This window comes from Botryllus schlosseri, chromosome 2, assembly GCF_051294905.1.
Source record: "Botryllus schlosseri isolate E-star chromosome 2, Bs_hap1, whole genome shotgun sequence".
NCBI classification, from domain to species: domain Eukaryota; kingdom Metazoa; phylum Chordata; class Ascidiacea; order Stolidobranchia; family Styelidae; genus Botryllus; species Botryllus schlosseri.
The window spans coordinates 17,212,037-17,356,215 of record NC_137237.1 but is presented as its reverse complement, the minus strand read 5'-3'; the positions used below and the strand labels follow the sequence as shown (position 1 = coordinate 17,356,215).

The window sequence follows — 144,179 nt, the reverse complement described above, 5'->3', positions numbered from 1 at the left end:
ATAGGATTGTCAACACTGTCCCCTTTATACAGCACGCGCGCTCAATTGCGCAGTGCCTACACTGTTTCGGCGCACATAAAATTCAAGCTGCCAACAAAAAAGCCGAAGCGATGACCCTTTTTAGTCGCTACGCACTGTTGTCCGAGGGACCGCGCAGTGAGTTGGTGAGTGCGCCCAGAGGATGCATTGGCTGTCAACACAATTGGTTTGGATTTCAGGGACAAGAGACATTTCAGCGACTGGAGAAATGATATCGAAGGTTTAACCGATGTGCTGTGATTTTAGGGTTCAAATGTAAATCGCCTCCGCCGGTGCACGAAATGTCACAGGTCTTGTCGTGTTTTGGGGTGGAAGTTACGGTCAGCGCCGAGATGTGGGAGTGTGATAGTCCAGGCCCAGCAGGTTTCACGCCACTCGACTAAAGCACCCTAACGACCTAAAGGCGCAATTATTCCATAATTGCAAAAAAGTCTAATTTCATTTTTCAAACTTCTGTTCTATTTTTTATTATAAGCCGACCATTATGTTGTCGGAGGTAACGACATCCCCAAATTAACAATAAGTATGCTCTTGCATGGGAATCGCGCGAAGCGCGAAGAAAATTTTCGAGTTGCAGAAATAATAATCGACTTTATGTTAATTTGCAAAATAATATGCGTAACTAAATCGTAAATTATATTTGTCAATTTTGAAGACCAAACTGTCACAACATATGCCACAGTGATCGTAGTGGCTAAGCCCATCTACATGGTCAAGTCGTCTTGAAGCCAAGTCGTCTTGGAGTGACGTCATGAGACGGCTTGCCAAAGTGATCGAGTTTACATGGTCATTGGTCATGTTTATCGCAGCTCGAATGGTACACAGCTCTTTGGGATTCAGCTCGGGAATATGATACGGCAGTTGAAATATCCAGAAATACTTCAACACAATTCTAGAATGACCAAATACACCGTGTATATATTCTTTCTGATAGTGAGTTGTGCAAGCTATATTGTTGGATGTATTCGCTTCATAAGTTGTGACGCTGAACAAATAAGACCACGTGCATATTATAAAAGCAGTATCATGCACTGATAGAGCTTTCATATTCACCCAGTTGAAATACGTGCCGGTTTCGTGAAATATGAACATGGAATGTTGGTATGTTGCTGTAGTCTGGATTCGTTTTCAAGTACCGGTACTGTTCAAGTATAGATAACTAACCTACCGTAGGTTAGTTATCTATAGTTCAAGTCGTCTCCAAGCGACTCTGCGGAACGGATTGAGCTCAAGACGGATTGAAGCCGTCTGCCTTTTTCTCTTTTTCAAAAACGAGAGAGTCGGAGTGACGAGTCAGCTTCGAAGCTGACCCAAAGGGCCATGTAAATGGGCTTAATGTTATTCTTTGATATGATTTTATTGCTACGTGTTATATATTATATATGTGTGTATCACATTGAAAAGCGTCCTGACATTCCCTGTTTTGTCATCTCAGATATGTGGCCAGCGTGACTGGTATTCTGCGTTGGAAGGATAGGTGTGATGTGAATCAGATTCCGGCAATACATAAGATGTGACTCCGGAAAGTATAAAAGTTACCTTCACGGAGCTTTCTATACCTCATTTTATGTTGATCCGTTGCTACGTCTGCGCTTGGCGTACGATTATTAACGGTGAGTACCTTCAGTGTCGATGATGCAGAGCTAATAATCGGAATTTGCGTCATTGTTAAATGTTCATTTTTTATGCTTACGTCTATCTATCTTTCTCTCTTTCTTTCTCTCACTCTCTCACTCTCTAACGCACAACCCGTGTCCAACAGCTTGAAAAACATATATTCACCCTTGACTACTGGAAATTATACGGGCCAGGCCCAATGACTACCGTTACGGATTTTCCCATCACGCCGTATAAACCTATTCATATGCCCAATTTGCATTCACATTCCCATTAAATTGTTCAAATACCTCAAGCCAGAGGTAGCAAGCCTGTAGAATGTTTAGTTAGGCTTGTGAAGCCGTATGCATATCATGACAAATCCCCATTGAATTTCGATCTTGTGTGGACGAGAATAAATTTTGCATTGCAGGTGGCAATCGTATCCGATTCCGGGAAATAACCTTTTCAACTAACATATGGAAGAGCCATATATTAATCAAGTTAGTATTATGCGATGACGTAAAATCTTCAACCGCTTCGTTTCAGATGAAATTTGTTGTTTCGCTTACGATTTTGGTAGTGCTGGTACTCTTGATTCCGGACGGGGACGCTTGGAGTAGAAGGAGAAGGAGAAGCAGCAGAAGGAGACGGCGCTGGGGGAAGAGAATAGTGAGAACAGTGGGAAATGGTGTTAAAAAGGCGTACAAGTTTTACAACACACACTCGTGAGTAAAATTGCTGTGCGTTAGCAATCTATTTTTATTCCGTTTAATCACTACGCAGTAACATCCAAATCTCTCAAATGCACCATGCCATTCAACGTCAAAAATATACCGTAACTCAAAGGGGATGTGGGCTTTAGTAAGACCTATGTTGAATCTAGGATCCTAGGCGAAAAGTTGAAGGTTTCTTTCTACTATATCCTCTTTGACACTCAAGTTGAATATGGGCCGTACAAAAAAATCGATAGCGAACGTGGCTCGTGTTATAAGTCGACAGGAAAGAATCCTACAACGAATGTAACGGCCTGGTGTAAAATTGTTACAAACGTCGATCGACGCCTTTAAGCCGTGAATAGACGATCCGTAAACGTGTCCGTTTCTTTCTCTCCTATCTTCTCAAACGGATGCGTGCGAGAGAGAAGAAGGGGCGAGGATAAAATGAGGAGTAGAACGAGCAAAAGTGCGACAAGTCGAATGAATTCGCTTTCATGCGTGTTGCGTAGTTCCATCCGTCAAGAGCTATGTCGTTGACGGGAAAACCAATGCGACGTTTGGTTAGCGCCTATCTAGGTTACAGTGGTCGAACTCCTAGCTATATTTGCTATATGTGGCAATACAATAGGTGAGTTGGCAGAAAATGTGAAAATTCATGGTGAAAAGTTCATTTGTTTGATGCCATGGGTTTAGTATACCTGTATGCACCATGTAGCACTTTCCGTTGGCCACTTTCACGTCTTCTGTTCTCGCGCCGCTTCATGAAACAACGCATGTTACTATTCTGATACAATCTAATATCATTGCCAGGAAAATATCACAGTGACGTAAGTTTTCATATTATCCAAGGTCCAAAGCACATTCATCGACAGATCGCTGTCACGGCTGGGCATTGGGCACGTATTATTTACTATCAATTGCGATGACGCAATTTCACTAATATCACTGAAATAGGAAATGCGAGACAATTCCGCATGCGTTACGGACGGATCGCGTATTCCCGGCTTTACATCGAACAATAGAAATAAAAAAAATAACGGTATAGAGTTTTTATACTTTGCTCCACATATCACAGGCCGGCCATCAACACTGGAATTAAATTAGCAACCAAATTTGCACTAGCAGGTAAAGACGTTGAATCGCACATCAACGAAATAGCGAATCTGAAATCTGAAGTAAGTTGTATAGCCTACTGGCGAGAGTCAGTCAGCGCATATAAGTACAGCAGCGAAAAATAAATCTATTTCGGATTTGCGTACAGGATCACGACGCCTACAATGAGTACATGCAGCTCCTGCAGGACGATTTTAAAACGAGATTTCCTGAAGAAGATGTCAGCGAGATAATCGCATCTTTGGACGAATTGGCTGATATGCAACCAGGTATTATAAGAGCATGGGTGAACGTATTGCGCTGTATGTTTTTTTTTTTCATGAGGCGATAACAACTCTATAAACTTTCCCGCTCACGGGATATTTCTAGATGAGCGTGCAGCCATCGTGCGAAGATCCCATGCAGAGCACAGCGACAGTGATCTTATTGAGGATATGTCCGACGAAATCTTCGAATAAGACACGAGCTGAATCGACTCGGGAGTTGGTGTTGTGATGGCAGTTCAACTTTCTGAATTGAATCGTTTCACATAGCCTTCCATGAAAAATATAGACATGTATTCAGCAGCAAAATTATTTGGAAATGACTTTTCAATCTGCTCGCCGCGAAAAGACTAAACACGCTTTGGATAGGTTGCTTCCCACCGCCCTGTCATGGCGATTCGTGATTGCCGTATTAAGTATATTGTGAATTAGCACTGCATTTTTTTAAGATGAATTTTCCGCTTCCAAATCTCTTTCGCCGGTCATCATTCAACAAATTCAGTTCGAAAATCATTTAGGACCAAGGCAGGAAATAACTCAGGAAACAACTCAGGAAACTATTATTAATTTAGCTCGAAACTACAATCTGATAAGAAAGTGGTTTCCTACCTTTCACCTTCATTCATTTCGGCGTTGCTGATTATTTTCTAAACTAACGTGAACCCGAGTTCGAAATAACTATGGTCCAATTTTCATGGAACGTTAGTGACTACTATTTATCAAACACTAAGTTAACCAGAGTGAAGATATGCCAGATGTCATGGATAAGATGTTAGCTCTTTTGACTGCACTCAACATCTCTGAAATTGATGTTCCGAGCATTTTGAAATAATACTATATAGGCGACGACTTTTATTTTTTACGAGGTGGCGAATTCTTGTGACATCATAATGGTTCCAAATCGATGACTTCATCGTCACGCGAAAACGCACTTTACTGCATGCCGCTGGTGTACGTGCGGAGTTAAACCATTCGCGTGACATTTTAATACGGCCCTACACTCATCATTAATATCAAACCATGCAGTCGAGTTATTAAATGGAATCTTAAAACGGTACGATCATTTGAAGTGTAACTGCGGCCTTCGCTACCAGTCCGTCCGACGGAATCTGCAGTTGCATCAATGTTATTCACGCGCAATGCCCCGTGTGAGTAATGAAATACACACTACGCACTGGCCTTGCAAGTAAAGGCTGCTGCACACTGGCTCTCGCGACACGACAAAACGAGAGAATCGCGCCTGTCTGTGGCAAAACCATGCACACCGCGTCGCCAGACTACGCAACAAAGCGTCGGCGAGCGGGCTGCGCAACTCGCCGACAAAGTCTACAGGGTTGGTTCGATTGGTTTGAAATATGGATAGTCATGTTTGAAATGAGGTCAGTCTCCTGTTTGAAATGAGGATAGTCATGTTAAAAATGAGGATAGTCTTGTTTGAAATAAGGATAGTCGCTATATTCACTAAAGGTCACTTTCTGTACCAGGCACGATTTTCCAGTGGTAACACAGTCCGAACACATCCCAGACATGATGTCCGAACACGCCCCAGACACCATGTCCGATTGGCAGCACAGGGCGAACACACCCCAGACAGGATGTCCGAACTCGCCGCAGACACGATGTCCGAGTGTCAACTCAGTCCGAACACAACCCAGACACCATGTTTGAATGGTCGAACACACCCCAGACACGATGTCCGATTGGCAGCACAGGCCGATCACACCCCAGACATGATGTCCAAACACGCACCAGACACGAGGTACGAGTGTAAATACTGGCCTAACACGCCCAAGACACCATGTCTGAATGGCAACACAGACCGAGCACGCCCCAGACACAATGTCCGAGTGTCAACTCAGTCCGAACACAACCCAGACACCATGTATGAATGGCCGAACGCGCCCCAGACACGATGTCCCATTGGCAGCACAGGCCGATAACACCCCAGACATGATGTCGAACACGCCCCAGACACGAGGTCCGGATATCAACACAGGCCGAACACGCCCAAGACACCATGTCTGAATGGCAACACAGATCGAGCACGCCACAGACACAATGTCCGTGTGTCAACTCAGTCCGAACACAACCAAGACACCATAATTGAATGGCCGAACACGCCCCAGACACGAGGTCCGGATATCACCACAAGCCGAACACGCCCAAAACACCATGTCTGCATGGCAACACAGACCGAGCACGCCACAGACACAATGTCCGTGTGTCAACTCAGTCCGAACACAACCGAGACACCATAGTTGAATGGCCGAACACGCCCCAGACACGATGTCCCATTGGCAGCACAGGCCGAACACACCCCAGACATGATGTCCGAACACGCCCCAGACACGATGTTCGATTGGCAGCACATGTTTGAATGGCCGAACACGCCCCAGAGACGATGTGCCATTGGCAGCACAGGCCGAACACACCCCAGACATGATGTCCGAACACGCCCCAGACACGAGGTCCGGATATCAACACAGGCCGATCACGCCCAAGACACCATGTCTGAATGGCAACATAGACCGAGCACGCCCCAGACACAATGTCCGAGTGTCAACTCAGTCCGAACACAACCCAGACACTAAGTTTGAATGGACGAACACGCCCCAGACACGATGTCCCATTGGCAGCACAGGCCGAACACACCCCAGACATGATGTCCGAACACGCCCCAGACACGATGTTCGATTGGCAGCACAGGGCGAACACACCCCAGACATGATGTCCAAACACGCCCCAGACAGGAGGTCCGGATATCAACACAGGCCGAACACGCCCAAGACACCATGTCTGAATGGCAACACACATCGAGCACGCCACAGACAGAATGTCCGTGTGTCAACTCAGTCCGAACACAACCAAGACACCATGATTGAATGGCCGAACACGCCGCAGACACGAGGTCCGGATATCACCACAAGCCGAACACGCCCAAAACACCATGTCTGAATGGCAACACAGACCGAGCACGCCCCAGACACAATGTCCGAGTGTCAACTCAGTCCGAACACAACCCAGACACCATGTTTGAATGGCCGAACACGCCCCAGACACGATGTGCCATTGGCAGCACAAGCCGAACACACCCCAGACATGATGTCCGAACACGTCCCAGACACGATGTCCGATTGGCAGCACAGGGCGAACACACCCCAGACATGATGTCCGAACACGCCCCAGACACGATGTCCGAGTGTCAACACAGGCCGACACGCCCCAGACATATTATCTGAATGGCAGCACAGGCCGAACACAACCCAGACATGATGTCGGAACACGCCCTAGACACGATGTCCGATTGGCAAATCAGTCCCAACACCCCCCCAGACACGATGTTAATAAGGTTAGTCATGTTTGAAATAAGGTCAGTCTCGTGTTTGAAATAGGGATAGTCATGTTTGAAATGAGGTCAGTCTCATGTTTGAAATGAGGATAGTCATGTTAGAAATAAGGATAGTCTTGTTTGAAATAAGGATAGTCGCTATATTCACCATAACGTCACTTGCTGTACCAGGCACGATTTCCCAGTGGTAACACAGTCCCAACACATCCCAGACATGATGTCCGAACACGCCCCAGACACGATGTCCGAGTGTCAACACAGGCCGACACGCCCCAGACATGATGTCCGATTGGCAGCACAGGCCGAACACACCCCAGACACGATGTCCGAGTATCAACACAGGCCGACACGCCCCAGACATAATGTCTGAATGGCAACTCAGGCCGAACACACCCCAGACATGATGTCCGAACACGCCGCAGACACTATGTCCGAGTGTCAACACATTTCCAAGTCTTTTTGAAAACGATTTGAATGCCACGAGAAAAATGCGTCGCCGACGCGGCGAACATCAGAGTTTCGTAGAAAATCGGGAGCCTAGTCAAAGTGATGACCTTTATTTAGCCAACATAATACTACCGGTCGAAAAGTTTTCAAAATCACCAGTTTTCCCGGAGCTTTCGGAATTCATAAAAAGTGTGCTCTTTTTAGGATCTTAAGGTAAGGTGACCCTATTTTAAAGGGTACACCGTATATAGGAGTTTTGGGTAGTGGGGAATGAAGACTCGGAATAACTCTGAAGTGGGGAATGAAGACAAAAAGGTTGGGAACCACTGCACTATAACGTCAGTTGCATACCAACACATCGAAGGCACGATTTCCTAGTGGTAACCCAGCCCTGATACATCGCAGACATGATGTCATAATGGCGACGTAGTCCGAGTACGCCCACGACCTCACCGATTGGTCACAGGGTTGTATAATGACTCGAGTAATTTTCTGAAGATATACGGAAATGACTCGACTTGACTCGAGTCAATAAGTGCATTGACTCGACTTGGACTCGAGTCATTGTGCATGACTAGCACCAGACTCAGACGGTCCAGACCGACATTTCATTGTAATTTTGAAGAACAGTTAACCACCATATTGGGATTTCGTCTATTGGTACTGGTACTTGAAAATGCGACCAGAAACTGTTAAGAGTGAGATACAATCAATTCATCTGACTCTTACATTATGTACAATGATTTCCAGGTCGGACATTTTAAACCGACTCCAAATATTAATGCGCTCAGTTAAATCCTCAATCCATTATGATTCATTGCGGTGGTGCAGTATACCTCCATCAGCAGTTGCTAATAATTTGCAATTATGGCTATTTTTATCTCACAATAATACGACCTGCCGAAGTACAGCAAATTTATACATCAATTACACTTCATATCGAGTCTGCTCGTCGCAGGATTGTAACCGAGTCACAAAGCTCGAAGTCACAAGTCAATCTCACCTTTATAGTTTGACTCGAGTCAAGTTGAGTCATTTTCAATCCATCACCGAGTCAAGTCCGAGTCCAAGCCATGGAGCAGAGGTTAGAGTCCGACTCATGGTATTATGAACAGGCTTACCATACGTCCAGTTTTAGGCGGGACAGTCCCGCTTTCTAACGTATTGTCCCGGCGTCCCGACCAGTCAGCCAAACGTCCCGCTTTTTAAGGCCGACACGGGTATTTCGGAGTGAAAACGGTGATTTTAGCTCTGAGCGAAAAGATGACCTTTTTTTTTTAGTCAACCACCTAGCAATGCGGAGAGAAAAACGGTATTTTGAGAAGACCTTTTTTTATTTTATTTTTTAGTCAACCGATTTTTGAGAATTCTTCTCCGGTTTTGCAAGCCTCGGATTTCTGAAAAAGTGTCCCCCTTTTAGATTTCCAAAAAATGGTAAGCCTAACTAAGAATCGAGTCCGAGTCCAAGTCATTGTGTTGACTGCTCAGTTTCCAGTTAAAGTCTTGTTAAACTCACTTTTACGACTATGTTTGGTGATATCGAATGGTTCGCATTTATAATATACTAATTTGATTGAATCTGACATCGCAGCTTCAGTTGTTTTGGTACAAGACATACAATGTACATTGTACTGTACAGCATGCATATTAAAAATCTTTCTCCACTTCACTGTAGTACCCCATTCACCAATTAATTGTTCGAAGCTGGTCCAGAATTATTATTATTCCACACAATAGTGGAACTTAAGTCCCAATTACACAGTGGATGCAGGGATCTGATCATCGTGTTTCGCGACGCGAATGGAGCAGCGGGCGATCAGAATATTATTCAGGACTTTTAGCCTATGATCGACCCGGGCGGTAACTGCCGCACCGAAACCCCCAATTGGGGAGCTCGAAGGGGTCTAAAATTATTTTGTTGGCCGTTGGTTGGTGGATATTTATTCAATTTGAAAAATTTTGTCGCGCTAGGCGCTATTTCATGTCCCGATAGGTCTAGATTTGAATATCATCAGTAGGAGAAATATGCATAACGGTGCTGTCGATTACCACGCCTTGAACGGGACTATATATGACTCTAGGATAAAAGGAGGGCCACAGAACATTTTCAAACTGGAAAATGTGCCATGGGCATAGAACGGTTGGAAACCCCTGGCCTAGGCCAAGGTGGCTGTCTGATCCCAAAGACTACTCCAAGTCGTTTCGACGCCTTTATATGTATTCATTGTATCGCAGTTTTGTGGTGTTTTTAAATGATGAAAATATTAATAAAAACTGATTGATTGATTGATTGAAAGTCAACACCTTATTTCAAACATTACTAACCTTATTAACATCCTGTGTAGGGGGTGTTGGGACTGTGTTGCCAATCGGACGTCGTGTCTGGGGCGTGTTCGGACATCATGTCTGGGATGTGTTCGGACTGTGTTACCTCTGGGAAATCGAGCCTGGTACAGCAAGTGACCTTATAGTGAATATAGCGACTATCCTTATTTCAAACAAGACTATCCTCATTTCTAACATGACTATCCTCATTTCAAACACGAGACTGACCTCATTTCAAACATGACTCTCCTTATTTCAAACATGACTCTCCTTATTTCAAACATGAGACTAACCTTATTTCAAACATGACTATCCTTATTTCAAACATGACTAACCCTATTACCATCGTGTCTGGGCGGACATCATGTCTGAGGTGTGTTCGGCATGTGCTGCCATTAGGACACGGTGTCTGAGATGCGTTTGGCCTGTGTTGTCATTCAGACATGGTGTCTGCGGCGTGTTAGGCCTGTGTTGACACTCGGATATCGTGTCTTGGGCGTGTTTGAACATCATGTCTGAGGTGTGTTCGCCCTGTGCTGCCAATCGGACATCGTGTCTGGGGCGTGTTTGGACATCATGTCTGGGGTGTTTCCGGCCTGTGCTGCCAATCGGACATCGTGTCTGGGGCGTGGTCGGCCATTCAAACATGGTGTCTGTGTTGTGTTCGGACTAAGTTGACACTCGGATATCGTGTCTGGGGCGTGTTCGGTCTTTCTTGCCATTCAGACATGGTGTCTTGTGCGTGTTAGGCCTGTGTTAACACTTGGACATCGTGTCTGGGGCGTGTTTGGACATCATGTCTGGGGAATGTTAGGACTGTGTTTACACTAGGACATCGTGTCTGGAGCGTGTTCGGACATCATGTCTGAGGTGTGTTCGGCATGTGCTGCCATTAGGACACGGTGTCATAGATGCGTTTGGCCTGTGTTGTCATTCAGACATGGTGTCTGGGGCGTGTTCGGACATCGTGTCTGGGATGTGTTCGGACTGTGTTACCACTGGAAAATCGTGCCTGGTACAGAAAGTGACCTTGTCGTGAATATAGCGACTATCCTTATTTCAAACAAGACTATCCTCATTTCTAACATGACTATCCTCATTTCAAACAGGAGACTGACCTCATTTCAAACATGACTATCCTTATTTCTAACCAATCGAACCAACCCTCCTCGACAAAGTTGAAAAATTCCAACTTTGTCGCGAGTTGCGGGCTCAGTCGCAGTAGAAAATAAGCACGCACTCTTATTTCGACGGTGCTGTTGCAATCTTATCTAATCGTTCAATTTCCTAATTTAACATTCTCGTGTACCATGTGCATAATTTATCTTGGGATTGACTCAGGGCGCTGTATGATATCCAACAAGCCCAGAAAAAGAATGATCCAACTTCCAGTTCATAACTTAAAGATGGATGAACGAAACGAAGATATATTTTATAATTAAATTACTATATGTTTACAATACAAGATGAATAACAGAGAACATGACCGCTAGACCGCCAATGCCACTGAAATGCTTGGCATTACGAAAGTACCGGTAGGTCAAGAAGAGTAGGCCCCGTTAGGCCTATATATTATAAAGATATCTGATTGATGGACTATGTCAGGGCGTTTCAACGATTAGACACCTTCTTGTATATATTCTTTGTATCTTCGGTACTGTATTTTGTACATCTGCGTCTTGAGTTGAAATAATAAACTGAGTTTTCGAATTTGAGAATATCTTGGTGGCATTATGGTGTATTCCTTATCAAAATTCGGAGCATCAGCAAAATGAGGTCAGTACACATAGAAAACACATATGTGTAGGAAGTATCCTGATATGTTCTTCAATAGTAATACCCAAGAACCTATACTGTTACGAAATCATTAAGCTGGTACAGAACAGATAGGCCTACGGTACGACTCAGTGTCCCAGTGTGCAGCGGAACGCAACAACCGCGATCGTGAGCGCGACACGATCGGGAAATTACCTGTTTTAGTCGTGTCGCAAAGCCAGTGTGCAGCAGCCTTAACACACGACAACTCTCGAATACTTCCAGCAGACAATAATGATGATTACAAACGCGAAATCGCGCAGCCAATCAGTAATTGTCTCTTGCGGTTTCTTGCTTCGCGTTGGCCACAACTCGCGTCGCGGCAATTGTTTGATGATTAAAACATTGGTGCATTTCCCGATTTAAGTTCGCGAAGCATTTCGGGAGTACATCGGTCAATTCGTAAATTGAATCTGCATGTCGATGGCCGCCAATGCACACTAATTGAATTACGTGTTGACGGCCGCACAAATTTCCTTCTGCGGACGCGGGTTGGCCACCCCTGGGCTGGAATTAATTCCACTTCCGGCCGCATGCCCCGATCTTACCAATAGAAATCCACTGTCTATTTAATATTCGATAATGTTGTTCTGGATACGAGTACATCCAGCAATAAAGTTTATCGGAATGTAGAAGTTTCCCTGTTCAAACTAATCGAATAAAATCAGGATTTGTACCACCCGTAATCTTGTAGTGTATCACGTTAATAATGAAAGGAACCCTGAAAAATGACTTCGTGCGACAATTTCGGAGTACGAATGTATCAAATAGATAACAAGAAATATGGATGATGGCAACTGAGAAAGCGTGTATTCTAATCAGTATCGCCACGAATCGGTTATGGGTGTGACACCGTAATGAGTAGCTTTCGTGGCGACAATTGTTTTCTCATTATATCGGTGTTCAAGCTGTATTGCAGCATTTCCCGATTAATGTCACTGGCAAAGCCTTGTTAAGAAACGAATCTGCGCAGAAATGAATTCCAATTTGCAGGCACACACCATCACACCCTCCACTTTCGCGCTGCGATTACTCATCACGAAGCCAGCTGGCTCATGAATGGTTTTGTAAATGAATATGGGCGCACATAATTTAGATTTCAGAAAAGCAGAACGTATATTTGGGCGCCTGGTCGGTAGAGGAGATCTAGGATGGTGCTTCTCAGCACACGCTAGGCGCGTAGCCAGTCGAAAAATCAGGGGGGTTTGGATTTTTTTCAAATTTACCAATATAGCATCAATTCAATTCAGGTCGAGTATATGTGTAAATGGTGATCATATAATCTTTTCGTATCGACGGTTTTAGGCGTATGATACGCTTTCAAAAGAGTCCGGGAGTGCTGTCAATTAGCGGGTCCCTGATCTCTGGTGAACAATTAAATACGCGCGCGTATTACGCATTCTCGGCGACAGTTTTCGCAAATCAAAATGTCCGAACTTGATGGCACCGATTTCAAACCTTGGTCGTATTTCAGAACTCGAGACATGATACACGTTACGTTCAAGTATTAGCGGGAATCAATTTCGCACGCTGAAGTCTGTTTGCAGCGATTTGATGTTATTCAGTTTCGCGATGTCGCTTTTCAATCAATATGACATAAAACAATCACTAATTAGCGTAAACTCGACTGCATTGTCGCCAAACCAGCGAGAGATAGGAGCCAAAGCATGCTAGGCCCGAGACGCGATAGTCAGGCCATAGGCCAGCAATGATCTCTTTCACTCCTGGCCTATTGCAGATGCTGTTGTGTGAGCCAGCGATGATATCGTGCACACCAGGCCGAAGCCGCCAATGCAGATGCGATTGCGCAGTTACGCGATGATGTAGTGTGAACTGGGCCTACTGCAGATGCGATTGTTGAATCCTGCGGAATCAGGCTTGATCGAGACGCGATAAATCAGGCTAGCGACGATTGCCACCCGCACGCGAATGAATGACCTACCTAATTTCGCGACCTCAGCGGAAGATAATCACAGATTCTTCGCGCTAATTGACAACACGTTTCTCGCAAACCCGCCGCGCGGAACACTGATTACACAATTATTGAATTGCAAGTTTTGCAATTGCAAGACGTTGAATGATCATTTCAAAATGACGGGGTTTCGCGTTTGAAATAGGGAAGTTCGACCCCCGAAAAACCGTGGCTACGCGCCTGGCACACGCGCGTATCGAAAGCGAAGACGTCTCTAACGAGGTCGCATCGATTCGCCTGATTATTAATTACTGGTCACAAATCACTTGGGCGTTTGAGCATTTTGTACGAGGAGGCTGCGCCACCTCGTAACCTGGTAAGTCGGCGCCTTTGATACTATTTACTAGGGATGGTCTGAACGTGAGGTTCACATTCGTGTTTTGTGTGTGAACCTCAGAAACTTGAAGGTTCACGTTCGCAAACGAACCTTGTCAGGTGCTGCACTGTGAACCTTCTTCATATATTACAATTTTCACACCATTTTACCACATTTGGTTGAAATTTATTGCATTTTAACTGCGGGCCACGGTGGCGAGATGGCGCAGTGGTATAATCCGCGGCTTCGACACCAATGGGTGCGGGTTCGAGTCCGACCGAGGTCGACTTCCGAATTCCGATACCTAAGTGTTGGGGGTTTACCTAGGCTCCTCCTCGCCACCTCATCCGCGTCAGCGGTGTCTTACAAAAGCCTACAGGTGGGCCGTGCTATAAGTCGGCAGTTACGGAAAATAAGAAGAAAATCGGCCTGGTGTAAATGACCATAGCAGTCGACAAACACCATGAATACCCCAAAACAAACAAACTGCGGGCCACTAAATGCATGGCGCTGGCAGCATAAAAAAAACAGTGAGCGAGCATGCACTTTGTGACAATCTCAAAAATTTGATTTGCTTTGTTACAAAAGTTTGCTCGTTATATATAGCTTTCCGTTCGTGAATAATAATGACTCTTTGCTGTGAGCTTGACTCACAATTACAGAACATCAAGAGCGAAATACACTACATATAGGTAGGTAGTCAGCGAATGAACCTTTCTGATGTAAAAAATCTAGCAGGCGTATACGGGGTCTATCAGAGGCTCACACCATCCCTATAGTATTTAGCATATAGCAAATTTCGACACTTCGTAACGATCAAACGTCGTGTTCGCGGCATGTATAAAGGGAGTGTGATGCTTTTTTCATGCGTTTACGTCTTGATAAAGGCCTGTGATTTGAGTTTCGATAGTGACATTGCAAATTAATCAAAAATGAATATGGCGCTGATTAGCTGGAACTACATTGAAAGAGCCCCTTGAAAACAATGGTGATATAATTTGCCAATAGACCACTCTTAAGACTGAATTCGTGGAGCATGAAGATGAAATAAACTGATACGAAGGAAAGACAGAGGCAATTATATTTCCCAGGTTATAGTCGATATCTGAAAGTAAATTTTGTCGCTCCAATGTAGATTTCACGCAATCAGAGCTAATAAGCTTGCGGACGCTGCCTTTCAAAGGCTCGTGTAACGAATAAACTTATTAATTATTGTAAATGAGCGTATAATAAGGCGTGAACGTTGAGATATTAATTTTATTCACACCATCTGCTATCGGATCAACGAAGTAATTAGCATTGAATTGGAATACCATTCAACACAAACTATTTCGCAGTAACCGACCCCCGACTTCTCGGATGTACGGTTGCATTTAACACAAACCGTGTTTTAAAACACTTTGTTAAAAAATATGTTTACGCAGTGTTTTAAACGAATGCCTTTCAAAAAACTTTTTTTTAACGTTGATTAATTATGCCCTAATTGTGTACATACCTACGAAAAACACGTAGTATGGTCCCAAGGACGATTTTCACGCAATATAGTCGACGTATACGATGTAGAGTAACTGGAACCCTCGAAACCATCGTCGGTTCAACAGTTATGGCATGAAGTTGTAGATATATATCATTGGTATGGAATGGGAGTTCTGATCTTGAAGACGGCCCACCGTAAAGATGCTGCAAAACGATGTAGTCCTGTTTAAAGATCTTTTTGGTTTGTTTAAGACAGCGGTCGGAAGACCTTTTCGTCGAAGGAGCTATATTTACCCTATATTTTCAATGGTCAATGCCAATCCAAAGTGGCGTCGCAATCCAATATTAGTGACGTCATGGATAAAACAAAACAAAAACTATACAAGTCATGTTTTAAACATGTTTGTTTTTAATTGATTTTTGTCTTAACCAGCTGGCACCAGCTTCACTTTTCAAATCTGAAAAACACGACCTTGATGGGATACGAAACCAATAGGTAATATAATAAGCAATATAATAAGTAGGGATGGTGTGAACTTGAGGTTCATGTTCGCGTTCTGTGTGTGAACCTCGGAAATTTAGAGGTTCGCGTCCACAACAGAACCTTGGTAGGTTCTGCACTGTGAACCTTTTTCATATATTACAATTTTCACTTCGTTATGATATTTTTGGCTCGAATTTATTGCATTTCAACTGCGGGCCACTCTATGCATGACGCTGGCAGCATAAAAAAATCAACACAAAACGAGCAACCTTGTCAATCTCAAAGATTTTACTTGCTTTGTTACAAAAGTTTGCACGAAATATCCAGCTTCCCGTACATGAATATTTAGTGACTCTCTGCTGTGAGCTTGACCCGCAATCACGCGACATCACGAGCGATATGCAGTACCTGTAGTCAGCGAATGATGCTTATTCAACCGATCAATGAGATTGATATCGCTTTTTGATGTAATAAATCTAGAAGTCAATCTTGACTTGATACGTTTACTGTATCATTAAAACAAAATTCGTGCGATTGAAACGTTGGATACAGTTGTATCACTTGTGGGGTAGCCTAATATCCGTACCAAATATGGAAACATGTTTTACGCTCTGCCAATATCAACGTAGCAATAGTCAGACGCCGAGTACATTGTCCGGTCTGGCGAAGACCGTGAAGGAGTAAGCTTATATTCACTGGTAACTACTCGTCGAAATTGTCGGAAAAGTGAATGATGATATTGATTTTATGGGAGTATCATATTATGTGACTGCCTCAGTTGATACATATAGCGAGGTTTCAAACGCCCATATGTATGTAAGCATTGTGTCATTATGTGGCCCGGGTCGTCGCTCGGTATCGTGTACAATGTACATTAATATAGGCTATCACTTAATTTAAATGTAGGGTTGGAATTAGCAATATGACGTCACGTGACGTCATGAGGTTCACGTTCGTGTTCACACAGAACCTTTCAAAAAGGTTCGCGTTCACACGAACCTGAACCTTTCAGAGGTTCACACCATCCCTAATAATAAGTAATATATAGTTGGATTCACGCGTCAGCTGGGTCAGACTGCGGTTAATGGTGAAACGCCCAACAATGTTTTGAAAGTGTCGATCGAATTAGTTGAGCAAAAGCGGTCAGTCATGACTTGTTTGAAAGAAGTGATATCTATTGCTATGAAAAGCACGTACTTATTCGCACTAGGTATATGTTGTGGACTTCATATAAAACTAATAAAAAGCATGTCTTTTTATACAAGGTTTTCTCGTCTTTTTGATTATATACACGCTCGGTTGCATTGCTCTCGCCACGCTTCGTGGCCGAGTTGGTTATGCGCTAGAATTCTGGACCAACTGGTTATTGCTTATGGATTTTGCATCCTATTCGAGTCGTGTTTTTCAGATTTCAAAAGTGGAGCTAATTTTTTCGGAAGAAGCAGCCGGTGTCAGCCGGTTGAATGCCACCCTACTCGGATGTCATTAATGACTCTATCTAAATTAGGGTTACCATACGTCCTCTTTTAAGAGGATTTGTCCTCTTTTTTCAATAAATTGAAAGTGTCCTCGGAGGACGCTTAAATGTCCGCGTTTTTGAGAATTTTTCCTCTTTTTCTGGGAAAAGTATTAAAATGCCATTAAAAACTCGACCTCGACAAAGCGTACGACAGAGTTTCGTAAACAAACGGGCAAAGCGGAGGTCGAGTCGAAGTAGTGACGTGTCATTTATACAGTCTCGGCTGGATTACTTCAGCGCAGTCGCTGTAGCTAAATTAGGTAAAGAAATGAGATGAAAAGCATTCAATCGTCCCGATAACAGGGTTTTGTGAGACCGATTAATACGATGTCGCGGGATTCTATTACACTGGTTAACACAAAATTTCCGGATTTCACTTTGGATACTAAATTAAAGTATTTGGGGTAGATGATTTCAAACCTACAATATTTTTTTCCAACACGCCAGGATTTGAGACATGTAACACATCTAAAAAAAAATTAATAGAGATTCTACATTCTACTACACAATAGTCTTATAATTTATACCATATCTTGACGTTTGTGAGAAGTTTGATATATATTCACAAATATGTTTTATTCATTTAAGTTCATCAGATACATAGCCCAAACTGGAATTAGATGCAGAATCAGTTATGAAACATTACCAACACATTTTCTCTTCACTGATTTTCTGTGGTAGGCAAAAAAGGCTTTTGGAATACCTCTTTCTAGGCTCCAGCAATAAATAAGTCTACTATCATGTGACAGTCCAACCGCTCTTGGTAGTGCACTTTCAATGTTTTATTGTCCTGGTTAAAACGCTCCTCCTGCTACTCACTGACACTGCCAAGATTTAGGGAATCTATCTACTTGGCTATGCAGAAAGTGAATCTCAATGTTCATATTCCAACTCAGAGCTTAAAAGCTAGTGAGTAATTGCTTCAACAGACTTTCATAACAAAACCTTACCAAGCTGCAGCTTCCTTTGAAGACATAGATAGATGGATGATATAAAACTTTTGTTTAGTGGTTGTTGAATTGCAGGTAAATAGGATATTCCAGCTTTTTATTTTTCTTCGCCAACCCAGTTACCTTCCGGCACAAGTAGCCTATTTGTAGCATTCTCCATGCAAGTAAAAAGCTAACATATTACATCATAAGCCCAAAGTGTCATGTAGAAAGATGGAAGAAAGATCTTTTTTGGTGCCACCAGTGGTTCATGAATGCTATATTTATTGCCAGGAGCCGGGGGTTCATACATTTCTCGAGGGCCACACATTTCTACAGTACGATGTTGCTATTGAGCTTTTGAATTCTAATAGGGATGCTTAGTGTATTTATTGATTGATTGTTGACCAGCTAAAAAGTCCACCAGTTTCAAGTAGACACAGATTGGCCAATCATATTGCTCATATTTTTATTCGTTCAAAACAAACTAGATGCTTTCATATTTTATTTTCAGAGTAACTGAGTGTTCCAAGGAAATGGGCCAAGTTGATTGCCGTTACGAAGTAACCCTCACTTTTATATGCATTCAAAGCGGGGGTCTCAAATACGCGCCCGGCGAGATCATTTTGAGCGCCCCGCGTCGGCATTTTGGATTTTGAAGTATTCGAAAAATTACCTGCCACATATCTATTTAAGATTTTAGAACTTAAAATCCGCTCTAAAACTACTCCAAACCTTAAACTACTCATCAAACTTCACTATCATATCACTTTCAAAAGTTACTATGCGGTGGAAGGTTATAGCTATTACGGCACATTACCTGTTTATGATGGTAAATCAAGAACCGTTGATGATTCCTGACTGAAAATTGTGATTTCGACTTGGGTGTAACCATTTGTAGAATTACTCGAAGTCTGAATGAATGGGCAATAAAAGAGAAATGACTCGAGTTGAGTATGGTCAAACATTACCACCAGATAAGGACATGTGGGCCCAGAATACTGTGACTTGGTACAACCACGGACGCTGCAAACTATCAAACTGTTGTGGGCATGTCGTATTATTTTTTGGCATTTCGAGAATCAAATGCCAAAACTGCCAAAAATAAAAACTTGAAAATGCCAAAAAATAGGATTTTTGAAAAAATATATTTTTATGAAAGTTTTAGATAAAAATGTCAACAAGTATTGCAATGAGTCTGCAAGAAGTCAAAAAACAAGTGTGCAACGCTAAATTCCTTAATTGAGGTCAGTGAACCCTTCGGAAGGCCGTGATCTGCCGTCCAAGGGATCTGTATAATGCGAATGAAAATCTTAGGGTCGAGGCCAAAAAGTCGAGTACTAGAATATGGATACAATTCCATTTACTTTCAACTTGTTAATGAAAATGTCAGCATATGGTGCAATCACTGGTAGTCTGTGTCCCGTTGGACAAAAGGGATATAGTTTCGTCTATGAACAATTGAACATACACACTTACACAGTGCAAAATGCTACAGTCGCCAAGAAGTAACCCCCATCAATGCGTGCCATACGCAGGCCTGCAAACATTCATTCTTCTACTTTTTTGTTTGTTTGCCCGTTTGATTTTTTTTCATAATATATTTAATATTTAAGTCACTCGTAAATTCTAACCATTGGTTAGCGACTGAAGGGCTGTGATTCACGTGTCAGCAACGATTTTGAATTGTTATCAAAAGTGGTATAGTAATCTGTGTGAATACAGGTAATTATGCACGCCTATCGAATCGACTATTCGGATTAGATATTGCAGAAGCAGTCGATCAGTTTTGTATTGAGTGAATTGACTCTGCGGCACCGTTGTCAATTCGGTTTTTACTATCGTTATTTGATGACACAAAGTGGATACTCCACGTTTTGATTTCCTTTTGATATGAACGATTAAGCTATACAGCGATTTACATCGGTAATTTGAGTATACATCGCAAATATGAAATCCTGTCGATGCCAAAACTGCCCCAAATACGTTCTGACAAATGCCAAAAATAAGCTATTGTTTGTATTTTTGGCTCATGCTTATGCCAAAAATAACACTTCTTGTGCAAAAGGCCTCCAGTCCTTTCCTAGTTTTTCATTGCCGGGTCGATAACTTTTCATATTGAATTGATTTTTAAAGTCATTCACGCTTTCTACCACTGGTTTGGTATCGATCTAGTGAAGGCTGATATCCACCGTGTCAGAAACCCGTTTGAATTGTTATCGTAAGTATTGTGACCATTGTGAATGCCGGTAATTTTGTACGCATAGTGAATCGACTATTGAGAATAGATATTGCAGAAACACTCGGTTTTGTATCGGGTAAATTTGGTCTCCAACATCGTTTTCAATTCGAATGTAAATTTTGCTGTTTGGTGGCAGAGCGGGTGAATACTGCATGTTTTGTGACTTCCGTTTCATAAGAAAGACCAAACTGAAGCGAGTTACATAGTTAATTCGAGTCTATAAATATGAATTCATGGCGATGCCAAAATTACCAAAAATAAAATCTGAAAAATGCCAAAATAAGCATATGCCAAAAATAACACGGCCTATGGTTATGGGGAATAGTGATATATCAAACGGTCGTAGTTTCCGTTGCGAACCGTATTTACCTATCTAAGCAGTTCGGTTTGGCAACCATTGGCATGCTGTTGCCCCTTAATGTATTTGGTTACATCCTGCGTCAACTTGGGTATCATTGTTCATGTTATTATTGCCAATTAGCGAGTAGAGTAGTGGTACGCTCCACAGCTGTAACTCTAATGGATTCTTCGGCGATTGGAAATTTCTATTACTATGGCATAATAATCATTATATTCAAGTTTTTATTGATCTTTTCCAATATTCGAAGGTAAATTTAACGATGATTCAATTTGACTTTGGTAATGACATGATAAATAACCTAGTTATCAGGAGTAGGCCTGTGGCTATGCCCGAAATCCGGATTGGGCTGTACTGATCCAATGCTCTGATATCAGATAAATCTGTGTTAAATTCTAAAACAGTGCTTTTATTTCAACCCGTGTGACGGTTCGCACTTTTCCGAATGAAATAAATTGCAGTGCGGATGATGAAGGCGGTGCGAATGGTGCGAATGAAAATCCGGATCAAGTGCGAATGAAAATCGTGAGTAATCGTTAATTTTTCAGACGTGGAATCATTCAAATAAACCTAATAGAAAATTTAAGGTCAGTGTAACTATTGTAGTTGCGAGGTAATTGTAAAAACTTGTTTAACTTACGACGCACCACTAATCGTAGCTCTCACAAAGTTTGGTGAATTGAAATTTATTGAAAATTATTAAAATTATAGGGTTGCAGGTGGGGATATTAGGGTTGGAGAGGGGTTAGAGTTAAGGCTGGGTAAAGACAGGACCGTAGATGCCGCACCCAAACCCCAAATGGGGGGGGGGGGTGGAGAGCTAGAAGGGCCCCCAAAATTATTTCGTGAATTAGCATAAATTGTAGAATATGTTTCGGAAATTTATGCAACTTTTTCCAAAATGTTTTTTTGTCCATAGGCGCCTAAATGGCTGGCGCCGAATGTTCCTGTCGTGGCGGTCCGAGCCCCACATGACAAATGCCATCCTCCAGGGAACATTATTTTCCAGTCAAGAAATACTAATTTGAAATTGTGTACGTCTTTAAGTTTAGTAGCCTACGTCTGGACGGTTTCAAAATCTTTTGACATAGCAGATAGGAGGTCACGAAATAGCATCATGTAACGAAGTTAACCAATGGGTACGCCCGAAGATGTTTAATTATTATTTAGGGGTCCTAAGTACTTTTCCAACACACCTCACTCAGCTCTATACCGGTAAATCTGATTGCGTGAGTAGAGAGGATAAAAATTGATAGCAATATATATGCAATTCCCGATCATACTGACCAATTCAATCATAACTTATAGAATATTTTCGCGCTCTGCGTGTTCATACGATACAACATACAACCCGACTCACTAAATGTAGATGATAAGTAGCGGCAAAAACCATTCAGCCTGAGAGGGGTCTGGGGGCGAAGCTCCTAAAAGTTCAGTTTATCACCCTATGTGTGGGGGCACAAGACCAACGTTTTTGGGGGGCCTGCCGAAGTGCTGTTACGGCCCTGGGTAAATGCAGAGGTGGTCAGTAACGAAGTACTTCTACTTTTTTGAAGTTCTCAAGTAGTTTTCCTCTACGTCTGGTACTTACCCAAGTAGGTCTTTTTTTGCTACTTCTACTTCGTAGTATTTTGTGAACTACTTACTTACTTTTCGTTATTTTCAGTTTGTCAAGTAGAAGTAGTTTAATCCCCCAATAAGAAAGATAGCTTAAGGAATTTCGGGGCTGTTTTCACGAAGAACCAACATTTAATTTTCAAAAAAAACATGTAATATCCAGAATTTTCATTGCGCTTCGCGCACAGTAGATAGATATGGAGTGACAAATATGTTTTAACGAAAGTATCGCTGAATATAATTTAGATACCGGGTTGCGTGATTCCGTTCACACAGCATTGTCGCCTATATTAGGGTTACAATATTTCTGTGAACCAAATTCTGGACACTCTTTAGCGCCCACTAGTGGATGTCAAAATTACTTATGGCGTCACACTAGCAAAGCTATGCTTATAGAAAAAAAGGTGGTCACGATCCGGTTCAGGAGTATGTTGCTGTGTGTTGTGTAACCTGGACCGAAACAACATTTTTTCAGCCCCTTCATGCCCAAATAAACAACGATTTTGAGCCCAACATGTGGCAATCGATGCAAATTCCGGGAGGGGGGCTTGCTATATGCATCTGGTCGTTAAATTTTTTTGAATAATGTACGTCAATAATATTAGTTGTTCAACATATTACCATATAGTTACTACTCTACGCCCACATGATCAGAATTAGCGGTAGAGCTAGTGGAGGATGATGAGCTCGAAATTGCACATCGTTAAGTCATGTTCATGTCCCACCCATAAGATTGTTTACCATCCTTATGCCGGTGCGCACCACAGAGCTTTATAAACACCCCAACCAACAACCTTTTATGGTCGCGACTCCATTTCCAATTTGAAAATGTTCCGTGGCCCAGATCAAAATTTGACGAGCTGATTACTAAAAGAAGTCAGCACCTTTGCCCAGACTTACTCATGAGCTATTTTGGAAGCTAATTACGTTCAACATATTCGCGAACCCCAGCATAAAGGCAAACGACCCCCACGTTTGAAACCACTATCTTTGAATAAAGCATTTAAACGGCCTTAACGATCTCTAGGAATATACCGTTCTCCTATAATGAGGATTTCAATTAGGCTTATTCCAGTGAATGAAGGTTGTTGTTATTTATATTTTATTGCAGTTTTGCGTGGGTGGTAGTCCCCATAATAAAATCAACAAATGTGATTGTAAATCGCGCGCAGAAAAATATGATGCATCAGCATAAATATTCTCCAAAATAATGTTTTTATCTTGATTTACGAAAAAATTATGAGCCTACGACAGGTCTTCAAAATTCCGGACATTTGGCATATTTTAGAAATTCCTCCCGGACGCTAGTTTGGACAGTGAAATTCCGGACATGTCCGAGAAATTCCGGACGTATGGCAACCCCAGATAGCCCGACCGGAAAAGTCAACGAGTTCAGACACATACGCCATTATTATCTCATAGATTGTGCCTGTCATATTGAATCCAACGCATCATTTTGAATTTGAAGAAGTAAGACGAAAGCAGCCTCGGAATTTCGGTCTCGGAACAACATAGGAGATTTTGGCCTTGAAACTGGAGACTGTGACATAACACAAATTGCTTATTGTTTAGAAGTCTGCTGCTAAATCGTCGTTGCAAAATATAATACCGAATAAATACGTTAATGAAAGCCGTAACCTTAGTACACTGTTACATGACATCGTCGAGAAGTAGTCGCATGACCTTTTTCGGTATGGTACACCGTCAACATTAATACGAACAGCCTGTTCGGAACAGACGAACACCGAATTTTGCGTAAGATTTACTGAGGAATAGGCTGATCAAGTGATCAACTATAGAAATTAAACATGGAACGGCAACGACCGATTTTGCAGCTTTGTTCCGCTTCGCCGAGGCTGGAGTGGAGAATTGTTTTGCTTTGTTTGTTTGTTTTGGGATATTCATGGTGTTTGTCGACTACTATGGTCATTTACACCAGGCCGATATTCTTCTTATTTTCCGTAACTGCCGACGTATAGCACGGCCCACCTCGCTAGGCTTTTGTAAGACACCGCTGATGCGAATGAGGTGGCGAGGAGGAGCCTAGATAAACCTCCAACACTTAGTATAGACCAGAGGTCTCAAACACGCGGCCCGCGGGCCGCATGCGGCCCGCCAGAGCATTTTGTGCGGCCCGCGACGACATTTTAGATTTTTAATAATTTGACAATATATAAGTGTCACATATATCTTTTCAGGTTATAAAAACAAAATTCCCTCATAAATTGCTCCGAAAGTCTGAAACTATTCATCAAACTTCACTATCACATCAATTGCAAACGCCACCCTGCAGGGGAAGATTCACTATTTCACCACATTTCCAATTCATGATGATAAAACCTGACCCTTAGACGATTCGTGACTGAAATTTGTGAGTTGGACTTGGACGTGACCTTTCTTAGAATTACTCAGACTCGGGCTAAGTCAATGGCAAAATGAAAATGACTATATAGTGGACTCGGAGTGATTCAGAATGCCGTGAATTTGTTAGAACCATGGACGCAACAAACTAATCGCGTATCAGGGAAATAGTAATAGATCAGAAAGTCGCAGCTTGGTATTTCGCTAACTAAGCAAATAGCTATGGCAACCATTGGCGATCTAGTAGTTACATCTTTGGTCGCTAAACCATGTTATTAAGGCCACTTAAAGGTACCGAGTACCGTAGTGGTACGCTCCAACGATGTAACAACAATGGGCCGTTAGGCGTTCTGACATTTCCACCACTAGGACACATTTATTAATATATTTATATTATATTTTTATTTTTTTCTGCTCCTATATTTGAAGATATTTGGCCATGAGATTAATAGCCTACTTATCAGAAGTACATCCGAATCCTGGATTGGAATTACAATGCTCAACCTAAAAATATTTTGATATCAAATCAGTCTCTATTATCAATCTGTTAATGCAAAATTTTCATATTAGCTGCAAAATTATAACCCGATAGCTTTTCTGATGGCATTATACATTTGTCCACCCATATGGTGTCTATATCTTATAATTATTATAAACCAAGTACAAAAACAATTATATTTAAGTAGTTATAAATGTGATGATTCTTTTCGTGCCAGGCCTAAATTGATACAAGAGTAAATCACATTTTGACGATGTGTGTTAAAGTGTTTACTGTCAGTCTGCTGGATCGTCTCACTTTCAATAGGACAATTCATTCACGCCAAATAAGGCCTACTTGGAAAGAAATAGAATACCCCTAAGTGCTGCGGCCCGCGGCGTCGTTAAAACGGGAAAACTGGCCCGCGAGCACATTTGAGTTTGAGACCTCTGGTATAGACATTGTTCGAACAATCGGAAAGTCGCAACGGGTCATTGTTATGACCAATGTGTTGCGGTTCTGAACAATGCCGATATTTCAAACTTGGAGGACGGATTCTAGGTGGACCAGTGCCTGATCAATATTTTAATTTATATTTTCGGAATCGGTGTAACAGTAGCTTTCGATCAAGACCAGATTCAGTAATTTCTGCGCTCGGGAAGATAGCTTTTGGATTGCCAGAAATCCTACAGTCGCTTACGCAATACCATTCTCCACTGCAGCCTCAGCGAAGCGGAACGAAGCTGCAAAATCGGTCGTTGCCGTTCCATGTTTAATTTCTATAGATCAACTGTTAGCCGTCATCGAAAACGAAATAGCTATCGCGCTTGACAGGGGGTAGTAGGCAAATGGCTTGAACGTCACAATTTCACAGTGAAGTTGACATTGTAGAATATAAAATAAATGTAAATATTTGAATGCAAACCGAGAATGTTAGTAAACTGATTCATGATATCATCATCACATCACCTATCTCAGTATGGAACACAGTTAACGTTAGCACAGACACACAGGCTTTTGCACGAAATCCGCAATGCGTTAGGTACAGAGGTGGTCAAAGTAGTCAAGAAAGCTACTCAAGTAGAAGTAGAAGTAGCGACGACAAAATCTACTGAAGTACAAGTAGAAGTACTTCTTTCACTTAAAACTTCTTAAAGTAGAAGTGGAATTTACTGACTTCAAATTTACTGAAGTAAGTAAGTAGTTTTGCAAACAGTCTTGATTCGTTCGCATGGACTGTCAAAAGCTGCAAATTGAGCTATGCGGAAGGTGCAGAGATTCGTATTGATGCATCCCGGGAGGTATCAATTTTCGACAGAATAAGCATTCTTTCGCATCATTGGATGCAAATTATAGTATTGATATGGAAATGCGATACTAACCTTTTGTTTACTAGAAGACCCCGTTTTAGAGAATATCATGACATGGCGCCCTCCCTCATATTACAAGGCCCCAAGTTTAGGCGAGAGCAATACGGAGAAGTTGTATCGGTTAGGTTTTCAACACTTTGCGCGATTAGTATGCGTTAGTAACAAATATTGTGGATCGTAAAATTTATATTTAGTGTAGCTTTATTTTCGGAAAATAGAGACATTACTACACTTGCTTTTATGCATCAACATGTATGTTCTGCAGACAAAAGAATTGAAAGTAATTAGAACTCAAAGTATGATACTCAGTATTTAAAGTGAAATACAAATACCACTTCTACAAAGCGTAAAATATATTTCATGTCTTTTGTCCATAAAGCTTCAAAGGTGCTCTGCTAAAACTTGTGTAACGTTTAAAAAAGTCCGGATTTTCCAGATTAGCAGGACACGTCATGGACTGCTAGATTACGATATGATAGGTAATTGCTAGATTCCGAATCGGTAGTTTCAAACATTATGCTGGGCCATATTTACTGTGATGAAATATTTGATATGGGCGACAATGCGGTGTGAGCGGAACCAGGTAATCCGGTACCTAAATTATATTCACTGATACTTTCGTTAGACATATTTGTCTCTCCATAACTACTGTGCGCGAACCACAACAAAATTTCTGGGCTTTACTTGACTTTTATCAATATGAAATGTTGGTACTCAGTGAAAACAGCCCCAAAATTCCTCAGGCTACCTTTCGTATTAGGCAGGGGCGGGCAACTTCTCCGGTCGGCGGGCCGGATATGGGAAAATGAAGCACTTGGCGGGCCTAATTACAGAATATATACAATATACCTTAATCGCGAATTTATCCACCTATTCAAGGAATCAACTGTATTTAATGTAAACTTTAAGTTTAAAGCATAGAGACCAAAAACAGAATTTAATGAATTTATATACAACAGCTATTGAAGTAAATCAGACATCTGTGGTCGTTCAATATTGTACACTAGTTTTTGAACTCTGGTTGCATGTCGTATGCGGAAACCCTTAGTAAAGACTGCATGCGAACATCCGTTATATTGGAACGCAGCCTTCCTCGCTAATGTTCGTTCGTGGCAGTGCTGGGATCAAGTCACTACCTTCGAGTCACAAGTCATTTCGAGTCATTGCACATTTTGACTCGAGTCAAGTCAAGTCACTCGATTTTTGGAGTTGACTCGAGTCAAGTCAAGTCACGAGTCAAGTCACTCTATTTTTGGAAGTGACTCGAGTCAAGTCAGCCCGAGTCAAGTCAAGTCAAGTCACGAGTCAAGTCAAGTTGGAATTTCAATGTACTAGACATGATTCAAAGTCATTACATTTTGCTAACTGTTTTAAATGCAGATGAAGTGCCCATTTATTCTGAATCGAGGAACGAATAAAGAGTTGATTATGCGCGCAAAAGGCGCTGTATCGCTCACACATACGTAGAACTGCTCAACTACGCCAGTATAGCGGTATAGCCTCAGTCTTCAAATATCAGTCAAAATACAGTGTAACATACGAAACCTCAGAAAGTTTAAAAATGATATAGTTCAATGCCTACCCATACCTACATGGCCATGATATACAATTATAAACGTATGAGATATATTCGTTTGATATAAATTATATACAGGAGGGTTGGTTGAGGTGAGCAAGTTTACGAGAACGTAAGCTGTTGTATAAGCTCCGATCACTGCGTTTGCGATCAATTTATTTGTGATATAACAATGGAGGTTCGGTAAAACGTACAATCATTGATTCATAGGTTGGCAATCCGAACTTACACGAAATACGAAATACAGCGATTTAGTCGACATCGATTACTTGATGACTTGAAATTAACTCGTAAATTTTGCTTCGAGTCACGAGTCAATCTGCATTTCTGAAGTATCGAGTCAAGTCAAGTCAAGTCATTTTTCCAAGGTGTCTCGAGTCATCCCACTGGTTCATGGTCGAAAATGTATGTAGACCCGAACAGAGCAAGTAGTTTAATGTCCATCTTTCTCAGGTTGGCAAACATGGATTCATTATGTGACGCATGAAATTTGTCAATACTTTAAGTATAAAATTTCACTTTCAGAGTAAAAGCTCTCGGCGGGCCGGTCAAAATCCCTTCGCGGGCTATATCCGGCCCGCGGGCCGTATGTTGCCCGCCCCTGGTATTAGGGAATTTAACTACTCCTACTTGACAAACTGAAAATAGCGAAAAGTAAGTAAGTAGATCACAAAATATTACGAAGTAGAAGTAGAAGGAGAGAAAATCAGATCTACTTGAGTAAGTACCAGAAGTAGAGGAAAACTACTTGAGTACTTCCAAAAAGTAGAAGTACTTCGTTACTGACCACCTCTGGTTAGGTAGGCTAAGTGTCAGATCGGCGCGCATCTCCACCATACTCAACCTCGATAACGAAATTACTGCCCCAATCATCGAGTGTCAATCCTGAGAATTGGCACAGCGTTCGATACTAAAATCAAGACATACCGTGAAAAAGCTCATGACAGATCTAGGTAAGGAGCATCGTTAAAATCAATAGAGACCAATATCGGCTTTGCGTAAAATCTGTTAAGCGATAAATGACGAGTCAGCTCTCACTCGACTTAGGAAACGGAATTACCACTATCAAGATCAGTGACAAACTTAAAACTTGGTACAGCGTTCGTATACTTACCGTGACAAATATCATATGACCGATCTCGGTATGGAACATCGTCAAAATCAAAAGACACCAGTACTGGCTTTTGAGTAAAATCTGAAACTTGGGGCAGTATTAAACACCACCATCACGACATAACGCACCAAGTTTCAAGAATTATCATGGTGTGAAACACCGTCAAAATCAACCTATACCAGCAAAGATCGTCTTAACACATATGACGGTAATCGGGTTCAGATATATGTACGATTGTTACGTCAGACCCTAGGGGCAACAAGGCAATGTTGCCCCACTTGCTCGATAATTTTGTGAGTAAGAGAGAGTAAATCACCGTTTCTTTATTGTGCGTGGCTTTGAGAGAATAGACAGTGAAAGCTTGTTTTGAGCGCTACTGATGCATGCCCCGGCTAGGCATTCGCAAAGCGAAAACACAGAAGAGAATTCGATTTTCGCAGAGACTTCGCTATGTATGGGCATTTACAAGCGAAAGCACAAGAAGAATGCGGTTTTCGCTGTGATTTCGGTATATATTGATTGCTGTGCGTCTATAAATGATAATTGTTATTGAACAGAATTTTAGATGAGTCAATGCCCCAGTTGCCAGGGCTGTGAAGTCGGAGTCGGATGAGTCAGAGTCGGAGTCTGGGAAATTTTCGCTTGATGGAGTCGGATTCGGAGTCGTTGGGAAAATACTGACTGGAGTCGGAGTCTGAGTTTGTGAGAATGACCCTGACTTCGACTCCGACTCCAACTTCTCTATCATGAAAACATTTGCTTTCAAAGGATTTTCAATAGAATTTTTATGTACCACCAATCACTGTTATTAATAACCATACAGATCAGGTGCGGCCAGCTCGTGACAGGCAGACCAAATTTGACACACGAGATGGTTAGGTGCGGCCTGCGAGGCAATTCTCGAAATTATTTATGACATCAGGTACAATTGCACGGCCAACCAAAATTTGATTAGCATGGCTGCGAAATTTGGTGATGACTAAAACAACAGTTCTGACGCATTGACGTATCGAGGGGCCAGCCAAATTAATCCCAGATCTTCGTATATGACCATAAAGTAGAATATTTCATAGCAGATTTATTTTACTTGTAATTTTTCTCAGTACTTCATATGATTCATTGTCACTAGATTTCCTGCATTCAGTATTTGAGCCCCATTCTGAAAATTATAAATACATATTATTCACATAATTGAGTCTAACTATATTCGCAATTAGGAGATAACGTGTCGTCCAACATGCGGCTTCGCTTGTGCACTCGCAGCGAGATCGTCGACAAAACATTTGCACAAAATGATAGAGGCATGTTCACTGATGCCGTCGATTTTGCTATGTCTAAATGTCGAATAATCCTGTCCTTGCCAAATGAGCCCAGTGGAATACAGATGCGACCCTCAATGTATGTTAGCAACATATTTATTGATATAATTCAGTCATTATCTTGCAAAAAGAATTCGCGCTTCGCGCGACCAGCGCCTGATTGCGCACTGCACAGTTGCATGACATATTGTTATCAATTTTAGAGCGTATTAATATAAGTCTTGTTTGCAACGGTTCGCTCCTATCGGACGGCTAAAAAAAGATTATTAACATTCCAGTTGCCCGCGCAATGGTTCGTGAATCTCATGTGTCCCTTTGACCGAAAAAGTTGCCCATCCCTGATATAGATAAAATTAGACATTACTTGCAAATTACAACTCAGTTGCACAGGGGAAGAAAATCGTAAATTGCGTTTTCGCGATGCAGTCAAAATTGATGCAATTTTTGGAATTATACCATGATACTGTGACAGAGCAAATGCATCGGCTGGTTTTGTAAAATTGTAAAAATGATGTAAATTTGACCAAACGATGCTTCCCACTTGACAAAATTAAAAATATTTGTAGTGGAGCTTAGTTGTTTGGGTCGAACAAATGATTAAGAAAGACTGCAAGTCCCAATCCTTGAATACTTGATTAAGTACGTGTAGACTACACATCGGCTATCGTTTTTGGCTACTTAACTAAATTCCATTTATGACCAATGTAAATTAGTAGTAAGAGTGTGTGTGCTTGTAATCAGTACAGTGTGCAATGACAAAATTAGCAGGTCAGTCTCTTTATTAGTTGCTGACTCATACACAAGAGCTACACTTGGATTTTTTATCTACATTTTTATTATACAGGATTGGATATCTGCCATATTTGAATGATTTATACATTTCAGGATATTAGAGAGTTCATGTTATAAAAACTTGAAAAAGGAAGGATATTTAGCAAATCTTTCTTTCATGTTAATTGCATAGTGGATAATTCGAGCTGTGCCACAATGAAACAATTTAGCATGCCACCGTTAATCATATGTTTGCACATGTTTAATGGTTGTATGATAGTCATTCAACCGACAATGTGGCATATAATTTTCGAAGTAAATTGGTAATAATGCTGGAGTCAGAGTCGGGAGTCGCAGTCGGTACGTTTACAGACCCAGGAGTCGGAGTCGGTACGTTTAAAGACTCTGGAGTCGGAGTCGGGGTCGGTATATTTAAAATGTGCGGAGTCGGAGTCGGAGCCGGAGTCGGTGGTAAAATTTACCAACTCCACAACCCTGAGGCCTATAGGACGAGCCGCCACTGCTATTCTCATCAAGTAGGCTATACAGTGCGGTAAACAATATTCAAAAGATAGGCTGGCACTATACTCTACTACAATTGATGGAAAGCATCTCTTCTCCCAGCGATTCACAACACTCAACAAAACATCGCCCAGCCATGCAGCCAAATACGACTGAAGCACACGATGAACGACAGCCGTCAGCGCCGATAGCGCATAAAGTTGAAAAATATTTAACTCGATACGCGCATGAACCAGACTTGTACAAACTAAACACTTAGTTAGTTGACGGTCAACTAACTAACAGTTTTTTGAGTAGTTCTAGTTCTAGTTGTAGTTGCGGATTTTGAAAATTGCGTAGTTCTAGTTCTAGTTGTAGTTGCAGATTTTGAAAATTCAGTAGTTCTAGCTTCTAGTTCTAGTTTTAGTTGCGCATTTCAAAACAATATTAGTTGCCGAACAACTAGAAAACACTCGTGTGTCCTGCCCTGCGCGATGAGAACTCTCCTCGCGTGACAAGTGAGGTTACTTGGGGTTACTAATGTGATCATGACAAAGGATCAAATGCTCATTGTTGGATCATAGTTAATTCATTGATTATACAGAGTTCACTGATAACTCGTCAAATTTACAACAATCGACAGTGCGCAGCGCACGCGATCTCCCGCTGAGGTTGTTTACTAATTGGAATGTGATCTCCTGCTGTGCGCTGGCGAGTTTTATCTCGGAACTAAGCTGTCGCGTCTGTGAAACTTACGAGATTTGATTCGTGATGATGATGTCGACCACGTCTGCCCAGGCACAAAGAGAAGACGATCTGGATTCGCCCAAGGTATCTTTACAAATGAAATTGCAGAAATTGCCTGGGTCGTTTCCTCCTGGCTCTCCAACGCACAAGAAACCGAGACTCTCACTCTTCAACTTTCTACCTCCAAGTCAGTGTCGTCCGCTTGAAGTTAAATCCGGGCCGTCTGAGGTGAAAAAGTATGCCGGGAACAGCGACTACCCCTTGGTCAGAATGTGCTAAACTGTTGGCGGAATATGACCGACTTGCCAGAATTACGGAAAGATTTTCTTGGGATGACTGCAACATCTGCGCCCAGTGAAAGGGCTTTCTCGCATGCTGGGATTTTGTATTCCCCAAAGAGGGCAAAATTAAACGAAAAAACATTCTCGCGACTCATGTTGATTCGCTGCAATCAGCAACCGCTGCAGAAAATGGTTTAGTTTATCCTGTACTGATTACAGAATAATTCTGTCTGTCTGATTTTTTAGTAATTTCGTTGTACCGACGTTCATGTGGAAGGCTGGAACGCCGAATTCGAATACAATAAAAATGAATGAGTTGATTGAGAATTAAATTTAGTAGTTGTGTATTAGTTAGTTAGTTGCCGATATTTAAATTTCGTTAGTTCTAGTTATGGTTCTAGTTGCGAGATTTGAAAATTGAGTAGTTCTAGTTCTAGTTCTAGTTGCGGAATTTGAAAATTGGGTAGTTCTAGTTATAGTTGTAGTTGCGAGTCTTAAAAATTGAGTAGTTCTAGTTCTAGTTCTAGTTGCGGAATTTGAAAATTGGGTAGTTCTAGTTATAGTTGTAGTTGCGAGTCTTAAAAATTGAGTAGTTCTAGTTCTAGTTCTAGTTGCGGAATTTGAAAATTGGGTAGTTCTAGTTATAGTTGTAGTTGCGAGTCTTAAAAATTGAGTAGTTCTAGTTCTAGTTCTAGTTGCGGAATTTGAAAATTGGGTAGTTCTAGTTATAGTTGTAGTTGCGAGTCTTAAAAATTGAGTAGTTCTAGTTCTAGTTCTAGTTGCGGAATTTGAAAATTGGGTAGTTCTAGTTATAGTTGTAGTTGCGAGTCTTAAAAATTGAGTAGTTCTAGTTCTAGTTCTAGTTGCGGAATTTGAAAATTGGGTAGTTCTAGTTATAGTTGTAGTTGCGAGTCTTAAAAATTGAGTAGCTCTAGTTCTAGTTCTAGTTGCGGAATTTGAAAATTGGGTAGTTCTAGTTATAGTTGTAGTTGCGAGTCTTAAAAATTGAGTAGTTCTAGTTCTAGTTCTAGTTGCGCTTTTTGAAAATTCAGTAGTTTGTACAAGTCTGGCATGAACGCTTTCGACCAGGCTCGCAAAAAACGAGAGAACGCTTCTTCGTACGGGACCTGTCTGTGTCGCATACGTTTTTGGCTACACCAGGGGTACTCAACCGGCGTGCCGCGGCACACTCGTGTGCCATTTACGTCTCGCAAGTGTGTCGCGAGCGATTACTTCGAATTTTTGAAATTATGCGCAAAATAATTCTTAACGATCAATAATCTTAAATCGAGCTTGTGAAGTTTCTAAGTACATTTGTCCATTCAGAATTGATGTTTTGCCCGCAATCAATAACCCCGCGAATTAGCTTTAGCCGGCATAGCACGTGCCTTAACGGCTGAATTCAGTTTTGCGCAGGGAAGAGCAAACATGGCGGCGCCTGCAAGGCCATGCAGTTTTCTAATCCCCATTTTCTCTCCAATCATCAGCGAGAAATCAGTAGCATTATCCACTGTGCGTCCATGAAATTGAAAGGAGAGAGAGAGAGAGAGAGAAAGGGGAAGAGAGAGAGAGAGGGGGAGAGGGAGGGAGAGAGAGATATTTATTTCTTCGTCAACCGGGATTAGTCAATGAGTAGGAAAAAAAATACACAAAACAAAAACACAAAACAATAATATTAACGTGTAACTGACTCTGTAACGGTATAGACAGGTGCCGGCGCTAGAAATCAAGCGCAGATTTTGCACTGACTTTGTTTGTGATGAAATTCAATAAATTGTTTTCATTTCGCGAGAACTGTCCAAGCTAATGCAGAAACACAGTGATACTACTGAAGTGGGTGCTGCTAAGCAAAAAAGTTCAGAACAACTGTGCGGGTGTGCCGCGAACAATATTTCATTTCCAAAGGGTGCCGCGAGGTCGAAAAGGTTGAGAACCACTGGGCTACACGCTCAAACCGCTACGCTTTCGGCTATAATTGTCCTGTCTGGCTAGGACTTCAGAGTACAGCCTGTACACTGTACAGCACACACACGTGTAGCAGCCGTTTTAGTTGATTGCACGGCGCGGCGGAACTCGTGATTTCGAACAATATTATGCACGCCGGCAGAAAATAATCGCGCAGCCGACACATAATTCAAAGTCGCGCAACCGGTTGAGCATAGCTCACAGATCAGTGATTCCCAGACTGTGGTACGCGGGCGTGTCTCAAGTAGTACACGCGAGCAAGGAGTAACTTTAACGAACATATGCATGTTATATTGAACATAAAATATACAGATCAAAATTTCTATTTTGGTAGTCGCTTTGAATGCACAGAGGGCCTACCTAAACTAGATTGTACAAGTGACGAAAGAAAGCTTCATATCCCTAGTTACTGGGGAATTGCAATGTAGTAAGCAAAAATGGAGAGATATTTACTCTCCCAAAATGTCGTAAAGCTTATTTTAAAACAATTGCAAGAACTTTTTGAACAACTGTATCAAACTGCATCATGTTCTTTGTGGTCGCATAAAAGGTACATATTAGAACTTTGGCATAGTATATTCTGTTGTGGCGTCATAATGAGTGAAACTCTAATACTCGACTCGACTCGAAGCGTAATACGTGATTCAGATTCCAATCCCTCATGTACTCGATTTTGCCCAGCCCTAACAAGCACAGCAAGTTACGACGACGATGAACGCACAGGGGCTGGATGGATAATATTGGCTGACCACTATCTAAAATTCTATCCTAACATCGTAATTCGTTCTCTAGGTAACTTTTTGACCTCATCGAGATCGCGCAACAGTGTATACATGCTAGCTAACTATATTTGATTATTGAATATTCTTATGGTATTCGTTTGCACGACGTCATAATAGATCCCTGCGCCGTCACCTGATTTTATGAAAATCGCCAAACCCCTAGTTTTCTTCTAGCTTTTAGGGATAGTGTGAACCTCTGAAAGGTTCAGGTTTGTGTGAACACGAACCGTTTTGAAAGGTTCTGTGTGAACGCGAACGTGAACCTCATGACGTCACGTGACGTCATATTGCTAATTACAACACTACATTTCGATGAAGTGATAGCCTATATTAATGTACACGGTACCTAGATACGGCTCGGTCGATATGATGCCACAATGCCTAAGTTCATATTGACGCTTTAAACGTCGCCAAATGTATCAATTGGGGCAATCAAACGATATAATAATCCCATAAAATCTCTTTATCTTCCGTTGCTTTGCCACCCATTTCGATGAGGACATGCTTGGGAATATAAGCTTACGCCTTAGGCCTGACCGGAAAATGTATTCGGCGTTTGAGGATTGCTACGTTGATATTGAGCAGAGTGTAAAACGGGTTTCTACACTTGCTACCGATATTAATCCATTAACAATTTATAGCAGTAGCCAACACTCGAATCGCACGGATTTGGTTTTTATGATACAATAAACATGTGAAATCAATATTGACCTTGTACGCCTGCTAGATTTTTTACATCCGACAACACTATAAATTTCAGTGATTGGTTGAAAATAAGCATCATTCGCTGACTACCCACATGTAGTGTTTTATGCTCTTGATCAGAGGTCTCAAACACGCGGCCCGCGGGCCGCATGCGGCGCTCGATAACATTTTGTGCGGCCCGCGAAGGCATTTTTCAATTTCAAGTATTCGACAATATATTCTAGTGCAATATATCTTTTTTTAAATTTAGGAACTTAAAGTTGACTCTAAAACTACTACAAAAACCTGAAATCTAAACAAGCTTCACTGTTTCATCACTTCCTAAAATCTACCATGCAGCGGAAGATCGCTACTACGTCACATTTCAGGTTCATGATGACAAAACATGAACCGTTGATGATTCGTGACTGAAAATTGTGATTTTGTTTGGTGCGACCTTTCGTCAAATTACTCGATTTTGGATTGACTGGGAGATAAACTAAAAATGACTCTAGTTGAGTAGGGTCGAACGTTAAAATCAGGGAAGGACTTGCCTCTCGGAATAGTGACTTGGCAATCCTACGGACGCAAAAATCTAGGAAGCTGTCGTGGGGAATAGTAATAGATCAAAAGCCCGTAACTTGCGTTGCGTAGGGTATATAGAATATAGAAATCTAATCGGGTCTGTATGGAAACCATTGGCATTCTGTGGCCCCGTGACGTAGGCCTATACTTGGTTACATCCTGGATGTTGTTAGTTCTCACTGTCCATGTTATTATCGGTGGCGAGTAAGGTAGTGGTACGCTCCACAGTCCACAGCTGTAACACCAATGGATTCTTCGGCGATTAGTCATTTCTATTCCAGGGGTCCGTATCCCCTTCGTGGTACAAAGCACCACATCAGGGGGTACCAGATGCATTGTGGAAATTGGCCTATATGCTCTGGAATATTTTCTGGGCTAATTTATTCAACTGGAAAATATTCTTCGCGCTACGCGTGATTTTATGTGAATGGGATTTCTGATTTTTATAGGTCCCATCAGAAATTGTGTTGAAAATCGACAGGGGTCACTGGAAATCCAATTAAAAGTACAAGCGGCACGATCGCTAAAACGGTTAAGAAACAATGCTAACTATGGAACAATAATGATTATATTTAAGTTGTTATTGATCTGTTTCAATATTAATCGAAGAAAACCTAACGCTGGTAACGCTGACTTTGGCAATGACAGTAACAATAGCCTATACTTATCACGAGTATATCAGAAAACCCGATTAGGCTACACCGCTCACATGCTCTGATATCAAATCAATCTTTAGTGAATTCTAAAATATTCCACTTAAAATTGTGGCATTTCAAAGGTCCAATAGCTGCAATATTACAATCCGACAGCTTTTACGATATCATCATGCGCCTCTCGCATGATGTCTAAACTCATTCCCCAACAAATTATGCCCGGCACAAAAACTATTTTATTCAAATATTTGAAAATGTGATTTGTTCGTGCCAAGCGTGAATAGTATAATAGTAAATTGCATTTTCTCGATGGTTGTGGAATGCCTGTCTGCAAGGTGCCGTTAAATAACGCCTAGTTGCATATTATAAATTGAATACCCCTATTTATTGATGTTGCGGCCCGCGGGTCATCACAAATTAGGAAATTGGCCCGAGAGCACATTTGAGTTTGAGACCTCTGCTCTTGATATTGTATGATTGCGCGCCAAGCACTCGGCAGAGAGTCACTAAATATTCGAGCAAACTTTTGTAACAAAGTAAGGAAAATTTTGAGATTGTCAAGGTACATCCTCGTTTAGTGTTGATTTATGAATGCTTCCAGCGCCATGCATATATAGTGGCCCGCACTTAAAATGCAATAAATTTCAACCAAATATCTTATAATGAAGTGAAAATTGTAATATATGAAAAAGGTTCACAGTGAAGAACCTACCAAGGTTCGTTTGTGAACGTGAGCCTCTAAATTTCTGAGGTCTACACACAAAGAACGCGAACGTGAACCTCACGTTCACACCATCCCTACTGGCTATGTGATTACAGAAATTCCATTACACACAAGCAAATTATCAAATATCTAAAAAAATGTTTTAATTCCCTCACTACACACTTTCACTTTTACACTTGTAAACAATCTTTCACGCAGTATTGGATTAATTTTGGGTTGCCAGAATACAATTGTTAAGCAGCAACAATTAAATACACGAGATTTAGGCTAAACTTCACACCTGGAGCAAAACCCTCGACTTGTGATTGCGCATTACGCTACCAGACAGGAACATAAAGAACTCTCATGATTTAAACATGGAATGATATAGTCGTGAAATGCAAATGGTACAATAGTGTTACGGATGTACAATTGTACATCACGGCACTGTACAGTGTATGACCTGTTTTGCTTTCAATTGATATACTGGCTCAGCCACCGAAATCCATCCTCGTAACCTTGCTTGTTAAGAACGGAGCACATGAATAGCTCGACTGGCATTGCGCCGCCAAGGCTATCTCTGGAAACATTACCTTTGCCAGTTGTATGTAATTGGAAAAATGCTAAGAGGGCACGTTCACTTGCTGCGTCAGGTATGTCAGTTTTATTCCCAAGAACAAGAATAGGTACATGTGCAACCTGCCCATATGCCAGCAAACTGTCAAGATCCTTTTTCGCTTCATCCATGCATCCCTTGTCAGCGGCGTCAACAAGATACACAATTCCATCAATATCCGGAAAATAATCCTCCCATCTTCTTCTCCATAGAAAATGGCCACCAATTTCGAACGTGGTAAATGATTTATCTCCAATTGTCAGTTTCCGCACAGTTGGATGCAATGTAGGTTTGTGGGTCATAATTTCCTTATTCTCCAACATTTGGAGTAGCGAGGTTTTTCCCGCGTCGCTAAGCCCAAGGAACACTAATTTGCCTGATTTGTGGACCAGCCACAAATACTCAAGGCATCTATGAAGGAATTCCAGTAAATACATCATGGAACTAGTGTAGCGCCCATGGTATATAATGCTAACAATTCTTCGATCTTCTCGCCCGAGACAGCAGTTCAGAGTTTTTACCTCTTTATAATAAACATCAGATAAATAACCAATTATAATATACAATAATCTATGGAATATACAAATACACTTATAAAACAGGAGTGGCCAATTTACGGACAACCTAGCTTTTGATAGCAATGACTAAGCTGTAGGCGATGTTCATTTAAAAGTCTGTGTCTCAATTTTGGTGCATCATGTTACCGTCACACACAAATGCGTCGTCGGAAACGTTGCGCGACATTATTACTTTCACCTCCACCTATCTTCGTGAAAGTGGATATTCTACTCTCGTTCATATGAGACCAGTTCTCCACGATACGACCTATCATTTCTCCACGACACGACCTACCATTTCGAGTTTAGTTTCTCACATGCTGCTGCAGACATCCGATTATGCGGATTCGCTTTGAAACAATAAAAGTCTTCACATATTCCACACGATAGTACGATGGTAATCTCACAAAAAGCGCAATCACTGCAGTTTACAATAAGCTACAGGTAATAACTACACAAGACAGATGACGGTTGCGTGATAATTGAACTGACCTTGAGGGGGCCCGTCGGAGAATTAATGGACGAAATGGCGTCCGCGAAGACAAAAAGGATGAGAACCACTGCACTATATATCAATTCACCGTTTTGTCGACTAACATGCGTGCTATACACAGCTAAAGGAAATCGGCTAAATCAGCTAAAGTAAATACAAATCGCAAAAAGTATAGTCTTACGATTCTATCAAGACGTTCATTATGTAGTATCACCTGACCAGTAACCAATATCTGACAGCGATTTGTAGAGATGAAGGATTCGGATTCGTCGATTGGTTTGAATTAAGCGGAATATTAATTGCTCGTTTCATAGTAATGCCCAAATGCATTAAAAAGAGCGTAGGTCTACTGTTGAGTAACGAATGAATTGCAATTGTCACTGATCTCATAAAACGCTCATGAGTAATACCTTCAGGTTAGTATTATACTGTACTACACGTTACAATAAATAGGCTACTATACACTATATTATTTTGTAACACACGCATGTGGTTAAATAGTGCAGTAACTAAGTTTTCCAATACAGTACTGAGCCTTGCGGCAAGAACTGAACGGCATTTATAGCTATATATATCTATATTTGTTAAATTATTCCACTAAACCAGAGGTCTCAAACTCAAATGTGCTCGCGGGCCAATTTCCTAGTTTTTGATGACACCGCGGGCCGCAGCATCAATAATAGGGATATTCAATGTATAATTTCCAAGTAGGACTTATTTGACGGGACCTTGCATATAGGCATTCCACAAACATCGTGGAAATGTAATTTACTATTAAACTATTCTCGCTCGGCACGGAAAAAATCACATTTTCAAATATTTGAATAAAATTGTTTTTGTTCTGGGCATAATTTTTTTAATTAATGAGTCATGCGAGAGGATGCGTCATGATCATGACATCGTCAAACTGTCGGGTTATAATATTGCAGCTAGTGGACCTTTACCGTGCCACAATCTTATGTAGAATATTTTAAAATCTACCGAACGATGATCTGATATCAGAGCATTTGTGCGAGCCATACCTGGTTTTGACATAGTCGTGATAAGTATCGACTGTTGTTACTGTTATTGCCAAAGTCAAACTAAATCAGCGTTAGATTTTTCCTTCGATTATTATTGGAACATATCAATAACCAATAACAACTTAAATATAATCATTATTGATCCATAGTAATAACATTGCTTCTCAAACTTTATAGCGATCGTACCCCTTGTGCTTCCGATAAGATTTCTCGTAGCCCTTGTCCATTTAGAACACGATATCTGGATGGTTCCTATATTAAAATCAGAAAGCCCATTCACAGAAAATCGCGCGTAGCGCGAGGACTATTTTCCAGTTGAATAAATTGGCCAAGAATATATTCCACAGCATATAGGCCTAATTCCACAATGCATCTCGTACACCCTGATGTGGTGCTTCGTACCTCGATGGAGTCTACGGACCCTGGAATTGAAATATCCAATCGGCGAATAATTCATTGGTGTTACAGCTGCAGAGCGTGCGCCACCGATAATCACATGGACAAAGGGAACAAACAACACCCAGCATGTAATCAACTATACGTCACGAGGGTCACAGAATATCAATGGCTGCTATACTGACCTGATTAGATAGCTATGTACCCTACGCAACGCAAGCTACGACCTTTTGATATATTACTATTCCCCATGACAGTATCATAGATTGTTGCGCCCGTAGGATTACCAACCAAGTCACCGTTCCGAGTCGCAAGTCCTTCTGTGATTTTGACGTTTAACCCGACTCAACTCGAGTCATTTTTAATTAATCACCCAGTCAATCCGAAATCGAGTAACGAGAAGGTCGCATAAAACCGAATCACAATTTTCAATCGCGAATCATCAACGGGTTATGTCTTATCATTATGAACTAGAAATGTGACGTGATAGTTGATCTTCTACCGTAGCTTTTTAAAAAGTGATGTGATAGTGAAGTTTATTGAGATTTCGGTGATTTTATAGTAGTTTTAGCACGAACTTCAAGTTCTTATATGTAAAAAAGATATATGGCACTTGAATATATTGGTGAATGCTTGAAATTCCAAAATGCCGTCGCGGGCCGCACAAAATGCTCTCGCGGGCCGCGTGTTTGAGACCTCTGCACTAAACAGTAAGAATGAAAGGCATAAGTCTTTAAGCCGGTCAGAAAATAATTTATTGTAAAGTTGGAAGGACGTAATATAAGCTGGCCCTCCGTATATGAGTTAATTGTCAATCGTTACTGCATGGATCGTCATTGTTTTGCCATAATCACTCATCTTGATAAGAACGAAATAATCAATGTGTCATATAAATGATCTAGCGATAGGAATTGCGAACCTGTGTCTGAATTGAGCGGAGAATTGTCCGTATTACCCGGAGTTTTTTTACGTGCAATATATTCTTTTGTTTAGTTCCGAGCATTTTGCTCGGGGGGTACGGGCTCTCAAGAGGCTAAGAACACTGCTCAAACGACATATTATCCTGTGGAGAGTCCGTAGATAGGATGAAAAAATTGCGTCAATAATGCCGCCGCATTATAAATTTCCCCGCGAAAAACTCAGAAATATGATAGGTAATATCTAGATTTTTCAGCTCCTCGTGCAGCTAAAACTTCCCAGGAACATCAGATCTGACTTTTAGCAATGGCTAACCCAAAATGACCTCATAAACACCCGCCGTGCTCTTTAAAACAATTAGGTCATGGAAATAATATAGATGTTAGACTAATCCTGGATAATATGAATTCACTCGCGACTATACTGCGTCAATAGTGTGGTCGATCTGGATCTTAACCCAAATCCTAAATCAAGCCGACCTTTACCCAAGCTGGCCTAATCCTAGCCCATACTATCATATCCCCAAGCCAGACTAACACTAATATTAAACATTGTAGAGCAAAGCATTCTGGAGAAACCTGAACGTTCATGTCAACTGGCATTACAGATAACACCGTTCATGGCTAATATTCTGGCAATTCAAAACTACGTTGCTCAATATGCTTGTAAATTTTAGCATCCGAATTCGCAATTCAATGCAACCAAGGAGGCGTGACACGGGGTTAAACCCATAGCGGAAGCTGATTTACTGGCGTTAGGCGTCGAGCATTTTCCGTACAGCAACATGGCGTTTTGCCTCTGGGACTTCGAAAGACCTCGCAGTAGCATGGCCACCATAGCTCATTTTCCTCCGCGGGTAATTTCATCACTTTACCTGTATACATCCTACCCACAAATGGTACATATATAAGGCGATTCAGGAACGAATATATGTAATGGTTCTATCGGCCAAGGTACCACCTAAATCGACTCGTATCCATCGATCTCAGCACACGAACGACGGCCCTACGTCGTACGTGTTAAGCTCACGGCGTCATGTACTTTCGACGCCGATAAACGACTCAGACGATGTTATGCTAGTGGTATAGAGATGGGAGTGAACAATCCATTGTCTCCCAGTGTTAGTCCACAGAATGGTCACGGTCTACTGAAGTCAGTTTACTCAATGTCGTGTTGCGTTTATTTGCGCTACTTTCAAAGCGGTTTGTAGCAGTGTTGGAATGACTCCAGACGCATCTTTGAATGATTTGACGTGAAGAAGAGTCCAAAAGTATAAATATTTGTCCTGTGGTCAATTATGGGCTTATACCTCGACGTCATCATTTCTGAATTCTGGATCGAACCCCCGTCCATTTATTATCTGTTCAGTGTGTTATATATAATGCCCAGAAGAAATTCTGAGCTGCAGGCGGCTTATAACTAGGACTGGGCACAATGATTCGAGTACTCGAATCTGAATCGAGTATTAATTTTAATGATTCGAGTCGAGTAGTAAAAGACGATTTTTTCGAGTACTGAAATTATATGCTCCTCGCAACTGAAAGTTAATTTACTAACGATAATTATAGTTTGATGCTGTTTTCCACTGAGGAAGCCTTGAAACCTTGATTGGCCGTGTCGCAAAATACGAGACATGGTACAAAGCTTCGAACGTTACTGGAAATAACATGCACATTTCCGAAGTCATGATCAACCCACAACATTGTCAAGAAGTGCAATGAAATCGGTATGGTCGAAAAAATACCAAGGTATCTTTTATTTGACGGCCAACAGGCATTATGTTCTTTGTGGTAGCATAAAAGGTACATATTTGAACTTCGACTTAGTACATTCTGATTTGACGTCATAATGAGGGATACTCGAATACTCGACTCGACTCGAAGCGTAATATTTGATTGAGAATCGAATCACTCAGGTACTCGATATTGCCCAGCCCTACTTATAACACGGATCACTTTTTTCGCTGACATGGATCGGATGGCGAGGAGCAGCCTCGATAAAGCTCCAATGCTTGAATAGGCAGTCTGGAGTCTACCTCGGTCGGACTCGAATCCACAACCCATTGGTGTCGCATATGTGAAAGGTACTACCAGTGCTGCCACTTGGGGTGCGTGTAAAAACACTAGATTTTCCAACTAAAAAACACTAGATCGACGAAAATACACTAGTTTAGTAATTTAGGTCAAACCTATGGCATAAATCGTAAAATATGAGGGGGTGCATTGATTAACACCAATGAAATTACGAGAAAACTTAACAAATGACAAATTCATCACGTTTTCTACAATCTTTTCCACTTCAGACAACGTTGCTAATTATTTATTTCTCCATTTTTCGGTTTCAAACTAAAACAGATTCTCGCGAATATAAATAATATCCTTTACATTCGATCCAATCCGAGTGAAGGGTATAAAAATGGGTGAGGGATGCCGGTGCGTGTGTGGGTATTCGCGCAAAGCGCGAAAAAATTCTAATCCAGGATTGAATTTGTTTCTATAATATTGGTAATTGCACATATTGCAATTAATTTTTCATCCGCTCTCTGTCCACGTGATCAGTTCTCCTGGTAGAGGAAGAAGGTAACTTCAGATCGTGAGCGCAGGACTATCCCGCGCCTGCGGACAATGGGTAATATATATATTGATTGTTTCGGCCAACATGTGGCGGTCATTTTTTGCCAATGATTTATTCGATAACACACTTCGCGAAGCCGCATTAGCATGGTAATTCCGTTATCAAAGTCGGCAATATATCGGTGCGCGCTCATCTACCAAATACTCGACTTTGACAGCGAAATTACTACGCTAGTCATTGAGTCTCAGCCTTGAAACTTGGTACAGTGCTAGATGACAGCATCAAAATATACCATACTAAATCCTGTCACCCATCTCGATATGAAACACAGTCAAAATCAACAAAGACCAATAGCGACTCTGCCTTTAATTAGTGCTGTAGACGGATCGACAATAACAAAGTCATAAAAGGTATCAGGGCGTGACGGTCACGTGATTTTTCGAGTATCCACACCACCATTGAGTACACGCTGATTCGATTGCGGAATCACTCACCCACGCTTCATTAATTTCGCTGTGCGCGACTGGTTTAGAATTCGACGTCATCCGGGAATCTGGAAACGATTTTGTATGATCAGATGCATCTTGTTCTGTGATATCATCTTCAGAGACATTACTATTCAGGGAAGTATCATATGAAGGATCCAATACTCCATCTTTTTCCGTGGCATCATCTTCAGTGACGTTAGGATTCAGAGGAGCGTCATCAGATTGTTTTAATATTCCACCATGTTCTGTGATATCATCTTCGGTGATATTGCAATTCGGGGAAGCATCATATGAAGAATCCAATATTCCATCTTTTTCCGTGGCATCATCTTCAGTGACATTAGGATTCAGAGAAGCATCATCGGATTGATTACCATGTTCTGTGATATCTTCTTCGGTGATATTGCGATTCAGGGAAGCATCATATGAAGAATTCAATATTCCATCTTTTTCCATGGCATCATCTTCAGTGACATTAGGATTCAGAGAAGCATCATCTGAAAGATTTAACATTCCATCTATTTCTGTGACCCCTGCACCGTTAGGAGACTTGGGAGGAAATAACTCCTTGTCGACATTAGGATTTTCAGTGCGCTGCGGTGCGTGAGTGTAAACCCGGCGATTTTTTTGCCAGTGTTATGGTCTTTACCACGTCCACAACCTAAAGACGTAATACGCCATTTATTACGATCAAATTTGATTTATTTACTGTCCGATGGGAAAGCGCATGCAGGATGAAACCAGAATTTGCAATCATCGCATTGCACCATAAACTCTCCTTTATGCGGTCGCTAGCAATAACAAAAAACAGGTTCTATGACTTCATCGTATTTCGAATCATTGTCCGTAAATGGTGTCTTTTGCATCACATCCGACGTCAGCTCTGAATTTCTCTCTGCTCCACGAACTTCAGGTGACTCAATCGAATAAATAGAGTTGTCGGTGTTTATTTCATGATGTTGGCGGAAAAACGTAATCACATTGGCCCTGATATTCGGAGCTATTCTTCCACAGACATCGAACAATCTCTATATTCTTTGCAGACGCAGCTCTCCTACGCCTTTTCCACGACCTTACTATCTCTGAATGCTTAAGGGTCGAATGTGGTCCAGGAATGTTATCCAGAGAAATTGCCAAAGAAAATGCGATTGACTTCTTGTCTAGTTTCCGTTTAGTCATATTAAATATGCATTAGTATTATGTACGCATAATTAAAGGTACCTGAAATTAGGTCCGTGGACATATTAGCATGCGACACAATAGCAAGCGACACTTGAGCATGCGACACTTGAGCATAGCGACTTTTGGTCATGGCGACTCGTGGGCATGTAGACATATCAGCACAGGGACATATTAACATGAGGACATATTAGCATGGGGACACATAAGTATAGGGACACACGAGCATGGATACACGTGAGCATAGGGACACATTAACATGGTGATAATTTAATAAGTGCCACTTGAGCATGGTGACACATGAGCATGCGATACATGAGCCTTGACGACAGTAGTTATATAGATCTCTCGTGATGCGCCATTGTCTCTTATGGGCGGGGTGGCATGCTAACGAGAAACCGGGGGTGGCATGCTAACGTTTTCGTCTTATGGCGGGGGTGGCATGCTAACGTTTTCGTCTTATGGTGGGGGTGGCATGCTAACGTTTTCGTCTTATGGCGGGGGTGTCATGCTAACGTTTTCGTCTTATGGGTGCGGTCGCATGATAACGCGAAACTCGTGGTGACATGCTAACGTTTTCGTCTTATGGGTGCAGTCGCATGATAACGCGAAACTCGTGGTGACATGCTAATGTTTTTGGTATACGTGCGGTGACATGCTAACGACGATAAATGTGTCTGTCGTGTATTCTTACGGTATCTGTGGTGATTCACCATGTGTTCTTATGGGTGCGGTCGTGATTCGCACTTTCAGACATCTCTCACGCGGTGTTGAATATGTACGAGTCGCCAACAATAACCGCACAAACGGAAACGTGGCTTGTTGTGAGGATTAAGCAGTGCGACCTATATTCCGAATGACCTGCGTGTGGAATTGTTTCACGGCCAGCCGCGTGCTACTATCGATTACACTAATCCAGTCAGCGCTATTACATTCAGGAGTATTCAGTATTCAGCAGCGACACGAAAAGCAACCAACAAATAACCGCGCTCGTAAATTAACACTTCAAAAAGTGTAAAATAGATTGCAAATCCCGCGATCGCTAACAAGATAATGTCTCGGGTATAACCATTTTTAGTGACTTGGTGTTAAAGACATACCGATCGCTCACAAGGTAATATTTCGGTAATTAGTTTGTCACAGAGCCGTCGCAGACGGTGATTCGAAAACCAACAATTTGACACTTTCTGGTGGTCGCTATATGTTTTGACACTTCGAACAGCGGCTGACTTTAGTTGCACGATAAGAATTATGAGAATATTCAATCAATGTATCAATTTGTCAACTCGAAATGAAATTCACTACACAAACCGAGTTGATTCGTATTTGAATGTGTTAATTCGGTACAATTCTAATTATTTTGAGAAATCTTTTCGTGATCTTTGGATTCGACCATAACCCGAATATTACTGACGCCGACTTTCAGCTACATCGAATTATTCGCACATTCCACGCCGCTGTTTTCACACTTATAGAATCAATACCAACTATTATTCTACAAGAATCAAGAATCACAAGTATGTGCATTATACAGTTATTGTCTTTATCAACATGAAATCAAACTCTTAACAAAAACACGCATCTTATCACTCGTCAACTCTATCATGAAAACCCTCGAACCCGTATTATTAAGAATGTTATAGTACGGTATCGGAATCCATTCGCGAGATGTACTAAAGGTAAATCCAAATAATCCAGAATGAAATATTTGGACTTGACATAGTGTGAATAGAAATAGGTTTGACAAACATGACTACCAACTTTGATCCAGTCACATTTCAAGATTACACTTTGAAACAATCCTTGAAACTTACAACTCTATTCACGACTGAGTTTTCCATTTGTCAAATAGAGTTTCAGTAAATACTATCGCGATATTTTAATGTGTAACTACACACAATAGAATCAATCAATGAAATATCGCCCGTTGTTGTAAATATTTCTATCTTGACAACCACTTGTGCATACCGTTATCAAGTTGCGACGCGATGAGTTAAATCGGAATATTTCAATCTATTTGTCGAAACCTTGAACAAACTATCAGGTTATTTTTTGTTGCAATCGAGTGATTCCCATACACAAAAGAGTAAAATACAAAAAACCTTGTCAAGTCAATCCGTTTGTAACTTACCCAACCAAAACAAAAAGTATCCTTACGAAAAGTAGTCAAGACTACGCAAGTAATCACTACAACCAACAATCATATCAAGTTCGGTTTTAGGCATATACCACCAACTCGTCTTATTGGAATGTCAGCAACTCTTTACGGTCATAGTTACAACCACATTATCTAATTTACCCGACCAACTCGTCATGATCATTCCTCAAATCAACACAAACGCGACCACCGACTTGAGTTAACCACAAAACGGCATCAAGTTTTTAATCCACTTGTAGCTGACAGATTATTCGAATACATCGATGGAGAATATTATTGAACTCGTCGATATTGTTACTTCAACAAATTATCGCTTACGCCGACTGCGAAAGTTAATATCGAATGGTAAGACTTGATCACATATTTGTTGAACACAGACATGACAAAGAACATGATCGGGATTTTATAAACTAGTCATATTACTTTTCACATCTATCAATATCAGAATACAAGTCATCAAACTTTTTTGTTAAATGTAACATAGCACTTTTGGAATCGGATTCGTTATAGTCGTACAAATTGTATTAAACCCAACATCAAAACAAAAGGACTTTTTTAGTTCATTGAAATCAAATCATTCGTCTTCGACTTGTGCTTTTTTAGATTACCCGCAACAATTCGTTTCGAGTGAGTTGTAACCAAAGTCGGGATATCTTTGTGTCCACAGATATGGAAGATGAATATAGCTAACACAATCACGAATCGACGTTTCAGAGTATTTCACGGATGTAATAAACTTGTTAGTGTCACCTATCTAAAAGTACGCACGCGTTCGATTTCCATACCGACTGTTGCGATGTTTAGGATTCACTTACAATAACCGCGGGTGAGGATTTTACATCAATGTCGTTACTGTCGGAATTCCCAACAGAGAATTGAAACATTACACAGGGCGAAAATATCTCTTTGATATCAAAGCACTACACCAAGTACACGATTAATACTCAACTCCGCTCACACTTTCTATATTACATGCTACATGTAAAATATCACGAGGTCGCACTCTAAGACTTTGATCATTACAAAAGTAAATTGGAATATGTTTGCTAGATGCATTCGAATCAGCTAGAAATGTCTGGTGCACAACAATCGTAATATCGAGGAAGTACTTGCTACACTATAATTCACTAAACGTGTTTTGTATTGTTGTTCATTTGTAGTATTGATTGTTTTTGAACCCTCAAATAATAATTCCCGACGTGAAACTAAGCCGCCGAAAGTCGTTACCATCACAAAGAAACAATTTACACGATGTTTGCCAAATGTATCCTATAGTTAGGTGAACTGGAATTATTTGTAAAACACACTCTGGTAAAGAAATCGAAAAGATATCCTACACCTAAATCTGATAAAACCATTTTGCACTTTGTGTTCGTCAGTAGTATCCATTTGAATTTTTCCATTTCCTCTCGTCAAAGTAGATGTAATCATAGTCGCTAAAGAAATTACTTGGATGTGTTTGAATTCTAGACATATTTCTAATTTACTCGACGCAAGACCCAAGAACAACCGTAGTTTACAACCGTGCACACATATCCAAAATATCGCACACTATGCTATTCCTAAAGTACAAACACCCGATACAAAATATTACTTGTTGTGTTGTTGCGGCATCATCTTCACAATATCACCGTCAATACAAATGATGTTTATGTGTAACATGCTATTGATTTGAATCACACCCACCTGACGGAGGAGGATTTACTCAATCTTTACAAAATGGATATTGACCAACATCACATCATCGGATTGTATCTGTTTTGTTGGATATGAGTTATGTTAGTTTAACAGTAAACAAATTTCACCCTCTTGGATTATGAATTCAATGCGTTAGCGGTCATTCAATATTTTGTTTGTGTCAACTAGTTACTTTGTATGTTACTCCACAACTCTTACAAAAGTACGAAGGATATTAACATCGCACGAAGTAATTAACTTTACTCGATATTCTCGCATTACGAAACTAAAGAATGGTTGGGTAGACTCTACAAACTGTTTCGATATCACAAGACCTTTATTGTCTGAATGGGTGTTCATGTATCTTAATAATCAAATAGTTCAACACAGAACTAGTACTAACAGAAACATGAGAGTTGTTTACACAAAAGTTTGTATATGTGCACAGTATGCGAATACCATGTGTAAGTCCAGCACAATTGTGGTATCCATCCGAGTTTAGTTAACACAAATTTATTACAACGGAGTCACGTAAACTTTCGTGAAAGAAAAGCATACTCACTCCCAGAAGGTTATGTCAATGCCATAGCAGTACCCCAACAGCAAAGTACATATGTTTTCTAGTCACGGTCCTTACATCTTTCACATAGATCAATCTACTTTGCTAACGAAAAGTGCTGAGTCATCACATGATCGCCCTCACAACAAAACAGCTAGTAGATATTATCATTCAAAAAATTCCTAACCCTTTACACACCAGTGACAAATCATACAACGAATATGTTTTGTGGGTCGAATTGTTGTTCAGTGTCAAGTCTACCTGTTGAAACGTACATTAAAACAGCGCAATCCAATTAAAACCACGAATCTATTTTCATTTCGTCACATACAGAAAAATAAATTTAATTTCCCAAAACATACTTGTAACCAATCGATTTCATTAAACATACAACACCATAATAGCATTTACTTTCTACAACATAGACATTCCGGTGTAGTCAAGAAATATTTTTATTAATCAAAATCATCGACTTCTGTTTACGGCGTTAGTGTGTGCATGTCATATATGTGGGATCCGTATTAAAATGGACACGACGCGACTGAATGTAAGGAGATAGAAGTCTATCGCATAGATTTACATGTGGTCTTCGCTACGGTTTCAAAAAAACTAATCATCTCTTTTGCATTGATCTAGACCGAGCAAGTTAGTTAATGGCCATGATTGTGTTTGTCATATGCGAATGATAGGGTTACTGTCAAATCTACATACAACAATCTTCTGACGATCATAATAGCAATTTCATTTTCCGCCCCTTCATAATTGTACAACTCGGTAACTACGTTTAACAAGACCAATCACACTACCAGCGTTGAACACAAGATACCTACCCAAGTAAAAATATCATTCTGGTTTGGACAACTGACGTTTACCTGTGTAAAATTATCACTTGGAGGTCCACCGTTACCTAACTAAAATACCATTGTCCTTTGGAGATTTATCGTTTACCCAGTGTAACAATCCCCTTTTCACTTGGAAATCTATTTTTGCCCTGGATAACAAACCTTTTTCATTTGGAAATATATTTTTTCTCTTGGTAACAAACCTTTTTCACTTGGAAATATATTTTTTCTCTGGGTAACAAACCTTTTTCACTTGGAAATATATTTTTTCTCTTGGTAATAAACCTTTTTCACTTGGAAATGTATTTTTTTTTCTCTGAGTAACAAACCTTTTTCACTTGGGAATATATTTTTTCTCTGGTTAACAAACCTTTTTCACTTGGAAATATATTTTTTCTCTGGGTAACAAACCTTTTTCACTTGGAAATATATTTTTTTCCCTGGGTAACAAACCTTTTTCGCTTGGAAATATATTTTTCCCTGGGTTACAAACCTTTTTCACTTGGTGATCCGTCGTTTACCTGAGTAAAAATATCATTTTCCTTTGGGGATCTGGCGTTTACCCAGTGTAACAATACATTTTCTCTTGGTCATCTAGCTTTTCCTAGAGTAACAAAACCATTTTTATTTTGAAATCTGACAACCACACCGACAATTTGATATTTTTGTATTTTCTTGCAGCGAACAGCGACAAAATATACACCAACAACGACTCCGATACATTTGTGCAATCGCATATTTACTTGTGTTGGTGCATCCCATCAAAATCATCGGTTACCCACATGCAATGTGCTCTTGTATATCGAAATGTATGTTTGGGAAATTGGACAATAGGTTTCGATAGGTCTGTGATGTCCGGGTTCGTGCTTTGGATTTTCCAGAGTCAAAATGTCTGAATAAAACACCTCCTCGACGATGGTTGGTATGTGGATAACGGTGTTCGGAAAACGGTTGGATTTATGTCACCCATCGCGATAACAATTCCAGGTCGAGTTTTCCCCCGCGCGTTTACTATATTGTGTCTTTATTGGTCAATGTATGTCTCGACATTCAGTTTGAAATCGGAAACCCTGATAAGTATGTAACCGGATCCGGATATCAACTCTGAATCGATAAACCAATGAACAATATTCAAAGTAAACATGTTACACCCTGTGTTTCCACGAAAAAATACCATCCAGACATACGTCGCGCTTGTTTGCCCACACCAGTATATGCGTAAATGGAGGTGTGTGACATTGCATGCAATGTGTTGGTATACAAACATCGATCCACAGACATTATCATAGCCGGTAGTTTTGATGTAGATCGAATGTCATCACACCCGATAACAATACCAATAAGCCACATTGCAATGACTCTGAGTCAATCTGAAGCGTGACATACAGACACACAAACATCGAACCGTAACATGGGTTATTCGCACGACGGTGAAAGTGAACTATACAGCATATACCAATAGAGCGTTCACAGTCGAATATGCGAACCACGCACAATCACATACCCTGGTTTTTGTTGGATATGTACGAAACCAATAAATCGATACATTTCTGTTCCTTCTACGTCAATAATACAAGCGTCATTCCAATGCATCGCTCGAATGTAAGGTTCGTCGGGTGTAAAATCCATGTCAAATAACACCAAAGTGTGCTTTCCGTGTTTTATTATTTCCACCGACGCTTCCTGTCTGTGTCGTAACACTATGGTGCGGGGAGTTGAAAAACGGCGGATTTTGAAACGGATTGACATGACCAACAGAATCGACGTCAATAGCCTTGTGACGATGTCTTTTCAAAATGATACCGATCTCTTGTGGTGACGACCGTTTCGAAATGTCACCGGACGAGCTAGACCCTTACGAAAGTGTGTTTTATGATTGCGTGTGAAATCACGAGGTAGTGTTCTATTGTGGTGTACGATCGCAGTCTTCATTCCACAGAAACACACCTTATTGGATCACAGTATCAGTCCGAGATTTTCGCGATATTTATCTGGAGTCGTTATGTGGGAGTAGCGACATCCATGCATCGTGACTGAAAGACTGATCGCAATCATTTCGAGCACCCGTACTTCGATAGTTCACATTGGTCAAACGCTGCAGCAGAAAACTTCGGTGTCGACAACACGACGGATATTGACCGATGTATCCAATTGATCTGGGTGGTCCGTCTGCAGATAGGGTCATGACTATCATGTAATGTTACAGCGCGATAACACCATCGAATAAATCAGTGAACGGTGTCGAGATATCGATGTCATAGCGCGGACTCAGAGTCATTGCAATGTGGCTTATTGGTATTGTTATCGGGTGTGATGACATTCGATCTACATCAAAACTACCGGCTATGATAATGTCTGTGGATCGATGTTTGTATACCAACACATTGCATGCAATGTCACACACCTCCATTTACGCATATACTGGTGTGGGCAAACAAGCGCGACGTATGTCTGGATGGTATTTTTTCGTGGAAACACAGGGTGTAACATGTTTACTTTGAATATTGTTCATTGGTTTATCGATTCAGAGTTGATATCCGGATCCGGTTACATACTTATCAGGGTTTCCGATTTCAAACTGAATGTCGAGACATACATTGACCAATAAAGACACAATATAGTAAACGCGCGGGGGAAAACTCGACCTGGAATTGTTATCGCGATGGGTGACATAAATCCAACCGTTTTCCGAACACCGTTATCCACATACCAACCATCGTCGAGGAGGTGTTTTATTCAGACATTTTGACTCTGGAAAATCCAAAGCACGAACCCGGACATCACAGACCTATCGAAACCTATTGTCCAATTTCCCAAACATACATTTCGATATACAAGAGCACATTGCATGTGGGTAACCGATGATTTTGATGGGATGCACCAACACAAGTAAATATGCGATTGCACAAATGTATCGGAGTCGTTGTTGGTGTATATTTTGTCGCTGTTCGCTGCAAGAAAATACAAAAATATCAAATTGTCGGTGTGGTTGTCAGATTTCAAAATAAAAATGGTTTTGTTACTCTAGGAAAAGCTAGATGACCAAGAGAAAATGTATTGTTACACTGGGTAAACGCCAGATCCCCAAAGGAAAATGATATTTTTACTCAGGTAAACGACGGATCACCAAGTGAAAAAGGTTTGTAACCCAGGGAAAAATATATTTCCAAGCGAAAAAGGTTTGTTACCCAGGGAAAAAAATATATTTCCAAGTGAAAAAGGTTTGTTACCCAGAGAAAAAATATATTTCCAAGTGAAAAAGGTTTGTTAACCAGAGAAAAAATATATTCCCAAGTGAAAAAGGTTTGTTACTCAGAGAAAAAAAAATACATTTCCAAGTGAAAAAGGTTTATTACCAAGAGAAAAAATATATTTCCAAGTGAAAAAGGTTTGTTACCCAGAGAAAAAATATATTTCCAAGTGAAAAAGGTTTGTTACCAAGAGAAAAAATATATTTCCAAATGAAAAAGGTTTGTTATCCAGGGCAAAAATAGATTTCCAAGTGAAAAGGGGATTGTTACACTGGGTAAACGATAAATCTCCAAAGGACAATGGTATTTTAGTTAGGTAACGGTGGACCTCCAAGTGATAATTTTACACAGGTAAACGTCAGTTGTCCAAACCAGAATGATATTTTTACTTGGGTAGGTATCTTGTGTTCAACGCTGGTAGTGTGATTGGTCTTGTTAAACGTAGTTACCGAGTTGTACAATTATGAAGGGGCGGAAAATGAAATTGCTATTATGATCGTCAGAAGATTGTTGTATGTAGATTTGACAGTAACCCTATCATTCGCATATGACAAACACAATCATGGCCATTAACTAACTTGCTCGGTCTAGATCAATGCAAAAGAGATGATTAGTTTTTTTGAAACCGTAGCGAAGACCACATGTAAATCTATGCGATAGACTTCTATCTCCTTACATTCAGTCGCGTCGTGTCCATTTTAATACGGATCCCACATATATGACATGCACACACTAACGCCGTAAACAGAAGTCGATGATTTTGATTAATAAAAATATTTCTTGACTACACCGGAATGTCTATGTTGTAGAAAGTAAATGCTATTATGGTGTTGTATGTTTAATGAAATCGATTGGTTACAAGTATGTTTTGGGAAATTAAATTTATTTTTCTGTATGTGACGAAATGAAAATAGATTCGTGGTTTTAATTGGATTGCGCTGTTTTAATGTACGTTTCAACAGGTAGACTTGACACTGAACAACAATTCGACCCACAAAACATATTCGTTGTATGATTTGTCACTGGTGTGTAAAGGGTTAGGAATTTTTTGAATGATAATATCTACTAGCTGTTTTGTTGTGAGGGCGATCATGTGATGACTCAGCACTTTTCGTTAGCAAAGTAGATTGATCTATGTGAAAGATGTAAGGACCGTGACTAGAAAACATATGTACTTTGCTGTTGGGGTACTGCTATGGCATTGACATAACCTTCTGGGAGTGAGTATGCTTTTCTTTCACGAAAGTTTACGTGACTCCGTTGTAATAAATTTGTGTTAACTAAACTCGGATGGATACCACAATTGTGCTGGACTTACACATGGTATTCGCATACTGTGCACATATACAAACTTTTGTGTAAACAACTCTCATGTTTCTGTTAGTACTAGTTCTGTGTTGAACTATTTGATTATTAAGATACATGAACACCCATTCAGACAATAAAGGTCTTGTGATATCGAAACAGTTTGTAGAGTCTACCCAACCATTCTTTAGTTTCGTAATGCGAGAATATCGAGTAAAGTTAATTACTTCGTGCGATGTTAATATCCTTCGTACTTTTGTAAGAGTTGTGGAGTAACATACAAAGTAACTAGTTGACACAAACAAAATATTGAATGACCGCTAACGCATTGAATTCATAATCCAAGAGGGTGAAATTTGTTTACTGTTAAACTAACATAACTCATATCCAACAAAACAGATACAATCCGATGATGTGATGTTGGTCAATATCCATTTTGTAAAGATTGAGTAAATCCTCCTCCGTCAGGTGGGTGTGATTCAAATCAATAGCATGTTACACATAAACATCATTTGTATTGACGGTGATATTGTGAAGATGATGCCGCAACAACACAACAAGTAATATTTTGTATCGGGTGTTTGTACTTTAGGAATAGCATAGTGTGCGATATTTTGGATATGTGTGCACGGTTGTAAACTACGGTTGTTCTTGGGTCTTGCGTCGAGTAAATTAGAAATATGTCTAGAATTCAAACACATCCAAGTAATTTCTTTAGCGACTATGATTACATCTACTTTGACGAGAGGAAATGGAAAAATTCAAATGGATACTACTGACGAACACAAAGTGCAAAATGGTTTTATCAGATTTAGGTGTAGGATATCTTTTCGATTTCTTTACCAGAGTGTGTTTTACAAATAATTCCAGTTCACCTAACTATAGGATACATTTGGCAAACATCGTGTAAATTGTTTCTTTGTGATGGTAACGACTTTCGGCGGCTTAGTTTCACGTCGGGAATTATTATTTGAGGGTTCAAAAACAATCAATACTACAAATGAACAACAATACAAAACACGTTTAGTGAATTATAGTGTAGCAAGTACTTCCTCGATATTACGATTGTTGTGCACCAGACATTTCTAGCTGATTCGAATGCATCTAGCAAACATATTCCAATTTACTTTTGTAATGATCAAAGTCTTAGAGTGCGACCTCGTGATATTTTACATGTAGCATGTAATATAGAAAGTGTGAGCGGAGTTGAGTATTAATCGTGTACTTGGTGTAGTGCTTTGATATCAAAGAGATATTTTCACCCTGTGTAATGTTTCAATTCTCTGTTGGGAATTCCGACAGTAACGACATTGATGTAAAATCCTCACCCGCGGTTATTGTAAGTGAATCCTAAACATCGCAACAGTCGGTATGGAAATCGAACGCGTGCGTACTTTTAGATAGGTGACACTAACAAGTTTATTACATCCGTGAAATACTCTGAAACGTCGATTCGTGATTGTGTTAGCTATATTCATCTTCCATATCTGTGGACACAAAGATATCCCGACTTTGGTTACAACTCACTCGAAACGAATTGTTGCGGGTAATCTAAAAAAGCACAAGTCGAAGACGAATGATTTGATTTCAATGAACTAAAAAAGTCCTTTTGTTTTGATGTTGGGTTTAATACAATTTGTACGACTATAACGAATCCGATTCCAAAAGTGCTATGTTACATTTAACAAAAAAGTTTGATGACTTGTATTCTGATATTGATAGATGTGAAAAGTAATATGACTAGTTTATAAAATCCCGATCATGTTCTTTGTCATGTCTGTGTTCAACAAATATGTGATCAAGTCTTACCATTCGATATTAACTTTCGCAGTCGGCGTAAGCGATAATTTGTTGAAGTAACAATATCGACGAGTTCAATAATATTCTCCATCGATGTATTCGAATAATCTGTCAGCTACAAGTGGATTAAAAACTTGATGCCGTTTTGTGGTTAACTCAAGTCGGTGGTCGCGTTTGTGTTGATTTGAGGAATGATCATGACGAGTTGGTCGGGTAAATTAGATAATGTGGTTGTAACTATGACCGTAAAGAGTTGCTGACATTCCAATAAGACGAGTTGGTGGTATATGCCTAAAACCGAACTTGATATGATTGTTGGTTGTAGTGATTACTTGCGTAGTCTTGACTACTTTTCGTAAGGATACTTTTTGTTTTGGTTGGGTAAGTTACAAACGGATTGACTTGACAAGGTTTTTTGTATTTTACTCTTTTGTGTATGGGAATCACTCGATTGCAACAAAAAATAACCTGATAGTTTGTTCAAGGTTTCGACAAATAGATTGAAATATTCCGATTTAACTCATCGCGTCGCAACTTGATAACGGTATGCACAAGTGGTTGTCAAGATAGAAATATTTACAACAACGGGCGATATTTCATTGATTGATTCTATTGTGTGTAGTTACACATTAAAATATCGCGATAGTATTTACTGAAACTCTATTTGACAAATGGAAAACTCAGTCGTGAATAGAGTTGTAAGTTTCAAGGATTGTTTCAAAGTGTAATCTTGAAATGTGACTGGATCAAAGTTGGTAGTCATGTTTGTCAAACCTATTTCTATTCACACTATGTCAAGTCCAAATATTTCATTCTGGATTATTTGGATTTACCTTTAGTACATCTCGCGAATGGATTCCGATACCGTACTATAACATTCTTAATAATACGGGTTCGAGGGTTTTCATGATAGAGTTGACGAGTGATAAGATGCGTGTTTTTGTTAAGAGTTTGATTTCATGTTGATAAAGACAATAACTGTATAATGCACATACTTGTGATTCTTGATTCTTGTAGAATAATAGTTGGTATTGATTCTATAAGTGTGAAAACAGCGGCGTGGAATGTGCGAATAATTCGATGTAGCTGAAAGTCGGCGTCAGTAATATTCGGGTTATGGTCGAATCCAAAGATCACGAAAAGATTTCTCAAAATAATTAGAATTGTACCGAATTAACACATTCAAATACGAATCAACTCGGTTTGTGTAGTGAATTTCATTTCGAGTTGACAAATTGATACATTGATTGAATATTCTCATAATTCTTATCGTGCAACTAAAGTCAGCCGCTGTTCGAAGTGTCAAAACATATAGCGACCACCAGAAAGTGTCAAATTGTTGGTTTTCGAATCACCGTCTGCGACGGCTCTGTGACAAACTAATTACCGAAATATTACCTTGTGAGCGATCGGTATGTCTTTAACACCAAGTCACTAAAAATGGTTATACCCGAGACATTATCTTGTTAGCGATCGCGGGATTTGCAATCTATTTTACACTTTTTGAAGTGTTAATTTACGAGCGCGGTTATTTGTTGGTTGCTTTTCGTGTCGCTGCTGAATACTGAATACTCCTGAATGTAATAGCGCTGACTGGATTAGTGTAATCGATAGTAGCACGCGGCTGGCCGTGAAACAATTCCACACGCAGGTCATTCGGAATATAGGTCGCACTGCTTAATCCTCACAACAAGCCACGTTTCCGTTTGTGCGGTTATTGTTGGCGACTCGTACATATTCAACACCGCGTGAGAGATGTCTGAAAGTGCGAATCACGACCGCACCCATAAGAACACATGGTGAATCACCACAGATACCGTAAGAATACACGACAGACACATTTATCGTCGTTAGCATGTCGCCGCACGTATACCAAAAACATTAGCATGTCACCACGAGTTTCGCGTTATCATGCGACTGCACCCATAAGACGAAAACGTTAGCATGTCACCACGAGTTTCGCGTTATCATGCGACCGCACCCATAAGACGAAAACGTTAGCATGACACCCCCGCCATAAGACGAAAACGTTAGCATGCCACCCCCACCATAAGACGAAAACGTTAGCATGCCACCCCCGCCATAAGACGAAAACGTTAGCATGCCACCCCCGGTTTCTCGTTAGCATGCCACCCCGCCCATAAGAGACAATGGCGCATCACGAGAGATCTATATAACTACTGACGACACATGAGCATGGGTACACAAGAGCATGGGCACACATGCGCATATGGACACGTGGGCATGGGGGCATAAGAGCAAAGGTGCACATGAGCATGGGGTCATGTACCCTGAAATTAGACAAAAGAATAAAACCTCTACGGGGGAGTTCACGTTTTATCACTTCGTGGCCATTTTGAGGGTGTGAAGTTGTTGCTATTTTGCAAACTTCAATTATAGAAATCATAACATTAGTAGAGCTTCTTGGAGGTACAGAACTTCAATATACAATTAAATAGTATATTCATATTATTTAATTGTATATTGAAGTTCTGTACCTCCAAGAAGCTCTTCAAATATTTCCGAAAGCGGTACAGTGAAAGTCAGTTGCGTATCCTAAACCAGCTGATAAAGACTAGGGGAAGATTGAGAACTGCGGTATCAACAACAGCCTTTTTGAAGGCTTGTATCGTAAAAAAGACGTTACCAGCATTTATCAAAAGCAGGATAGAAAAAATCACGCGCCCGCCTCAATCCTAGAATGGAACAAGCGTTTTTATATGACGAGATTGGGAAGAATGAGAAGTTGGTTACTACTCTCCGCCGTGTTTGTCGATCGCTGCAGAAGGAAGTACGTTCAATCCTGTCGTTTTTCGACTTATTTCGCTTCTGCCGTTATTTGGCATCGATAGATACTATCAAAGAAAAGCAGAATACAACAAGGAACGAACGTGGCATTAACCGCTTAGTTAGCCAGCGATTCGGTAGCAATGCAAGTCCAAGCAAGAAGAATATACTCAACTTATCAGATCATAAGCTAAGCCCGACTGAAGAATTTGTTTTATCCCATGGGCTCAATTTTTGCCTGCCGCCTACCACTGTCAAGAATGAGGAGGTATTTGCGGAATTTGAAGTTCTCCTCGGCCAATTAAAACACCACGAACCTAAATCAGACGAGGGTATACCTGCTCTCAAAGCTCGGTTATCAGATTTGGCGCATTCGTATTGTGGATGCCCGGTCGACAAGGCGGACTTCCTGATGAACAAAGAGTGTTTCCTAGCCATCAAAGCATTGCGATCCAACCCTGAAATTCACATCACCAAACCAGACAAAGGATCCGGTGTTGTCATTCTGAACAAAGCTGACTACATTTCGAAAATGGAATCAATATTGCATGACAAAACCAAATTTATCTCGCTTGGTTCGGTTTCGGAATTTGATAATACACCTAAAATTGAAAGACGACTGACCAACCGTTTGCTGACATTGAAGAAAAACGGTGTCCTAACGGCAGAAACATACAGCGCCATCAGACCGACGGGATCGCAAAGACCACGCATGTACGGACTGCCAAAAACTCACAAAGACAATGTCCCAGTGAGACCTATACTTTCCATGATCGGGTCTGCTCACCATCAGCTGGCAAAATGGCTTATTGACATTTTGGAACCGGTTCGGGAATTGTACGGCACGGAATGTGTTCGCGATTCGTTCACGTTCGCTGGTGAAATACGAAACCTGGATTTGCCGAATCCAGACGTGTTTCTGAGCTCATTTGATATCTCTAGTCTTTTTACGAACGTTCCGCTGCATGAGACTATTGATATTTGTGCCAACGCGCTGTACGGTGGTAAGTTACCGCCACCATCAATCCCGCGTAACGTCTTTGTTGAACTTTTACAAGCGGCAACTTGCTGCGTGGAATTTAGCTTTAACGAGGTCATGTTTCGCCAAATAGACGGCTTAGCCATGGGAAGTCCCCTGGGACCTATTTTGGCCAACATTTTCGTGGGGTATTACGAGGGCGAGCTTCTGTCCCAGCGTGAGTCCGCCAAACCACTATTGTACCGCCGATACGTAGATGATACATTTGTCATTTTCAGGAATGAATCGGAGTGTGACCAATTTCTCATTCGCTTAAACTCGCTTCACCCGGCCTTGCAATTCACAATAGAAAAAGAACGCAATAACTCATTATCATTTCTGGACGTATTAGTTGAAAAGCGCAATACCAATAAATTTGAAACGTCTGTTTTCAGAAAACCGACATTCACAGGCCAATACCTTCGCTGGAATTCATTTAGTCCTCGGCGCAGAAAAATTAACCTCATAGGCACACTCGTGCATAGAGCGTTGATGATATGTTCGGGTAACAAACTGAGTTTAGAACTTGACTACATCCGAAAAATCTTACTTGATAACGGTTACCCTGAACACGTCATCAGCCGCGGCATGGAGAGGAAATTAACGCAATTCAACGCAGAAAAACGAACAGAGCCCACCGCACGAACAATAAAAGATGTTTATATCCATCTACCTTGGATTGGCCCCATTTCCACCCGCTTTGAAAAACAATTGATTTCTGCTGTCGGTAAATGTTACGATACAGTCAAAACCAATGTGATTTTTACAACAACACAACTGCTCCCTTCAACACGCAAAGACGTGCTTCCTGCACTTCAACAAAGTAATGTAGTGTACGAATATAGGTGCCACTGTGATTGTGGCTACGTGGGAAGAACGTCAAGACGTCTGCAGGACCGCATAAACCAACATGTCCCCAGATTTATCAGAACACGTGCGTCACGCGATGTGAAAAGCTCACCCTTAACTCATCCACTCAAGATTGATGCTGATCGATCAAAAGCTATTAATTCTGCCATCGGCAAACATCTGTTGGATAATCCGATTTGTGCGAATAATTATCGAGACGACCGATTTCGAATCGTAGGTCGAGGCCGTTCACAATTCCATTTGTGTGCCTTGGAATCAACTTTTATCAAAATACACCAACCAAAACTCTGTCAACAAAAGGAGTTCGTGTATCACCTAAAAATAGTACATTGAACGCTCTCTCATTCGAAATTTCATGCTGGTGACGTCATATTTTGTGATACGATTGTTGATATACAATGTTCTTTCCAATTCTCTACTAGTTGCTGACGATTACCCCTGACGAGTGTCAGCCGAAAATATTCGGGTTCATTTCAATATGAATATACTATTTAATTGTATATTGAAGTTCTGTACCTCCAAGAGGCTCTTCAAATATTTCCGAAAGCGGTACAGTGAAAGTCAGTTGCGTATCCTAAACCAGCTGATAAAGACTAGGGGAAGATTGAGAACTGCGGTATCAACAACAGCCTTTTTGAAGGCTTGTATCGCAAAAAAGACGTTACCAGCATTTATCAAAAGCAGGATAGAAAAATCACGCGCCCGCCTCAATCCTAGAATGGAACAAGCGTTTTTATATGACGAGATTGGGAAGAATGAGAAGTTGGTTACTACTCTCCGCCGTGTTTGTCGATCGCTGCAGAAGGAAGTACGTTCAATCCTGTCGTTTTTCGACTTATTTCGCTTCTGCCGTTATTTGGCATCGATAGATACTATCAAAGAAAAGCAGAATACAACAAGGAACGAACGTGGCATTAACCGCTTAGTTAGCCAGCGATTCGGTAGCAATGCAAGTCCAAGCAAGAAGAATATACTCAACTTATCAGATCATAAGCTAAGCCCGACTGAAGAATTTGTTTTATCCCATGGGCTCAATTTTTGCCTGCCGCCTACCACTGTCAAGAATGAGGAGGTATTTGCGGAATTTGAAGTTCTCCTCGGCCAATTAAAACACCACGAACCTAAATCAGACGAGGGTATACCTGCTCTCAAAGCTCGGTTATCAGATTTGGCGCATTCGTATTGTGGATGCCCGGTCGACAAGGCGGACTTCCTGATGAACAAAGAGTGTTTCCTAGCCATCAAAGCATTGCGATCCAACCCTGAAATTCACATCACCAAACCAGACAAAGGATCCGGTGTTGTCATTCTGAACAAAGCTGACTACATTTCGAAAATGGAATCAATATTGCATGACAAAACCAAATTTATCTCGCTTGGTTCGGTTTCGGAATTTGATAATACACCTAAAATTGAAAGACGACTGACCAACCGTTTGCTGACATTGAAGAAAAACGGTGTCCTAACGGCAGAAACATACAGCGCCATCAGACCGACGGGATCGCAAAGACCACGCATGTACGGACTGCCAAAAACTCACAAAGACAATGTCCCAGTGAGACCTATACTTTCCATGATCGGGTCTGCTCACCATCAGCTGGCAAAATGGCTTATTGACATTTTGGAACCGGTTCGGGAATTGTACGGCACGGAATGTGTTCGCGATTCGTTCACGTTCGCTGGTGAAATACGAAACCTGGATTTGCCGAATCCAGACGTGTTTCTGAGCTCATTTGATATCTCTAGTCTTTTTACGAACGTTCCGCTGCATGAGACTATTGATATTTGTGCCAACGCGCTGTACGGTGGTAAGTTACCGCCACCATCAATCCCGCGTAACGTCTTTGTTGAACTTTTACAAGCGGCAACTTGCTGCGTGGAATTTAGCTTTAACGAGGTCATGTTTCGCCAAATAGACGGCTTAGCCATGGGAAGTCCCCTGGGACCTATTTTGGCCAACATTTTCGTGGGGTATTACGAGGGCGAGCTTCTGTCCCAGCGTGAGTCCGCCAAACCACTATTGTACCGCCGATACGTAGATGATACATTTGTCATTTTCAGGAATGAATCGGAGTGTGACCAATTTCTCATTCGCTTAAACTCGCTTCACCCGGCCTTGCAATTCACAATAGAAAAAGAACGCAATAACTCATTATCATTTCTGGACGTATTAGTTGAAAAGCGCAATACCAACAAATTTGAAACGTCTGTTTTCAGAAAACCGACATTCACAGGCCAATACCTTCGCTGGAATTCATTTAGTCCTCGGCGCAGATAAATTAACCTCATAGGCACACTCGTGCATAGAGCGTTGATGATATGTTCGGGTAACAAACTGAGTTTAGAACTTGACTACATCCGAAAAATCTTACTTGATAACGGTTACCCTGAACACGTCATCAGCCGCGGCATGGAGAGGAAATTAACGCAATTCAACGCAGAAAAACGAACAGAGCCCACCGCACGAACAATAAAAGATGTTTATATCCATCTACCTTGGATTGGCCCCATTTCCACCCGCTTTGAAAAACAATTGATTTCTGCTGTCGGTAAATGTTACGATACAGTCAAAACCAATGTGATTTTTACAACAACACAACTGCTCCCTTCAACACGCAAAGACGTGCTTCCTGCACTTCAACAAAGTAATGTAGTGTACGAATATAGGTGCCACTGTGATTGTGGCTACGTGGGAAGAACGTCAAGACGTCTGCAGGACCGCATAAACCAACATGTCCCCAGATTTATCAGAACACGTGCGTCACGCGATGTGAAAAGCTCACCCTTAACTCATCCACTCAAGATTGATGCTGATCGATCAAAAGCTATTAATTCTGCCATCGGCAAACATCTGTTGGATAATCCGATTTGTGCGAATAATTATCGAGACGACCGATTTCGAATCGTAGGTCGAGGCCGTTCACAATTCCGTTTGTGTGCCTTGGAATCAACTTTTATCAAAATACACCAACCAAAACTCTGTCAACAAAAGGAGTTCGTGTATCACCTAAAAGTAGTACATTGAACGCTCTCTCATTCGAAATTTCATGCTGGTGACGTCATATTTTGTGATACGATTGTTGATATACAATGTTCTTTCCAATTCTCTACTAGTTGCTGACGATTACCCCTGACGAGTGTCAGCCGAAAATATTCGGGTTCATTTCAATATGAATATACTATTTAATAATAACATTAGTAGGGAAATATTGTCTGATGGAATATGGAGATCTGACATATAACGAATGGTGCGAACCCCTGAAAGGTTCAGGTTCGTGTGAACGTAAACCTATTTGAAAAATTCCGCATTATTACCACTGCCCCGGCTCTGAAAACTATCGAATGGGTCTGTCTATATCAGGGGTGGCCTACCCGCATCTTTGAGTGGCCCGCGAGGTAATTTCCTATTATATTATCGAAATTCTGTTATATTATCGAAAATGAATTGCTCAGATTGTGAACTTGCAAGGCACACACAGAACCCGAACGCTAACCTCTCTTCACATCATCCTTGCGTCTTATAACCTACCTATTGTCAAAGTTTAATATTCACATCCAAGTCGTATGTTATATGTATAATGCAGATTGGAAATATTTTCTTATATATTTCTTATATATATAATAATTTATCGTGGTCCAAACCCTGGCACGCCTATATCCGCATTGCACAGCGAAAACGATTACTCCGGTTTAACGGTATGAAAGCACTACGAATCTGCTCATCCCTAATTTAAATTCACTCATCCAGAAATAGAAACATTCATTTTCATTAGAGACGATGAAATTTAGATCACTTGCGATACGCGATAAATATCAGTGCGCGACAAATTCTCGTGCGCGTGGCAATCGTCGCTAGCCTGATTTATCGCGTCTCGAACAAGCCTGGTTCCGCAGACTTGAACAATCGCATCTGCAATGGGCCCAGTTCACACTTTATTATCGCTTGCCTGCGCAATCGCATCTGCATTGGCGGCTTCGGCCTGGTGTTCACGATATCATCGCTGGCCTACACAATAGCATCGGCAATTGACCTGATGCGAAAGATATCATTGCTGTCCTAACTATCGTATTTCGGGCCTAACATGCTTTGGCTCCTATCTCTCGCTGGTTTGGAGACAATGCGGTCAGTTTACGCTAATTTTTATGTTTTTTTATGTTTTATGTCATATTGATCAAAGAGCGACATCGCGAAACTAAATAACATTGAATCGCTGCAAACAAACTTTAACGTGCGTAATTGATTTCCGCCAATACTTGAACGTAACGATCAGAAGATGTTTATCATGGCTTGAGCTCTAAAAGACGACAAAGGTCTGAACCACTCGAAATCGGTGCCATCAGATTCGGATATTTTGTTTTGCGAAAACCTCGCCGAGGCTGCGTAATTCGTGCGCGTATTTAATTGTTCACCAGAGATCAGGGACTCGCTAATTAACAGCACTTCCGGACTCTTTGACAAGCTTATCACGCGCCTAAAGTCGTCATCACGAAGAGATTAATGATCGTCATTTACACATGTAGGCCTACTTAACCCGAATTGAATTGATGCCATATTGGTAAATTTGAAAAACGTCCAAATCCCCCCAATTTTTCGACTGGCTACGCGCCTAGCGTGTGCTGAGAAGCACCATCCTAGATCTCCTCTCCCGACCAGGTGCCCAAATAGACGTTCTGCTTTTCTAAAATCTAAATTGTGTGCGCCTATATCCGTTAGCATTCTTGAGCTAGCTAGCTTCGTGATAGTCTTGGTAATCGCAGCGCGAAATTGGAGGGTGTGTTGGACAGTGTTGGTGTGTGCCTGCAAATTGAAATTCATTTCTGCGCATATTCGTTTCTCTTGCAAGACTTTGCCTGCCAGTGACATTAATCGGGAAGTGCAGCAATACAGCTTAAACACCGATATAATGAGAAAACAATTTTCGCGACGAAAGCTAATCAATACGGTGTCAGACTCAAAACCCATTCGTGGCGATACCGATTGCAATACACGCTTTCTCGTTTGCCATCATCGCGCGATTTAATACTTTTTTGCGATTTTAATATAGTTTCTAGTGGGCTAGGGATATTCCAATATCTTCCCACTATATCGAAAATCCTGATAGGAGGTCAAGAAATAACAGAATGCAACGAAGTGACTGATAACAATTGGCCCGCACGAAGACGCATAATCATTTATAACTTGCCCTAAATTATCGAAAACACCCTTTCCATGCACTCTACCGATAAATCTGATCACGTGGGATGAGAAAGGATGCATAATTGACAGGAACATGCGAAACTAGTAATATAAATGACGAAATTCATTCGTGAATATGACCGACCGTTACGAATTAATTTCGTTACCGTTCGACCGTTAGGGATCTCTGTAACTGTTCATGTTTATAATATGATCGCTCGCGATATTGGTGCGTATAATAAGTCTATATGAAAACATATGTTAGTCCGGAATTCACGGGTAATGGGCAAGGACAGTTTAATATGGATATTTGTGTATTACGACTATGCTCAGAAATGCGGCCGTGAATAGCAAAAAGATTGGCCTCCCCTGTTCTAGCCCATATAGTCGTTACATTAAATAGGAATAGGACATTATATATTGTTCCTACCTCTATTTGCAGCATATACACCGATGTACTCTAAAAATGCTTCGCGTGCGTAAATCGGGAAATGCACCACTGCCGCCAAATTCGCTGTTTTAATCTGCAAAGAATTGCCACGATGCGAGCTACTCAACGCGAAGTCAGAAACCACAAGATACAATTACTGATTGGCTGTGCGATTTCGCGTTTGTAATCATCATTATTGTTTGCTTGAAACCTCATATTCGAGAGTTGTCGTGTGTTACTTGCAAACTTGCCAGGCCAGTGCGTAGTGTATTTCGTTACTCACGTAGCGCATTGCGCATGAATAACATTGAGGCAACTCAAAATTCTCAGTAACGAAAATTCTGATTTTTGTTCGATGCATTCCGTCGGACGGACTGGTAGCGCAGTTTCACTTTCTAATGATCGTACCGTTCTAAGATTCCATTTAATAACTCGACTGCAATAGTTTGATATTAATGGCTGCAGGGCCGGTATTAAAACAAATGGTTTAACGCTGCACGTACACCAGCAGCATGTAGTAAAGTGTGTTTTAGTGCGACGATGACGCCATCGATATGGAACAATTATGACGTCACAAGACTTCGCCACCTCGTAAAAAAAACAAATTCGGCGCCTATGGGTATGAGGCTCACTTTGTGGTTTCATTCTACTCAATATTGCCCGGATATTGCACGCATAGTTTTTTTTTTCAGACGTGACCTAGATTCAACGATGGTAATTCCTTATTTGCTACTCGAAGCTCAAAACAGTGGCCCTCAAACTCTTTAAAGCGCGACCTAAATCTGAGGTTTATTCATATCTCACGACCATTGCACCAAATTGTAGTGTTTTTAGTACGACTGGGGGAAATCGGTTAACTGAGTGATTCTATTCTGGATCGAGTATTAGATGTAAAGTATATGAGTTTCGCTCATCATAGTTTTAATGAAAATGCTGAATCTGCTTTGCGGACCCTAGGTTGAGTGCCACTGGAATTATCAATCACTCTTTCATAGAATCCTTGTAGTACTTTGTATATACTGTCTGAATGCTCTGTGGCTGTACCTTGTTGCATTGTACCCAGTTGGTCTGCTAGTAGAGAGTATTACACACCTACGCTTTTCAGATACCGTATAACTTGCAATGATGATTGGTCTATTGTTATAATTTGATTTGCACCGTTCCGGCAGTCTCTGAAGCCTATGGACTTAAAAATCTGTCACGATGACCAGCCAGTCACCGTACGTCACTCTACATCCAGCATCAAATCCCTGGTTGGTCATTCATCTTAGATTTTGTCTTTAATTGCATATTATTTGTTTGGCAAATATAATTTAATAGTTTATTATCATATATTATATTATATTATAATTATGGTCTTTATATTATAATTAGCGGCACCCAATTTTAGAAATGTTTCGAAAGTATTCTCGTTATTTATTTCAGGATGAAAAACATAATGGATTGTTGGTGGAAGCTGGAATTACCAATCTGCTTTTGCAGCAGGTGAACTAATTCATTTATCTACAGACATATTTCAATTATGGTAATATATATTCAGGAGGTCGATTTGACTTCTGGAGAACTTCTCAGTCAAATTGAATTACCGCAAAAGGTTTCACATTCTGTATTTTTGTGCTTATTCAGCGTTGGTAATTTGAATTATTGGTTTTTAAATCTCATCCATCTCAATTTTTGTGCCACCTGCCAGATTTGCAAGCTGAATTGGAAATTGCCGTGTCCAATGTCGCTTCGAAAATGGTTAGCCTAATGAAATCATTACAAAATGACTTGAATTGGAATTATTTGCACATCGCCTGTAATTCGTAGGTTGATAACATTCTTGAGGTTGAAAAATGCACTGCAGCTGAAGCCTTGATTCAAGTGAGAGTTGATTTTATATTCCGTAAACAATTAATCGTTCTACCTAGATCCTGTTAATGAATCTACGACATACATATTATGATATCCGCAAAATTTCCAGATATTTTCCGAGTGGGAAATATAGTCAGAAATCTGCCAGAACATCAGAAGTCGACTTGTACGGCATTCTGTGGAACTTGTCACCGTTTCGAACATCAAACCTTGTTCTGGGGAGTTTTGTGAGGGGGTTTGTTAATTGTGGTCACGCTTCAGTGATTTTCAAGAACATAGTCAAGTTCAAGTCCAAGTTCGCGACGGAATATGAGTCATAAACTGGTTTACTATGCCTGCAAATGGTGGGATATGACAGGAGAAAGTATACCACGTTGTTTCATGCCATTAACTGGGCGGTAGGGGTCTGATTCGGTATTGATCTTTAACTTGATCATTATGACCACTCACTGACCACGCCCATATGTAAATTTTTCATGTATTTTTGATTTTTCGATATCTGGCGAGCCGCGTGGCTTACGGTCATGGTTGACGGCTTGTTTGAAACCAGGCAACGGTGGCTACGCACTGAGGCATCATTTTTGACTCTCTGTTTGTACGGCCGACATGTTATAACATCCAGTCCTTGCGAATTCAAATTATTGCCATTTCACATACCTTTTCATGTTCCTTTTGGGATTTGAAATGAAATAATCGGAATAAATATGATTTTTTTCTTTTTTTCCTGACCCTTTCTTACTGCCCACACTATATTGACCTGTTATCAACTCAATCTATGCCCGTTAATTGTTTGATAACATGGACTCACTTTAGAATCGACCAAAGGATGAAGGTTAGAAATCCCATTCTTTTGTTACATAGCAATCGTATATGTATTGAAGTAATCCTTTTCAAATGTAACCAAGCATCTTAGTTTTGTGTCACTTTGCAGATTCTGGCGAATCAAGAATCTGAAGTCGAAATTGCGTTTGACAACGTCGCTTCGCAAATGGTGATTAAAATTATATTGCGACACAATGAATTGCAATTAATCAAAATTCGCCTATAATTTGCAGGTACATAACATTCTTGACGTTACTACAGCCTTGAAACAAGTGAGAGTTGATTTTTATCTTCCGTCGACAATTAATAATTGTTTTACCTAGATCTTGGTATGATTCTACTGCAAACATATTATGATATGCAGTCCATCCGAATTCAAATTATTGCAGTTTCACATCCCATTTCACATTGCTTTGAGTCTTTCTCCTTCCTTTTCTTTCTGCCCACTCTATGTCACGGGTGTCTAACTCAACTTGCTCGCTGGCCGGATTCAAGCCTTCAGTTCGCACGGGAGCCGGACCACTCAAATGATTGCAAAATATTAACTCCAATTCTATACCCTTGTTTTTCTCGTGATTACTTATTATCAAGCCTGTGGAGATGGTTTACAGTTTATTCGGATCTAGTATGCTTTCTCATGCATGACCAGTGAACATGCAGTCACGAACATGTATCGCCATTGCAACTAGGGTAAAACTAGGCCAGATATGGACTATGGGTGCTTATAGATCAGAGTCCCAATACTAATCGCCAAAACTGACATCTGGTTTTTGGATGGTATGGAACTGATTCATAAGAATCCATTTGGGCTGGCATTTGAAGTGTGGTTACGCAAACCACTGCAATTTCGCATTTTCACATATCGCTATGTGTTTCAAACAAAGTGATTGGCAAAATTACGATGATAGGTCGGTTGAATGCAGTGGTTCCAGCGACGATAAAATTGACGAAAATTCCAATATTTCGGCAATCGCTTATATATTAAAGTATTCCTTATTGTATGTCACTGATTATCTTACTTTTGTGTCACTTTATAGGTTATAGGTTTATAGGTTGATCGAAGGCTGAAGGTTAGAAATTCCATTCATTTGTTGCGATGAAATCGTTTATCTATTGAAGTATCCCTTTTCAAATGCTACCAATCATCTTAAGTCCTTATGCAAATTCAAATTATTGCCGTTTCACATACCTTTTGACATTCCTTCATAAGGCTCTTTCCTTAACCCTTCTTGCTGCCCACACAATATTGGCCATTTAAACGAATCAGTTTTTGCCCGTTGCCTGATAACATGAACTCACTTCATAACTTCAGAATCGACCGAGCATTAAAGGTTTGAAATGACGTAATGCGGATCACGGGTGTGATTTTAAATTGGCAATTCCAGCATGTTAATCACTTTCAGTGCTGTACCTGGAGATCGATTCATGCAGTATTAGGTAGATTCGTCCTCTATATGTGCACTGTGCAGTTAGGTAAAACTCAATCTTCACTTTGGTCACATCTCATTCATGATAAGTTGACATAATTAATTAAATTATTTTATTTTCAGAGTCAGGCTTTCCCGAAATCGGACGACGCATTGACTGTAACAAGGTTGGGTTTGGAATTACAATAGTTTACTTTTCATCTTCAATAATTTTTTCATCCTGTTAAACTCGCAGGATCACATTTCCTTGGAATCATCAGATACGGTAAGAAATTGACAATCAAACACAAATTCACATACCACACAAATAACAGTTGATTTTATAATTGATGAAATGAACATCCTTTTGTTTTGCTATCTGGTGAGGTGTTGCCAATTTTAGAAAAGAAGGTATCAAAGTTGGGGATTAATGTCTACGTATGTTTGATGCTCGGCTACCCGTAACTATTGTTAATTTTAGACTGAAATCGCTTCACGGAAGGATGAATCTGATGAGTGTAATTCATGGGTGAGTGGCATGGATGTGGACAAATAGATTTATTCATTTCATAACTTCATCGTTCAAAACATGTCCGGTACTAACCAGGACATGACTTGAGGTATATTTCTTGTTGTTATCAATGCATCTTATGCTCTACCTTGAGACATGCCTCCAAATAACTAGCGACGGGGTGAATCCATAAGTCCAAATCCGACCAATAAGAAGATTCTTGAAATCCAGTTGAATGCTCAGATTTGAACCAAACCCTGGTTCGTTATGCCGACTTGATAATAATAGGTTTTTTTTCGGCCAGATGCCAAATCCTTTGTCCTGCTCAAATTTGATGTGAATTCAAGTGCGGATTGGCCCTATCATGTTATCACTATCATCAAAGTATCTAATGTGAACTTGTGATTCCTTGTGGTTAGGTTCTTTCTGATCGCGATGACGATGCTATCAGCCATCATAAACCCTCCATCTCCAACTGGCCATAGAAAGTAATCGCGTCAACACAGGACAAAGGCGATGAGAAATCCAATGTGAGTGTCAAGAGATGTCCACCACTGTGTCTCCATTGCTTGCCACAGAAATTCCCAATATCCCTTGCGCTTTGCTTCAGAATTACCCGTCCACTAGCAAGACTCCGCAGCCGAGTAGCGGAAACTCTTCAAGGGTAATAGTTTGCATTCGTTAATTTGATCACTTGCACTGTTGCTGATAAAACTATTCCATTTCATGTGCACCAAGTCACATTCAATGATATACACCTTCCGACTTGGCTAGATAGTCAGTATTGAATTGAAGGCAATACAAATTCAATCATATCAGAAGTACTTGAGGGATGGAAGTCTAGTATAGAGTGCAGTGGATTAGAGGTGGTCAAAGTAATTATTGTTGGCACTGATGTAAAATTAAAACTGAACACCATAAAAGTAAGTAATCTAGGCCTAGTTCTGCCTAAACAAGTAAAAACAGTAAAGTAGAAATACTTCACTATTGACTGCCTCTCGTTACTTGCAACAATGCTATTTGTGCCAGTGTCATGAATGGGAACTGGTGTTTTTTTGGAAAGGATACTGCAGTCATATCGCTAGCAGCACCGATCTGTCATTTGTCTAATTCTGAGTATAAAATTCAAGGCGTGGTCGATCGGACAGAAATTGAAGAAGGCTTTCAAAAACATTCGCAAAGAAAAGAACAAAAAACGAGAGAACGGAGAAAAAAACGGAGAAAAAACGGAGAAAAAAACGAAGCAGGAACAACAAAAGTTGCATCAAGATGAGAGAGCTTCGTCTTCTTTCAGCGACGATACGAAGTCCAACGGGTGCTGCAACTTTTATATGTTGCTACTGCGGCATTTTGTGCGGCACGCAAGAGCCAAAGAAATGCTTTGAAAAATGTAGATGCAGAAACTTGATTAAACTTGGTAGAATATTTTGAGTATTATTATTTTACTATAGTAGGGGTATCGTATGTCCTCTTTTCAGTGTTGGGATCAAGTCACTACCTTCGAGTCATTGCACATTTTGAGTCAAGTCAAGTCACTCGATTTTCGAAGGTGACTCTAGTCAAGTCACTCGATTTTTGGAGGTGACTCGAGTCAAGTCAAGTCGCAATTCGAATCAAGTTTCGTTTTCGAAGTATGAAGCATGATTACGTCATTGCATTTTTCTAGCTGTCTGAATTACCGATTGAGTGGTCATTGATTCAGAACCGATGAATGAATACAGAGTTAAATATACACGCAATAACGCGCTGTATCGCCCACATATACGTAGAACTGCCAGCCAAAATAGAGAATAGAGAAACGAATTGATAAGATGCAATACATTACCCACTTATACATATTGATATGATACAATTCGATTTGGCGCAAATGGCTGAAGAGTAGATAAACTATATTCTATATAAATTTCAATGAAACAAGAGGATTGGTTAAGTTAAGAACAGATATCAGAAATAGATATTTCGGTATTAAATTACTTTACTACTAGTTTATGACGACCTAAGCTGTAAGCTTCGATCTCTTCGTTTGTGGCAATTTATTTGTGAGAGATAGCGCAGTGGTATAATCCGCGGCTGCAACACCAATGGGTGCGGGTTCGAGTCCGACCGAGGTCGACTCCCGAATTCCGATACCTAAGTGTTGGAGGTTTACCTAGGCTCCTCCTCGTCAACTCATCCGTGTATGCGGTGTCTTACAAAAGCCTGGAGGTGGGCCGTGCTATAAGTCGGCAGTTACGGAAAATAAAAAGAATATCGGCCTGGTGTAAATGACCATAGTAGTCGACAAACACCATGAATACTCCAAAAACAAACAAATGGAGGCTCAGTAAAACGCATGATCATTGAATGATCGGATGCTTTCACGGATTCCACCAGCGCTTCGCGAACAATCCGAACATATGCAAGATACAGTGATTTTTATAGACACCGATTACTTGATGACTTGAAATTGACTCGTGAATTTTGCTCCCGAGTCACGAGTCAATACACATTTCTGATACGCTGAGTCAAGTCATGACTCGAGTCATCCCAACACTGCCTCTTTTAGGAGGATTTGTCCTCTTTTCTCAAAGTGAATGGTCCTCCGAGGGCGCCCAAATGCCCTTTCTTTCGCATTTTGTTAGTTGCATACACATTTAACAACTTTTAGGCTGCATTTGTTTACAAAAAATTACTGTAGCCATCAAACATGCTGAATTCCTTGTTAAAAAAGGCTTTCCAACAAATTGCTCTGGCAGCCCTACCTTCTCCATTGTTATTGTAAACATTCTTCGGCGTTCTCTGTAACCACTGGGTATGTATTTTCACACATGTTGAGATCCGGGGTTACTGGAATTCTTGGTACTTCGTTCATAATTTTATTTTGCACATGTTTTGATTGGATTCTTCTGTACAGCACCAAAGAATGGGCTAACGTTGAGCCATGAGTAAATTGTTTGCGTCAGTAATCTCCGAGCCGTAACACATCAAGATATATAAAACGTCGGCAGTGAAACCCGTGTCCAAAAATGGTCAGCGCATGTTGATCGAAACATTCGATATTGATATGTCCAGACGTCGAATACTGCTGTCCTTGCAATCTGAGCACCGCGGTACAAATAAAACCTGCAATGTATGCAAGTATCCATAATATTGACCGAATTCATCCGTTTACTTTGAAATATTTTCGCGCCTGGCGCGGCTAGATCATAATGCACACTGATTTTTTATAACATATATGTCAGCAATTTCGGTGTGTACCGTGTAGTGCGGGGGTGGGCAATTATTTTTCTTCGCGGGCCAAATGAGGTGCAGAAAATACGCTGGCAGGCCGAGTCATAAATTTAGCGGTTAATTACCAAAAAATGATATTTATTTGCCGTCATATTTCGAAAAAAATGTTAAACATGATACATTTTGAAGTCTCTTAAATACCCTATCCACGTTTTTCTATCAAGACATTAAAATGCCTTTGGGATACTGCAAAGCGTATTGTCTTTGTCGTTGCCTTCCAAGTAGTTTTCAGCTTGGCAAAATAGCTTTGTTGTTGAGCCAAGCGTGCAGTTCTTCTGAAATTCGCCCTCCCTTGACCGATTGTATGTCTTCGTGTTTTTGTCATAAAACCGAATTTAATTATACTCCTTAAACAAACACGGCGACCTGCTCGGCACTAACTACCAAAACGACGAGTTTACCCCTGACTCCAGTGTACAAATATTTAGTCCTGCAAACCTCTTTGAATTTCAGCTTTCGGTTTTCTTTTTTGACATGCCCTTCCCCGTTCATCCTTTATGGGTAATGATGACTCGTAGAAATCACAGGCACTTATTGACTTGTTTTGCGAATATGAAATTTGGAAATGTATCACGTAACAATGTGAAACACAGTCAGACCGCGTAATGGGGCAACGCCAACAAAGAAGGTTTGGGGACTTCTTGTGGCTATAATTGTTAAGGCATAATTTGCTACATTTACTTTGTTTTGAATCTGGATTCTGAGGTATGTAGGCAATATATAGGCTGCGTCATCGCGCATTTTAATGAACAGGCTTGAAAGTAAACGAATTTCCGATTCAGTTTATACAGCCTGTGGATTTAGTCAACTCATCAATATTGAAAAGTAGATTATATGTTTTGAATTTCAAGCAACCTCTCGCGGGCCGCACTTTGCCCAGGACTGGTGTTGCACGATATGGCTTGCGTTCATCGTTACCTAATTCGGCTCGCTCACATCGAACGACTGAAAACGCTCATCAACAGTGAAGTGGTACGCGCAATGGTTCGAAAAACTGGATGTGGCCTTTTGGCCTAAAAGGTTGCCCCTGGCTTAGGCAGTACCACTGTAATCAATTTTTTGACGCTCTGTTGATGGACTGGACCGGAAAAATGACCTTTTTCACCACAGCAGTATCGTTAAAAAGTGGGGAATCGAGTCAGAAAGATGACATTTTTTTAGTCAACACAACCAGATATCCAGTAGCCTACAAATTTTAAAATCAGCAGTTTTCTAGTCCAGTAATCTGACTTCTATGATTTGTAAAAAGTGTCCTCCTTTCCGGAGTCCACAGTTGTAACCCTATGTATTGAGCGTTAGATGTGACGTGGTCGATTTTTGTTTCTGAAACTCAGCGAAAATTTCGGGTTCCCGAAGTCTTGCAAATTAGCGCAAGGGTTTCCCCAGGTTGTGTTGTTTGCGGTATTCGTGATGTTTGTCGACTACTATGGTCATTTACACCAAGCCGGTATTCCTTAATTTTGATTCCGTATCTGCCGACTTGTAGAACGGCCCACTTCTAGGCTTTTTGTAAGACAGTAAGACACCACTTACGCGGATGAGATGGCGAGGAGGAGGTTTCCCCAGGTTAAGAGTGAAATTACACACTCTGTATGACTACAGGGTTACCGGTACCATATTTTGGAAATCTAAAAAGAGGACATTTTTTCAAAAATTTGAGACTAGCAATACCGGAAATACTAGGAAAATCCTGAAAAAGTGGAAAATCCTAAAAAAAGGTCATCTTTCCGGCTCAGCTCCTGAAATAGTTTTTCTTCCACATTATCCGTTATAGTTGACTAAAAAAAGTCAGCTTTTCGGCTCAGCTCCGAAATAGCCACCAGAGCATTACTTGAGTGCTGATTGACGGTATCTAAGTCGGATTTTGCCCTATATTTAACCAAAATTCTCAAAGCGTAGGACATTTGGGCGTCCTCCGAGTACACTTTCAAAAAAGAGGACAAATCCTCTTAAAATAGGACGTATGGTGACCCTATGTATGACGGTAACATACCTTTGACGTTGCACCTGTTTTGATCGTGTGCTAATTTCATAGATGCATCTCCGTCCTCAGCGATAAACTAACAGTAGGCTATGACTGCGATGCCTGGTCGCAGTCTACTTCAAAATACTTACTTGAGTGAGCTACTTGTCTGACTTTTCGTTTCCTGAATCCTCGTGTAGTAACTTTATCACGTCACGATAATCGCTGTTTATACCAGAATATAAATGGAAGCTATTACCTCAGTTTGTAATCTACTTGAGCATCAACATGGACAAGCCTGCTGCTGATCTCACTCAATCATTAGAATGCTACAAAAGGTTTCAACGACAAATCACCAAAACTGGAATCACTGACCACGGAAGTTGGACTCAAAATATACCAGATCATCATGCATGTTCTTGATTTTAGTATTCACGTAAGACGGAAATATAGTGAATACACCGACGCAGAGGCAGATACAGTTTTATCTAGAGTATAGACGAGACGACAAGGGAGCAAGGCAGAGAGGACCGCTTGCAAACTCCATCGCGTTATGCATTTTATAGGTTTGCTATACGTGATAATCTATTTAAAATAAATTCAAGATGGCAACTGAAATCATGACGTCACATAATCATACTTCTGATACGGGACATTCGTGGCTTTGTACTTTTTTCCAAGCCCGCTTGATCGTAACGACAGAGTCGGCGATTGCAATATGCCGGCTCCCATCGTCGTTTGTGATAATGTCATGTGCGGTAGCAACTATCAGCTGGTTTTCTGAAACGACAAAGCGGCATTTCTTAACCCAAAGTGTCGTCCTGACCAGAGTTATGGTCTGATCAGTAGCGAAATGCTTCTCTTTTTTTGAAGTTCTCCGGTACATTTTTTTCCTAATACGCGTAATTTTCCATGTAGAATGCGCAAAATGTTACCGATTTTTTGTCCTGAAATCCCTGGTGCGCATTATGCATTGGTACAACAATTCTTGAAAAAAAAATCACCCTCGATATAAAACTTTAAATCACAACCTTTGTGTTGTTAGTTGTCAATCGCGCATCACATTCAGCCATCCTGCCCAGTAACTCGTATTATCAATGTTGGGCGCTACCAATCAGCGAGAAGCGTGTAGCGAGATTCGTCTGCTCCGCACAACAGTACGCGATGTATGTTTGTTTGTGGTATTCATGGTGTTTGTCGACTACTATGGTCATTTACACCAGGCCAATCTGCTTCATTTTAATTCCGTAGCTGCCCAGTGCCCACCTGTAGCACGGCCAACTTATAGGCTTTCACAAGACACCGCTTACGCGGATCAGATGGCGAGGAGGAGCCTAGATAAACCTCCAACACTTAGGTAGGAATTATGGAGTCGACCTCGGTCGGACTCGAACCCGCAACCCATAGGTGTTGCAGCAGTGGATTATACCACTACGCTATCCCGCCACTAACAGCACGCGATCTCCTGCTGAGTTGGTTTGCCATTTACACCCGAGCGAAATTAGGTCATTGATTGCTGCACGCGCAATCCTCCCTGGCCTGATTTCTCGCGTGAACAACAGGCCTGTACAAATAGAGTTGTACAAATGTAGAATCGCATCTACAACAGGCGCGGTGCGCACGATATAAGCGTTGGCCTGAGCAATCGCATCTGCAATAGGCCTGGTGCCTAAGATGTCGTCGCTGGCCTGAACTGTCGCGTATCGAGCCTCGCACGCTTTGGCCCCTGTCTACAATCGCTTAGAGCAGTGGTTCCCAAACTTTTTTAGACACGCCCCCTTTGTGACAGTGAAAAACTTCGCGCCCCCTTATCGTCATTACACAAAATGTAACCAGAATGCTGGCAATCGCAACGGATAGTTTGACGGCATGGAGGGTTATGACTGTTGATGAGATAATTCTCAAATATGAAATTCGGACTATACAAAGAGCAATAACTATGAATTGGAGGTAAATCGCGATGAGCGGGAAAAGATTTTTTAGTTGACCGCTGCTTCGCGACTCTCTTCAGATGCTTTCACGCACGCATGATCAGTTGATTACGCTCGTTATATCATCATCGTCGCAAAACAGAATGACATCGCATCGCCGCGAGCGGATTTCAACGTGCGTAAATGATTTCCGCTAATACTAAAACATAACCATCGCTGGTAACTTATCATACCCGCAAGTTCGTCAACACCAGAAGCTTGTAATCGGCGATTACGCATGTTCTATTCATGTAATGCGAGTGCAGGGTGCGTACTCTACATGGCTACAGGCTTTTCCCCAGAATCTACATGCCATTTTGCGGGTGCATACTGCGTAGTATACATGGGGGCGTATTATACATGGAAAATTACGGTAGGTATGGTTATATTTTTAGTTAACTTCCCCTTCGACTTGACAGGTTTTTTCCTGACAAATTTACTTACTTTTATAACTATGAATTCTTTCAATTTATAGAACGTAGTTTAGGGAAATGTGTGCGTCCCTTTCACGAGAGAAATTGTCATGAGAACGGGACAAAATACTTCTTGAACGCTGCATACTTTCATTGGGTGTTAGATTTGGATGTTAGATTTTCAATGTCTTATTACTAACGACGTCGCTGAGACGAAATTCCGCCTTAAATGTCCACCTGATATAGGGTCACAAGACCATCAAAAAGTTTCGAACCACTACGTTAGGGCAGTGCTTGCAACCTGTGTGACGGTTCGCACCTGTGCGAATGAAAAAAAATTGCAGTGCGAATGACGAAGGTGGTGCGAATAGTGCGACTGAAAATCCGGATTAAGTGCGAATGAAAATCGTGAATAATTGTTAATTTTTGCAGACGTGGAATAATTCAAATGAACGTATTAGGAAATTTAAGGTCAGTGTAACTTTTGTAGGGGCGACGCAATTGTAAAAACTTGTTTAACTCACGACGCACCACTAGTCGTATTTCTCACAAGCCGTAGTGAATTAATATTTTCTCACTATAATTATTACGTAACCAAAAGTCTGGTTTGGAAGCTGGTGTCGTGGCAGACATACAGTAATACAGTATATATCAGCCGTCTGAGCCTGCGACAGGCTGGAACAATAATGTCAAATTGACTTTCTGCTTTCTTTCGCTAAACAATCCCCATATTTTCGTAATAACTGTTCGATTAGCGTGAGTCACGAGGATAGTAGTAAATACCAACATTACAAACTCACATTTGCAAGTTACTGTGACGAAAATATTCACCCCTTTTAGGGTTATTAAAGAATGGACCGCAAAGGGTATAATTTTGGGTCGACACGCGGTGCCAAAGTTATCTGTTAATAGTACAAAGATATAGTTCAGGCCTATGAAACACATTCATTTCGAGGTCAACCCCTTCGGCGTCGGTACACATGAAGACGTAAAGTTTGGGCCAACAAACCGCCGATACAATGCGACGCCAAAAACATAAGCGGCGACAAAACCTTGGTCTAAAAAGGATCGATGCCGGATGGCCAAACCTTTCGATATGGATATGCTCCGTCGTCGGCACGAAATAGTCCCGTTCTGGCAATCTGAGTAGAAAGAAGTAGGCCTACGACTGCGACACGCAGGGGAATTTAATTTTCCCTAATTTGAAATCGCGTGCGTCAGACATGTTTTGTAAAGCTGTGTTGGGTAGAATTGTGGTGTGCACGTCCTGTATGTCATACACATTCCGTGAAATCGTAGCATACAACTGTAGTCTTAAAAATGAATTCCTTTCATGGGTGAGGCTCGGGTCGCGAGATGCCACAAAAATCCAGATTTTGGCGGTAGTCTAAAAGCTGCTTTACCGTTATTAAACTCTTATGAATTCTCACGTTAGATTGAGCTAAAGAACAGAACACACATTATCGTGACTTTATTTGCTCTTCTCTTATACTCCCGAGACAGAATTTGGAGCAACGTATCATAAGGTAGCACGTTCGAATGTGCATGCATACTCTCCTTGATCGTTTTTCACCATATGTTCCAAGACATGAGGCAAAAGCCTAAACACAAATAGGTGGGTTTTTCACACTTTCGATAAACTGGAGCCTCTAGAATCTTTGTGAGAGCTACAAAAACGATTTCCGCCAGCCAGCATGTTTCAACCGCGAAAAATTCGCTGCATTTTGGATAGGAGTGCAGAACAGATTTTCAGACCTGGCCAGTGGCCAGTGGCCATCCAAGCACTAGTACACGTTCTTGTACAAAACCCAACAACTTGTTTGGCCGAGAAGGGTTTTAGTGAAATAGTTGAAATCAAAACGAGCGAAAAAGTTGCCTTTTTAATGAGACAATTGATAGCTTAAGCTACATAGTAGGCAATTTGTTGCACATCTGAACAAAATGTTGTTAAGTATCTTCATCTTCTTTTCGTACAACAATTTTCGATTAGTTTGTGCGAATGAAATCTATTTTACAAAACAAAGTGCGAATGGAGCTCAAAAAGGTTGAAAAGCACTGCGTTAGGGTTATTAACAGTCAGACGGGCGGTCGGGTGGGCACTTCAAAATTTATTCAATATTGGAGAAATGTAATTTTAGATCAGACAAGTCTGGTATGACAAATGTCGGGATTCAAATAACAGTACTAGGAATCGTAAAAAATCTGTCATAGGATGAGATGAATTCACTATGTACAAGCGCAGTATTGCAGCTTTGGGCACTTGACTTTAATTTCCATTTTCTAGATGGTTCCGATTGTCCGGAAAATATATATATATATGGCATTTTTAATGTAGAAAATTCAATAAAGCTAACATAAATTTCATGTTATACATGGTCTGTTTGATATCAACCGAAACACCATCGTCGTATGTCACAATGTTACAGGGCATCAGTAGTTCATTGAATCATATATTAGTCAACGAAAGTTATCTCAAAAACCGCTAATATTTAGAAATATACAGCTAAAGATGAACAAATAGCAAATTAACGTAACGGTAGACATAGTTATAGCTATATTGTAAAGTGTAAATGTTTGGAAAATAGTCCCATTAAGAAATCAGACTCGTATCACACGCAAAATCCCTTTTGCCAGCCTTATACTATTGGTATTTAAAACAATTGGTGTTTTAAAACACTTTTAAACAAATGCCTTTTTAAAATATAGTTGTTTTTAAACCTATAATCATGGCAGAACTATTAAATACTTCCGAAGATTATGTAGTATGAGCCTACAGACGATTTGCACCCAATATAATCGACGTATACGATGTGGAGAGGCTGTAACCCTCGAAATCGCCGTCGATTCGACAGTTACTATAGCAAGTAGATATATATCATTGGTACGGAATGGGTGTTCAGATGTGGATGACCGCCGACCATAAAAATGCTGCTTAACGATGTAGTCCTGGTTAACGATATTTTTGATCTGTCTATGACAGTCGTCGAAAGCCTTTTTCGTAGAAGGAGTAATATTTACCCTATATTTTCAATTGTCAATGTCAATCCACTGTGACGCCACAATGTTTTAAACATGTTTGTTTTAAACTGATTTTTGTTTCAAATGCAACCCAATTTATCATTATCAATCTGGATATCATGTGATAAAATAGTATATACAGCACCAATTGGATTATAATGAAATGATATATAGGCCTACTATCGTCGCGTTACTGTTTATAATAAAGGCTCTCAAGTATTCTCAATTTATATATTAAGGTGCATTATGTTACTTTATTGAGAAGGTGTAATGAATATAAAGCAATTACAGTCTCGTATATAGACTATGCAGGGGTCACCAACGCGTTGCCCGCGGATCCCAGGTAGCCCGCGAGGACCAGATGAGTAGCCCGCGAGCCTGTTTTAAAAATAAATCGAAAAGCAGCATTTACCAATATTCGTCAGATTATTACCAGTGAGCTTTTAAATATATATATAGATAGATTCATTGATTTAGCTATTCTTGTTTAAATCACACTAACATCTAACTTACAAATGACAATACATATATATAAACACTTGAAATGATGATATCAAATATCCTCGCAATTACAATTAGTAATATACCAACATGTAATCGAATTACAAGATATCGAGGACTGAGGATTCGGCGCGCTGCCTAGTGCCTATGCAAGCATACAAGCCACATGACGGAATGCTATCTACGGCCCACCAGGCTGCAGCTAACTTTTGGTGCCTTCTTGACACGGAAAAGCACAGTGGCTCAGCAGCTATGAAGGTTGCAAGCTTGATTGGTTCAGCTTATCGTTGTGAATCAGCCTTTTCGGACATGAACTTCATAAAAAACAAACACAGAACACGCCTCACTAATGCACATATGGAACACTCACTCCGAGTTGCAGTGTCAACTGTCAAGTGACATACCAGAGTACAGCGCACTAGTTGATAGCATGCAATGCCAGGCTTCCCACTGACTGATATAGAAACAGATAACATGATGTCCGGTCTAAAGTGTGACATGATTTCTTTTAAAATTTGAGTTGACTGTTGTTGTATAATTTAGGCCAACATAGTGCGAAGTAATTCATAATTTCTTAAAAAAATCTTAGTGGCTAGCTAGTTGAAATGAGCTGTTTTGATTTAAAAGACTCTCTTAGAAGTCTTACCGCAATGTGATTCCTGCCCAGTGCTATGAATATCATATCAGAAATTCAATCTGACATGGGTAAACGGCGGGAGTAAATGGTAGCCCGTCGCTTCAAGCCTACCCAAGAAGTAGCTCTTGGTTGCAAAAAGGTTGGTGACCCCTGTATATATAGAGTCTATATATGTACTCTTGCACAAAATATTTCTTTATTCTTGATGTTGATAAGACTCTCGTGAATAGAGGATAAAGTTCAGCTGTAACCGGTCTATAACTATAGAACAACATTACAAAGAATGCGAATACCGTGAACGACACGACCGCGAATGTTGTTATCGATAATGACTAATGACCATTGCCAAGAATTGGCATAACCGATAATTTACATTGGCGTTGGCGGTTAGGGTCCTTAGGGCTGGGCCTGGGGTTATGGTCATCGATGATGTATGTTAGGGGTAAGGTCATTTTCCTGGAAGCACTGTCCTTATTGTGTAATGTAGATTGTCAGTAATATCCGTTCTCGTTAATGTCAATTCCCGCTAATAGCATTCTCGGTTGTGTGCAATTGTACATTGTCGGTAACGGGTTTCTCGGCCGTGACATATATCAATTTCAGCGTGGACCATCATGCGACTAATACTAAGCAGCGGTAAAGTTCCATTCACAATATCTCAACATAATTTAATCGATCATATACTGCATTTATTATATCCTTACCGGGCCTTACCCGAACTTTCAACAAAAGTACCAAACGCGACTTCAAATATAACCGATCAGAAAGCGTGACCAAAATCGTACAAGATTATCTGGAGAAGCTGTTTTACTTACGGTCCAAAACACTGCATTCACAGGTTTCATCGATCACCACCGTCACATTGGGAACCGATTTAGCGCTTGAAACGCTCCCATACCTCACGATTGGCCGTAAGTCGAACGAGTGTTTCGATTTCTTGTTTGCAACAAATACTAAAAAATTACATGGCAACATTTGGTACTGTGAACATTGTAAACAGAAATCGCAGATATAGCAACTATAGGTAGGCCTACTTCTGATATTGATATGGTTTGGCAGCTAGATGCAGTTCTTCCACCAGATCATTCTACTAGCCACGTCCACAAAACATAGCTAAATTCAAAATTCTGATATAGGTTTTGAATAGTAGCGCAGTAAACAGAAATGAACACAATCCCACAGACGAAGTTGTGAGGAGTAATGGTTACCGTTAAATCTCGGACAGAAAACCTCGTCGTACTGATTCCTCTTGGGAAAGGTACTCAGGCACTTCGGGCATTCATGAACAAGTTCATCAGGTCTGTTGCCATCGCCACCTAGTGATAGCACCGGCGGTTCTATCAATTCCGTATTTCGGCTGATTCCACTTTCGACAAACACAACCGGCGGTGGTAGCAATTCTAAATGCAGCGTCATATATGTCGCATCAAACAAATGACAGTTCAATCATAGCAATAGGCTAATTTCTAAAGTTTTCACTCTTGGTTTAACGTTAATTGTCCACGTCTTTTTCATTTTCTGCTTTATTATGATTCGTAGATCGATTCAAGTCGTTCCGACTGCTTCCTTTCAAGTCAATGTACAGAAGTCTTGTGGTGTTTTGAACTAAAAAGTGAATAATTGGGAGAAGTATTGTATTGTCTCCATTAAAAAACATTACGCGCCGCGAGGACCGTAGTCACTAGCTTTAGCCTCTAGCTCATGGGGAATTGGAATCGTCGATAGCAATTTCTGTTTTCATGGAAAACCGGGTAACGGCTGGCACACAATTTCCCGGCGGTATTGCTGTTTACACTAAGAGTCAACCTTATTCAGTATGACAACTTATCAATTGAGCTTTTGTTATGTTTCATGAAACTATAGTCTCCCTCCTGATTGAGGTGGAAACGAAATAACCATGTATTTTGTTTTCATACTACGTTCGATATAATCCGTAACATTCGATCTTTTATTGGAGTACCAGACTGCTGTATCATATGTTGAAAATAGAATGTCATTCTTATTGATGAGCTCTCAATCGATCAATATCAGTTCCCATTTGTGTCCGTCTAGCAGAGTTTCCGAAATGAGATCTATATGTATTCCAAAACTTACTGCCGGAAAACAGTTATCATGACAACCATGCAGGAATTAAGACGAAGGAGAATAGGCAGTTCCATAGTGCACATGACCAGTTATAAAATACGGTATGTTGATCTTGAATGGATAATTCGAAATTGCGGTCTAGGTATATTTGCTGGCTGCAAAATAAGTGAAATCATGACTCACCAAGTGATGTTGCACAAATAGGCGAATTAATATCTTCGTCTTCATCGATATATAGATCAAAACCGCCTTTGCATACACACTCATATCCGCCGAATGTGTTAAGGCATATCTGTGAAAATCGTTTCCGATGTTAGCCTACATGTTCGCAAAATACGGAATTAGTGTATTTATACAAGTGGTCCCTCTAAAAGGTGATCGTGAGGCGATGATGGTGGGAAGAAAGTAACAAATGTTACCACATAATGATATTGTTCGCGATTACAGAATACATGCATTCTAAATGACAGGGAAGCATTTGTAAAGCGTGGTCGCAGACCAATTTTTCATCCTCCGCTTTAAAAACGGATTTTACCCTCCACGGAAAGCAAATATTTTACATCAGTCCTATATTCAAATGGAATCTTGGAGTGGGACTTTTCGATATACTCGTATTCCTGTAACATGGATGACGTTTGCAACTGCTTTCATGTTGATCCAGCTTATATAAGATTTCACCGATCGGTTCGAGAATTTTTCAGGAAATACCCGATCAATACATACTATAGTTGTAAACTTTACTCACGGACATCTAGAACCATGAAATCGAGTATATCGATCCCATAGTTCAGGGGTTCTTAACCTGCAGTTCATGGTTAGTCTTAAAGTGTTACACGAAAGTACAATGTCGGAACTGAAAGCATAAAAAATTGTCCATATTTACAAGATATATCCCTAATTTCAACTTATCCACTTATTTTGTCTTATTGTGAGTGCTCACCATCGGTCAAAATATAGTCACACGGACGGTAATAACACTAATAACTACACTCCGCCTGGTAATCAGGCCGTGTCGGGGACAAGGCGAATGTGATAACTTGGGCACTAAAATCGGGAAAAAGTTGCAGTTAATTTTAACAAAAGTTGCAGTAAAAAGTTGCATTTATAATTTTCTTTTAGTTATTAGGGTATGAGATACTCGAAAGGTTCCGTTGTATAACCTAACATATTAAGATTTGCAGCGTTTATGCTGTCAGTTCCTGCAGAGCTGTCAAATTTGTTACTTTCCTATTACACGGACGGTCTGGCGACACCACCGAAAATTAATTCTTTTTAGCACTGTAAGAATATAATGCAATGCGGAAATAATTTCCCCAATAAGCATAGCGATAATCCACTCCTCGCCTCCCCATAAAACCGGTCAAATACCACGCACCCCATACCAAACCCCCTAGGTCTGCAAACTTGACCCAAGGCATTGCAGAATAACTCGCTGTTGTGGTGAGATAGCGTAGTGGTTTAATTCACAGGTACAACACCAATGGTTGTGGGTTCGAGTCCGACCGAGGTCGACTCCTGAATCCCTACCTAAGTGTTGGAGGTTTATCTAGGCTCCTCCTCACCATCTTATCCGCGTATGCGGTGTCTTACGAAAAGCCTACAAGTGGGCCGTGCTACAAGTCGGCAGATAAGGAATCAAAAATAAGGAATATCGGCCGGGTGTAAATGACCATAGTAGTCGACAAACACCATGAATAACGCAAACAACAACAACAACAACTCGCTGTTTGGCGACTGCAAGCCTGGTAAAGGTGACCCAGTAAAAATGTAATTTTCGGCAGTCTCGCCTTGGCGTCCGTGAAATAGGAAACTACCTCAAATTTACGAGAGAATTAATAAAGCGATATTAGATAAAGCGTGCTTAGCTTGCAAGCCATTGCTTCATAGATAACATTGAAATGTAGCTAATCCACCATATAGCTCTTTGGTATGCAAATCACAGAGAATAGAACCATACTAGAAATATTTTAGAGCATCTTTTTTTAAATCGCTCCATTCTATTTTGCACAATATTTGATCAAAGTTGCAGTAAAAATTTGCATGAAAAATAGTAAAAAATTGCAAAAAGTTGCAAACAGCTTAAAACATCATAGTACATAGATTCTGAGTATCTAGGAAGCTGCCGGAAGCTGTAAAAAAAGTTGCAAAATTTGCAAAAACATGCCCTAGTAATAACCTTTATTTCGAAGTCATCAGCTGCCCAAACTACCTCGTTAGCGGGTTAAGAACCCTGACCTAGTTCTAGATATCCGTGAGAAAATGTCAGAAGATGGTCAATATAGCTTCTGTGTAGATTCGGTTCACCTTAACTATACTAGTATTGTCTATGATTACGAACACACATAAATAACATCCCATGGTTACCTCGGTGAAATTGTCACATTTCGGAGACAATAAGCATTCATCGATGTCTACGCAGTGGCCATCAGTAGTTTCGTTGCGTAGACTGTAACCGTCCCAACAGTGGTAAGAGATGCCATCGCCTTGATGAAGAAATTCGTGTTATATTTGATAATAGTAAGTTTTTCGAAGTTCATTTATCTTCTTCATACAACGATCGTTTCCGGAAATGAATTATTTCGAAACTTTCGCTTGATCCTTTAGACAAGCATCGCATACCCAATCTGGTGATGATGGGGAGACAGACAGATTCGACGCATGGGTCGGATGAGAAATCAACTGTCGCTAACGATGGAATCCTTTCCTCCGCTTCCGGGATGCATTTTCTGCCCCATTTTTCCTTCTTGAAACCTTTTATGTGAATAGACATACATTACAGCGTAAAAGATTAACGATCGGTGACTGGCATTTCAAGTTCATTTGAGCACAGCAGAACCCTGGGGGTTCGCGAAGCCTCGAGATAGTTGAAAACCTAATTTGTATTTTTTAAATTCGGAAAATCACAAGGCAGTTTCGCTTCATTACTAGTAAAACACTAGGGCTCACATCAACAGAATGGCCATCTGAAATGAAATATCCTACTGTGCAGACTCTTTTTAATTGCTAAATTGTCAATAGCCTATTGATGCAAACGTTTTTCTGTTTAGAGATGTTTTGTTGGGGATTGTGGGAAAAAAAGTTGGATGAGTAATGCCTCACCTTCCCATTCACGCTGTATTTTTGAATAATAAATATGAAAATTGGTGAAGTTGGGTGAAATATTGTTTAAATTTAGTTTTTCATGAACATCGACTGAATATATAAATAATCATGGGGGTTTTTCACAATTTTCTCTTAATAATCTTGACGACAGGTGAGGCACTCCCTAACTTGTCTCCCTGACGTCACGTCACTGATTATTACATAATCCTGTTAGTTCAAAATGCGAAATACTGAAATCATTTTCGGTGAACAATACTTCAGAGCGATATAACGCTGGCCACAGTAACAGTCCAGTCAATCTCCGATGAGCCGCCAAGGGCAAATAGTGCACATGTATGTTCAAACCTACCTGCAAAACAGCTGCATCTGAAATCCCTGTCCTTGTTGCGACATTTTCCACTCTCTCCACAAACACTGTCCCCGAATGTCGCACAAAAATCATATCGTTTCGGAATGATCTACAACCAAAAACAATCTGCGTTGAAATGGACGGAACATTTTGGCAACGGGAAAAGACCCACGGATTTACTGCCGCATATATTGCCGTAGTATCTGTTCTCGCATACGGTGAGACAGTGTCCGTTATCACCCCATCGCAAGCAGTCTGCAGGAAGAATAGTCCGCTCAGTTACTCTCTGAATGAAGTGGTCCCGCCATACGACCACACATAGCCAACAGCCAAGGTGTCGAGTCAAATGTTTCGTTGTGTATGGCACAGGGAAGCTATATACAATATAACATGTCTATGCGCATTGCGCATTCGCGGTCATTTTAGTAAGCAGTAGTTTACTTTCCTCGGCAGCTTACACAAGACCATGGGTGGCCCACCCGTGGCTGCAGGTCACATGTGTCCCGCGAGAAGTCAGTGGTTCGCGAGGTATTTTGAAAATGAATTGTGAGATCAATTTTTTTCATCGCGCGATTTATTGTGACAAGATATGAGTGCCACTCTCCCGAAAAAACATTTAAAAAATGCATATTCTACAGTCAATACCAGCGCTATACGTTTATTCGCTATTGTGAGAGAACGGAATATTCCCATAGTGTCGCTTGAGTCCATTGGGAATTTGGGATGCTTCTAGAAGTGTGAATAGCGCGGGTGGGGACTATTAGGCACCAGCATTTCGGAACCAGCCATCTCTGCGCCAGGAGACACCAAGACACATGAATTTTTCGGTCAACATGCGACCCCGCGAAGTGCACGTCCAGAATGATTGACGGCGATAAAACATTGACCCATAATGGTCGACGCGTGTTGGCCGAGGTCTTCGTGATGATATGGCCAGGCGCAGAAATGATGGCCCAAAATATTCCTGTTCTTGCAATATAGCCCAAACGCAACAAGGGGAAAATCTGAAAGAATACGAATTTGGACCCATGTTTCCAACAAAGTGTTTTAAAACACCATTTATTTCAAATGTAACCCTATAGTTATACCACGTACAGTTATAGATCATTTGTACGGAATGGATGTTCTGATGATGATGACCGCCGACCGTAAAAATGCTGCACTGCAATGTAGACCTGGTCACAGATATTGTATACTATCACAATTCTTGTGGTATTTGGAATCGATTAGAAATGGTTCTGTTTATAAGCTGTACAGTATGTGTACCTGATTCGAAGCTATTTGGCTCATACGTTTCCCACACGCAAGATAGATTGTATGACTTTGTACTGGATTTATCAGGTTCGTAGTAATCATACACGCGGACAACTCCCGGTTTCGGATTTTTTACTTCGTGAACTTGTTTTACCTCGAAGCCTGCACATTTCCGTCCCTTTGATATCTGTGAAAATGACTCATGACGTCGTGAACATTACGCAGTATCCGACCACACCGCGATTTGATCAGTCATACCGCTCGAAAATATAGGTGAACTTTCTTGCCATCAATCTCGTATCGTTTGAGGCCATTGTGCATATTGGCTTCGCTAAACTTTTGTAACGAGTCCTTGTTTGCTTCGTATCCGGATACCATCGTAATTTCGAATACAGCCATATTCGAAATTGGACTTTTGTGCGTTCCTTGATACCTGTCATCACAATACGACTCTGAGAGAGAACTTGGAATGTAAGTGAAATGTGGGACCTTATAATAATCCTCCCGTAACTGCAGGCAATTGTAACAGAGCTTGTGTATCTATGCAATTGATGCGTTTTCGCCGTTTTGATGCATCCATGGCCGACTATAACTATTTTAGTTTGCCATGATGTAACCCAGCGGTTCTCAACCGGGGGTTCGCGAAGCATTTTCAGGGTGTCCGCGAAGCCTCAAAATAGTTGATAAGCGAATTTGTATTTTTTTAATTCGGAAAATCACTGGGCAGTTTCGCTTCTTTACTAGTAAAACTCCAGAGCTCACATCAACAGAATGGCAGTCTGAGATTAAATATCCTACTATGCAGACTCATTTTAATTACCAATAGCCTATGGATACCAACATTTTCCTGTTTAGAGATGTTTTGTTGGGGATTGTGGGAAAAAAAAGTTGGATAAGTAAGGTCAATCACGGTGACTTTGAAATGTTTACAAAAATCCAATTTCTCCTGTGATATATATAACCATTTTCCATAATAACTTCAAGATAAGCTGCTAGATAGAAATGACCAGGATTGACGTCATATGTTCATTAAAAAAAATATTTGTCAATTTTGGTGCCATATTTGTTGCGATCATACCCAAATGTGTCGTCGGAAGCGTTACGCGTTATTATTACATTCGCCACCACTTATATTAGTGGAAATGGATTTTCGGCACTCGGTAATATCCTATCGAAGGCGCGGATTTTCAAGACAAGACTACGTATTTCAAGAAATGCAATTGCAGAGTTCGCTTTGAATTGATAGAAGTAATTTCAATTTCTACATGTATAGTATCATTATTTCCAAAAAAGTCATTTGTTGCTGTTTATCACTAAGCCTACAGCTACAGTTATAATTTGCGAAAGACAGATGACGTTTGCACGATAATTAAGGTAAATTTGAAGTAAAACTTTGTGGGGGTCCGCGGGGGTCCGTGCCGGTCCGAAAGGGGTCCGCGAAGACAAAAAGGTTGAGAACCACTGATGTAACCGGTATTCAAATATAGTAGAATATAGGCATATACCTGTATATCGACGTTATTGACAAATCGACATTCAGTTGCAATTAGGATGACCAAAATATCGATGCCAAAGTTTTTATACCTTCAAACAAATTAACATGCACATCTGCACATTGCACAACATAGTCGCACGCTAGTCAACATTCGACGCTGATGTATGCTTCAATGCGACATAGCTGACCAAAAGTGACCATGACCACAGTCCGAAGTGCAATGTACAAGAAACGAAAAGCACTCACGTGGCACAGACAACAAGAAATCTCATACCGGGTGTATCGCACCCGCCTCCATTGCTTCGCACGTGAACCGATACCTGCGTACAGGAGTTTCAATAGGATTTACGCCATGAGACTATTGAGCTGACGTCTTACCGCAAAGCTAGGACTTATCGGTTCTCTCCGAATGTTGTACCGCATGCTTGTCTGGAACAACGCACAGCCATGGCCGGTAGCGGTGTACGTAACCGAGGGCGGGTGTGGTCTAAAAATAACCACAAACGTAACAGAAAAGGTTGGGAAAACCTAGTATTTGACGGCTTCGATTCTGCATAATAGTTTATAGTTAGCTTCACATGATAGGATAAACTCACATATATATATAATATGCCGGTAATTACTTCCGACGGCAGCCGGTCAGTCCTGTGCATAGAAAATTATGCGAAAAAACATTCTCAAAAAGTGTTTCCTAGCTTTAGATGCGCATGGTACACACGCCATCAGTCTATCCATAAGTCGCTGCGTGGTAGGAATCTCACTCAAATGTACTTTTTGGGGATGTATTTTGGCTCGACACTTCAAGAGCAATAAACTATCACGTTGGCTTGCATTAAAGACGTCGGGACGGGGTTGGCCAGTATCCAACAGACACTTCAAATTATATATATAATGGACATTGGACATAATCAGATACGATAGTCATTTCGCAAAGCGGTTTTGGTCAGAAGCTCGAGTGCAAGGCCAGAAGAACAACCAATCAAGGATCGACTCAGCAAATAGCGAGAAGAAGGCCAATAAAATCGACTTTGTGTTACTGTAATGATGATTGTTGTGTCACAAAGTAGTGAAGGGATAATTACATCCCATTATTACATAACACTCGAAACCGGTCAATCATTCAAATGCGATAGTCTTTCTACTCCAATTAGAAAAAAGTGATTGTCTTTCAGAGCTGTTCAAACCGAATGAGTTCGCAGCCATTTACTTGCTTTCGTTTCCAGCCGTAGGTCGCGTTAACGTTAATTAGAGTTTCTTTGCCTTCGGTGTGTATTTGCGATATCTCGAAAACTACATCAACCATGCGCGAAATTGTTCATCTGCAAGCCGGTCAGTGCGGAAACCAGATCGGTGCAAAGGTAATGATTGCTTAGTGCGGTAACGCTACCGGCACATGCGGTAATCGATTCTCTTTGTAGTTCTGGGAAGTTATCAGCGATGAACACGGCATCGACCCAACAGGAACTTACCACGGCGATAGTGATCTTCAGTTAGAGAGGATCAACGTCTACTACAATGAAGCCACTGGTGGAAAGTACGTACCACGAGCGATCCTAGTCGATCTTGAACCAGGCACTATGGACTCCGTTAGATCTGGACCTTTCGGACAGATTTTCAGACCCGACAACTTCGTGTTTGGTAAGTCGGAAGAGTTGGTGTTACCATTATAGATTGCTTGAAGATTATGTTGTCAATCCAGGCCAGAGCGGTGCTGGTAACAACTGGGCAAAGGGTCATTACACCGAGGGCGCTGAACTCGTAGATTCGGTGTTAGATGTTGTACGTAAAGAAGCCGAAAGTTGTGATTGTCTGCAAGGATTCCAGCTGACACATTCGTTAGGAGGCGGCACTGGCTCTGGCATGGGTACCCTTCTCATCAGCAAAATCCGAGAAGAATACCCGGACAGGTATGGGACAAATGCAGGCGTTTTTCATGAGCAGTTGCTGGTAACATATCTTATTCTCCAGGATCATGAACACGTTCAGCGTTGTTCCCTCTCCGAAAGTGTCCGACACTGTTGTAGAGCCGTACAACGCCACCCTTTCCGTGCATCAACTCGTAGAAAACACCGACGAAACTTACTGCATTGACAACGAAGCGCTGTACGATATTTGCTTCCGCACGCTCAAGCTCACCACGCCTACCTACGGAGATCTGAACCATTTGGTGTCTGCCACGATGAGCGGTGTCACCACGTGCCTGCGTTTCCCTGGTAAATTACTGTATATATTCCCTGGATTATGTAGTCTTCATTATATTCAAGATAAATTACTCCGCAGTGCTGCACGAGTAGAAGTACAATGTATGTTTCCCCATGTAGATGTAGCGGTTTCTAAGACCAGTCGAAACCACTTTCTCGCAATCTTATGACAACTGCCATCGTAACGGCGATGCAAATCTGATAAACTCCCTATTTCCAATTAAAAATTGTAAGATTTCCTCGCGTGTGATGAGAAGTTGTCTAAAAACCAACCAACCTGGCAAGTCTTTTTACTATACTAAAGTGGCTCAGTAATCTGACGAAGTAAGAGGCATCACTGACGACCCGATACGAGGGCCATTTCCCGCGGTCGTATTGACACCTTCCGTCATATAAGTGACATCAACTTGCGTGCTCAAAACTACTATCCAAATTGTGTGTAGTTGCTTCAACTGTCCTAAGTTGATACAATCTGAAAACATACTTTCTCCAACGTGGAAGGACACAGACCTGTTTCAATAATCCGATTTACTCAATTATTTACCACTATGGTGTTAGTGATTAGCCATGGGAATTCCTGGTTTTTTAATTCAATGGTAATCGTTTGCTGAAAGAAATTGTCTGATATTCAGGTCAACTCAACGCCGACTTGCGCAAGCTCGCCGTCAACATGGTTCCGTTTCCGCGTCTTCATTTCTTCATGCCTGGCTTCGCCCCGCTGACGAGCAGAGGCAGCCAGCAATACCGCGCGCTCACCGTGCCAGAGCTCACGCAGCAGATGTTTGACGCCAAGAATATGATGGCGGCTTGCGACCCGCGCCACGGCCGTTACCTGACGGTAGCTACGATGTTCCGCGGCCGCATGTCGATGAAGGAAGTCGACGAGCAGATGTTGAACGTGCAGAACAAGAACAGCTCGTACTTCGTGGAGTGGATCCCGAACAACGTGAAGACGGCGGTGTGCGATATCCCGCCGCGAGGCTTGAAAATGGCGGCCACTTTCATCGGCAATAGCACTGCTATTCAGGTGGGTGCGGCGTGCGTTTCCTCTGGTGCTTATCGGAGTTGGTCAGTGTGAAGTGATTTTTCAGAGTTCTCCTTTGAGTGGTTAGGTTTTTAGACATCTCCACTTTGAATTTTAAAAGTAGGAGTTCGTGTCACTTGATCTAGTGACATTAAACATGGGAACTGCTCGAAATAGCCTTTGTGTCACGGTAACTACATATTTCAAAAGATTCTATATATTTGTATGGCATTGTTAACGATTGGAGTTGGTCGCGGAGATATACATCTAGCAATTTGAAATATGAACGCCTGTTTAAACTGCTTAAGGTGTGTGACGCCTGAAACAAATCAGATCTTCCATTCCCCACTTGATCTTGGGAGTACTTTTGGAAGGTGTTGGAAAATACCTTTTCTGTACTTGCAGTGAGTGTATTTACGGTCCTACTTCTGCTAAGAGTAGCAGTGCTGACTGCTTATTCAATGACAGAAATATAAGCGTTGTTCCTTGTATTTAGGAATTGTTCAAGCGCATTTCGGAGCAGTTCACGGCTATGTTCCGGCGCAAGGCTTTCCTTCATTGGTACACCGGAGAAGGCATGGACGAGATGGAGTTCACTGAAGCCGAGAGCAACATGAACGACTTGGTCAGCGAATATCAACAATACCAGGACGCCACTGCCGAGGAAGAGGGCGAGTTCGACGAGGAGGAGAATGAAGACGAAGAAGCTTAACTTTTAGTGTGGGGTTTCTTGTTGAATTAGTTCGGCTGAAGTAAATTTGAACAAAGCTTGAATTTTTTTCGCGTATGAACGAGGTTTTTAAGGCTTCGGAGAATCTTTAGCGCACAGGACACGAGTGCGGAGTTGAGGTCAGGGATCGACAACCGTATGTGTGCGGTGTGCCAAGTGTCGAAAATATACTCGTGTACTAACGGTGGAACCGATATCCTGCATGATATGGGTTGCGTTCGTACGTACGCGTTGCCGTGATTAATCACCACCGGCATGGTATACAATGCAACATACACAGCCTTCCTATTGCCGTTAAAACATCGTGTAATTACTGACGGGATTTTTATGAAGTGAATGGGGGTAATGATTTTATTAGTTCGCTGAGCCGATTGTGACAATTTCATTTTTGCGTTCGTTTTGAAAGCAAATCGAGCACGAAACGATCGTTCTCGCAGAAATCTGCGTATTGCATCGAATTGACCATGCGGTCTTTTAAAGCTGGGAAAATCGTTCAAAACGAAAAAGTAATGTGAAATGGTTTAACGCAAACTGACGTCGCATTCGCTGGTGGTGTTTTCGCATGATTATAGTGTAGGCAACAAAACAGTATGTGATGAGGTGGAGTCTCGGTATTGTCATGATTTTCCATTTTGAAAATTGATGTTTTCTTTTCCTCAAATTCTTCTGCGTGACATAGAATGGAAATTATCTCGCGTGGCACGCTTGGCGATCCTGTCATTAGTTGCCGAACCCGTGTATTGGTTTTGGCAACTAGTTACGTGTAGACCGTAAGCCTAACAAGTTTTTTGATCTGTGTTAAATCGGTGCGATAACAGTAAATGACAATGCGTAGCCTATATCAAATCAGTGACAAGTGTACAGTGTACACATGTATTGTGGAAACATTACACTGCCTTATTGTCGCGTAGCGGCATAGACACAATCTACGCTGCCAAGTTATTCAGGGATCGTTCATTTGTGTTTCGGATAAGCGTGAATCCGAGATCGGTAGCCTATAATCATCATGCTAGTTGACGTTATTTATCAGATTTACGTCGGAATGCGGAAATGACACGAAATGCGACGAAAATATCAAGAACCTAAGGCCCGACTTGATTCCAATCAGGAATCGGGTAAAGAAGGCGATTGACATTGCCTGTGAGTGGATTGATATAGCTGTCTATACGTACCCACTACCCGTCATGAAATTGGCCGCAGTGAACACCAGAAATTGACTGACCAATGTGCCAATATTGCGCCCTTTTATTTACCTGATAAGAAGCTGTCGTACGGTGAGACTATTGTCATCATCAATATGGAATGTAGCGATATCTGCCGTTCCGTTATTAACGACAATTTCCAGTCTCACTGAGGGAACATAAGTTCTGGAAGCGTACTCGGACAGCGCAGACAGGCCGATAATCGTGTTCTGCAAATAAAACCGCGATGTAACTTCTACCTCGTACGTAAAATAACGACCTCACGATTACAACAACATGCCTGAGTCGAACTGAAGCCTCCTTGAGCATTCCTTTGCGATGTCAACCACTGAACAATGGCATATGCCCGATCAATTGGATACTCTTCAGGAAGAAATTCCTCCATTTTAAGATACCCAAGCAAAACATATCCCGTGATTTCAACCGAGTCGGAAGCACGAGACCAGTGATACGCAGGGTCAGTAGCGACATTTGCACTTCCGTCAGACCAATAAGCCCTTGTTGCTAAGAAATGAAAGACATATCCAGAAGCAATGTCAAGAGCCTGAGACGTATGACTCGTAGCCCGAAAGAAACAGAATAAAGAATACCGATACACACCGCTATCAAAACTATCGCTTCCTGGCAGGAATGTCCGTGACTTCAGTTTTTCCCATATTCTGCTTGCAATCGACGCGTCTCCTTCTACGGCATATTTGTAAAACGAGATTGCCATGGTGTAAAGTTTTTCTATTTGATTTCCATCACACCCTCGAAATGCGTTTTCAATTGAGATCTGAGAGGAATTCAATTCGTGCACGTTGCACAAACGATGTTAGCATATATGTCTATCGTTGGTAGACACATTGATGGAATCCCCAAGTATCATGGAAAGGTAAAAATTAAATGAAGATATTTAAAAATATACAACCGAACCGGTACCTCTTGTGAAACGACCGGGTCGCGTAACGCAAGGGAAATGTAGGCGTTCAACGCGTTACTTCCCTCAGCACCTCCCATCATACTTTTGTCGTGCACCAGACCGACTTTCTCCACGCATCCATCAGATCTATCGCGTCAAGGCATTGCGATTAATTCGCGCAACAAAAAATATACGTTTTGTGTTGCAAGAGAAAATTGACGCAGTTGGGCCTAATTTCAGTGTGTGGTATAGGCTTTGAATGGATCTACTATACCAATTGCCTGAAACTGAAAAAGTAAGTTCGGCAGCATCATTTTCTTTTTTAGACCAGGGCCTACAAAGAGTCAAACACATGTTTACAGATAAGATACACCACGCCAGCATTCATTAAGTCACGTAACTGACGCCACATCGCCACGCTTACAATGATTCGAGCTCTTTTCCACGGCAGCTCTGTCAGCAACCATCCCATAGAGCAGTGGTTCTAAAACAGGGGTCCACGGACCCCTTGTGGTACGAAACACCAAAGTATGGGGTACGAGATGCAGTGTGCAATTATACGCTATTTAATGGCCTATATTATTTTTCAAATGAACATGAAGTGATATATTATTGGCCAGATTTCTTCGACTCGAAAATTTTCTTCGCGCGATTTCCCCCTCTTTCTTTCAATTTTGGTTTGCCATTCCCCCGACAAATTAATAGTATACATATAATAAGAAATAAAACATAAGTTAGATGAATGAGTTTAGAACCGTGATTTGCAACCTTTTTCGAATCATCGTTCCGCAACGAAATTCGACACAAATCTTCGCCCCCATATTTTCGGATCCGAAAAAGTCGACATACAACCGAGTAATTTATACAGCTAACTATGATCGCTGTGGAAAAATGGTCATTTTCCGGGTTGGTGCGTCTGAAACCGGTTACCACGACTATACTTTGCGTTGAATTGGCCTTTTATTTAGTCAAGTTTCGCGGCAGTTTCGGAATAAGCCGTTTTAACATGCATTTGTTGGGCGTGTCTGGATGCCGGTTAATTGAATATATTTGACTAGAGTACTAGACGTTCTATTATTTCCATCCTCCCCTCCGCTATCGCACCCTCCCAATCGCCCAAATTTGTTATTTTCGCTCCATTGTTTCTCAAAATCGGCCAATAAATATATTATTACAAATCAATTCAGCGAATCAATTTATTGCTAGTTGGTTTTACCGGCGATGTGTCTCGATAAAGTCAAACGCCCGCCTCATGACCGAGTCATCAACAGATATATATTGACTTGCCTCCTTGAATGTTGAAATGACAAACGCCGTTAACCTGAGAAAATGTAACGCACATAGTTCTGTGTATTTTGTTCTGCGAGCAAAGGCCCATTTAAGATCGATGATTCAGGAGAATTATATTCACCAGGTGCTGCCGCTTTTGTCGTTATTTCCGAACGCTGAAAATGAGCCATCATGCCTTTGATAATTCAACTGCCTTTGATATCCGTTACGGATATTCCTCAACAGCCTTTTCTCGACATCAGGTGTAAGCTTTTCAATAGCTGACAGATACCTAGACAATAATAGCTATATTCAGATGTGTCGATCATGAACCAAACGGCCAAGCACATCCGCGACACGTGTGCCCGCCATGCACTTAATTGATTGACAAGGTAATGGTAACGCCGCACTGATCAAGCAATTGTAACTATACGTGGACATTTTGTATTTCTGTGTAGGGAATGTGTCATAGTGCGCAATGAGCATGCCAGCAAATTCAGCCTGAATACGTCAACGCAAATGAAGAAAATAAACACGCTGTTGAACATTTCATTGGAAATATGATGAATAAATATTATAAGATATTTCTTATGTTATACAAATTGGTACATGGTGCTGCATATGATATATGAAGCAAGGATAGTGCAAATCGTGGGTTGAATGTAAGCCTACTTACTTGTACACAGCCATATTAGGGACCATAGTGACCATATTCTGCTCTCCACAGCCGTACGGAGCTTTTATGAGGTGATCCAAATTGTCAAGTACTGGACCCATGATGTTGCCTGATAAATATTATTTATAAGTCAAACGAAGAAAGAATTCGTTTCGCATTCGGTACGGATTTAATTGCATAAAGAACGGAGGTAAGTAAACTTGTAATTTTAATTTCCCCAATTGTATCTATATAAAATATTTATGATCATACATCAATATTCTATACATAGAATTCAATTTTTAACTAGTAGGTCACTACAGGAATGCGGCGATTGTCATGACCTGTCGCAATCAACTTGAGATCGTTGATATATTCGACTATATATTCGGGTTCATCAGAAGGATCGAGAACCACCGATTCGAAATCTCTCGATGCAGAAAGAGGGCACGGACATCGGATGTCTAATGTCGAATCTGAGATGTCGAATCACACATCTGAGTTCAGCATGATTACGTGATGGAAAAAACTGAGTAAGTCGGTGAACGGTGGATTTCAATAAAATATCGTTGTCCGCGCCACTCCTATGGCAAGCAGCGATGTCACTTAGCCGAATGGAATCTCTACCAATACACTGCAATACAAGAGATAATGACCATCTCAGCAGTCGTGATATAGGGCCACATATTTACACGGACACTGAACATTTTACCTAATTCTGATAAGAAATTATAAGTATCTCAAACAATCTTGGCACAATTATACCTATCGATATTAGCGTGTTGGAGTCAAGAATGCGTATTAATGATGATGATGTAGGTTGCTTTTACCTACGACATTTATTAAGACACGAGATGATCCCGGATAGTAGTCGTCAGATGCTTGTGTCATCACAGTGGTCGACATCGGACTTGGATCGCTTTCCTCCAGACAAATAAATTCATTCGTGATAAATTCCTCTTCCACCCCTTCTGCCTGTTCAATTCAATACGATTATAGACACGGGTTCATTCCTTCGCACGATTTAGACAGACATATTGCGCATTCGAGCGAACGGAGCAGATCGACACGGGCAAGGATATCGAAGCTTCGCTCGCTTATCATGGTGGAATAATATACCATCTCGATCACAATTTCAAAGAATGCAAGGGCACTACAAATATTAGTGATCATTAGGGCAAGTGTTTGCAACTTTTGCAACTTTTTGTTACAGCTTCCGGCAGCTTCCTTAATACTCAGAAGTTAATTAGTATGGTGTTTCAAGCTGTAGGTGTAGGCCCATGGAGGAATCTTATATTGCAACTCTTTGCAACTTTTTCGATTTTCATGCAACTTTTTGCGAGTTTTTTCGACTTTTTATGCAACCAACCTTTTACTGGAAATATTTGCCACTGTATGTAAATGGATCTCCTGATTTATTCACTGTCGTTTAACTTTGAGGTCCTTTCTGATTTGACGTACATTCAGGCTAGACCGCCGAAAACTATATTTTACTGGGTCAATTTTTTCAGGCTATTGATTTTGTTGAAGTCGCCAACATTGAGTTTTGCTACAGTGCGTTGGATACGGAACGATTCGAGTATCTATAAAATTAATCATTCCAAGGAACTTGTCCATAAATAAAACTTTTTGGTGCAACTTTTGTGATAATTAGATGCAAGTTTTTACTGCACCTTTTGTGAAAAATAAGTGCGCCTTTCCACGGATTTGGCCGCAACTGCAAAACTTGCCGTAGTGATCATCTGTTGCAATTTTGTGGCAATTTGTAATCTCGTTTGGGTTTGCGAGCCATAGAGCACTGATATTATAAATAAGGACGCAATGATTGACTCCGAAAATTGTACCAGTTAATCTGTGAACGCGGTGTTCTAAATTTATGTCGGCTATAATCGCAATCGTGTATCAACTTCGTAGTACAGCATACCCTGCATTGAATCTCGCGGCATTTATAAATACAAATAATTCCATTATCATTGTAGATTACCTCCACCAGTAATTTTCGCTCAACTCCGTCATTTGCTTCTGGATTGACTTCTATTGCACCATCACAAACGGTGCTCGCACGAGACCATGTTTTCAATGTTAACGGCACTTCCCCTGAATTTGAATTGGACAGATTTTAAGAGGTCATTGAACAACTCACAAAAACCAATCATAATAATTTTGAAGTCGGGCGTGTTGAACGGAAACCAGAATAGATGCATTACGCACATTGTTTCAAATTGGAATATTTTTCTGTAACATCCTTCCTTCCAAAATTCAATAGGAACCAAAGTAGTCACTTGGATAGCAATGATGCGGAATGATGAAACAGTACCATAGTTGGATGTAGTGAAACAATCTGGGTATTTGCAACAATAACACTATCTTCATTAGCCTTTATCAATAAAGCCTTTCGTAAGAGTTGACCAGAAATAGTGGCAATAAGGGATTTGTGTTCTTAGCGTTCTTAAAACATGACATACTCTGCGTACCAAGATTAAGCGGAAGGATACCGAATTGAACGGATTCAGAGCTTCCCCCGCATATGCATGTCACTTTTTGAACGGAGCCATCTCCAACAACAGCCAGGTCTTCTGATTCTTCTAATACCGTGACCATCTAAAATATGCGTCGATTCGAATTGAGTTTGAAAAGTCCTGTCGGATTTCTTCTCACCTCTAGACAGACAGCATTAGGAAGGTAGCTGAATAAAGCTGCCTTTAAGACAATCTCCTCGCCTCGAATGACAGAATAGGGCAATGACATCGACAGGAATATCGGTTTGAAACCTAAAATATACACAAAAGATATTTTACATGACTTTGAACAGTGGGTTTTCTTCCCAGGGATATATAACACGGACGGTGGTGAATAACGTTTTTTTCACTAAGATTCTGATCCGGTGGGTGTCGCAAGCAGGCCTCTCACCACCCAGTGACGAAATGCACCAAAACTAATTGTGGTATTTGGACAAAGATTCTGTCACACATACCCGCATAGCGATTGCTCAATGCTTACCTGCGACGCGAGCGGGGCTGGAAATTCCGATTCCTGATTCTGGCGAAATACAATACGAATTTGCAACCCACTCCGTGATTGTGTCTGGTATTGTCTCTTGCAAGTCTGTCTTCCCGGATGATCTATACGAGAATACCGATCGTTAAAACCAGACGAGGTCATTAAACGAAGTACTTCTACGTTTTCGGAGTACTCAAGGTTTTTTTACCCACTTCTACTGCGTGCTCAAGTTGTTATGATTTTGGAGTACTTCTGTTTCTATACTTGAACAACTGTCTAAGCCAAACTACTTACTTTATAATTTGGATTTGAAAAATTAAGAGTAGTTTTACGGTAAGTTTCCATCACTTTTATAAATTGTCACATAGAACCTCGCTAAATAATCCCTGTATCATTGTAATTGGATATTTTCTTTCTAAATGTAGTCATAGTGTCATAAGTGACTTTGCGTAACTCTCGAGGATACATCTTGTAATTTCCAGAGTCCAGAGCCGCCTCAGATTGACTACTAGAAGTGTGAGAACCCTCGACCCAATCCATACATTCGATAGATGCTATGCTCGATACCCGTCTATATGTTATATTTATACAAAAAATGGCAGACGTGCAATGACGACTTACTCAATTTTGACCAATTCCCACTTCCATGTCTCCGGGAAAAAGTTCCGGACTTTGATTTTGTCTTGAGGTTGCCTCGAGGGTCTGCCATCCTCGTTTATGGCAACATCATACTCGACACTCATATCAGCTGCAAGTTTTCATTCATTTTACTAACGGCTGTAATTGTTATGACAATAGTTGTCTAAAATATAGTTGATATCTTGGATAAAATAAGGAAGCCCTTTGTTGTTGTAAGGATTTGAACGTCAATTTATAAAAGTCAAATCAAATAACATTGAGCATATAATTATTTGAAATCAATTCTGATATGATTTAACTTGAACCTTGGAATTTTCTCATACCCCAGCATACTATTTGAGAGGACTCGGGGAAAGTATAGAAGTACGCATTATTTCAGTTTGGAAATGATGCAAGTATACAACTAGCACTGGCCAGATAACGAGGGAACAGGCAGCTTACCACATCTGAATATGGGCTCTAACAAGGCCAATTGCATTGACCGCCCGCATATACTTACCGTACTCGATAGCCATAGCCACAGGTCTTATGTCAGGGTGACATTCATCCCAATGATCGAGATTTGTTAGGATAAGTAGATCCAAATCCTGAAAACGAGTGTCAGAACCAATTAGGTAAATAGTCGCATGGCAATACGAATACCGTTATTTCCGGAGGTGGTCAGTAAACCCAAGTTGGTTTTGACTACTTGCACTACTTACGTAAGTTGTGTTTTTGGATTGCTTCCAATCCTACTTGAACAGTTTCCAGGCAAAACTATTTACTTTTTCTATACGGATTTAAAAAGTATAAAGTAGCTTTTGAAAAAGTTTTCATCACTTTCGTGAATGAAACTGTCACGAATAAATATTCTCGAAGATTCTACTCATAATTCTAGTGTCATTATCCATTTTGCGTTAGTCGGATACTACATCTTGCAATTTCGAAAGCAGCCGCCTCCGATTAACCTCGAAAATATGTGGCCAATCTACGTTTTAAAACTACTACTTTTTTGAGTACTTTTTAGACCTTTCATTTTCCACCTCCACTTGACGTAATTTTGACGTTAGTCGGAAATGGAACTTCTACTCTACAATGTCGACGCGGACTACTTCGACCACCTCGGAATATTTTACATATTGAACTTGCCCCAAGGAAATTTCCTGCGCTTCTGACAGGAAGGGAAATACCATAGTCGTAGGTAAATAATTATAGCCAACGCACCCTAAAGAGGCAACAGGTATAAACTGTCGATGGCACTTACTTGAAAGACTATGTTCGGCGCGAGGTTCCGAAAGCCCCACGGCGGGCCTTGAAAAGATATTTGCTGTTAGCATATTCAGTAACAAGTCTAAATATTACGACAAAAACAAAACTTATACTGTTTATTTTTCATATTTTCTATATAGAATTTCAATCACTATAGCACAGGTGCCGCCAACTCAAAACGGGGCCACGACCAGCCCAACGGTAACTTTCCGAGCTTCTTGCTCTTCCGATCTAATATGAATACCAAGGATTCTGATTATTCTGTTGTATCATACATAATTATGAAAACGAGTCAGTAACGCACATAAACAAAACAACTTTTAAGTATAAAGTAAATCGAAAATGATCTACTCTGTGCTCACACACACAGCAAAGAGAATGAGGCCTATAATAAGCTTTCTTTGTTGGCAGCTTCTGTAAATCACTATTCTGGCTTATAATCTTTTACGGGATCGGTAACATTATCAAACACCGACTCTTATATGAGAACAAGAAATGTTAAATCTACTTGCCCATAGCATCCACATAAGGACTTCTCTTCTTCCGCCATCCGACATATTCTGCGAAACGTACGTAATCGTCATCTACTGCTTCATATTTCCACATGTTCATTCCGCATGAACCAAAAACAAACTTGTGCCTATTTGAGTCTGCCATGTTCTCGCCAATCTAAATATATAATACACTCATACACATTCTCAGCGAAATATCATGATAGCTGTTGCCCCTATTACGTTCATCATCTTGTACGGTAAGTAATAGTCGCTAAGGAATACCTTATCAACCCGTGCAAAGTTACAATGATGTCATAGGCACTTGATATGGAGCACGTACCATGCAATCAAATATTTTCGCGAAGCGAAATATATTTTTAAATCTAATGTCGCATTCGTGTGATCATCGAAAGGCATACCTCGAAATAAAAGCTCATAGCGAGATAATGTTAACAACTACGATAATGATGATGATCCATTTTTGGTTACAGCTAACGAACACACTTGAATTACTAACTTGGCCTAAGCGATACGTGAAAGCTCAAGTAAAAACAATATAAAAGTAAAACCTTATCTCTAGTGATGCTATTTGACCCTCCGAGCAAATAGACACTTTTATCTACTACAGACAAGGCACAGAGAGATCCTGGCGATCCTGTTACTGAAATGGTCAGATTTTCTCCGGGGCGTACGGTACCTTTATCCATGATAATGGAAGCCTGATAAAATACGGAAGTAGATTGGTTTTCGTAACAAGTTTATTTTATGTACTTGACTTACCACGTGACTTTGACAATTAGCAGGGACATTGATACTGTCAGTTATGATAATTCCATCAACCACGGAATACATCACAATCTGAAAAATGCAATAGCAATACTGAGATTATCAACATAATTCGAAAAGATGGACTGGCGAAATTTACGGGGTAAAGCTAATAACGTACGCCAGCGGTTAATAAATGATGCCCTGAGCAGCTCGAAACATAGAAGTAAGTTTTGCAGTCAAGTTAAGTTATGGCTACGCATTAGGTATACACGCCCTTATCGACAGATACCAAGGGTTGCAAGCTCATAGATAGAATGACGTCATGTTTAATCAGTCACGCTATCATGGTAGGTCAAGTAACCTTAATTCCTAGCGGAGTAGCTTTCGTAAGTAACATATTTTACAGGATGCCACCTGTCACTAATGGCCTATTAGAATTGCGCCAGCTGAGGTAATAATTCTTATCCATGCTTCGCGACCCAACCGATTGTAGCAATTCTGGTGCTGCTGTAAACTTTGCGCTATAATCTATATCAGAGGTCTCAAACACGCGGCCCGCAAGACCATTTTGTGCGGCCCGCGACGGCATTTTGTAATTTCAAGTATTCACCAATATATTCAAGTGCCGTATATCGTTTTCAGATATGTGAACTTAAAGTTCACGCTAAAACTACTACAAAATAACCGAAATCTCAACAAACTTCACTATCACATCACATTTAAAAGCTACCATGCCGTGGAAGATCGACTATTACACGTCTCATTTCTAGTTTATAATGATAAGACTTGACCCGTTGATGATTCGTGACTGGAAATTGTGATTTGGTTCGATGCGACCTTTTCGTTACTCGATTTCGGATTGACTGGGTGATTAAATTAAAATGACTCGAGTTGAGTCGGGTCAAACGGCAAAATCAGAGAAGGACTTGCGACTCGGAACGGTGACTTGGTTGGTAATCCTACGGACGCAACAATCTATGATACTGTCATGGGGAATAGTAATATATATAAAAAGGTTGTAGCTAACGTTGCGTGGGGTATATAGCTATCTAATCAGGCCAGTATGGCAGCCATTGGTATTCTGTGTCCCCGTGACGTATAGCTGAATATATGCTAGTTGTTGTATGTTCTCTTTATCCATGTTATTATCGTTGGCGAGTAAGAAAGTAGTACGCTCTACAGCTGTAACACCAATGAATTCTTCGCCGATTGGACATTTAAATTCTATGGGTTCTTAATCAGGGTCCGTAGACTCAATCGGGGTACTAAGCACCACATCATGGTGTACGAGATGTATTGTGGAATTAGCTATATATGCTGTGCAATACTTTCTTGGCCGATTGATTCAACTGGAATATAGTCCCCGCGCTATGCGCGATTTCATTTGAATGGGCTTTCTGATTTTGATATAGGTACCATCAGAAACTGTGGTGTAAATGGACAGGGGCTACGAGAAATGTTATCGGAAGCACAAGGGGTACGATCGCTAAAAAGGTTAAGAAGCAATGCTATTATCATGGCTAAATAATGATTATATTTAAGTTGTTATTGGTTATTGATATATTCCAATATTAATCGAAGGCAAAATCCAACACTGATTTAGTTTGACTTTGGCAATGACAGTAACAACAGCCGATACTTATCCCGACTGTATCGAAACGAGGATCAGGCTACACCGCTGAAATGCCCTGATATCAGATCAATCTTCAGTAGATTTAAAAATATTTTACATAGAATTGTGGCACGTTAAATGTCCACTAGCTGCAATATTATAACCCGACAGTTTTACTACGTCATGAGGCATGCTCTCGTATGATGTCTATAACTCATTAATTGAAAAAAATTGTGCCCGGCACAAAATCAATTTTATTGAAATGTTTGAAAATGTTTTTTTTTCGTGTCAAGAGTGAATAATGCAGTAGTAAATTACATTGACACGATGTTTGTGGAATGCCTGTGTGCAAGGTCCTGTCAAATAAGGCCTACTTTGAAATTATACATTGAATATCCCTAAGATTGGTGCTGCGGCCCGCGGCGTCATCAAAAACTGGGAAATGGCCCGCGAGCACATTTGAGTTTGAGACCTCTGATCTATATGATATCTGTGATCATGCCGTGATGTCGATGCGTTGCGGTTTGCGTGTGAAGCTCCGAAATAGATCATAACTAAATACCAATCCACAGACCGGACCTTTACACAGGGCTGAGGGTAAATTTGAGTCGCAAAGCAGCACGATCGTTTTTTCAACGTAAGTATGCTAATATTTTCAGAAATTCCTGTAAAAAGAATTTTAGCTCATAGCCAATAAGTGACACGCGCAGAGAAGATGTTACGTAAACATGCCTTGATCATGAAAAATGTGCCCAGATCTGTATTACACAAGTCGGTTTGATGTCATAGTAATATTAGTCTGGAAAGCGGTTTCTCTGGAAAGTTCAACCTGCGGCGGCAACAAGCGGGTATAGTAAGGTGGATCATAGACTGGAACCGGACTGGATATCCGGCCGGAATTTTTTCATTTTTGACCGGAGCCATATTCATCTTTTTTCTGATACGGCCGGAGTCGAATCGGAGCCGGATTAGTACTTTTTATACGGTCTAAATCGTTATTGTTGCTAGTGATGTAGCACTGTTGTAACTACCAACCACACGCCAGTAGCCAATACAAACCTGCAATATTCGATGTATCACCTGAACCCGTAAGCTACCGTATGACCTATACTGTTACTGTTTTGTAGTTTTTAGAGTAATATGTAGACTTCTCCGATGATTACCATCGAAGTATTTCGGATCGGATCTCGTTTACTTCAAGAACCCGGCCTAGGAGTTGGATCGGAGACGGACCAGAGTATGGAAGAAACAGGATTGGACCAGAGAATTTGTCGATCCGCCCCGGGCGGGATTGAGCAAGGGAGACAGTTGGTGAAAGTATATCACCGATATCACAGCAACGTCTTTCTACTATACCTTGTCATCAATTACTGCAGTAATCGGTAAATGGCGTGGCATAACCGAAAACTTGAAGTCCTGATATAATAAATCATACCAACCTTTCGCAAACCAAATGGCGCACATTTGTTCAGTGCTTAGCTTTTTGAAATCAATCTCTTAGAAAGTTCAATGATGAAAATATCTAGTAAGGAGTTCGTGACTAGAAAACGGATTAAAACAACTGGTGTTCGCATATACCACACAATGCAAAAGAGTTGTACGTTTAAAATACTATGTAAATGAAAAATTTCAGTGACATCAACATCACTGAATCGATGACGTTGTTTGTAATGAGTATTGAGTGACTTATGTTTCACAGGACGGCGTAGAGTACAACTGCACCTTATCTATTTCATATATGCCCTTGAAATCGCATATTATATATTGATATTAGAAATTCGATGCGAGAAGCCTGGTTATAGGTTGCCTGAATTTATTGCGTTTCACGACCAGGGGAAATCCCCTATTTATTTAGGTCAACGGAATTGGGTGAACAATTGTTGGCGATTGTTTGATTACTGTTCAATTGTCTCTTCGCTTGTCTATTAGAGATGTACAGGATCAGGATTTTGGATTCCAACAGGTCAGGAATCCGGGTGATTTTTGGCAATAGGATTGGATCCGGATTCCAAATTTTACCGTTTTGCCGGATCCGGATCAGGACAGGATTTTTGTTTTGTCGAAAACCTGATAAGAATCATGTCCAACATGTTTAGATTCAGAAAAGGTAAAACGTATCCTCTCGGAGTTTATAAACTGTAATTTTTACATGTAAAAGTCTGATAATATATATTTCGCGCTTAGGAAATTTCAGCGGCAGAAACGTCTTGAGTTGCTCTTTCGTCAGATCTTGATGTTGGTTGATATCAATTGGGTTCTTGTCTAAATCAGAATGTCAGAGTTTTTAGAATTGATGGCCCGGAATGACGTTGTTAAGGCTGACGAAAATACCGTCACAAAGACGAAAAGTGATGCTTGGACACAGTTCCGACACTTGGTAGACAAGCAAGATGGGAAATACGCTAGGACTGTTTTGTGCTTGCTGCCAATATCATGTCAAAGTTCAAGTGATGAGCTCGAAGACTATATTAAGAGTTCTTTGCGTGACTCAGAGATTGGAGATGACATCGGCTTACTAAAGTATTGGATGAATCTCAGTACAATTGCCAGGTATCCAAATCTCAGTAGACTTGCTGTTGGGGTAATCAAAATCAGTATTCCTGCATCAAGTGCATCCAGTGAAAGGGCGTTCAGTTTGTGTGGGAATGCAATTAAGAAAAAGAAGATCCTTACCCTAAGCTTACAGCTTAAGCTTACAGCTTAGATGCCTTAGTTGTAGTGAAAAGTGCTGGTGACGATGTTTTCAAGTGAGGTCAGGCTGATTGCGTCATCATTTCTTTTTTTGTCAGTCTGTATCTTAACGATGACCATGACCATGTTGCAGTTTTTGAACGCAATTTCAGTAATCAACTGTCTGTTTGCAGTATGTAAACTACTATTATTTTGTAAGTTCATCCTGCCTTCAGGGTTTCAGCTTCTATTGATGTTTATTTTTTTCCAGAAATCGCATACGGTATGTTAATATAATATTAACCGCTACTCATGGTAACATGGATCATGAAGCAATTCTTGCAAACAGGATTATTTTTGGACTTGGATAACTGATATATGCGATTGCAACAGGATCAGGATTGGTTCAGGATTATGATATCATGAAACAGGATTGGATCAGGATCCTAAAAAAACATGATCCGTACATCTCTATTGTCTATACATTCTCCTCGTTGTTATTGCTTCATTTTCGATTCCATGGAGCATCGGACGAGCAAGCAGTATTGCGAATCTCTGGCCGAAAGCATCTTCGTATTTACAAAGCAAACCCACGCCCATCAAATCATTCGATTTTGATAGCTTGATTGTAGTTGAATACAAGAACAATACGCAACGTTTGCCGAGTTTAAAATTTAAGTAGATTTAAGCTGAGCAGACAGGATTCGACGCCTGGAAAATCGCCACTCGTTAGGAGTGTCGCGTCGAAACAAACATAATTGCAATACTATATTTATATTGTTTGGATATACTGTTTTTTTTTATTATTATTATTATTATATACAAACATGCTCGATGGAGATCTTAACATTGTTTATTTTAAAGTATATTCCAGTCCTGATGAGCTTACAATGCATGAAGACATTTAATTAATACTGTATTACATATATTTTAAATACTTGGTTGCGCCGATAGCAGACGATATATATAAACGTAAGACCTTAGTAGCTTTCACACTCTATTTAACGTCCACTTGCGAATGAATATAACTTTATTAGTTACACGAGCTTTCGGAGCGCTGCTCCTTCATCAGGTGTCAAAGCGAAAGTAATGCAAAAAGAGCAACGCAAAAATATTTTCAATTTGAACATATGCATATTATGACATCATAGGGAATGAGAAATTCTAGATACTGAAGTCGCGTACTCTATGACGTCATAGACACAAATATCAAGTTTTGATTTGAAATGCAAATAGTGAGTTGTGTGCCTAAAATCGGATTGGATAAGGTGTTTATATGCTAATTTGAAAGGAACAAAATTTGTTAAGTCAAGCATTCATGGTGTAGTGAGACATACATCCTCTATCTATATTCAGCCCTTGTCGGAAAGTATCAAATTTGTCGATATATTTTTGTTCTGTAGCCTTGCGGAGAGTAGCGTCTTCCATGTTCCCGACCAATACATTGATAGTCATGTCGCTCTCCGAGTGCCCAGCGGAAGAAAAATGATCACCGACAGGCTTCGATTTGTTACCTTTCGAGATATCATGTCGGTGACCATTTACTCTCTTGTGGAGAGGTTGACTGGTTTCTCCTACGTACCATGCATTCGTACATCCTTTTCGACAGCGAATCAAATATACGACATTACTTGATTTACAAGTAAAATGGCCTTTGATGTTGTGCCGGGCGGGTCCTCTTGTAATCACGGTGCTGTGATTGAGAATAGCACACGTCTTGCATGATGGCTGTCCGCAATTTTCCACGCCATTTTCTCGTCTTGACCGAGGTAGCCTACTATTTACCAAAATGTTACGCAAGTTGCGTGGTTGCCGGATGGCTAAAATAGGTCTTCTCGGGAATACTTCATTGCATTTCGGATCGTTGATTAGTATTCGCTGATGTTTTCGTAAAATTTTACGGATCTTTTCTGCTCCCGGGAAATATGTAGTGACCAGCGGCACTCTGCGATCTTGTGTTTCCTCATTTCGACTGCAATCAAGGAGCTTCTCTCGTGGTACATTGAGGGCCCTTTTTATTTGATTCCTTATCAGCTGTTGATCGTAGCCAGATTTGATTAGTTCGTGTTTCAAAACTTCCAAATGTTCATTTTTGTCCTCTTTCTTCGAGCAAATTTTATGGATTCGAAGGGCTTTGCTGTAGACTATTCCTTTTTTACAGTGTACTGGATGGAAACTGTGGTAGTTTAAAATCTTACCAGAGTCCGTTGGTTTACGGTAGAGTGACGTGAAAATGCGACCTTCTTCGATGTTGACAAGCGTGTCGAGGAATGAAACTGCAGTCATCGAGCTCTCCATGGTCAGACGAATGTTAGGGTGAAAGTCGTTTATTGAATCATGAAACTTTTTCAGTGACTGTTCTCCATGGGTCCATATCATGAAAATGTCGTCGATGTATCTCGTATAAAATATTGGCCGCAATGTTTGTGTCTCCATGAAATCCTCCTCAAAATGATGCATGAAAAGATTTGCGTATTGCGGAGCAAATTTCGTGCCCATTGCCGTTCCTTGAAGCTGTAGAAAGATCTCTTCGTTGAATTCGAACGTGTTGTGAGTTAACGTGAAGCCGATAAGTTCCATGATGCTTTTCTTTAAAGGATGTCCAATTTCTGCAAGAGATCTCTCCACAGCCTCCATGCCATCCTTATGAGGAATACTTGTATACAGGGATGATACGTCCATGGTGACTAATATCGTTCCTGATACTAAGTGATTGACATTCATGAGTTTGTTCAAAAAGTCCGTGGTGTCACGACAAAAACTTGGTGTGCTTTTCACCAACGGTTTAAGGTGTTTTTCCACGTATCCAGATATGTCTTCCGTTATAGTTTTGTTGCATGACACGATGGGGCGTCCAGGAATATTCTCTTTGTGCAGCTTCGGTAGAAGATAGAAGCGGCCAAGAGAGGGATCTAGCAAAACCTTGACGCAGTCTCAAATCGATGTTCTCAGTCTTAATTTGAAATTCTGCCCTACTCAAAAACTAGATCCTTACGTGTTAGCTGGAGACGCCGATGAATTCGACAGAAGAATGAGGAACAAGTACCATTTTTACGATGTCAATCCGGAAATTGAAGCTTCTCAGAATGGAAACGAGATAACTGAACAAATTATTAACAAGAAGCCCAAGAAAAACATAAGATGGAGGGCACCTCAGGGCGAAAACAACAATTTGGACAAATATCTAGAAAGTTTCCACAACCAAATTAACGCTACATTCATTAGTAAGTCGAAACACCTCAACTGAAACTACAACGAAAATCTTACGAAGGAGCAGAAAAAGGCAATCACAGAACTCAAACAGGAAGAGAGCATCGTAATCAAGCCTGCTGATAAAGGAGGAAAAGTAGTCGTCATGGACCTGAAAGACTATTTAGAAGAAGGCTACAGACAGTTGAACGACTCCGTGTCGTATCAGAAACTATATTGTGACCCAACGAAAGAACACACGAAACGATTAAAGAAAATTATAAAATCCTTGGATATGGAAGAAGACGAGAAATCAAAGATCAATATCCCGTCTGATCCCTCTCTTGGCCGCTTCTATCTTCTACCGAAGCTGCACAAAGAGAATATTCCTGGACGCCCCATCGTGTCATGCAACAAAACTATAACGGAAGACATATCTGGATACGTGGAAAAACACCTTAAACCGTTGGTGAAAAGCACACCAAGTTTTTGTCGTGACACCACGGACTTTTTGAACAAACTCATGAATGTCAATCACTTAGTATCAGGAACGATATTAGTCACCATGGACGTATCATCCCTGTATACAAGTATTCCTCATAAGGATGGCATGGAGGCTGTGGAGAGATCTCTTGCAGAAATTGGACATCCTTTAAAGAAAAGCATCATGGAACTTATCGGCTTCACGTTAACTCACAACACGTTCGAATTCAACGAAGAGATCTTTCTACAGCTTCAAGGAACGGCAATGGGCACGAAATTTGCTCCGCAATACGCAAATCTTTTCATGCATCATTTTGAGGAGGATTTCATGGAGACACAAACATTGCGGCCAATATTTTATACGAGATACATCGACGACATTTTCATGATATGGACCCATGGAGAACAGTCACTGAAAAAGTTTCATGATTCAATAAACGACTTTCACCCTAACATTCGTCTGACCATGGAGAGCTCGATGACTGCAGTTTCATTCCTCGACACGCTTGTCAACATCGAAGAAGGTCGCATTTTCACGTCACTCTACCGTAAACCAACGGACTCTGGTAAGATTTTAAACTACCACAGTTTCCATCCAGTACACTGTAAAAAAGGAATAGTCTACAGCAAAGCCCTTCGAATCCATAAAATTTGCTCGAAGAAAGAGGACAAAAATGAACATTTGGAAGTTTTGAAACACGAACTAATCAAATCTGGCTACGATCAACAGCTGATAAGGAATCAAATAAAAAGGGCCCTCAATGTACCACGAGAGAAGCTCCTTGATTGCAGTCGAAATGAGGAAACACAAGATCGCAGAGTGCCGCTGGTCACTACATATTTCCCGGGAGCAGAAAAGATCCGTAAAATTTTACGAAAACATCAGCGAATACTAATCAACGATCCGAAATGCAATGAAGTATTCCCGAGAAGACCTATTTTAGCCATCCGGCAACCACGCAACTTGCGTAACATTTTGGTAAATAGTAGGCTACCTCGGTCAAGACGAGAAAATGGCGTGGAAAATTGCGGACAGCCATCATGCAAGACGTGTGCTATTCTCAATCACAGCACCGTGATTACAAGAGGACCCGCCCGGCACAACATCAAAGGCCATTTTACTTGTAAATCAAGTAATGTCGTATATTTGATTCGCTGTCGAAAAGGATGTACGAATGCATGGTACGTAGGAGAAACCAGTCAACCTCTCCACAAGAGAGTAAATGGTCACCGACATGATATCTCGAAAGGTAACAAATCGAAGCCTGTCGGTGATCATTTTTCTTCCGCTGGGCACTCGGAGAGCGACATGACTATCAATGTATTGGTCGGGAACATGGAAGACGCTACTCTCCGCAAGGCTACAGAACAAAAATATATCGACAAATTTGATACTTTCCGACAAGGGCTGAATATAGATAGAGGATGTATGTCTCACTACACCATGAATGCTTGACTTAACAAATTTTGTTCCTTTCAAATTAGCATATAAACACCTTATCCAATCCGATTTTAGGCACACAACTCACTATTTGCATTTCAAATCAAAACTTGATATTTGTGTCTATGACGTCATAGAGTACGCGACTTCAGTATCTAGAATTTCTCATTCCCTATGATGTCATAATATGCATATGTTCAAATTGAAAATATTTTTGCGTTGCTCTTTTTGCGTTACTTTCGCTTTGACACCTGATGAAGGAGCAGCGCTCCGAAAGCTCGTGTAACTAATAAAGTTATATTCATTCGCAAGTGGACGTTAAATAGAGTGTGAAAGCTACTAAGGTCTTACGTTTATATATTTTAAATATTCTGTTTATATATAATAATATATTCATGCACGCATATAGTTATTCTAATAAGTTCATTCCTCGACATTTTCTCAATATAGTTGGTTAACGGAAATAAGTGAAGAGCATATGCTCGTTTCGGCAATATGCCGAAAAAACAAGATATCAATCCATACTATATCTATCTAAAAGCGTGACCGTAATAGCAACCTAAAAAATGTTCTCACGGTAACATCTGAAGTCCATCCATCCGTCGTCAGTTCTGCAACAAAGTCTACTCGACAAGTTTGCATAATCTCCGAGTCCTCGTCTTCTCCGTAAGTATCGTTGGAGCATGACACGATGGTAGTACTTGCGGTACCGTGATCAAGAATCGAATACATCCTCACCACCTTGTCAAAAATGTGAAATAGCTGTCACTGTTCTTACTCAGTATAACCTAAAAGGAATCTATCGGCATCATGCCGGTATAAAACGTATCTACCGATACGTATCTTTATTATGATATGAATATAGCATGCCTACTTAAACTTAAAAACCTTAGATGTAATGGCTTGCTATCGGCAATTTGAAATTTTGTGTGGCTAAAGTCTTGACGATCCCAACTGTAACCGACATTGTGGTTCCTAAATCACGGCGCAATAAAAATAGTTTGGTGTATTTATCTTTAGAAGTGCTATTAGTCGGTCTGGATTATGCAGTGTTAATTAATGGGAGGGTAATATGTGCATTTACCAGATTTTAACCATACCGCGGAGTCCACATCATCCCGGCGCCACTTTCAGGTATGTAATTCTTCTACACCTAGATCAATTGGTGTTTAAATGAACTAAGTACACCCATTCATACAGGTAAGGTTATCATACGTCCTCTTTTAAGAGGATTTGTCCTCTTTTTTGACTTTTTTGAAAGTGTCCTCGGAGGACGCCCTTTAGTCCTCTTTTTTGAGATTTTGTCCTCGTTTTTGAAAATTTAGGTCAGATTTAGAGCAAAGTGCGAGTGCTTTGTCGTAAATTAGCACAGAAGTGACGCTACGGCGGGTATTTCGAAGGGAAAAACGGTGATATTAGCTCTGAGCGAAAAGTTGACCTTTTTTTTTTTTTTTAGTCATCCACCTAGCAATGTGGAGAGAAAAACGGTATTTTGAGCTCTGAGCGGAAAGGATGACCTTTTTTTTTTAGTCAACCGATCACAAAGTGGGAAAATTTCACCGGTTTTTGAGAATTCTTCTCCGGTTTTGCTAGACTCAAATTTCTGAAAAAGTGTCCTCTTTTTAGATTTCCAAAATATGGTAAGCCTATATTAGGCCATATCAGGATGTGGTCGAGAACGTTTTCAGTATGTTATGCGGACTTGCACTACTTTTTCAAATGGTTTTGTGTGTTTGACTACTTCCCCTTCTTTACTTGGCAGTTTTTTGGATAAAACTACTTACGTTTCACGCTTTGATTTTGTAAAGAAGAAAATAGTTTTGGGATATGTTTCCATCATGGTCACGAGTGAAATTATCATAAAGGCTCGGTGGGATAACCTCTGCATCACCACAACTGAATATATTTATGAAAATCGCACCGTTTTGTAAATACATTAGTAGTCATTTTGCACTATAGTCGTGAAGATTATGACAGTAACCACCTTCTAACGGCTACCAAAATTGTGAGCTGTCTCGAACAAATCTACCTTTTGAAACTGCTTACTTGAGCATTTTTCAAGTCTTCATTATCATTATTATTACTGAAAAAGAGAGTGGCGATGTTCGCTTGTAGGGCCAGGGGCGTCCGGACTAGAAGGGGCGGGTGCTATACAAAATTAGGGACAATTGCATTTGCGCAGTAGTTTTGAGCATTCGAATCTTCATGTTTCTTCTTCTATTTGAAATATTTTTGACATGTCTTGGAATTCGATATTTCTACTCGTTGTATAATTTCGGCGTTACTTCTATCAGCCCCAACATTACCTACTTTGACCACCTCTGGCTATGTCCGAGAACTTCAGTTCAGTTCAGTTTATTATTAAAATCTCATCATTACAAAACACCACAAGACTGCGATACCATGAAATGATACGAAGGTGTCGAAACGACTTGGAGTAGTCTTTGAGATCAGACAGCATCCACCCGGCCTAGGCGACGTAAAGAGGATACATGGCATCCTGTTACATGTACTACCTTTCTATATATGTTTGGCATTGTACACTGCTGGGATATATTTCCTCATGGATTGGTGGATTTGGCCCGTTTACATTTCGGAAACAGATGTGCAACAATGTTCTCCCCGTGATAGAGTGAAAATAGAATGATGACACGATTTTCATTCGGAGATGCTTTACAATCAATGTTCAGTTCTAAATTTTTGAATATAACATTCAGACTTCCCGCTATAAATTGTAGAAATGAACGCTGTTCCATACCTATATTAAACTTTTCATGGTCTATTTCAGTGCCTTTCAGTATGTGGGATAGTACGCACTTGTGCGGAGGAAAATAAATACAGTGCGGATGGCAAACATGGTGCGGATGAGTGCGGATGAAAATCGTGCATATTTGTTACTTTTTCTGACGTGGAATGATTCAAATAATGTTTACAGAAAATTTAAGTACACTGGTTACGTAACTTTAGTCGTAGTGGCGCACGAATAACCGTAGCTTTTGCAATAACTTTGTCTCGCATCAGCGGTTGTGAATTATTATTACGTTATTGCGTTATTAATACTACTTTATCAAAACCTGTTTCCACGGTGGGTGTATAGTGGCTGGCATACGCTGAATGGCCTAAATCGTTAAACTAAATGAGATGTTTCAGATGTTTCGGTTGGTTTGCGCGGATGACATTTCTCCATGCAAAGTAAGTGCGGATGGTGCTCAAAAGGTTGTAAAGCACTGGTCTATATATACATACTCGACTAGCGTACTTCGGGAGATACCACTGTGAATTCAGTGTAATGATGGAGCCTTATTTTGCGTAAGATGCAATGATGTTTAACGCAGTCACAAATAGATGTAACGACTTCCAGATCCAAACAACTTCAAGCGGGACAAATTTTTTCAGTAGGCCTATCATACGAATGCATCGGTTATTTTCCACGAGGCCGATATTCTTTATTGTGATTTGTGAGCCGCCGACTGCGACAATCATTCGAATAATCAGATCACAAAAGAAGTTTCTGGGTTACACGTCGTTTGGCTGAAGAAGCAAGTATTAAGATATAAGTGTACGATTTTATGCGGCCATGCGTAGCCTACCATATTGTACAGAGGTTAGAAGCTTAGAACTGTGTCACGCGTACCCGACTTTTCTAGGGAAATTCGTAAAGTAATACGAAGCGAAAAATGCTTTGGTTGGATACTCCGGAAACAAATTTGGTAAATCCGATTATAGCTAATGCACAAATGCTGCACAAATGCACTGCGACTCACCCGATAAAAAAGATCAGGGATGATAAGGCTGCTCTCAGTTTGTCTCCTCGTAATAATGGCGATGCCACGGACACCAACTTGCTGACCGCATTGTAGTTGAGTCTTCTTGAACCGGTTAAAATTGATGTATGAGTGAAGTTCATTGTTCGCTTGTTCAATCCTAGTAATGAATTAGTAATCTACCTCATTAGCAAGATTGCGTGCCCTGCACAGGAATATAATCAACTCACTCCCAGACTAGCTTTCGAACGAAACGAGTCAATGGTTTGTCTATGCTGCTCCACCAATGGATTCTGGGAGGAATGGTTGGATCAAAGACCTTTATGCAAAATGAAAAAAGAAATGATGTTAATATTTGCTAGAATTCCTCAATTTTTATTTCAACTTCTTGGATATAGGACTACCTAATAAATTATCTTAGCGACATTTTTGGGGTTCCAGTCCGTCCTACCTCAATGTGGTAGCTTTTGTCCTCTCTTGATGTAGGAAGAGACACTACACCCATGCCTTCTTCGTCAGTGGTGATATCTTTAACTAGCTCAGGTTCGACTGCGTCTCCGTGTAATAACGTGGCAGTTATACGAACTGCAATCTCCTTTCCGGGTAGAGCAATACCAACAGCATTGTGATAGAATATCTTAAATATATAGGCATATTAACATGTAGCCTACTGAATAACATCTACCATAATCCGAAATGTATTGGAATATGTCTTTCCATGTTATTGATAACTTTTGCCGCTGGGAATTAGGGTTCAATTTCATTACAGCAAACTTATATTTAAGGCACTTATGCTCAGGAATTAATAACTGAGTCAATATGTTTGCATTATATACATCGGGGAGATGTGTTCAATGCAAAGATCATTTACAATTCCTAAATGGTCTAATATTGCCGATGTATGTACTAACACGGCTAACTCTATCTGAGCCGGAATTCGACTCCAATGAAGAAGATGGTTCCTGAAGACCAGACACGCAAAACATTCATGACTGTAGATCGCCTCGCTTTCTGGGTGTCATAAAGAATCTGCATACATTCAGGATTGCATTTAAAACAAATGGTTGTTGAAAGCACTTTGTTTTAAACCTGTTTTAAACAGTGTTTTAAACAACTGCCTTTTTTTAAATGGGTGTTTTTGAGTTTGCCAATTATGCCATAATTGTGTAAATACTTTCCAAAAACATATTGCATGAGCCTACGGACGTCGATTACCACCCGATATAGCCGACGTTTACGATATGGGATGGTTTGATCCCTCGATATAGTCGGTTCAACAACTACGGTACGTAGATATAGAATAAATCATTGGTACGGATTGAATGTTCTGATGATGATGACCGCCGACCGTAAAGATGCTGCATGACGATGTAGTCCTGGTTAAAGATATTTTGGGTCCGTATATGACAGGGGTTAGACGCCTATTTCGTCAAAGGAGCTATATTTACCCTATATTTTTAATGGTGAATATCAATCCACTATAACGTCACCATTGAATATGTGTGACGTCATGGCATAGAAAAAAACATCTTTAAAACAAGGGCCTTCTTCTAAACATGTTTTTTTTTAATTGATTTTTGTTTTGAACACAACCCTATGCACTACATATGTACATTGTACAAGGAATAGGAAACGAAACTTACCCGCTTCCTACTCGCATGTTGTAATGAACAGATATAACCATTCAAAAAAAACGAGAAAGTACCGTAATTTTCCGAATATAGTGCGCCCCCATGTATAATACGCACCCTTAAAATGGCGTGTAAATTCTGGGAAAAAGCCTGTACCCATGTATAGTACGCACCGTGCATTCGCAGTACATGAATACTGAATAGTTGTGTTTTAGTACACGATGTTGTTCTATTTTGCGATGTCACTGTCGCACAATCATGACATAACGACCGCTAATCATAATACAATTAACGGCATTGTCTCTAAACGAGAGTAGATTGTAGCCAAAGCCTGCGAGGCCGGCGACGCAATAGTTCAAGCCAGCGACACACGACATCTTGCGCACGAGGCCTATTACAATTACCGATGCGATTGCTCAGGCCAACGGTTTTGTCGGGCGCACCAGTCCTGTTGGGGATGCGACTGATTACGCAAGCGATTATATCTTGCGCACATGGCCTCTTGTGTATGCAATTGTTAAGGCCTGTCGATGTCGCGATGAATCAGCAAGGATTGCCGCGCACGCTTGTAGCAATCAGCGATCTAATTTCGCTCGCGTACAAACGGCAAACTAACTCAGCAAGAGATCGCCTGATCGCGTACTGTACAGAAGACTCTCGTCGATTGGCAACACGCTTTTCGTTAATTGGCAACACGCTTCTCTATTTGGCAGCGCGTTACATTCTATAATACGAATTACGGGGCACGATGGATAGAGATGATGCGCGATTGGAAACAAACATGAAGAAAGGTGTGATTTCAAGTTCTTGATGGAGGGAGACTTTATCAAGGCTTGCTGTACCCGTGTATAATACGCAACCCCCCCTATTTTAGGGCAAAAAATCGGTAAAATTTTGCGCATTATACATGGAAAATTACGGGTAATCATTGCTTACCTCAAATTCATACGGAATCCCAGGCTTGAATCCGCTATTTGGTTTATCAACTTCAATAATATATGGTTCTTCGGTCAATTTACAATCCGTGTTAGTCGTAGATATCCGGATGCCTGTGATCGGATGGAATTTGATAACATATCGAAAATCATACTCGTCACACGAATAATATGAAACATAAAAATAATGCGTAACCAGGGGAGACAGGAAATGATCATGATCCCTCCCGTTTCTTTCGTAAATTGGTTTGGACAGATTGGTTCAGATTTATGTTCACACTTCGCGCGATTTAGTGTCAGATTTCCTGATTTTAATTTGGTGCCCTCCTCCCGAAACAAAATGAAAATAGCTACGCATGTGATATACAGAACTGAGCCTAAATATATTCGCAAATATGAGATAACAGTATATTCCTAGTTATCTCTTCAGACAGGTGGAGGCTGTTGGGATGCTTTTGTCTAGGAATGTGAGGGCCTATCAGGCACAGACATTTCGACGCCAGTCATCTTCGCGCCAGGACATACCGAGTCATATAAAGTATCAGACAACATGCGACTTGCCGAAGTACGTTCCCAGAAAGATCGTTGGCGAGAAAACCTTGGCACATACATCAACAAAGTAAATAATAACAATGGACCCGCCAGAAGTCAAACCACGAGGCCCTCATAAATAGTCTTCCTAACCGTGTGGCATGAAATATTCCATGCCCCACAAATTTTTCTAAGAAACCAGTTCCATCAGATCTGCTACCGGTAAATTTGCTCACATATGCGAATGACGAATTTGAAACTGTTAGACCGACTATAATATTGGCCCCGAAAGCACCCAATCTCTTGAAATTCAGTTTTGCATTGCTTGTGATGCCGCCTGCCTTCGATAGCTACTATATTATATCATGTCTGCGCGGCAAATTATGTGCGCAGTAAATCTGTGAAGTAAACACATCACATCGAATTTTGAAACTGGAAAATGAGTTTTTTCACGAAAAGGTATAGTATAGAAACCAATTAGCATCATCTATATATTTTGACCATGCCATCAGCACGATATCCAGGTATTTCGGCACAAGATTACGTGCGCAAAGTGCGTGTGCAGAATTCTGATATGGGAAATGAAAATGTCCAAAAACCTGTTGTCGCTTCCTCGACGGTTGCTGATACCTTCAACTTTTGAAAACTGAAGTGGCTGTAGCGAAAGCGGAGAGTTCCTGGATCTCCCATTACAACTACACATCCATTCGAATCTGTGCGCTATTAATGAGAGGAGAAATTGACTCTGCCAATACTGTATGGCACCTCACCTACCAAACCCGAAAATGACTGAATTCCCTGAAAGCCTGTATATGGAGTAGGTCCAGCTATTTCGCAATTGACCTTTCCGATTACAGGACCACCGTATGTATACCTGCAAGGAAACCATGATATTATAGGAAGAAAGGAAAGGAAAGGACGTAGTTTATTTTTGTCCTTGATGTTTTTGCGACATACACACCGACTCACGATAGACATACACACGATCTGTGCATATGCATACCATGAGTGCATGATATGCATACGCCGCTGCACAAGGAAGGTGCAGAAATAGCCTTGTATGGCTTTCGAAGTCTTGCACCACCCCTCCATGCTATCCCAGTAATGCATGAGCGCCAAGCAGGGAAGTCATGGATACCAGTGTTACTAATCAGGTCTTTGGTCTGACCCGGCCGGGGATCGAACCAACGACCTACCGATCAAGAAGCCGGACGCTTAACCATTACGCTATCTAGATCTGGATCCAAGAATTTCCACAGCTCGAATAGGCTTTTGAGAAATTTGAAAGTTGTTCATTGGCAAAATAGAAATGGCGATATATTATGGTCCAATGTAGCACATATTCTACTCTATTTATCATGCATTCATGTTATACTTATATGCAATGCATATGCAGGTTGGAGGAATAATAAATATTTTCATACGTGTAAGTTTCCGAATGGCACAAGATATACAATTCTACAACTACATGGACAAAACATTCAACATATGCCTTCAAATGCGCTTGAGGAGTTTGGAGTAGCAACAAAAATGATTGCCGACTACATGGGTGACTTTTTCAAAAAGGGATGAAGGCTGACGTGATCACGAGAGAACCACAGCTGAATGGCGGTTTAACTCATAAATCGCACACACGCATTGATATCGAATTGTACATCACCGTGGGGACTGGAGATGCAACAGGTGTTTTGTGACACGAAACCAGAATGGTGATAGTTTATACATGTGGGTCCTCGGCGAGCTACACATGTACGTACACAACCAACTTGCAATTTTCTTGCATTAGCCAATCTAGTTTAAGGTGTATTGGGTAGGGGTGTAGAATAAACATTCTAGGGGACATCAAATTACACTAAATTCTGCGACATGTGGCCGAATACAGTCAAGATAGTTTCACCGGGAATCTGCATTGAATGACAAGGTATGAAATACAGTCTTGGCATGCGGGAGTAAAATATCTTAGAACTCTGGAACTCACTTGCCACAAATCTTAACAGGAAATGGCTCCGATTCGGGATCCAAAAATTTCGGGACCGTGATTATTACTTCGAACTTTGGTAAAACTGCGAAAATGCAGAGCTCATTCGTATGCGTACACATCATCAAAATCGATCACGTCCTTAAGTACCATATTCCTTTACTTTGAATCCGGTGGAATACGTCTTGCCGGCGACAATTACTGCAATTTCCCATTCGCCTAGGGTAGTCTCGGCCATAAGTTCGAACTTGTCGCTCACCAATCCGAAACTCGGCTGCCTGTCTTGAAGTGCCATCAATTGTCGGTTTTCCGGATCCTCAGATATCGCATAACAATATCGATAAGCTTTCAGTAATTTTTAAACCAGTGGTTCAGTCAAACACATTAAAAGTAAATCCAATATCGATGCCACGGGGATGCTTAAATCATACTTACAATTATTGTGATCTTTTCAACCTGTAGCGAATTGATGAAACTTAATCAGTGTCTAGCTGTGGCGCATAATTTCGCAAAACAGGCACGACCTGGGAACGGGAGTAATGAGGCTATAACCATGCAATAAGTCAGTGGTCGGGAACCTATGGCTCGCGAGACAAATATGGCTCTTTTGGGCATAAGGTATGGCTCTTTGCGAGATTTTTAATTTTGTGCCTAATTTATCAATATTGCATCAACTTGTTGTAAAATCTTCATCACGACCAGTATAATTTTTGCTGTGGCAGTATAAACATGTCTTTGAGAAGTTAATACAGTGGCGTATTCAGGGTTGAGGTCTCAGCTCAGGCCCCCTTTTCAAAGTCCTCAAATTCAAATTGCTGTCGCGCCGGCGATCAACATCATTCCCGAATTCGATGTACCCGCCATGGCGGTGCCTGTATCACAATGCAGTTTTCAAATACTCATTGTCTTTCTGATCTACGGCCAGAAATGAACTGCTGTGGAGGTGACATTCACAATTACAAATCCAAATTACGAACAACGCCATAGCTATCCACGTTCTTGATGGATAACGTAGCTTTGTAGTCGCTGTTAAAATGTAGGCGTGTGGCTCAACGCTATGTAAATGTTACCGCCGAAATTTTTGAGAATTGAAAAGTCGAATCGGAATCAGTGCGACAATTACATTCTATTAATATCAGTTAATATAAATTTGATGATATTTTCGATTAATTGCGCTATCGCAGCTAAGGTATGGCCCGGCCGTGCCTCAGCTATGCCTCACCTCTCATGTCGCGCTTTATTTTCGAACAATAAATTGACAAGTTGCGTCATTTTGGTAGCAAAAATGTTCAAAATCTAGTAGACAGGTGATGCACTGCCCTACGTGCCAGCCCTGACCCCACCTCACTGACGCATCACACATTATAGTGGGTATGTATACTAATGTAAAGTGACCATGTTTGGATCCACCTACGCCCTGTCATCATTGGACCTCGCATTTAAGAATAGCACCAAGACGAACCTACGATCTCGTACCACTGACGGAAGTTTCAAATTTTGTATGAAGCTTATAACATCAACAATTATCAACAAGCAGACTACAAAGCCATCAGTAATACCATGAAACACCGCCACAAGACGCTTTAACTGTAAAAAGCGTGTAAAAAGTAGATTCATACTTTTACTGCTGTCTACGTCTGTTGGAAATCTAAATGTAAATTGTTTTAAGCTTTGAAAAATATCATATCCCTCTCAGTGCAGTACAATTTGAAATATATAACTTGAAAAATATCTATGTAACACAAGTTTCGCATACTCATTACTCAAATAAGGCAACCAGCATGACTAGTACGGTACGAGTTTTTACAGAGAAAATACGGTGGAAATGACGAATCCCATGTAGGAATTTTGAAATTGTGCGACCATGACGTCACGATTTTTCAATTGTGACGTAACAGTTGACATGTATGGCTCTTCGGGAGTTGAAATGGAAATATTGGGTCAATATGGCTCTTCGGTCGAAAAAGGTTCCCCACCACTGCAATAAGTGGTAAGAGCATAGTCGGTATTTAGGGACGGTGTGAACCCCTGAAAGTTTCTGGTTTGTGTGAACGTGGACTTTTTTGAAAGGTTCTATGTGAACGCGTATTGCTAATTCTAACCCTGCATTTCCGTGAAGTAATGTATTTATGTACAGTTGTAAACAATACCTAGCGATGACTCAGCCAACATTATGTCGTTGTTGTTGTCGTTGTTGTGGCATTCATGGTGTTTGTAGACTAGGCTAATATGGTCATTTATACTAGGCCAATTTTCTTCATTTGTATTCTGTAGATTTCCGGGCTTGTATAGCACGGCCCACTTTTAGGCGTTCATAAGATACCGCCGACACGGATGAGATGGAGAGGAGGAGCCTCGAACCCGCAAGCCATTGGTGTTGCAGCTCTGGATTATACCACTACGCTATCTCGCCACTAGCCCACATTTTGTTACATTGTTGAAGTGCAGGCTGAATTTCTAAGCATCACCAAATGTATCAACTGGAACAATAACGTGCTATAAAAATTACATAAATTCAATATCTTCCGTCGCTTTGCCAACAATTTCGACGAAGACTATAGCAAGGGAAGATACGCTTACGCCTTAATGGCATAGGTCTGACCGGACGATGTATTCGGCGCCAGCTACATTTATATTGATCGGGGTGAAAAAACGGTTTCTACATTTGCTACAGGTATTTCCTCAAAACAATTTTGGTGGATATATTATTTTCGAAGTGGTCTGGTGCGCTAGACCATAGTAATCAAGCACCATTAACCCCACATACATCTTCCTCAAAACAATCGCAGTAAGCCGTGAGATTTGCTTGTGTCCACCACACCATCGGACACTATGATATTACGATCTTGATGTTGTGTGACTGCGGCTCACATCATACGAGTCACCACATATTCAAAAATGGAAGCTGAATATTTCGAGCGAACTTTTCTAACAAAGCAAATACAATTTTTGAAATTGGCAAGGTTCATGCAGGTTTAGTGCTGAGTTTCTTTTCATGCTGCCAGACTCATGCAGAGGGTGCATGTGGTCCGAAGTTGAAAATTAGACCAAAGATGTTATAATGACGTGAAGAATTGTAATATACGAAATAGATTCATAGTGTAGAACAGGGGGGCGCAACAACAAGGGATTTTGAGCGGCCCTCAGAGAGTTTCTACCGTGAAAGTGAAATCTTAATCTGAAAGTATTGACAAATTTTATACGTCACAGCATGAATCCAAGTTTGCCAACCTGAGAAAGATGGTCATGAAACTACTTGTTCTGTCGGGTCCACATATATTTGCGAACAAATATTTTCGGCCATAAACATTAACAAGACAAGGCTGCGTTCTAATATAACTGATGTTCACGTCCAGTCTTTACTAAGGGTTTCTACATCCGACATGTAGCCAGATTTCTTAGAACTTGTTGACAACTTTGATCGGCCACAGATGTCTGATTGACTTCAACAGCTATTGAAGTATAATATGGTAATAAATTCAATAAATATACTGTTTTTTGTCTCTATATGTTTTAAACCTGAAGTTTACATACAATACGATTTATTCCTTGTATAGGTGGATAAATACGCGGTTAATGTTTCGATTCTGTAATCCGGCACGCCAAGAACTTCATTTCCAATATCAGGCCCGCCGACCGGAGAAGTTGCCTGCCTCTGGTGTAGAACCTACCAAGGTTCATTTGCGAATGCGAACCTACAAATTTCACACACCGAACGCGAACGTGCACACCATCCCTATCAGTTTTTCTACTCGAGGTGAAATAAAGTTAAAAAGTATTCCTGTAAATTTCCAGTCAATTACAAGTAAAAGTGGCGATTTCAAATATAGTAGAAATAAATGGTTGGAGAAGTACTCACGTAAATACTTTTCATAAGTGGATTTGGTCAATGTGTCGCATATTATTATTAGTAAATCAGAAATTAATTACTTTCAAAATCGCGGGAGGTATCTTCGAGATGATGCCAAATGACTGATGACTCCACTAATATAGAGCAATTTTCGAAATATATTCCCCGACCATGATCTAGGCGGCATTCCGACCAGTTAATATAACAATTTCACTCATAAAAGAGATACAAACCAATATCTAAATCAGTGGTTCTCAACCGGTGTGCCGCGGCACACTAGTGTGCCAATTGGACTGCTCATGTGTGCCGCGAGCAAATGTGGTAAAATAGGTCGAAGTATAACAAAAATCCACATTTTGAGTGTGTCATTGTTGGTTTTTCAATTTAATTTACTATATCAAGACACGCGATGTGGCGATGTGGCGAGATAGCGCAGTGCTATATTTCACGGCTGCAATACCAACGGGTTGCGGGTTCGAGTCCGACCGAGGACGACTTTGGAATTCCTACCTAAGTGTTGGAGGTTTATCTAGGCTCCTCCTCGCCATCTCATCCACGTACGCGGTGTCTCACAAAAAGCCTAGAAGTGGGCCGTGCTACAAGTCGGAATCAAAAATGCAGAAAATCGCACTGGTGTTAATGACTGTTGTAGTCGCTCTGAGCACAGCAAGGTATAGGGTCGAAGAATCTCATCGATCTGTGACGCAGCGTAACTTTCTACTACCCGGTCATGAATCAGACTGGGTGTGATACGCTAGTTTGCCCACATATAGTAGTATTTAGGACGGTGGTAGATAACTAAACTCGGGCAATTGGACCGTGATGTTGAGGTGTGACCGAATGTGTTCACCCGGGGCCTACAATAACTTATCGTAGGCCCCGGTTCACCTTTTACTTGTCACCCCATCAGAACCAGGGACAGAACAGGGACATGACGCAGGTTGATGGCCTTTTTCTGTTTCTATTTGTAGTCGTATTCTTCCCATGTCTTCGTCATCGATGATCATTTTACTCCATACCGATATTACATATTTTGATTCCGGAGATGCCAACTTATGGCACGGCCCACATTTTGTAAGACACTGTTTTTGCAGATAGGAGGACGAGAAGGAGCCTAACACCTAGGCAGGCATTCCCACCATAAAGAAATGAACTAATTTGGAAGTGATGTTCACGTTTACACATTAGAATTGCCAACATGGCCATTCAGATTGCGATTGTTAGGTAGCGCGCCAGCACTGCAGGTTAGGGCTCTTCAAAAATGACTTTTTTTCTGAAATCGTACTAGCTACTTGATAAAATTGTTAGGTTACCTAATTTAAGCCTACACACAAAATTTGGTTCAATTCCAGCCAGTGGCCGCTTTGCTACAGGAGAAGAAAGTTTCTATTTATTATGTAAAAACAAATAATAAAAAAATTGAAAATTTTCTGTTCACCCCATGAAAGTGTTATGCTGTCTATAGAAACGATGCTCACCAAATTTGGTTCAATTCCAACCAGTGGAAGCGAAGTTATTGCCGTCGAAAAATTTGGATTTGAACAAAATAGTATTTACGGTGAGCACAACTATAATAAATAAACAAAGAATCGGTCACCGTAAATACTATTTTACTCAAATCCAAATTTTTCGACGGCAATAACTCTGGAATTGAACCAAATTTGGATTTGGTTCAATTTCAGGGGGTGAACAGAAAATTTTCAAATTTTTTATCATTTATTTTTGTATAAAAAATAGAAACTTTCTTCTCCTGTAGCAAAGCGATTACTGGCTGGAATTGAACCAAATTTTGTGTGTAGCCTTAAATTAGGTAACCTAACAATTTTATCAAGTAGCCAGTACGATTTGACAAAAAAAGTCATTTTTGAAGAGCCCTACTGCAGGTAAAACGTAGGCTCAGTGCGCAACGTAATGTTGCAGGCGAAGCATTTGAGAATTGAGAAGTAAAGTTGATCAGATTATATCAGTTAACAAATTTCACCGACGCTGAGGTTTATTATCCCGGTTTGTTGGAACTACAATTGAACAGCGGCTGGCTGTCAGTAAGACTATTGAGGTTCTGCTATTCTCACAGGAGCTTACAAGACCTGCATGGAAATACGTTTGGCATCTGTATTTTTAGTGGCGATCGTGATTGGACTCTTTCACTCTTCGATGCGACGGTTGATTAAATCGACAATGAGATAGTGGGCAGACTTCATTGTCAAGTCAATCTTATGAAATTAACCTCAGCCTGAAGTTTAAACGAGATCTCAGCAGGCCAGTTATGTGGTAACAGAGGTAATAGCTGATAATTCAAAACCTCACACGGAATCAAAAAATGTTCTTATTCCTACCTGTTATAAAATTGTAAAGAAATGTTTGGGAAGAATTGAAAACGATCCCCATGTCAATTGACACCATCAGTAGACGTATTTGTGACATGTCCGCAGAGATAAACTGAAACTTAATTTCTTCTTTGAAGCAGAGAAAAGCCTACTTGAGTGCTCCGGAAAGGTAGAAGTCAGTGACCACCTATGTAAGACTGTTGTTGCTGCAATACGCATTCTGGGAGTTTGCCTTAGCTGTGAGCCAAAATATTTCAGAATCACTGTGCTCAGTGTGCTGGTGTGCCGCGAAGTATTTCCATTTTCAAAGTGTGCCGCGAGGTCAGAAAGATTGAGAACCACTGATCTCAATACTACTTTCTATTTTGCAAAAGCCAAATTTAAAATGTAAGTAGTTTTGCGTCAAAAACTGTTAGAAATAGTGTGAAAACATAAAAACTCGAGTGATTAGCGCAAGTACTCCCAAAGAGTAGAGTACTCCGTTACCACCCAACCTCCGTGTGTGACCTGGTCTGATATTTGACGGAACTTACCAGTTGATTTTCTGGAAGATTACCGTTCAACTGCAGGATCCTGAATGACACAGTCTGACCAGGATTGTACTGGGGTTTATCGGTATTGATGAACACTTGTATGTCTGAAACCAAAAAGAATTATTACCATCGTTCAAGATACCAATGCACGCTATGCGGTGCACGTTGGAAATGTTGTTGCTTACGAGGCGGGTGGATGGTGAGCAATTTTGTCGCCTTTATGCGCCGAATTGCCCCTTCTAACTCATATGAAGGTCAATAGTGACGTTGGCCACTCGAAATGAGTAGCCGCCTGCTAAATCGATATCCGGTATCTGAAAATTATATAAATTTGCCAATAAGAAAACATCATTCGTGTCAGGTCAATGGTATTCATATCATTGGTTAGTTTAAGGGCGCGGTTGTAGTCATCGGTATCGTGGGATTCCAGTCTTCTGTCGTTAAGTGTCTTACCTGCATTTTCAGACATGTTTCATCCTGATCTGGCGCGAGTAGAATATTATGGTGGTCGTATGTGAAAGACCCGTTGGTTTTATGAAGCGATATAGAAGCTTCGACTTCAAATCGATCATCGGAGTGGTTTCGGTGGACCGACAAGCATACTTCTTGTTCTGTTGCAGCGGTGACAGTTAACGGCGTCACTAGTATGTAATGCATGTGGTCGCTGGTGCCCGGTGTTACTTCATCGCAGCACAAGTCTGCTGTGTCAGAACTGCAAATACAAACGACACGTGGTCTTACATGGAGGTGGTAAACCGATTGGCGTCACTGATGGAAGGTACCGATAAACTATATACATATGGAGTAAAAGTAGCAACGAATAATTCAACTTTTGACTCTAGTAGTTTGGAAATGTCGGGTTTAAACAAGCCATTCGTGGTACAGAACTTCAGAATAACGCGAAACAATAACTTCATATTATTAATTTATTCGCTAAAAGCTTTTCGAAATAGTGTAATGGAGATGCGTCCAGCTCCTTGATCGGTGGGTGATGGGTTCGATCCACGGCTGGGTCAGACCAAAGACTCGAAAACTGGTATCCTCAGCTATCCTGCTAGGCGCTCAGCATCCACGAATAGCATGGTGGAGAAAAACGGGGGTGCAGACCAAGCGCGTAGCCAGAAAAAAATGGCTGGGGGGATTTTGATGAGGTAAAAGTATCCCCGATCTTTCTGGGATCGCACTTAGTGTTGGCAAAAACATATCTGCCTTGGTGTGTCTTTTGGCGCGGAAAAGCTGATGCCTAATAAATCAAACTACCGACGATAGTGCACATGAGATATCAATGACCCATTTCGCATACAAATGATTCTCGCTACTTTGCAGTCCGCAGCATCGATATTACGAATAAGCGAATTGGCATTGCAAAAGGACGGGATTTCTAATTATGAATGAGAAACTCCCTGGCTATACCGGTGATGAGCGTCGGAGCGGAGTCGGAGTGGATTCGGAGCGGAGTTTTGCCGATTTTGCGACAGTCGGAGCGGAGTCGGAGTTTACTACAGATATTTTTTCGGAGAATTTCGGAGTATTGTAACTTTTGTCTCCGATATCTTTGGATAGCTCTGACCAGAATACACTATTGATTATGATTACAAACCAAAACACAGACAGTTGACACCTTTTAAAGTTGTAATATGACGGGTAACATGCAAAAATGATTGCCAAGTGCATAAAAATCAGCCATCTGCACTGCAATTATGGACTGGAGAGTAGACAATACTATGAGGCCAACCATATTATCACGTGTACCATGTTGTACCATGTGTACCATGTACCACGCTTGCCACTGTTTCGGATACTTGACGAGACTCATCGGAGTAGCTCGGAGTCTGGGATTGAGCTCTTCGGAGTCGGAGGGAGTTTTCCTCGGACACTAAAGTTGTCGGAGGGATTCGGAGTCTCGAAAAGCACTATCCGCTCATCACTGCTGGCTACGCACCTGGGGTTTTATGCCTTCAGCGCTCTATTAATATCAGCCCGGGGTCTACGGCCTACGTAGGCCCCGTTCAGCCAGTCGAATTTGATCGTAAAATGGTGCGCTTTTAATCATCCACGTGTTATTGCAGTAAGAGCAATATGGGCGCATGCCGCCGCCTTATCAATAGAAATACATATCCCTAAGGTTTGAAATTCGATCCGCGATATGGTTGCACTCGACAAAGTCCGTCCAGCAATGAAGTTTATTGGAACATAGAAGGTTCCCGTTAAAACTAATCGAATAAATTCAGAATTTGCGCCACCGAGAATCTCGTGTTGCATTAATTTTGACAACGTAATTCAACGCCGAGCACTGCACAATGCGCAGTATTAATAACAAATGAAACACTAGCAAGTGACACCGATGGAATACGAGTGTATAAATCTGACGAGAATAAGAAGCCTACAGATGATAGCAAACGAGAATGTGCGCATCTAATCAGTAATTCCTCAACTTGCGTACAGCACATTGGGGTTCCAAGCAGACATGGGGTGATTACTTCATGAATGTAATCGATTGCGATTACGATTACTCCTGAATGACGCGATTACGATTACGATTACGATTACAGCAAAATCAGGAAGTAGCGGATTACGATTACGATTACATTGGAAAAGTAATCACGATTACCCACGATTACATTTATTTTGCATCTTAGAAGTTATATTGGAAGACAATTATGGATTGCGCTGAAAAGGCCTAATGAGATAACAAGCTTCCATTAATAAGATGCGTCATTTGCTTGTTACGTCATAATGTAAATATTGGCCATTTTTATAGTGGACGATTTATCGCACCCAACGATTTGCATTCTTGCCAGGTCCATGACTGCCGCACCCCAGATTTCCCAATAGGGTGGGGAGCGAGCTCGAAGGGGACTCAAAAGTATTTCGTAAACCAACATAAATTATGGAGTATTTTCGAGAAATTTATCTAACTTGAAAATTGTGTTTTTTCAAGTTGTAAAATTATGCCATATTTGTGTAAATGCTTTCGAAAAACATTTTGTATGAGCCTATACGGAGAATTGCCACCCGACTTAGCCGACATACATCGATATAGGAGGGTTGGAACCCCTCAAAATAGTCGGTTCAACAGTTATATTAAAGATATCTCGTCAAAGGAGCTATATTTACCCAATATTTTCAATTGTCAATGTCAATCCACATTCGTGACGTCATTGCATAAAAAAAGAAATAATAAAAAGACATGTTTTAAACAAGGGCTGTAAACAGGGGCCTTCTTATAAACATGTTCGCTTTAAATTGATTTTTGTTTTAAAAGTAACCCTAATTTATAGTAATAGGCATTTAGGTTACAGCCAATACCGTGCCACGTCACACCAAAAGACATATGCAGTTTCGACCAACACGCGACTTCACGAAGTGTGCTACTAAAGAAAGACCTTGGCCGAAACTTAGGGTATGTGCCCAGCCCATTGTCAATAGCCGCGCTGGGTGGGCGTGACTATAGTCTGGTCCTTCCAATCTGATCCCACAATGCAAATGCCACTCCCGGACACCCATAGAGCATTAAAGACATGACAATATGTGTGTGCGTCTCACGAAAGTTTTTTCTTTTAGTCTGCTACGTTTGGGATACAATAATATCTTTTGATTATATTACAGACCAGAGGCCATGAATTAACAAGATACACTAAAGTAATTATAACAAGATACCAGACGTAGATCTGACCATCGTGGGCAGAGAGAGGATTAAAGATTAATAATAATATAATAATGCAATTACCAATGTTATTGACGACATTTAGTCTTCAAGTTGAAAATATCACCCTATGGGGGCCAAAGACCAACGTTTAGACTGGGGACGAATTGCTGTTTTGGTTCTGATTCTAGCTATATTCCACGCTAACATGATATATAAGCGCATGGCTTTGACGGCAGTAGAGTCATATGAGGATAAGATTAAGAGAATATAAAACTCTGCCTTCAACTTAATACTGATAATGTACTGCAAGCTGCCGTTACGAAAAACGGCAAAAACGGCTCGGTTATGATATATATCAGAAGCTGTTGATATTTAATGCTTCGTTTTATTTGACGAGTACAAAATTTCAACTCTTTGTCCGGTGTACGTACGTACTACATAGGCCTACTCATAGTGTCCTATATGGTGTCGACACAAGCAAATCTCACGGCTCAGTGAAATTGTACACGTCACAATTTCCATTTGGCTACAGGCAATTTGACGGTCATTTTTGACGAGCTTGCCAAGCATTAAATTTGGTAAAATGGGTATCAATCGAAAGCTGACTCTCCACTGATGACGAAAATATAAATTTTATTCCGCTCGTGGCCCTGGAACTCCCACAATCAGCCTCGAATTTTTCATCGTTATGGAGATTGGCATTGGGACGCAACAATGCTGTCTCGCGAAACGAGAGAGTAACGAGAGAGTAACTCTCTCGTTTTGCCAGACAGCATTGTTGCGTCCCAATGCCAATCTCCCGTTTCGCTAGACAGCATTGTTGCGTCTCAATGCCAATCTCCATAACATTGAAAAATTCGAGGCTGATTGTGGGGGTTCCAGGGCCGCGAGCGGAATAAAATTTATATTTTCATTGTGGGGGTTCCAGGGCCGCGAGCGGAATAAAATTTATATTTTCGTCATCAGTGCAGAGTCAGCTTTCGATTGATACCAGTTTTACCAAATTTAATGCTCGGCAAGCCGGTCAAAAATGACCGTCAAATTGCCTGTAGCCAAATGGAAATTGTGACGTGATACAATTTCACTGAGGCGTGAGATTTGCCTGTGTCGACACCATATAGGACACTATGGCCTACTGCTCGGTCAATCAGCAACGGTCAAACTGCGTTTAACTAAGCATAACCAAACATCAATGCACAAGTTACTATTTTAAACTAGGCAAAGTGGTGATTAATTATCCTGCTGCGAGGTACTATGGCGTGTGGAACGTGTTGATAAGCTGATAAACAGCACGGTGGGTGTTCTTACAATCACACTAATGCACGTACATTCAATATCTATTTACTGTGGATACTTCTTACGCAATGACTAGCAAAGCTAATAGGCTACTTCTGACGTAATAATGAGCAATGGCATTTGAAAATCAGACGCTTATGCTATCACGTAACTGGTATAACATCTCTTCCTTGTTCTCAAATATTCATTTCATTTCATAGTCCTTGTACAAATAAAAAGTAATCGTACTTTCACAAAGAAATCGATTAGATATGGGAAGTAGTCGATTACGATTACGATTACTTCGGAATTTTTTTGAATGTAGTCGATTGCGATTACGATTACTTGAAAATGCTGTAATCGTCGTAATCGATTACGATTACTAATCGCGATTACCCCATGTCTGGTTCCAAGTTCGACATCGCGACAATTGTTTGCTCATTATAACTACGTTTGAGCTGGATTGTTGCATTTCCCAATAAAAGTTGGCAAAGCCTTGTTAAAGTAATGAATATGCGCACTTTGCGCTGGAATGACTTTCAATTCGCAGGCATACACAAACACACTGTCCTATTTCGCGCTCCAAGCCTCCAATGAAAGAGCCTATCACGGACCTAACTCAAGAATTATTTTGTGAACGAATGTGGTCGCTAATACAATTTAAGAGAAGGAGAACGTGTATTCGCTCGTCTGGTCGAGAGCAGACTTGGACAACTAGAAAATTTTCAGCTTTTCTGAATTAGATTAGAATTAGAATTAGAGCTCCACAGTTTTTTTCAAACTAGATTAGAATTAGAATTAGAGCTACACAGTTTTTCCGAATTAGATTAGAATTAGAATTAGAGCTACACAGCTTTTCTCAAATTAGATTAGAATTAGAATTAGAGCTACTAAGCTTTTTCCAGATTAGATTAGAATTAGAATTAGAGCTACTTAGTTCGCAGAAACTTGGAAATTGAATGAAATTGTATATGGGAAATGAATACAGCAAAATGCAGTTCACATCAAATCACAGTGCGTGGTGCAAAAGGCCGTGAGGCGATAAGCGCCACATATTTTTGTTTAATAAACAACAACAACAGTGCATTCCCATAACCATGAGAATGGTTAACTTCTGTACACCAAGCTTGGCTCGATTTTTACTATACTTTAATGAAATATTACTTCTTTTATGGTAACCGTGGGCATCGCCCAGTGGCGGCTCGTCCTATAGGGCAACTGGGGCATTGCCCCACTTAAAATTCTGTTCAATAACAATTTAACCATTTATAGCCGCACAGCAATCAATATATACCGAGATCACAGCGAAACCCGCGTTCTTCTTGTGCTTTCGCTTGCAAATGCCCATTGCCCATACATAGCGAAGTCTCTGCGAAAATCGAATTCTCTTCTGCGTTTTCGCTTTGTGAATGCCTAGCCGGGGCTTGCCCCGGTAGCGCTCATAACAAGCTTTCACTATCTATTCTCTCAAAGCCGCGCACAATAAAGAAACGGTGATTTACTCTCTCCTATTCGTAAAATGGCCGAGCAACCGGGGCAAATATGCCTGGTCGCCGCTAAGGTGTGATGTAACAATCGTATCTATATCTGAACTCGGTTACCGTAATATGCGTTGAGTCGACCTTTGCTGGTATAGGTCGATTTTGACGGTGTTTCGCACCATGATAATTCTTGAAACTTGGTGTGATATGTCGTGAAGGTAGTATTTAACACTGCTCCAAGTTTCAGGCTTGCTACTTAAAGATAAGGGTAGTATTTTCGATTCCGAAGTTCAGTGTGTGCTGATCTATCATGTACATTGTACAGCAAACAGATAATTTCGTTTCCAAAGTCGAGTGAGAGCTGACTCTTCATTTATCGCTAACAGATTTACGCAAAAGCCGTTATTGGTCTCTATTGATTTTAACGATGTTCCATACCTAGATCTGTCATGAGCTTTTGTACGGTATGTCTTGATTTTAGTATCGAAGGCGGTGCCAAGTCTTAAAGTTGACACTCAATGATTGAGGCAGTTATTTCGTTTTCGAGGTCGAGTATGGTAGAGATGCGCGCTGATCTGATACTTAGCCTACCTTCATCATTGCGGATCTCACGCAAAAGCCGGTGTCGGTCTGTGCTAATCTAGTCTGCGTTCCATAACGAGATCGGTGATGATATTTCCATTGGTATATCTCGATGATCGCATGAAACAGCTAAGATTCTCGGTTTGCATTCAAATATTCACATAATTTTATGTTCGCCAATGTCCATTTCACTGTGAAATTGTGGCCTTCAAACCATTTGCTTGCAATCCCCTGTCAAATGCGATAGCTATTTCATTTTCGATGTCGGCTAACAGCTGATCATTCGATCAGCCTATTCCTCGATCTATTTTACTTAAAGTTCGGTGTTCGTCTGTTTGTATTGATTTTGACAGTGTACCATGCCGGAATGGGTTATGAGATTGCGTATGCTACTTTTCAATGATTTCTTGCAACAGTATACTAAGTTTACGGCTTTCATTCATGTATTTATTGATAAATATATTTTCCAACGGCGATGTCGCAGCAGACTTATAGACAGTAAGTCGTATGTGTTGTGTCACAGTGTCCAGTTTCAAGGCCAAAATGTCCTATGTTGTTCCGAGATCGAAGTTCCGAGGCTGCTGTCCTTAGTTCTTCAAAGACCATTCAAATTGATGTTCTGGATTCAATATGACAGGCCCAATCTATGAGATAACAATGGCGTATGTGTCCGAACTTGTTGACCTTTCCAGTTAGGCTTACGCAATCTCTCGAGTTCTAGTCATTGGAATTAGTCAGGTCAAGTCAAGTGCGAACATGAATCGTATTGAATCTTTGCTCCGTACGTAGTTTACGCAGTTGCCTTTAGAGCGAAAATTAGAGGTCTAGAAGTTGTCCAGTCCATTGATCCAATCGTACGCCGAATTCCTCCGCTTTGGTTGCCTATCACCTGGTCGTAACCACCAGCTCAGTGGTCGTAACACACCAGGATCGTGTACGAAACACTTTCGGACGGGCTTAGAAAAATTAGGGCCTATCGATTTGCGTAATCTCTAACTCTACCATGAAATCATAACGCATGCTACTAAGGATGACCTGATGATTGATTCGTGGCATAGGGACGATTATTAGTTCACGTACATTTTGTAAAATAATCCTTTGATTAAAAAAAAAATGAATAAAACATTTGTTACCACACCGGCTCAACGGCAAACCTCTCGCGGCACCTACGTTAAAATCAATGTTGTCGGGAAATTCACGTGACCATCATAAAGTTACTTTTTTACGTTGGAAAACGCCATTGTGACGTCATGTTGATAAAAGTCGCTCGCAGCCCTTGCCCCACCACCCGATATTGTCACGAGCCGCCACTGGCATCGCCCATGTTAGTCAGAATGGCGATGTACTAACGTAAGGTTTTAGAAACTAGAATGTTGTTCGCAGACTACAAGCTACTCTAGCAGGCTATTGTTCGTCATAATATCTACTATGACTGCACGGTGTAAGTAAGGAGATGGCGGCTTGGCACTGGATTTCCCTGCGCAAGAGGGATATTCTTTTTAACTCACTGCAATAGTGCAATATGCCTCGGACAAAGAGGAATTTTCAGGAAAACAATAATTAGATTAGAACTAGAATTAGAGAATACGGACATTTCACAAATTAGATTAGAATTAGAATTAGAGCATAAGAACATTTCACAAATTAGATTAGAATTAGAATTAGAGCACGGAAGCATTTCACAAATTAAATTAGAATTAGATTACTGGCATTTCGCTCTAATTTAGTGAAATTAGACAACTAGAATTATCTAGTTGTCCAAGTCTGGTCGAGAGAGGAGATGGTGTTTCTCAGCGCAAGCGTGTCGAAATCGACGTTGTAAACGAGGTCGCTTCGATTGTCTGATTACAATTTATGGGGGCGTTTTAAGCATTAGTTCGTTGTCGCCAACAAAGCTGCATATTCAAGTATTCGCGCTCCTAGTGGTTAAAGGTAAATAGTTTGCATTTACGCGCTATCACGGACTGGCTAATTGACAGCGTTTAATCCTATTGTATATGGGATGGCCGCCACACCATAAAAGTGTCATGGGGTGGCTGCGCCACCCCGCCACCCCGTAACTCGGCGCTTATGCTTGCATATATTACTATTACTTTTTGTCCTCTCTCAACCCACGCGATCAGATTTACCGAGAGATTTGATAGAATTGGTTTCACATCAATATCAAAGGTATTGGCTAACGTACGGCGGTCGTTCTAGGCTTGGGTTTTATCGCGTCCGATCTTTTTGAGTCCACATTTGGCGCAGTCCCATGTTATCCCAAACTTCATATGTCTTGGTGTGTCCTAGTGGGGAAATTGCCGGCACGTTAGAGTATATGTAACAGTACTTACCATTTGCTGCATACCTTTTCAAAGACAACTCCTTTGCACATTAATACCAACGCAAAAATTAAAAGTGGCCGAAACATAATATTTCTTGAAATGCTACTCCAATGTTTGCTACATGCCATCAGCAAATTGACTTGCAAGTGCGCGTTGACATTACGAAGCCGATGTGATACAAATTGAATCGGTACTTGATATCCGGCGATTGAATGATTATTACGAAACCCTGGTTTCAAGAAAGTTCGTCGCTTCAGCTGATTTAAACCTTTATGCAAATTGTTTGACCTTTTCCAGCTGCTTAGTGGGTCGCAGACTGTTCAACGATGAATGGATAGTCATTATTCAGCTACCTGCAACACTAAATCGCTGGTCAACTGGTTCTCTTTGAATTGCCTGATCATTTGAAATTAGATTACACTGTGCAACAATTTTGAAGGGAAAATTTGTTGACTTTGATTTTGCACTTGATTTAGGCTAATTTTGGCGTGCTGATTCCAAAAATACCGTTGGTTTTCTTTCATCACGTCTAGTTTTTGCTCTACGCCATATGCCCAAAATATGCAAATTTTCACGAATTTAGCCGTAACACTTTTCTATACCCTATAAAATCCACACTTTTACCACATAAAAGTTAAGTAGCCAAGGGCTCAATTGAATTATCAAGAAAAAAGGTATACTGGTATCGACCTAGGCCGATGCTTTCAATCATTTTTGGTTAGAGGATGCAATTATCCGAGGATATTTCACAAGAAAAATAAATATTACATTTACTATCAGCTATAGGTCCAACGCCCCATTTAGCTTATCCAGTCGAACTTGAAACTTCTATACGCTCGATAATCTGGATCAAGATGAAGATCTTAGAGATAGCAGGAACTTTCAACATCCTTACGATGTGAGAAAAGATTACTTGGCAAGGTAGAGAAAGTATCTCACTTTCGATCAGGAGAAACAGCCTTTTCTTCGTAGGCCTACTTTCGGTAGCTTTGTGTATGGCCGTGATACTAGCATTGGCGTGATACTGTTACCATGGGTTACTGGAGAAGTTAGGAATCCCGATTTACAACTCAAGTGAATGGCAGATGCCTACAGGTAGCTCAAAAAGAATCTTAAGTGTGGCATTCGCCAAAATGCCAACGTCTTAAAAGCAGTAACAATTGCACACTCAGTTATTCTTCGTGAATTATACAGAAACATTCAATTGATGAAATATCAAGATTGGATCATATGTGTCAGCTTTGAAATACTGTGTTTTCTTTGTGGTCAGACAACAAGGATGCACATGCACATGTAACCCTGATACACATGTGCCACGGTCATTTGTTTATGTCGGACAACAGACATTTAAAAAAAAGCTAAATTATGTATATAATTTCCCTGAAAACCTTGACATAGTGAGAGATGGATGAGGAGAAATTGTCTCCCAACATCTGAAGATGATGGGAATAAGGTACCAGAGTAGATGGGAGCTTACATATGTTAACTCACTATTGCTCGAGTATATCAAACTAGACAACCTATAGAATTATTGGTCATTAGCGTAAATTTGGACCCTGAAACTCGCACTTTATTTGTCCTGTAGCAGCAATATCAGTTTAGATCAGTGGTTCTTAACCTTGCCCCCAGCGCCCCCCAGGGGGCGCTGGCGATTTTGAAGGGGGGCGGAAACGCTCAGGGGGCGATATGGGGGGCGCTGGGCTCAGGGGGGCGGTATGGGGGGCGCTGGAGAAAAATGGCTTCGCAGTAGATGATGTGTTGATGGGACATATCCTTAATGAGTATTCAGAGCAAATTAACACCGAAAACTTCGTCACATATAGCCTTCAAAATACATATAGGTTTAATTGTCCATGGGCGCCTAAATGACTGACACCGAATGTTCCTGTCTTGGCAATCTGAACCCCAGAAGACGAATTCCATCTGGCAGGGAAAAATTATATGTCAGTGAAAAAATACCAATCTGAAATCGTGTGCGTCTTTTAGTTTAGTACGATTCAGTGTCGGGATCAAGTCACTACCTTCGAGTCACGAGTCACTTCGAGTCATTGCACATTTTGACTCGAGTCAAGTCAAGTCAGTCGATTTTTGGAGGTGTCTCGAGTCAAGTCAAGTCACTCGATTTTTGGAGGTGACTCGAGTCAAGTCGAGTCAAGTCAAGTCAAGTCAAGTCACGAGTCAAGTCACAATTCAAGTCATGTTGCCTTTTCGACGTAAACGGCATGTTTACGTCATTGCATTTTGCTAGCTGTCTGAAATACAGATTGAGTGGTCATTGATTCTAAACCGATGAACGAATATAGAGTTAAACATACAAGCAAGAAGCCGTTGTATCGCTCGCATATAGGCCTACGTAGAACTGGTAAACTACGCAAGTGATTGCATATAGCCTCAGTTTATACAGTTACCAGCCAAAATAGAGAATAGAAAAACGAATTGATAAGATGCAATAAATTACCCATTTACAAATTGATATGATACAATTCGAGCTTGTGCCGATGGTTGAGAACTATATAAACTCTATCCAATTTCAATGAAACAAGAGGTTAGGTTAAGGT

General features: G+C 40.8%; 3 protein-coding genes and 1 pseudogene across 4 annotated transcripts; 2 read left to right on the top strand and 2 right to left on the bottom strand.

Annotated features, from left to right (window-relative positions):
• The first annotated feature begins 1,523 nt into the window (after window positions 1–1,523).
• On the top strand, window positions 1,524–4,039 carry LOC145433882 (uncharacterized). The gene is made up of 5 exons (XM_080311134.1): window positions 1,524–1,652; window positions 2,185–2,363; window positions 3,430–3,529; window positions 3,616–3,736; window positions 3,837–4,039. Exons 2-5 carry the CDS (start codon window positions 2,185–2,187, stop codon window positions 3,923–3,925), a joined length of 489 nt encoding a protein of 162 aa, XP_080167260.1. The 5' UTR covers window positions 1,524–1,652; the 3' UTR covers window positions 3,926–4,039.
• A 29,685-nt stretch (window positions 4,040–33,724) lies between these two features.
• Window positions 33,725–39,952, bottom strand: LOC145433881 (uncharacterized; annotated as a pseudogene).
• A 38,869-nt stretch (window positions 39,953–78,821) lies between these two features.
• On the bottom strand, window positions 78,822–141,818 carry LOC145433879 (murinoglobulin-1-like). Of its 2 annotated transcripts, XM_080311131.1 has the most exons (44): window positions 141,631–141,789; window positions 132,764–133,022; window positions 132,496–132,624; window positions 132,311–132,414; window positions 126,036–126,056; window positions 125,751–125,916; window positions 125,601–125,685; window positions 124,397–124,496; window positions 124,222–124,342; window positions 123,093–123,205; window positions 120,977–121,162; window positions 120,756–120,844; window positions 120,526–120,685; window positions 117,338–117,502; window positions 107,379–107,456; window positions 107,168–107,317; window positions 106,617–106,773; window positions 106,100–106,146; window positions 105,356–105,443; window positions 104,839–104,965; window positions 104,218–104,339; window positions 103,876–103,988; window positions 103,692–103,818; window positions 103,202–103,314; window positions 102,048–102,192; window positions 101,239–101,347; window positions 100,705–100,854; window positions 100,510–100,614; window positions 99,314–99,440; window positions 98,993–99,167; window positions 98,673–98,896; window positions 98,444–98,601; window positions 93,614–93,722; window positions 93,482–93,555; window positions 91,999–92,173; window positions 91,753–91,927; window positions 90,659–90,741; window positions 90,487–90,595; window positions 89,655–89,786; window positions 89,400–89,518; window positions 87,219–87,327; window positions 86,159–86,350; window positions 85,766–85,903; window positions 78,822–79,191 (listed from the first exon to the last, which is right to left on the bottom strand). In XM_080311131.1, the coding sequence occupies exons 6-44, from the start codon at window positions 125,893–125,895 to the stop codon at window positions 79,046–79,048; spliced, it is 5,040 nt and encodes a 1,679-aa protein (XP_080167257.1). In that variant the 5' UTR covers window positions 125,896–125,916; window positions 126,036–126,056; window positions 132,311–132,414; window positions 132,496–132,624; window positions 132,764–133,022; window positions 141,631–141,789; the 3' UTR covers window positions 78,822–79,045. The 2 variants fall into 2 exon arrangements, with proteins under 2 accessions (XP_080167257.1, XP_080167258.1); XM_080311132.1 differs by lacking the exons at window positions 78,822–79,191; window positions 85,766–85,903; window positions 86,159–86,350 and adding an exon at window positions 86,404–86,555 and having other exon boundaries at window positions 141,631–141,818.
• Window positions 94,402–97,234, top strand: LOC145433880 (tubulin beta chain). Its single transcript, XM_080311133.1, has 6 exons — window positions 94,402–94,593; window positions 94,654–94,873; window positions 94,935–95,142; window positions 95,204–95,448; window positions 96,069–96,463; window positions 96,957–97,234. Exons 1-6 carry the CDS (start codon window positions 94,537–94,539, stop codon window positions 97,170–97,172), a joined length of 1,341 nt encoding a protein of 446 aa, XP_080167259.1. The 5' UTR covers window positions 94,402–94,536; the 3' UTR covers window positions 97,173–97,234.
• Window positions 141,819–144,179: the final 2,361 nt, after the last annotated feature.

What these genes read in the sequence shown, in the direction of transcription:
- LOC145433880 (XM_080311133.1), top strand. Translation starts at nt 94,537, where the DNA reads ATGCGCGAAATTGTTCATCTGCAAGCCGGTCAGTGCGGAAACCAGATC. An exon ending in GAAACCAGATCGGTGCAAAG is followed by an intron (nt 94,594 to 94,653) that starts GTAATGATTGCT and finishes TTCTCTTTGTAG; the next exon opens with TTCTGGGAAGTTATCAGCGA. An exon ending in CGAGAAGAATACCCGGACAG is followed by an intron (nt 95,143 to 95,203) that starts GTATGGGACAAA and finishes CTTATTCTCCAG; the next exon opens with GATCATGAACACGTTCAGCG.
- LOC145433879 (XM_080311131.1), bottom strand. Translation starts at nt 125,895, where the DNA reads ATGGCACTTCAAGACAGGCAGCCGAGTTTCGGATTGGTGAGCGACAAG. An exon ending in GTTCGAAAGCTAGTCTGGGA is followed by an intron (nt 120,686 to 120,755) that starts GTGAGTTGATTA and finishes ATTCATTACTAG; the next exon opens with GATTGAACAAGCGAACAATG. An exon ending in TGGGAATTGGTCAAAATTGA is followed by an intron (nt 104,340 to 104,838) that starts GTAAGTCGTCAT and finishes ATTCTCGTATAG; the next exon opens with ATCATCCGGGAAGACAGACT.
- LOC145433882 (XM_080311134.1), top strand. Translation starts at nt 2,185, where the DNA reads ATGAAATTTGTTGTTTCGCTTACGATTTTGGTAGTGCTGGTACTCTTG. An exon ending in TAGCGAATCTGAAATCTGAA is followed by an intron (nt 3,530 to 3,615) that starts GTAAGTTGTATA and finishes ATTTGCGTACAG; the next exon opens with GATCACGACGCCTACAATGA. An exon ending in ATTGGCTGATATGCAACCAG is followed by an intron (nt 3,737 to 3,836) that starts GTATTATAAGAG and finishes GGATATTTCTAG; the next exon opens with ATGAGCGTGCAGCCATCGTG.